At 38.2% G+C, this 144,179-nt stretch overlaps 1 protein-coding gene across 1 annotated transcript; it reads right to left on the minus strand.

Moving 5' to 3' along the window:
* Positions 1-2,700: 2,700 nt before the first annotated feature.
* On the minus strand, positions 2,701-83,552 carry LOC150090209 (histamine H1 receptor-like). The gene is made up of 2 exons (XM_090369020.1): positions 82,888-83,552; positions 2,701-4,382 (listed from the first exon to the last, which is right to left on the minus strand). Exons 1-2 carry the CDS (start codon positions 83,383-83,385, stop codon positions 2,853-2,855), a joined length of 2,028 nt encoding a protein of 675 aa, XP_090225146.1. The 5' UTR covers positions 83,386-83,552; the 3' UTR covers positions 2,701-2,852.
* Between the last annotated feature and the right edge of the window lie 60,627 nt (positions 83,553-144,179).

Genomic DNA, 144,179 nt, shown 5'->3' on the forward strand with positions numbered 1-144,179 from the left:
ATCATTGATAAATATACAAAACAACAGAGGACCCAACACCGAACCTGTGGGACTCCACTAATAACATTAGTCCACGAAGAGCAGCACCCATTGATTACCACCCTCTGTCTTCTCCCACTTAACCATCCTTTTATCCATTGTAGCAACTTACCCTTAATACCATTCTTCTCCAATTTGTATAATAGTCTTCCATGCGCAACAGTGTCAAAAGCTTTCCTGAAATCCAAATATATGATATCAAAATTATTATTTGCATCCAGTTCCTTTGTAACCACATCATAAAAAGAAAATGCGATTCAAGAAAATATTAACTGTAATTAAAAATAAAAAGTTTCATGTTTAGTAACTGTAATTACCACTTAAATAGTGTTTTAGTTTTTATCAAATATTACTTTTCTTTTCAAGAACTATATGAATCCAAAGTATGAATCACATATTAACCATTATTTGTTCCAAATCGGCTCATTATTTCAACATAAATTATAAACTTTTTTTCTTCTTTTATAGGATTTTTTCTGCCCCGTGACGGGTGCTGGTACTAAGTGAATGGGGTGGTTTGGTTGTGTCCAGTTGCTATTATTATTGTTATTATTACCGTTGGTCGAAGAATCTCTGACTATCCAACAGGTGTTCACGATTGCAACTCTCTGGAGTTCCATGTAAGGGTTCTCTGAGAGGCTGATTGCTGTTAGGTTCTTATGGAGTCTTTTTGGTACTATGTCTGTGGTTGACACGAGGAGAGAGATAGTCATTACTTGTTTCATACGCCACATATATCTTTGACTTCCTGTCTTAGGTTTGAGTACTTACTGATCTTTTCCTTGTAGGTTTTCTGGAGGTTGTTGCTGTGGGCACTGCTCTGTCGATCAGGAAGCCATTTCCTTCTTGTGGATAAGGGTTATGTCTGGTCTGTTGTGGATCTCTATCCGCACAGGTCTGTTGGAGACCTCTATCCGCACAGAGTGTGGATAGAGGTCTCTAAATTGGCCTCAGGTCTTACTTGTAATACGGTAAACTTTCTTTGATCACAGCTTATATTTTTGCTCTAGCTTCTGATGTATTATCCTGGCCACCTAATAGTGTCTGGAGTGTCCTCCCTCTTGGGGATCACACTGCATCCTGCGGTGATGTGCTGGATTGTTTCTGCAGCCAGGTGCAGAAACTATATCTTAGATTTCTTCCCACAGATATTCGATGGGGTTTGAATTAGGGGTGTTGGGAGTTAGTGGAGGAGGGTTGACTGATTACCCACCCGCACTTTAATTTCCTGGAAATAGAGTAACTTGTAGGTGGGTGGGCGTATTTCAATGCGTACAATGTATTTCAATATCATTGAATATTCTGTAAGTGGGCTAAGATTTTGGTGAGGTTTGTATGTAAATGTTTATGTACACTGGTAGAGAAAAGTTAAGGCATAAATGACAAATGATCGTTCATTTAATGGCGGGAGAAGGTATGTCCTCTCGGCACTGAGACTCAATTTTCCTGAAAAGTAGTTCATAATTCATATAAGGTTGTTGGGGAGGGACATTACCACTCGAAATTTGTCTTTCGTAGAGCGTACGTTCTAACTTAGGGTTCAAGGATTTCATCACTTCACATTTCCTCTCTCGAAGAGGTAGAACTCCGTGCATGCACGGTCAGACCGCTCTGTTTAAAACTACGTTTAATTTCGGAATGATGCTCATGTCATTTGCATCAATTACTTCATCTACGTGAACAATGGAAATTTGCTTTTCAAAGGTAAGCGCAAAAATCAAAGCCAACAGTATTTTATCTTTTGTCCACTGGCATATGTACATTGGGTTGCCAAAAAGTGTACAATTTCATGACAAGATGGACATCACGAAATAGACGGTGGACATACACTGCCCTACCATTAATATCGGGACACCTGCCTTTAGACAAAAAAGAGCTTTTATTGTGTGTCATTTAATATTTTGTGCTGAAACCTTTTGCTTTTATGACGGACCATCCATGGGGGAGTGTCCGGATATTAATGGTAGGGCAGTGTATATATACACACAGTCTGTGTTCTTTAACTAATGAGTGGCTTCAATACATCTGCTGAACACCAGATATTTTCTGGTGAACTTGAATAATGTACAGACAAACAAACAAGCGTTTTATAAATAGTGGAGTAGCTTTAATCTTCCATCACAAACGTGCTCAAATATCGATGTTCTCATAGCACGTCAATGGATGTTATATCTCAGGAGTGCTTCTAAAGCAGCTGTAGGTATTCATCCCTCTGTCATCTTCCTTGTTCCAAATTGCACAATTGATGACTTTGATGACTTGTTCTGTATCCCGGAGGTGGTAAGCAGAAATTCCCAAAAGAAACATGGTTTGATAAGTGCGGTTATTACGTGTGCGAATAGAAACGCTAGCACAGATTCGCGAACTCCAGCCATGCTGAAGATTATCTACTCGCAAAGCTGTGAGGGATTTGATCTGAATTCTTTATGACTACTTCCCGGAGCGAATAAACAAAGACGAACCTTTTGCCAGTCGAAAGCATCAAGGGGTATTCCGAAGGGATATCGAGAGAGAGAGAGAGAGAGTGGTGTTGAGGGCTGTGAATGAAAACACACAGAAACAATCTTCCAACGATTTTAATGATTAAGGCTTGATCTGGAACTTCGAATAAAGGAAGAAAACCAAAGCAGACCGATGGGGTGAATCTATCACAGTACAGTACCGACACCACCGTACAACAACTCCGCTTGCCGCTGGCCAAGCGAAGAATTTTCCCTGATTGAATACCGAAAGGGAAGAAGTAATACGGGCACACCGACCCGTGGAAGTAGAAGCACGGACGAGGAATGTCTTCAAGGCAGTGGGAGGGATTTTCAGGCGAACAGATGGTCGTTTTTCCCCGTCGTGGTGCTCGGACAGAACTTCTGCGACGATCCTCTCCGGAAGATCTTCTTGAAGGCCCTCTTGAAGTTGGCGTTGCAGAGGGCGTATAGGAAAGGATTCATCGTGGAGTTCAGGTACCCGAGCCAGATGGCGGCCGTGTGAATGTTGGGGTTGATGCAGTCCTCGCAGTACGCGGTCACGATAAACAGAATGATATACGGCAGCCAGCACAGCACGAAGGCCCCCATGATGACCCCCAGCTGTCTCGCCGCCTTCTTTTCCTGTCGCAGATTGTACGTCATTGATTTTCGAGTCACTTTCATCCTTAAGGCGGTCGTCAGGTTCGGCAGGATTCCCGCCTTCATGCTTGACCTTTCGTCGTGCGACCTGGTGGAATCCACTTTCTCAATGGGCACGCGCAGGTCCTTCTCCACATTCGTCTTCTTGCCCCTCTTCTTCCCGCTGTACACGTATTCCAATTCGATCTCCTCTCGCTGGTGCCGAGGTCGCTTGGAGTCCGCTTTGTGGTCACATTTGAACTTCGACCTCCTGTCGGAGGCAATTTTGTCCGCAGGGTCATCCCCTCCGAACCTTCGCCTCGCTCGGTGCCGCCTACTGTTCGAAGATTCCGCAGAGAGAGCGTTCACTGCCATCTCTGTATTGTTGGCATCCGCGACGTACTCGACATTCACCGACACCCCCTCGAAGTGCTGCTTGTAGCACGGGTTGTCCGTTTCCGCTTCCCTGTCGACCGCGTCCACACTGAGAACTGTGAGGTTTTGGAAGCGCCGATTGCACGCCGAAGTGCTGCGATACAGAGGGGTGTGGTTGTATTCGCTCGCATCGCTGTCTCGCACACCGTCGTACATGTGATGCATGGAACACCTGTCCACCGTCAAGTGATCGCCCAGTTCCTCTCTCTTTGGTTCCCTGAAGCTCCTGCCGCTGCCATTCCGAAAGAAATGATTCTCCGGCGACACGTCCAGGTTTGACCCCGTGTTACCTCCGACATTGCACTGACCGATCTCGAACTTGCTCCGTTTTTTGATTTCGTGGAAAATCTTCACGTAGAGGCAGATCATCAGGACCATCGGCACATAGAAATTGGCCGTTGAAGTGGTGAGCTTGAACAGTATGTTGTCGGCGAATTCCGTCTCACACACATTGGTCGGCTGTTTCCGAACGCCATCATTGTACCAGTAGTGCCATCCGATGATAGGGACAATCCACGACACAGACACCAACCATACCACGCCGATCATGATGAGCGCTCTCTTCTTGGTCCGTTTCCTCATGTACTTCAAAGGAGATCGGATCGACCAGTAGCGATCCAGACTCAGAATGAGCAGGTTGAGGATGGATGCCGTGCTGGCAGAGTAGTCGGCGGACAACCAAAATTGACAGACGACAATCCCAAACTTCCAGTCTCCGGTTATGGCGTACGCTGAGCTGATCGGCATTACAAACATCCCCACTGTTAGATCCGCTATGGCCAAGCTCATGATGAACATATTGCTGACCTGCCAGGAAAGAAATACCAAAAATTAGAAATTGATTCAAACCAACATCCACTGCAATCTCAATTGCACTGGATGCTGCAATTGCTATTGAGGTGATACTGCGCGCCGGACCTTGAAAATTATTTCTAAATCACTGCTAAGATTTGTACAATTTTTTTTTTTGGATTGGGAAAATAATCAATATTATCACTGGGATAATCAATGAAATTAATATATTAAAGCAATCGATATATTAATATAATAAATATTAAAAATAATTACTAATATTAATAATAAATAAATAAATATTATTAATAATAATAAGCGATGAGTGCATAAATTTTTTTTCTATTTCCCTTTGTTTTTCTTTAATTTCTTTTTCTATAATGTCCACTTATTTATGTAGAGTACTACATAAACAGGGCAATGTATGCAAACAATTCAAATGTGCAATATTTAATTCTGTCCCTCGTATTGGGCAATTCCAGTTGTCCATTAGCAAGAAATGGCATTGTGGCGACTAGAATTTGTATTTTATCAATCTGACAGAATTGTACCACAGCTACCTTGGATTTCTTAAGTGGCTCCTAGACCTGGTTCAGTTTTCTTAAGGTCTGTCCGAAGTAAAGTAATAATGAACAAAGATTTGTCACCAATTTATTATGATATTTTGGCTAATGTTTCGCGCAAACTTTATTCCAAGGCCTTGGTTAATAATAATCACTTGATGGGAAGATTTGCAATGGGACATCTTTGCCAAAACCAAATAGATGAGGCGCATATTTCTCGAATTAATGTAATTGATTCTGTTATTTGCAATTATAGACTTAATACCCCAAAATTTGGATAATTGTCAGTGGTTCTTATTGGTTATGTTTTGAGCATTGTTGAGAAAACTCTGAACTCATTGCACAACAATGGACCAGTTAGAAGAATAAACTTCAACTGTGTGTAATAACTTTGTGCCATTACGTGGCCTGCTCCAAATGGATCAGTCACAGAATACTTCGTTCACTTCAGATGAAGAACTTTGCTCAGCTGTTGATGAGCTGCTAAATTCTTCCAAACCGGCTGAGCAAAGCGTCCGAACCGTTGTCGATTTGTACAAAAGATGGAAATGTGAAACGCGGATAGAATTCGATGAATCCGGAGTTATAACGTTAATCTATTCCGCAGCTAAGGTTTGTTTCTGGAAGAATATCGAAGATGTGCAACTCGTTGGAGATGTTCTGATATGTTTATACCGCTCTGACCGTTTCCAGGGAATTGTGTACCAAGAGCTGATTTATCCCGATGATATCGACCAATTATGGGAATGGCAGGGAGAAGACGAACCCCACAATAGGGCAGTCCAGGAATCTCCAGTGTCCTATTTTCATCGTATTGCCAATGCAAACAGATTTCTGTTCACTTTCGGCGAGAGATTTATCGACGCCATCTACTATCGCATACCGTGTCCGTATTATTACAACATCTGGTGGTTGAAGCCAGGCTTTGTGCTACTTTTGTTGAGGTTTGGATGTCAATTAAATCAAAAGATATTCAGAGATGATCAACCAGATTCGTCGACTCGTTTTTGGGTAAATCTTTTCAAGTGCATTGAGATGTTCGTTCTTTGCGATGATGACGATCCCGAAGCAAGAAACGGGAAGTATTTTCAGGAGAAGGCCATATCTGCTCAATACCTTCTTCGGGTTTCTCCTCAGCTAACAATCGAAACTTTGCAATATGTGATCGATCACTTTTACATCGATTTTTGGCGAGTCACAAAACCCAACCGTGATTTCTCTGCGATGAACGTTCTTGAAAAGGCAGCTAGGTGGACGCCCTTGTTGAAACAGCGATGTGTCAGCCCATCCGAACTAACTCATCTGTGTCGGTGTGTCATCAGACGTGTCCTGTATGAAAGCTGGCGGCTTCCAGATGGTATTTATACACTTGACCTTCCTCAGACTCTCCGGAGGTATGTTGATCTTCTGGAGGACTGAATCCCGTTTCATTTTAAAATAATAGTCTTCAATTGGTCAGTCTTTGCAAGTTGAGTATCAAATCTCATTGCCAAGTTTAGCGTTACGTGGATATTTTCTTGTTATAAATTGTAATAAAGACTTGGTCAATAATATTTATAATATCTGCATTACTCCAGCATTCATAGATTAGTAAATTATTACCTATAACTAAGAAGGATCTTGGTTTGCGTGTATTGTTAAATCACTGAAGTTTCGTGGACCATAGTTAATACACAACTAATGCTTATTGCGTCGTATAAATTATCGTTATGATTCACGTCATACTGAAATTGAGTCTAATCTCTATGGATTCCCTCCGATGAAGATACCAGGACGCTAATTCTGTTCCGGGCATCCAATATGTATCACAACGATTTTGTGATTAGTTACCTTTCTGTAAAGGGCAGCGATAAATCGGAAAGAACCTTGGAGAAAGAGAAAAGGTAATGAGAGCATTCCAAAATCAGCTTAACTAGTTTCCCCTCTCAGGAGTGGAGAAAGGCAGAATTCGTCACAACGGATTTCGTATCGATCCACACCCACGTGCTGTAGTGGCGAGTCACGCTCTGTGTTCTACATCTGCTTAACACCATTCCAGGCGATGAAGCAACGTGGAAGACGAAGGGGTGGAAAGAAATCTTATGAGCTCCCTTAAATTGATTATAACTCCCTTATCTTGTCACACATCATCCGATGCGTGACTGTTCGAAGTCTCTCTTCTGAAAATTTTCCACGAACTCGCACATACACATGGGAGGGTACGAAGGGGTGGGAATCGTGTTTCTCTGGTTAGTTACATCGCACAAGCTGCTATTAAGCATTTAAGTAACGTTGTGGTATTACACCGATTAAATCGAGAACAACCATACATTAGATTTATGGTGTATGGTGTACAATTCTAGCTATAATTTTAGAAATATACTACACTGCCAAAAGTAACGGGCTTTCAAGTTTCAGAGTAATATTTGATAAGGTGTCAGCCCACCTTTTGTCTTAATCATACGCTGTATCTTAATTGATAGATTTCGAATTAATAGACTTCGTCTGCCTCTTACCAATTTTTGGTAATAGGAAGACGATGTTTTGGTCCATTCCTCCTTCAACACAACAGCCAGTTTAGTTACTGATTATGGACGTGTTGTCGATATCAGAAGCTAACGTTCGGTTAATCCTGAAGAGGTTCAAGGGGGGTTAAAGTTGGGCGCTCTGGACAGAAAAATCAAGGTTTTGCACACCCAGGTCTTCAGATCAAGACACTACAGGCTGCGCTATTTGGCATGATGTACTGTGATTCCGAAACACAAAAAACCCTCCATACACTGCTACCACATTGCAGAAAGAGCAAAATTATACTGAATGTTATTAATTGCCTAAGAATAAGGGCTCATGATCCAAGTTCAAAATACGAGAAACATCCTAAAGACGTTGACACAGATCCGGCATACTTCAGAACTTAACTGATAAATAACATTCTCTGGACAGTTTTTATCGTCTTAAGTTCCATAACACAGCGTTCCAGGGAACAATTACGATGAGTATTATTTGACCAAAGAGGGCAGAGATGCTTAAGAAATCCATGAAAGACTGACTGGAGTGGTTGGGGTAGTATCGTCCAGTTATGCCGCTATTACAATATGAGTGGCAGAGTTGAAATGAGAGCGGGAATCAGTGGAGAATGATCCAAAGTATGGTCGGCCATCTGAAGCAATTATCATCGTTGAAGAAAAATTCTAGAAGAAAGAAGAAGAATAATTAAAGGGTTTGAACTTGAAAACGTACTTAACATTTCCCATGGAAAGCATGGAAGCATTTTAACAACAATACACGAGCATTTGGGAATGTCCAAAATTTGTACAAGATGGACTTCCAGAAGCCATTCCATTCCAATCAGAGGGTGGAGTCGTCAAAGAGAATCGAAAATTAATTCTTGCTAATCCAGATATATTTTTATCTCGTTTGGTGACTAGTGATGAAATTAGAAAGCATGCAATGGAAACACAAGGGATCTTCAAACCTGTAAAAGTTTCGAACCCAACCATCAGTTGGCAAAGTACTGGCCTCAATTCTCTTGGACATAAAAGCGTTGATATTAATTGATTACTTTTCACCTAAAACCGTAATAATAGGGGAGCATTATGCCGCTCTTATAAATCACCCCTCGTACAGTTGAGATCTGGGCTCCAAGCAACTACACTGCTCGACAAAATTAACAGAACATGTAGAAAACGTGGTGTAACTCGTGCAGCTTGCGATGAAGAGTAACAAAATTTGATATGGTGGTGTCCATAGAATGATGAAATGAGGAGACAGCAAGAAACTTCGGATAGATATAAGGGACATTTATAGGGTTTTTTTAAGAATTACCAAAGAGGTCAGATTACAGGAGTCGATACAAGATGCTCGAAAATACGGTCACATGGCATCAGTACGGTGTATGATCCCCTCCAACGGCTTAACAGGCCTGACAGCTGTGAACCCTGCTCGATATAAGGGTGTCTGGAAGATTCTGTGGCAACAAATCCCATTCTTCCACCAGCGCAGATCTTAGCTTATAATGAGTTTGTTCGAACCCCGATCTGAAGACTTTTATGAAAGATTAAACTCTTTCATCTTAAATACAACAAGGGCATTGAAAAAAACATTGGATTTTGTACCTATGTTTTTACATTCTGTTTTTATGAACTTTTTGGAAGCTATGTCTACTCTTGTATCTTCCTGTACTAATATCAGTTACTGTGGCCCTTGTACTCCGGGTTGATTATATTCAATGCTGATTCTACCTCATTGAATTGTGAGAATCCACCTCTTTCTTCCAAGCAAGTTCGAACCCATGCCACAAATAATCAACGTCCATTCATAGTTGAAGTTTATCAAACTATATTTTCTCCTTTCACTTTTTTCTGGAGCTTGTGTTTGTTTTTTCTACCAACCTTCCTTCACAAACATTTACTGAAAATTGAAGTTTACAGAAATATTAAGTTTAACGTCTATTAGCATTTTATATTTCCTCAATCACCCACACATGCATTGTGCCAGAGTACTGTAGCTTCAATGTTTTGGTTTACTATAAAATGTGTTTACACATCTTGTTTTAAATATTGTTGGGAAATTAGAGACATGGTGTCACAGAGACACCATGTCTCTGAACTGGAATTTGGGGAGTACAATGTGTACAGAAAGGATTGAGAGGACAAGAAGGGAGGATGGGTTATGCTGCTAGTAAAGAAACACATAAAATCTAAGGAAGTGCATCCTAATGACTCTGATGAGTATAATGAACAACTTTACAGAGAAACAGAGTGGGCCAATAAATCAGAGAGTCTTATAATGGGGAATTTTAACTTTCCAGATATTCACTGGAACTTGTGGGTTGGTCATTCGCACACTAGTAAGACTTTTGCGGATTTATTGGATGATTGTTTTCTACAGCAACATGTTCGACTGGCAACCACAGGGAGGAATACTCTTGATCTAATTATGAGTAGTGATTCATCATGCATTAAGAATTTGCAGGTAAAGGAACCACTAGATGGCAGTGATCACAGTGTGCTGAAGTGGGATTTACTCAAAGAGGTAACTACCATTAGGGGTAAAGGGAAGGGTTTTTGCTTTCGTAAAGGTGACTACGATGGTCTGAGAGAGTATTTAAATTCTACACAGTGGGATCAACTGATGATCTTACCAATGTTGAATTATGAATGGGAAGCCTTCAGACATTTAATTTTTGAGGCTACTAGGTTTTACATACCAACTAAGAAATACTGTTCAAGATTTAGGCCAAAATGGATGTCAGATGAGCTAATGAGACACATGGCAGAGAAGAAAAATGTGTGGGACGCATATAAAGTATCAGATGATACAGAAGCCTATGGTAGGTATAAACTAGTCTGTAATCAAGCCACGAAGGAGGTTAGGCAAGTGGAGACTGATTACGAAAAATCTTTGGCAAAGGATGCTAAGAAAAAAAGCAAAGAGTTCTTTACTTATGTAAACTCTAGAAGGAAAGGGATGAATCAGATTGGACCACTTAACATAGATGGGTTGATTATTGATGATCATGCTCAGGTGACAGCATGGGTTTGTTAAAGGGAGGTCTTGTTTGACCAATTTTATAGGATACTATGATGTGTTCACAAAGGAACTGAATGTCAAAAATAATTTTGGTATCATATACTTGGATTTCAGAAAAGCTTTTGATACTGTTACACATGGAAGACTGCTGTACAAATTGGAGAGGTATGGCATTAAGGGTAAGTTGCTACAATGGATAAAGGAATGGTTGAGTGGGAGACGACACGATAGAGAGTGGTAATCAATAGTCACTGCTCTTCATGATTAAATGTTATTAGTGGAGTTCCCCAGGGTTTGATTCCATCGTTGTTTTGTGTATTCATCAATGATATTGATGAAGGTATATCAACTTTAATGTCCAAGTTTGCAGATGATGCAACGGTTGGCAGGGTTGTTAACCACAGTAAAGACAGTATGCTACTCCAACTGGATCTAGATAAGTTGGGAGAATGGGCTGAGAAGTGGCAACTGAAGTTTAACATTGACAAATGCAAAGTACTGCATATAGACAGCAATAACCCAAGAGAAACGTACCAACTATGTGGTACTACACTCAGGGAAGTGGAAAGTGAAAAAGATCTGGAGGTAATTGTACAGTAAAATATTTGCTGATCAGTGCAGACGGGCTGCCAGGGCAGGTTATGGAGTCTTGTCAATGATATATAGGAATTTTGCTAGCAGGGACAGGGTAGTGATTATCCCCTTATACAAGGCAATTGTCAGGCTACACTTAGGGTACTGTGTACAGGTTTGGAGGCCTCATTTTAGGAAGGATGTAGAGTTGCTAGAACGAGTACAGAGAAGGGCAACAAGATTGGTGAGGGGAACAAAGGGGTACTTTTACCAAGAAAGGCTTCAGTTCTGCAAATTGCAGCGCCTGGAGAATAGGCACCTGCGAGGTGATCTGATTGAGGTGTATAAAACCTTGAATGGTTTAAGCAGGATCAATGCTGATGGTATTCTTCCTCTTGCTCAGATTATGAACCTGAGGGGACATAGATTCAAATTGAAGAAAGACAATTGTAGAATAGTTGTGCGGAAATTTGCCTTTAGCCAGCGGGTAGTTGATTGGTGGAACAGACTTTCATCTTTTGTTGTGGAAGTTGATAGCCTAAATAAATTTAAGGCTGAGATGTACAGGCATTTGGAACGAATGGAGGGGTGAAATGGGAGGATTATTTATTTATTTTGGCTGATGCTGCATAAGCTTGCTTTCTTGCATCGTATGCCTCTACTAATGCTAATGCTAATGCAATCTTTTCACTATAAATTAGTGATGGAATCGATTTTAGCCATGGAAATCAGTTACGAACCTGACCACCATTTAGTGATACTATTGGAACTAGGCTATGCAATCAAGATGACGTTATACAGTATGTACAGACCTTTCTAGAACATTCCATTCAGTTTATGATGTCCTGTTAAAACATAAGCTACATAATTTCGATGTACAATAATCACTTGTGGACTAGTATAGTTATACATCCAAGCATTCTTTATCATTTTCACGGGACTTATCATCTCAAGAATTTAATCTGGTGTTCCTCGAGGATATTCATTAGGACCGTTAATGTTTTTGTACATTAATGATCTTTTATTCCTCGCCCATGAGGAGTAATGATGTGGCTAATGTGTTCTAAATAATCCACTACAAGTACTAAAAGATGTAACGTCTTGTTCATTAAAGATCGAAGGGTAAAAAACGCTTTGAACCCTATACTCAAGTCAATTCTTGACTTACATATTTCTTTTAATTGTAACCATTCTTTTTCTTTACTTGGGCACAAATAATCAAATAGATATTAAGAATCGCTTTTTGACTTTTTGACCAGAGTATCTGAATATCTTCATAAATATAAGCCGAGAGTTGTATAGATGGTTACATCTGACAACCAAATAAACAGGTGGATTCGAGTATTAAGTGATCGGATAGCTTGCTAATTGCAACATATCCAACTAGCAGAGAGGCTAACTGTCACGGAGCATGTTTGTTCAATGATGTGCTCTTGAATAATTAACTGAACATCGCCCCACACGAATGCGTGACTATCTCTACAATCATCTCTGCCGAATAGCAATAGGGAGCGTGCTCTGGTTTCACCGACTAACCAGATGTTGACGTGCATACCTCTGTGTGGCATGTCATAAGTACAGACGTGTGGGATTCCTGAGTGTGCCGTTAGCATTCTGTCGCTTCGGTAACGGGGAGAGAAACTCATGACGCGGCCATCACGAGGTGAGCGATGCCTGTTTTTCTCCATGTTGATGAAGGCAGGCTGGAGGGAAGGTGAGTGGCATAGCGAATTACTCGGGAAAAACTTTCAGGAAGTATGTAAGTGGATAACCTATTTAGAACAGCTACAGAACATTCAGAGTAGAGGAACTTTAATTATGACCGCCCTGTACATTTATTTTTCTAGTGAGTATACAAAAATATATTGTGTACATGCTAAAAGTTGAGTACTTTGAGGCCTAGGAAGGAGCCTTAGCATCCCATATGTAGGTGATCTTAATTTATATGAGGACAACGTGCTAAAATTGTTGTATTAGGATCATCGGCGACCATATTGCTTCGTATATACTGTCTATAAATTGCGTGTGTTCTGTTTGATGGACGAAAAGCCCGACTTTCCGGGAGAAAAAACCACGCTGCCTTCGCCTGAGACCGATTAACTTGGCCACGTTGTGAAAAAGGCCCATAAAAATTCCTCACGTCATCGACGGGACTCGAACTGAGGTCTTTTCCACCCGGTGTGGAGTGGACGGCGATCCTACCAACTGTGTTACCCACGAGGATGACAACATGCTAGCTCTGTTTCAGAAATACCTACACCGCTCCACTACAGATGTAATAAGGAAGGAGGTATGGCAGTTTGTCAACTACTCCTCAATCAAGTCTTCAAAACATGGTGCAAACTTTGGGACAGTGGTTCTTTGTGACAACTGTATGTTAGTTGTGGCAGTGTCCCTTCTCCAACCGATAATGCAATCGCAAAGTACGATCTGGACAGCAGTCACTGTTGGCCAGCCAACCAAAATGTCATCCTGCTCGAAGATTTCACTTTTGCAGAAACTTTGGGAGAAAAAGTCTCCACTGTTCACTGGTTGGCATTTATTTCACGAAGTCATGCAATGTTGAAAGGAAGCGTCATAAATCTGCATATCAAACAATGGTGGAATGCCAATTATAACTCAGCTCCTGCAGAATAAAACAGGCTGAGCATGTAAGGTTCAAAAGAGGACCAGCTGTTCTTTTTTGAACCTTGCATCTTATGTAGTCTCTTTGAATCAAAATCTTACTCAGAGTACGTACATGTAAAGGAAGATGGAGTTTCGAAAAATGCGAAACGCACAGCTGATCTCTAAATATTCGTTTAGGGAGTTGTCCAGAGTCCCAAGATTAAACAGGCGACATTGTCTGCATCATAATAGGCCGCCGTAGCCTAGTGGTCAGGCGCGCGGGTGCATAAGTACACGTCCCTTGAGTGACCGGGGTTCAAGCCCGTGACTGCTGAATACGGTGCTGTTTCTTGTATTCTGTCTATGTTGTTAACTCCTCTGACTGTTTGGTCGTCCCGGAGTATAAACTGAAAATTTATTTTATTTATTATCTCCAGTTCCGATAAACGATCATAAAAGATAAACACCATCGTTTTAAACAAACATTTAGATGAGTTCCTTAAATACGCTCAGATCTTTGGACTTGCTATCAACCCATTAAGCAGAAATCTTTTATTTTCAACGAAAATTCTTGGATCCACTTAACTGCATTCCCGTATCTCAGGACAACATACGATTCCACTTCACGTCCATGTTAGAAATCTTTACCGCGAAAGCTATTATTACGATCATCTGTTCTCAAACTCGTCATGTGAATAATTTGCACCACGCTCTACCTCTGAAGGATTTATAGCGTGAAGGAAGATGACATTGTCCAATAGCGCCCCTTTTATTCAAATATTAAGATTTACAAAATGCTCACGGTCAGCTTGTGGCCGATGGAAATGCCAACAGAGATATGACGCCAATAAATCATCTTTATGTCATCTCAGTGCACACGAATCCCCTTTCACGCAAACAGCAAAACTTCTTGAAATATGTCACCTTTTGTCAAAATGTCTTCCAAAGCCATCTCCACGATTGATTATATTTGAATCAGGTCGCGCGCAATGATTTCATTCTCTCTCTCTCTCTCTCTCTCTCTGTTCCTACCCCCACCCCTTTATACACTCCTTTCGAATTACATTGATAATCGTAGGATATTGTACTGCTGCCAACCGGAAAAAAAATTGGGCAACAGAAAAGATACCAAATAAAAAACGAAGCCTTGTGAATAGCAAGTTTTTAGATTTGACGTTTGAAATCTGTGATTGCCTCGAAGACTTTGAAGGTAGACGTGCGCGTGCGGTGGATGCCATACCGGTTTGTTTCCCATGTGAGCATGTATTGACTGGAAGATGGTAGCGAATTCGGAGTAACACAAAAGTTCCCTTTTAAGTGATTGGATTGACTTAAGGCAGCATCGTGAAATGCAGTTTATTGTGGGCTTTGTAGCTACCCCATCACGAGCTGAGTGTCAGGGACCCTTCCTGTCACGACAGCTCGATTCGGTGGCCTTGGGATTTACTGTATGCATCAGTAACAGGGCAAACGTGAACACGTTTTTGCTGGAGAAGCCTAAACGTAAAGAATTGCATCAATACAATAAATGTGTCTTTTGTGTCGAATGACAACTTCAAAGGAAAACGTTTAGCGGCTTTGTAGTCACCCTTGGGTGTTTATAGTAACTTATTTCACCAAAAGTAACTTGTCCCTCACCTGTCCACTGTGATCCGTTGCTGAAGTGAAAGAATAGGAACTCCATTGTTTAGTGTTATTGGTAAAACTGTACGGATTGCATTTAGATATTAATTTATATCTTGCAACTACCATAATAAACGTCAGCAAATAATCATACAAATTTTAAAATAATTCTTAACAACCCATTGACCAAATACAAGAATAACTCCTAAATCATACGAAGACAGATGAATACGTAGCGTTTTGATTCTCCAGAAAGTTTTTGCGTTACACAACTGGGTGGCACAATTGGTTAAGATTGACGTTTGGTAGATGTCTTTTCTAAGAGCAGAAAATGTCCAACATTCTGAAATTCATTGTAGCTACACAAATGAATCTTTTGTGCTGGGCTCCATGAATTCCGATGCAACCAACTCCATAAACATTGCGTTGAGACATATGGATGACAAGTGGATTAATGGTCTTTTTAGTATCTCTTGGAATTTTACCATTGTTTATGCCAAAATAAAAGGATAAATTGGCTCGCTTCCACCTTCCAGAATACACCGTATGTTTCCCGAAATACAAACTTATAGGAGCTGGTCAACATGAATTAAAAAGAGAAGAGGCTCCATTACGAAGAGGATTTCAACTCTTGGAGTAGTGAGGCAATATATTTGAGTTTCGTTTGAAGTGGATTCAGTGCATCAAACGCTTTAAGGAAATCCATAAAAATCACATCTACTGCCCTACCACAATCAGTTCACTCGTAACAGATTACATAGCACCATTGGGTCAGTTATAATAAGAATTAAAGATTTTTATACAATTTTATTGGCACAAAATACCGATAATACAAACATTGGTACGTCTGTGATTATTACCATTGTGGCTATGTCTTCTTTTAGAGCTGCAGAAGTAGAAAGACTACAAAGGAAGTGATAAATGATGTGCCATCTGGTTATGTCGGACACGTTGGAAGGGGAGGAATTACGCTGGTAATTAGAGGGATTAGTAGCGACTATGTTTAACGCTTGCAATTAAGAGGACCTGATCTCGAACCGCGCTGGACGATCACCCCTACTGAGATTACGTCTTTGTGGAAAGCTAGGACAATTCTTTTAAGGATTACAAAAACAGATAAGAGGTCTACAACCTTTCAGGGGTGCACAAAGGGCGAGTTGGGATTTCTATCCAACAGTGGGGTTGGAAGTTCACGGTTCGCTTTGACTGATAGATAGTACCTGGAACATAGGTTATGTTGATGTCCTAAAAAACAACGATTTAGTGGAATAGAAATTCCCCAAGATGGTGGATTGAAAGTGAACTCTGTGCGACCAAGTTTAGTGGGTGTATTAAGCTCGCTGCCTAAGTAGGGAAGATCTATTTAAAATTATTGACGTCACCAATTAGCATATGATCTCAGGAACAGAGTAGGACTGTTGATCATGTTGTGGTCACAATCTCGCGGGGGTAGTTGTGCAGCCGTATGCACAGATGTGGAATGCATGATGGGACAATAAATGTTTACTGAGATTTAAAAGTTAGAACTGAATGGATAAGATGAAACGATTATTAGAGGAATGTCAAAAATTTCATCAAATGCCAGGAGAAATCTGGAATAAAGTTGCTGCTGTACATTGTACAACTTTATCTACAACATGGAACATCCGGTAGCCCAGTGGCAAGGAATTTGGGTTCTAATGAACAGAACTATCACTGCCATGGTTCCAAAAGTGAGGTTACCACCTACACGGAAAGAACTGACAATGACATTCATAACATAATACTGGTCGCGTATGGTAGACTAAGGAAGTAAAGCTTTGAGAAGAAATAAGATTCTGTGGGAGCATTTCTTCAAGAGCGAAAAAATGTCGATCCCAAATTTCTGCAGGAAAAATTGCAGTGACCGTTTTCTTCGATCACGTCTTTTGCTTTTAAACCTTATCGAATTTGGTTCCAACATTATCTCTCAAGGGCACACTGAAACTTACTTTGAACCGCCTGCCCCTCGAAATCAAATGAAATGACCGTTTAGAAAAAGTGCAGTGTGGTTGGCAGTTCATGGTTCGCTTTGAGTAATTATGGTAAGCTTGAAATACTGCGACAACTGACAGACGGTATCATATTGCTTTATGATAACGTACCCTCAAACGTTTCCAACTCGATTCAGGCCTTACTCCAAAACTTATGATGGAAGGCAGTCAAAACACCTACGTGCAGTCCAACAGTCAGAAGAAAACTATGAAGGAACAGTTATTAGAAACTTTATTAGCCACACCTATCTAACAGCGAATAGATACTTTTTATCTTTCAGAAGAGCCTGGATTCGTCGTAGTATGGCCTTAACCGAAAGCGTGCCACAGGGACGCTGGTCCAAGTTCTCTCGACTGCTTCCCACAGCTGTTACAAAATCGATGGTTGTGGACACCTACTCCGAAGAGCTCATTTCACCTCATCCCATAAATGCTCAATTATATTGAGATCCGGTGTTGCAGACGTCACTGCAGTAAGTTGAATTCCTTATCATGTACCTGGAACCAGTTCTCTACAGTTTTGGCCTTGTGACACGGCGCATTATCCTGCTGGACGAACACATTCGCAGATGGATACACCACAGTCATGAAGAGTGCGCCTGATGGAAAACAATTTTAATATAATCTGTGGCAAGCAAACGTTGCTCCATTGGTAACAACGAGCCCAATGTGCAGCACGAAAGCATCCCACAAACCATACATTTCCACCAGCACCAACTTGCAAGATGGATCATGGACTTATGCTGATTTCACCATCCTGCGATCTGCCTATCGGCGTGCAACAGTAGGAACTGGGAATCATCAGACCAACCAACGGGGTTCCAGTCCTCCACTGACCAATGTTTTTCCTGAGCTCACTGACCCTTCTGGTATTTGCTCAAAAGAGTGGAACCAGTTTCGATCGTCGGCTATGATAACTCATCCGTGAGAAGGTACGACGAGTTGTTCATTCTGAAATGCTTCTTTGATCAACGCTGTTGGTCAAATTCTGTGGCTGGAAACAACTTATTGATTCTAGTGGCAAAGGGCGGCTAGTAAGACCTGTGAAGAGTAACAGAGAGACTACAGTCAGCGTCCGTAGTCTTTCTGTTACTCTTCACAGGTCTTACTAGCCGCCCTTTGTCACTAGAATCAATAAGTTGTTTCCAACCACAGAATTTCCTTTGACTGGATGTTATTTGGTTATTGGACCAATTTCGATGCATCAGAGACACAATTGTACATGAAAAGTCCAGCAGGGTTGCAATTTCTAAAATATTGATATTAGCGAGTCTGGCCCTAATACCATGCTATGTCCAAAGTAATTTAAGTTTTGTACCAGCTTAAGTGCTTGCCACCTTCTATATATCGCACAGTACTACACATGATCCTGTTACTAAAGGAGTGCTCCATTTCATGAAAAGAACAGGTGTACCTAATAAAGTGGCGACTCAGTTTAGATTAGAAAAGCATTGGGATGTACACTACCCTACCATTAATATCCGGACACTTGTCTTTAGACAAAAAAAGAGCTTTTATTGTGTCATTTAATATTTTGTGCTGAAATCTTTTGCTTTTATGACAGCCTTCAATCTTCACAGCGTACTCTCAACCAGCTTTTTATAAATGTCAGGTGATACGTTCCTCCACTCGGCCTTTAATGCAGCCACCAGTTCGGCCTTGTCCTTTGGACGATCTTGACGTGCATATACCAGACGATCCAATACATCCGAAAGATGCTCGATAGGGTTCAGATCAAACCTCTGGGCTGGCCAATCCAACTTTTCCACATCCATGTCCTCAAACCACTCTGTTACGACCCGAGCAGTATGGCTTGGCACGTTGTCTTGCTGATACAGTTATGGGCCTTCCCCGAAGTATTGGCAGTGCATAATTGTCCAGATTGCCCTGGTATTGCATGGCATTCATGGTTTTGTCGATAACGACTAATGGACCTAAGCTAAACCATGAAAGCAGCCCCATACCATGACACTGTCTCCACCAAACTTCATTGTTGAGAGGATACAATCAGTAAGGAACTGCTCCCCTGGCATTCGCCACACCCAGGAACGGCCATCAGACTGATAGTGTGAGAACCTCGGCTCGTCTATCCATAGGACTGTTTTCTGCTGCTCAATAGTCCAGGATTAGTGCTCCTTATTAATCGACGTCTAGCATTTGTTGAGGTGATCAATTCTGTTGAACTGTTGAGGTAATTCTGTTGAACGTGTCATCTTGCATGCCCACTTTTGCAATTGTCTGTTCGAAGCCCAGTGTGCATATTTATAGCAGGTTCTGTGACGTGTTGCGTGCATAGGACGTCTCCACATCCATAGAGGAGTATCCGGATATTAATGGTAGGGCAGTGGCATGTGCGTTAACTCAACAACCCTTTTATAGTGTGTTACAAACCAAAAAAATTCCGAACAACTTATTGGTTGCTATGGTTTCGATTAAAGAAAAAGCAGATAATTAAAACTGTTAATCTGGACAGTACTGGTTCACGTGTACGATTTTTAGTTCATCCTTTATATGTATACAGCGAAAATTAGATATTTTCAGACTGGTATATTTCGGTATATTTTATTTTGTAGCATACTGTACAATAAACTGAGCATCGTTTTAGCAAGGCAGTCACGTGTGCTCCAACAGCAGTCCTTTGAATAATTCAAAACCCCAAAGGCTGCTACGGGATAGGGAAATCTGACCAGCAATAAATCAAAGCGATACAGTCAAATGCCGAGGGATTTAAGGCCACGCGGCGTCAGCATATCGTGTTTCTACGGTTGGCCAGTTTTAGGGAACGTAAAAAGCCCGAGTTATCGTCGATAAATCGGTACACGTCCGCTGCGTTCCGATGACAACAAATGGTCCCGATCTTGAGACAGAATCGAATCCAGGTTGGAAATGGCTTTCCTTTTCAATATACGTCTACCATGCAGGGAAACTTACAGGGCCGGTTAATTGATCACGCGATCAAATGACGTACACACAGGTGGATGAGGTGGAGGTTCGTTCACGTGATGCACGATCGTGGAAGTCCGCGGAAATTCTAATTTCAAAACCCATCGTTCTTATTCAAGCGAGAAGGGCCGGTTTCAAAATTACTTCTGGCTTTAAATTACGCGTACGTGGCCGAAATACGATGTACGACGTAATGAGGAGAGTCGGAGGGAAAGGAGACGAAGTAATCGATTATTTCCACGAAGGGAAAGACAACGCAGAAGGATAGAGCGTAAAAATCCGGTTTTGCGCAGTTTAAAAGGACAAATCAAGAACCAAATGTTGGAGTAATCGGAAGTGAGTGGTGACACGAATTGATTTCGATCCACTTTAAGCCCAATTCGTATTGAAATTTATAGAGAAACATTTCGGTCTAAAAATCCAATTTGTGATCGACTAAGGTCCCTGGATATTCACACCAGAGCATCTGAGCAACCTTCGGAAGAAAAATAAAGATGTTTTTTTTTTTCGTGTAGAGGGCGCGCCTGTCTTTTTCTTTCTATTGAACGGCCAAGCAGGTGTTAGTAATTGGTACAACGGTCTTTAATGGGAGTCTGTTAACAGAAACGATCTTTGCCTTGGTTTAACGTTGTAACAAAGACTGGGAGTGATCGCGTGGAGGAGGCCGCAGGGTAAATGATCCAAAGGAGCACTCTAAACAAAAAAAGAAGTGACAGTAAAAAAAAAAAAAAAGGAAAAGTTGGTAACCTTCATACGATCATAATTTAACAATATGACACCAATTAAATGATATTAGTGTACTAGAAACCCGATAGATGGCTCCACCATCGCACAGTTTAATATGATTGATTGTTATTGAGTTGTAGCTGATATCAGTCATATAATCGACAATGGCCCCAGCTTCAGTATCTCCAACTACGTGGACTAAATGGTATCCTAGCAACGGAAGCATCTCTTACTTTTGCAGCTTCTTGGCGTGTTTAAGATTACCAAAGAAGATTTAGCATCATTCATCCTTGGCTATAGAAACGTAGGATGGCAAATATCTGGTCCAGATTAGCAGGAAGTTGTGTGGTACACTGGCTGTTTATTTTAACCGAAGTGATCATTTTCTACATCATTTTCTTTAGAGGCAGCTGGACCACAGCATCACCCAAATAAAGAGGAAAATTATTACTCCACGCGCTCTTAACGTTCAGTAGGTCAACAGCTTCTCGATTTCTCAATTGTCCAATTGGTACTCTTGACCAATTAGTGTCCATGTTTGACAGCTGTTCTCTCTCTCTCTCTCTCTCTCTTTAGATCTTTCATCCTGAGATGCGGATGATGAGATGTAAATTATTGTAATGAAATTAAAACCTTCTCACCATATGTGACGTTTCGTTCTAGTTCTCTGCAGTCTTCTTAATATTGATTAGATGAGTTAGTGGATCCTATAAAGACTGCTTGGCTCAGCATAGAGTCTATTTTTAGCTCTTTATCAACAGTTTCCTTTCAGGTAAGCTTCCTTCTTTTGAGATATTAATGTTCATCGCGGACAGCTGAAGACAGGAAGTAAATAAGATGTTTTTTTTATGACGTTAATGTTCCCTATATTGGTGCAAATGTTTACAATCTGCTCACGATATAGGCTTAAATCTTTTCCTTTTGCCCGTACAAGTTTAAAATAAAAGACAAATCATTTTCGCATTCTTTAAGATTTTATTTAATTGAAAAAAAACACAAAACAGTATAAATAAACGAACTCTATGCTCTTTTTACTGAAAATCTTTCATTGGTATTCTTATATTTATGAATTCCTTTAGTTTTATACGCAGGTTAACCATTTAATTCGCGAAATGGCAGGACCACCGTACATCAACACAAGTTTCTGCTACTTGCCATTAGATGGCAGGAGTTCACAGCCCCAGCAGCACGTGCTATTAGTGCTACTGGGAATGTGTAGAAGAAACGTCAGAGGTTTGAGGAAAGAAGTGCTTGAAGAAAACTGCACTTTTCAAGTGGCACAGGAACATTAAATAAAAATTCATCGAATCATTGACGGATTCGAACTCAAGTCTTTTAACACGGCCCCTTATTGGAACTTCAATTCGACATTGACGAAGAAAAGGAGATCGTAGCGTCGAAGGTTAAAGTTCAGGACGATGGTGAAATATGAACTGACACGCAGACGTGGGGGTTGGGTTTTCAAGGATCCAATAAAAATCCTTGAAATACAGTGTGTTAATAAAAATTGTTGAAATCTAGTGGGATTATCATATCAACTACCACAGCATGCAGCAAACAAAGTGGAGTACATTAATTTTGTTTTCCTGTTCCTAATTTAAGGGCAGGGCATGTTATGACACCATAATAACTACACAGTCACGATTGCCTTTCTCAGAGGTACACGCAAATAAGCAAAGAATTGAGAAATCAATAGGAAATTAGGGTTCGCGTGCCCAAGAAGAAAATGGAGAAAAAAATATCAGGATTTACAGCAGGAATACCTTCTTTTCTCTTGAACATCGATTAGAAATCAGTTTACAACGTTTACAAATCTAGTTCGTACTGGGATTGCTTTCACCCAAGTGAAAGTACAACGGGCGAGATTTCGTATGCCTTTCGAACCCCTGGGCCCTCCACTCCAGCGTAAAATGAATATTCTATTTTTACTCTAAGACCCTAATGCAGAACAAGAGATGCTTACAATTATAACGATTGAATTTTTAAACCTCACTACTCGCTGTTAACAATGAACCGCGTATTCTGAAAGCGGCGGGTAGGTTTCAACACTTGTTGTGCGGAACTATTCCTGCACATTGACTAATCACTGTTTCATCGTGGTTAATATTTTTTCGTTTGCTTATAATCACGGATTGTATCGAACAAAGCACGTACTTGAAGTTAACATTATTATATTTTATAGTCCATTAAAAACACCGTACCATCTTCTTTGCTATGGCAACGCATAATGAAGGCTCGCAATTCTCAATCCAACTTCCAGAGTCTTCAGAAGTGGGTGATGAATCTGGTGATCAGTATATTTGGGATAATTGGGATTACCCAATCTAGCGACCGGTCTGCGAACACCGTTTTAGAGCTGCACCCTCGAAATGTAAGGAAGATTGGATCGTACCATGATATCCATCATAACCTCAAAAGACATCAATCAAAATGCATGATGGAAGAGATGCGGATTGCTGGAACTTTGTTCACAATTGAGTGGTGGCGTACAGTATAATAGGTGCAGTGTTTCGGGACGTGCACATGCGGCTACACCGAATTAGTAACAGTCCCACCATCTTGAAAGTACAAGCGTAGGATTAGGTTGTCGATAATGGAACTGATATTCATCTGAATATCCTAGCACAGTTGGTAGAATTGTCTTCTTCCTTACATCGGGTGGAAAAGACCTGAGTTCGAATTCCACCGATGACAGAGTAATTTTTAATGGGTCTTTTTCATAATGACCCATAAAAAATTTCTCATTTCCTAATAAGAAAGAACTCGATGCCTTAGTGATAGACTTCCGTCCAATCAAATCCGATGTAGATCACCTGAGATCTCGTTTGAAAGAGTGAAATCTGCTGAAAGACTTCCATATACAGAAAAAGACATGAGTCTCATGTAGGTTTACACACTATTACAGAATCCATGAGCTGTTGCTTTGACTAGTCTTTATGAAGAAACTGAATTAGTCACAATCCAGAAGAGTGGAGCCTTCAAATGCGATTATACAACCACTGATTCCTGTTACACACCTTGTTCATATTAAAGAACACCAAGAAAATGGGAAGCATTTGTTAGAGAAGATCAAGTATAACAAGTATAAATAGGATGTCTGTGGGAACTGCAAGATGCTGGGATTCCTTCTGAGCTTGAAAGGTGGTCTCAAGAAGCATCCTACTTCAGTACTCATCTGGGACAGCAGATGAGTACTGAAGTAGGAGAGAATGGTTGCAGAACTGAGTTGTAGTCTGGCGCACACAATGTAGTAAACAATTCTTGGATTCCAAGAAACAAAATCGTGCTTCCACCGCTTAATATCAAGTTGGCATTGGTGGACAAAACAATTGGTTAAAATACTGAATCCTGAAGGTGACACCTTCAGGATTCAGTATCTTAACCAATTCACCTCCATCCCTTGCACTCTCACTTAGATTTTTCCAGACGAAATCTGAGCGATGTTAGCGAAGAGCGTAGGGATAGATTCCATCTGGACATGCAGTTCATGGAGAAGAGGTAAAAAAGAAATTTGGATGAAGTTATGTCCAGCGACTGCATTTGTGGTTCTTTGGATAGAATGATCACACTTGATCACAAAAAAAACAAAAATGTTCAAATGTAAATTTCCTTAAAAATTTACATGGCTAATATTTACTAGCTTAGTAATTTTTTACATGTTTACTGAGCTAGTAAACAGAATCATCAGACCCAACTTCATAAAGAAACAAAGAATCAAGAGGTAGACACTTTCTTAAGCTTCTTTAACCTCCCCACATTCCAGTAGAGCCGAGACGGCACTTAAACTGCGTTCTCTGATCGATTGTCCAAACACAGGTAATCGAACTTGGAGTCCAGTGTTCTCAAACACCGACGATGTTGTCCCGTATTTGTCTGACACCGATTTCTTTCTTCGATTATCAGCCTGTTGCCTTTTGTTCTTAAGTCTAGTGGATTTTCCCAGAAATTTTCGACCAGCAAAGAAAAGCTAATCTAACGAACTTATTCTTTCTGGTTCTTCGATCGAAATACTAGTCACGTACATTCGAAGATATACACAAGGCACCGTGTACAACGAGAACAAAAATCCTTCGGGTTATGAAAGAAATCGGATATTATCGTGCTCATTGATTATTGAACTGCTAGATCAAAATTTAATAGACAACAGAAAAATATTTCTTTAGAATCAAACATACAAAAGAAAAGATATATGACAAAACAAATTTCCTATTTTATGAATTAATTAAAATTTTGGAAGGATCTACAAGAAAGTGGATTTATATCAATAATCTCTTCTTGAAGACCTTCTCTGATGATTTCTCTAATCACTCTTAAATCATTTCCAGATTTTTTTCTCTGATGATTAGAAAAATCATCGGAGAAGGACCTGAAGAGGACCTTCTCCAAAATCATCACTCTTAAACGAATTCCAGATTTTTCTAAAAATTTAAATTTATTTTATGAACGAACCCATACAAAACAAATCCATTACTTCTCTCAGTAATAAATAACACATAAACTTTGTTCAGTTACGTGTAGTTCTCTGCTCCTCTATGGAACTTAGCCCTCGTGGGTTATCACACTTGGTAGGATCTCTGTCCTCTCCAGAGCGGGTGGAAAAGACCTGTGTTCGAGTAATGTCAATGATGAGAGGTATTTTAAAGGGTCTTTTCAGAAAATGTTTGAGTTATTGTTCTCAGGCGAGGGTAGCATGATATTTTCACCAAGAAATTCGGGTTTTTCATCCAGCAAACAGAAGTCTACCTCAGAACACAAGCAATTTACAGATAATATTCACGGAGCAGGATGGCCTTAGGCGCTGATACCCCTAAAACCCTACTACTACAATAACTTTGTAATTTAACTTGAATTGGGCCCCCTTTCTTCCAGTTACTTGGTGGTACTGGAGAAGGATAACCATCTCTTCTTTGTGCCCAATCGCATAATTATTTGGTGAATTCGCGCAGCCAGACAGGATTTCTGTACTAAAGACTGAATGAAAAGGTAATCGGTTATCAATAGCAATTACGAATATCCTAATATTTTAAGGGTTGAGGAGAATCAAAGGGTTTTCGCGTGCACTGCACTTATTAGCAATTATTCGTAATCAATAGCGAAAATATGAAAGAACGTATTTAAAAGACCCGAGAACAATAAATTTCTTATTTTCTAAAGAAGAAGAATCAGCAAGAAAGCTTACAATTAATCTAGAATGATAAAAGGGCGATGTCATTTACAATGAACAGAAGAAATGAAATCCCGATAAGTTGGCAACAAAAAAATACCGTGAGCTAGTGATAAGAAAATAAAACATCTTTTATTTTTTCTCCAATACAATAGTTCTTAGAAACTTGATGAATTTTCTTTCCTTTTCAAGGAAGACGTTATAAAAAACGTGTCATGACAGCTTTTACATAATACCAGATTAAAAAGTGTGCGGAGGTTAGTTATTTTAAATAAAAAGGACCGTCGTGTCAATGGACAATACACGTTGGTTGAAAAATAGTCGTGGTTTATCCTTAATAAATGATGAAGGAAGCAGCTAAATGTCAGGTCAAGAAATCCAGGCTAAAAATCCGATTAAAGAAACAAAACGGAATTTAAATTTAATTGGTCGTTAATTTGGGCGATATATACAAGATGAAACCATTTTTACAAAACGAAAATTGGTGTATATTGATGAAAGGACATTTGTAAATTAGAAAATTAAGAAAAGGAATGTTGTAGTAGGGTTTTAGGAGCATCAGCAACTAAGCCCATATTGCTCGGTGTGTACTATTTGTAAATTGCGTGGGTTCTGTGGTCGATTTTCTGTTTGCTGGAAGAAAAATCCGAGTTTCCGGGAGAAAAAACAATGCTACCCTCGCCTGAGACCGAATAACTGAGCCACTTTGTGAAAAAGGCCCATAAAAATTCCTCACGTCATCGACGGGACTCGAACTCAGGTCTTTTCAACCCGATGTGAGGAAGACGGGGATCCTACCAACTGTGTTACCCACAAGGACCTAGTTCTGCTCTCAAAAGAGAAGCTTCCGAGTGGAACAAGATGCACCCGCACACCAGACAATATTGCAGTTATCAGGACCTCGTTCATATGGAGTCAAAAGCGTTCTTATCTAATAGACCGACGAACATTGCACCAGGACTTAAATTTCCATCCTTGCGAGGTACAGGTACTGCAAGGATTAAAACCTCGCGATCTCCTTACCCGTAAACATTTTTGTCAAGAAATCTAATTAAAACGGGTCATGATGAAGACTTTTCACAATCTATGGATGTCTGATGAAGCTCAGGGCGTTAATGATCCATATCAACTCTGACGTCTGGCCGCTAGCTAACATCTCAACTTCGGTCATGTTGCACGATGAACTAGCTATTAGTTTTCCTCAAGTTAATGAGGCCAGTTGGTTTCAACAAGATGGTGACATTTTTTGGCCTCCAGTGTTCCCATATCTGTCACAATGTGACTTTTTTATAGGAGACTCTTAAAAAGCAAGGGGTATTCTCATCGCCCACACAATATTGAAGAGCTGAAAGAAATATTGGTGAAGAAATTGTGGAATTCTTTTGGAGTTGCTATGCTAATTCATGGTAAACATGCGTGGAAGATTAAAAGAATGTCTGCGCAGAGACGGAGGTCACTTTGAATCTTCAAAAAATAAACGATGGCATATTTGTAATTTGCAAATACAAACTCTTTGATGAATGATTGTGGTTTTAAAATTGTAAAAAGTGGCCTAATGCTCAAGAAAGGACAGTTAGATCATACTATTTCAAATTCCTCTCGAGAATTCTACAAAGAAAGGTTGGCCGTTCATGCAAAGACTTTTTTTTCAGGTCTAAACGGTTGAACCCAAACTACAAATCGAAGAATTTACTCCATTCAACATTAATAATTGAACAAAATGGCTTTTTAATGTTTTCAGCCATTAAGCTTTTTGAGAATATTATAGACAAGAAAAAGTACATGAATAGAAATACTTTTCTGGAACATTTATTACAGTTATCGACAAGGCGTGTTGTAACCACCTGCTCTCCACATTCAACGTCAGAATCAATGGGTGTTCGACTCGAATTACTTGTGAAATGACACAAAAACATTTGGTTGTGTCCAATGGTGTACGACTACTGTATTAATGAAGGTTACAAAACTGAAATCATTCCAAGTAGAAGGGAAAGATTACGTCTTTTTTCACTCCATCGGTTGTGCAATATTCAAATAACGTTTTGTTGGTCGATATCTGGCTTTATTCATTGCAGTTTTGCAAGAGGGCAAAAATAGTCCATTCAAAATAGTCTGTTCTCCCTTGGGGAGTGAATATTTATAGGAGTACATCGAGCAAGCATGCGTGATCTATCAAAAAGAGATTTGGAGTTAAGGACGATGTGGAATTGGTGGGAAAATGTGAAGGGGTTGCACAATACAAGAATTTGAAAGAAGTTCAGGATGAGCTTCATCAATTTAAGAAGTATCAATTGCACCAACTGGTAATTGCCAGCTAAAATGGCTTCCACATCCTTTTTTGTCAAAATATCAAACTTTTTGGTCACGTGCTATACCAATCAACCAAATTATATAGTACCAGATCAAAATTACCAACTAAAAATTCTTAAATCAAAACCTATCAAATGAAGGTTAAGTTAAATCAAAACTAAGACAAAGCTCATCAGATACGATGTAATGGGGAATAAAGGATTCATCATAAAAGGAATAAAAATAAAAAAATTGTCATATTAGGACCACTCAAGGACAGCTTTATCTGTGTGTTGTTTATATAAACCAGAGGAATTCTTGGTTCGGTTTTTCTGTTTCGTCAAAAGAAAATTTCAGGTTTGCTCGCACGTGTGAAAGTCCATAAAAATTCATCCCCTTTATGGATATTCGCACTTCAACACAGCGTAGAAGAACACCCATCATCAATGATGGTATCTGTCCCACTCTTAATGATATTGAGAGATAAGCGTTATACTGAATTCTTCAATCTATAGTAATTGTCCTGATCGCCAGTAGAAGTTGGGAGTGGAGATTTAACCTTGCCGATTGAGTGGGTAAGATGGCGGTATCCCCTTTGCAAACAGAAGTTATAATTTTCTAAAATATAAAAATTAGGTAGTGTACGAATTGCCTTTATTTGTTTTTATTTTTCAAATAAAGAAATAATCGGAAATATTCGTGAAAATAATAAATAAAAAATTTCTGGATTTCAGTTTGTTCAATTTTTTTGAAATTTATAAGACTCTAATCGCCTAAAATTTACAATCTCGTGATAATTTATACCCTAAAGATCCAATTTTAAAATTTCATGAAAAATCCGTTAAATAGAAATCGAATTGTTACATGTGGACGGATAGACGGATATGCTGAAACTAATAGTGTATTTGCCAAAGTGCTTAAAATGATCAATATCTTTCCCAAATGACTCCAACTTAACTTTCCAAATGAAACACGTATATCATAAATGCAGGTACTTAAAACGCAAACCAACTGTAATCTCCAAGTATTACTTGCGCGCGCGTAGAACTCTACATGGAGCCTGTAACCAAATGGAAATTCAAAGCACGTAATTCGGAATTCCCACTGATCGTCAAAGCTGAGTACGACGGCTTCGGAACTTGATGTACGACAAGACCTCTATCCCTATTGATAGCAGAATGACACGCTTTAATTAATTTTGAATAATTGTATTCTGGGTTTGGCTGGTGTTGCCCAATTGATTTTACATTTTATATTAGCAAAGGAAAGAAAAATCAGAAATGAAGAAGGAACAACAAGATCGGATATCACTGTAAACGGCGGAAGGTAGGAATATATCCCGAGACAGGAAGGAACCAACCGAATACAAAACTGAAAGCGGAAACAGACGGAAATTTTTCAAATATATTCAGAAGACCGAGGTTAACAGGGAAGACGTCTGGGATTGAGGAAGTGAAGAGAAGCGAAGAGCGATAACCAAAAATTTTCCGTCTGCAATTTTATTTCCGGACTAAATTTTAAATAAATTTTCAAGAAAGGGAAGACCATTCCATTTTTCCCTTTCTTTTTTCTCTACACTCTCCAACCGGTATTTTCCTGTTGTCCCGGATTGTTAATTAGGTAGACCAAACCGGATTCGAAGCGAAAAATCTACAAAAAGTAATTTAAAACTGCGAAAATGATTAATGAAGTAGCGAAACCCCCATAAAAAGAACCCCTTTCTCCTCTGCAGTGCATTATCTGGAATGCGATTAAACCACAGACAGTCTGTGGTCTGGCACTTTGATGGAACTTCAGAAGGCAGTTTCGCTGAGCTGGCACGAGCAAAAAAGACGGGTATTAACCACCTCCCTCTTTTCCTTTCTATTCGGAGCTAAACAACGAAATAAACTACGCAAGAAAATCAGATCTTCCGATTTCCCCTGAGTTCAGAGAGCAGCCGAAACAGTGCGGTTCTCTCCTCAGAGAGAAGACGCTAAATCCTCCTCCTTCGCTAATGGTCACAGAAGTCGAACTCACCGAAACAAATTATCAAAGTTTTCTTTTTGTGCGATGCCTCACCGGACGAGTGAATTCCAAATTAGATCGACGTTGTTACGGATTTTATTTAAATTTACGTAAAGCAGACGCGTGGGATGTTTTCGAGAAGAAAATAAAAATGTTTTGGATTGGCATATTCCCTCGGAATCTGTCTCTTCGTTAAATATGCTTTCTTCATCTTCAACTGTTTTAACCTCAACTAAGATGGGTATAGAATTTCCAATTGTACTCTTTCTTGATGCGGATTATCCTCCTTTTTTATTCTGTCCCGCATTGGAACGTGCATTTCTAATAACCGAAATCAACTTCTATGAAGTCACATGCGTCTTAACAAGTTGGACCAATCATCCAAATTCTAACAACAACGGTCCAAAGGAGCTGGTTAGTAGCACTATATGCAGCAGAGACATGGATTCTAACAGAGAGAGACAAAAAGAGACTTGAGGCCTTCGAGAAGTGGAGCTGGCGCGGGATGGAAAGAAGTGTGGAAATATTAAGACGTGTCCAAGAACAAAGGAAAATTCTAGGTAGAATACGATCAACTAGACTAAAATGGGTGGGCCATGTGGGCCAATGGAGGGAAAACGCCCTAGAGGTAGACCAAAAAATACCTTCATCGGGACGTTGCTGGATGAAGCAGAACTTCAACACTTTGAGGAACTAAAACAAACGGCACAGGAGGAACAAAGATGGCGACAGCTCATCAGAGGAACTGACCAGCCACAAGACTAAATTACTGATGATGATGAAATCTAATTTGTGTTTTTTGGTAATTAAAGTTGATAATTATTACCCTTCTTTTGGCTTTTGCGTTTTATCTTTTGGTAATAAAATTTGTCAAATATTACTTGTTTGTGCTTTATCTTTTGGTAGACAGATTGATTAATATCACTGTCTCTTTCGGTTACTGATTATTTATTATTTTAACTCGCGTTAGAGAAGTTCCTTCTTCTGAAAAATTCAATAGAAAAAGATATTCCAAGAACATATTAACGATTTTTAATTTTCGCTTCATTGCAACCATTTATAAATGAATTCCACGTGGAGTTTAGAATTTAAAACTTTTCTAATTTCGTCCCCAGGTAGAAACAGTTTCTGCTCTTGCCTGAGTGTTAATAACGTGTTCGAACATCGCTAGATCAAGAGTCATCTATTCAGTGCGAAACAGCCAGCTTCAGTGCAAATTCTCAGTAGAGCTTAGCCTTCAAATAGTGTATGTCATGTGGTATTACCTGTCGTCAAGTTGTTACGAGAAGGATTTGCCATGCTCTGTAGGTACACTGAGACTCCCTTAGTGCTTGATAAATGGCCTTTCACTGGTTCGGCTTGCATTACTAATAGCAGTTCTAGTCCCTTCCTGTGACGCTAAGCTCCCCTTTGCAACATTGTCAAAGATCGCTTAGTTTTGGGTGCTATTGGTCGCTATAGAATTGAACTCGCTCTTTGCAACGTGGCTTTACCAGACGTTGTTGGTATCAGAGGCAAAATATAAAAACACTAATCATGGGGAGTGCAATAAATATTTTCTGTTCGGCAGCTGCTGTTTGTGTTTTTGAACAAGACAAGGAGCGTTGAATTTTCCTCCTATTCTTAATATTGTCAATGTGGAGTTGGATATTTTGTGTATAAGTTTTATATATTGCATGGTCAGTTTTCTCGTTTCGCTGGATGAAAAATCCGATTTTTGCAGGTGGAAAAAACCATGCAGCGTTCTCCCGAGACGGAATAACTTGGCCTTCATATGAAAAAACTCATAAAAATTCCTCCAGTCTTGAGGAATTGAAACCTGGACCTTTACCACACCTCGTGAAAGGACAGCGATCTTAGAGTGCTACCAGCTAGAGTACCATAACCACTGGAATAAAGGTGGAAGTGTGATGATATGGGATTGCTTTTCACGGTATAGACATTGGATTCTTGATGCTTGAAGATGGTACAATGGATTAATTGTCCTATCATGATACTCCTGCTTTTATTGTCCATTGGATCTTACTCTGACTTTTACATTTCCGAATTTAGATGTTTTAAGCTTTATTTAAGGGTATTAACATCAATCGATCATACCGTTTGAAATTCTATTTTCTCGTCCCGATTTCAAGAAAGATTGTGCTTATCATTTCTTTTTTTATAAAACTCCCAAACACGAAAGTTATTAGTTATTAGCAATTAGTACCGTGCGTAGGTTGAAGGTTGAGAAGATGAAAGAAGATTCAGCATTTAATATGTGTAAATTAGATTATACACAGTAGGTGTGAGACTCGGATTTAATTCACAAATTTTGGAGTGGAAATTTGAAATTTCTTGGAATTATTCATGAAGTTCTCCATCAATATCTAATTGGCTTATTTTCCAGAGATATCTGTGAGGCATTTGCTAAAATGTACTCAGAAGACAACAGTAGAGCTACTGTCGAGGGTTAAGTAAAGGGACATTGCTGTAAAGGTGACTGCAATGGTTTAAGACGCATTTTAAATTCTTTTCAGTGGGTTCAATTGCTGTCTCTTACCAAATTCAAATTGGAAAGCATTCAAGGGATTAATTATAGAAGCTACTAGGTATTTTATACCAACTAAGAGATGTTGTTGGAGATTTATACCCAAGTGGTGTCAGATGAACTGATGAGACTATTGGTAGGGCAGAAATATGAATTGGATGATTATAAATTATCAGTGGACAACGCTTGCTCAATCAAGTCACTAGTGGGTTTAGGCAAGCTAAGGCAAAGATTACGAGAAGTCTTTGAATAAGAACGCAAAGAAAAGTAGCAGAGAATTCTGATGGACAAAAAAGTACCAATTTGGAGAAGGAAAAACGGTACAACCCTTGCTTGAAATTGACTAACTGAACCAGGTGTGAAAAAAGCCCATAAAAATCCCTCGCGTCATTGACAGCATTCGAACTCAGGTCTTTTCCACCAGATGTGGGAAGGAAGGTGATCATACCAATTGGGCTTTGGCACACACATTCACTCACGCTCCAGAGAAAATAATGGAGTCAGTGATTGAAGAAGCTTTGCAGAATCGTCTTGAGAGGAATGCAGTTATACTTCAGTCACGGCATGGATTTGTTAAGGGGTAATCTTGTCTGACCAAACTGATTGGATATTATGATGCAGTAACAAAGGAACTGGATGCAAAAAAATTTATATCATATACTTAGATTCCAGGAAAGCTTTTGATACTGTTACACATAACAGACAGCTGTACAAATTGGGGCAGTGTGGCATAAAGGGAAAGTCACTGCTATGGATAAAGGGGTGATCGAGTAGAGGAAGACAAAAGGTAGATAATTAGAAATAGGCACTGCTCTTCTTGGATATGGGTAGTATAGTTTTTTCTCCAGGAAACCCGGGTTTTTCATCCAGCAAACAGAAAATCGACCTCAGAACACACCCAATTTAAAGACAATATACACGGAGCAATGTGGCCTTTGTCGGTGATGCTCCTAAAAGCCTACTACAACAATCTTGGACGTGTGTTATTAGAAGAGTCCTACAAGGTTCAGCTGAGTCCCTTATTGTTTTCAATACGTATTTACGATATTGATGAAGTCATATCAAGTATAGTGTCTACGTGTGGCAGGGCGGTTAACGACAGGAATCAGGGTATGCTATGCTATGTTACTACAACAAGACAGAGAAATTATGCTGAAGAGTTGAGGCGCAGCAATTATGATTTAACATTTGATAAATGCAAGACACTTCATTTGGGTAGCAGTAATCCCACAATAAAACCAGTCTAGGGGTAATTGTACAGTCCGACGTGAAGTTCTCTGAGCAGTGCAGATTGGTTGCTAGTATAGCTCATGGAATTCTATTAATGATATTCAGGAATTTTGTCAGCAGGGACAAGGAGTTGGTTATCGCCCATTGTGTATGGTAATGGGAGATAGGTCACATCTTGAACACCGTATATACGTCTGGGATCTTCATTCCAGCAAGGATTTGGATCTATTGGAACTGATGTAAGGAAGAGCTACAAGATTAGTCAACGACACAAAGACGTACCCTTACCAAAAAGGACTAGTTCTGCAAATTGCAGCACGCACTTGGACACAAGGTTCCTGCAAGGAGACCTTATCGAAATGTATAAGGCTTTGAATGGATTGAGATATTCTTACTCTGATAGCATCCCTATTCTTTTTCGGACAACACACATACGGGGACGTAAGTTGAAAAAGGGTGGCTGTAGGATGGATGTGCCAAAATTTGCTTTCATCCAGAGAGTAAGTGATTGTTGGAAGAAAGTTTTATGTGGTGTTGTGAAAGTGAGTAATTTGAAGAAGTTTAAGGAATAATTAGACATATTATTTGAGGGGATGGATGGACAGGTGCCGTGGTGCCAGTGGGTACATTATTTGCCACCCCGGAACCCTCAATATATCAGGGTCCTGGTGTAACTGGCACCAACTGCATAAATAGCATGATACGTTACTGATATTAATGATGCTCTCCTGGGATTTATATTAATTTGTCCAATGCAATTAAACTGTTTACTCTTAAATTAACAATTTATTTGCTTATAAAAAGGAAATCCTAAATTCAGTGAGCGTCCATCCTTCAAAATTTCGAAGAAGAAGTCTTATAGATTCGTTTCAGAATTCCATTAAGAATACCCAACACGTTCTTTTCGAAAAATATTCCATTCATTCATTCCGTTCTTTCTTATATAACGCATATATCCACCACCAGGAATGCAAATATTCTTACAAAAGTAAATATACGTTTTCAACAGTTGAAGTCATCAACGTAACAGGCAGTTAATAGTTTGAAGCGACAAAGATGAATTCATAAAGTAATATGTCGAAGAAACTCGATAGAACACTAGCTGAGTTGAATTGTAAGGTAGGAAGAGCACTTGTACATGAACACCGGAGTATTGATCAGTTTATTGATTCTTCTCTAAGACTTTGCTTCTGGGACAGCTAAAAGAAACAGAGAGAGAGAGAGAGAGAGAGAGAGAGAGAGAGAGAGAGAGAGAGAGAGAGAGAGAGAGAGAGAGAGAGAGAACGATCGATACATCATTTGTAAATCGGATCCGAGCACTCTAGTATATTCACATAAGAAGTGTGCACTTCAAATTCCTCTGCCAAGAATCTTGATTGCTGTCTCTATAGTAACCCACTAAAATAGCTGTCTTCAACGAAACTTCATCTACGAAGTCGAGTGGAAAAAAGCCATTGCTGGAGTATTAGCATATTTACTCAAACCTCATCCATTACCATTTGTGTATTGTGTGTTTGGAAGAGACGTGCGAAATGTCCTCCTTCTCGCTTACAAAGGTGTTCTCGAAGTAAAATGTTCTCCTTCATCTGCAGCATTTGAGAGAGATTACTGTAGAAATCCATATGAAATATTATCCAATGGGTCTGAAATATAAATGTGTTTGTTAACATAACGCACAAATACGAGATCTTCAAAGCACGCTAATGGCCTCTTGAACAGCGCGTGGTCCATTCCACCCCATAATAACGGATTTTGATCTACGTTCATTGATTCTTTATTACCACTTCGCTTCCTAAGCAGATGAATGATATACCGACTGAAGCCTGCGAATATCAACAGGAATGCAATGAATTTTAACCATAAATGACTTACTATAAGATATTTTTATTTACCGTTCCAAGTTGCAATCTTTTTGGGACTCGAATTATTTTTATACTGAGATCGTCAAACTCTACCGATCTGCAATAACATTTTCAGTTATTGATTTCCAATTTAATGAGTAAATTCTTTAGAGGTGTTGATGGTTGGATAAGGAGTGTCAAGGAACTGAAGAAAGTTCTTTTAACGAAAGGGTAAAACTTTCTTTTTTAGGAGGTAGATCTACCTATTCTGAAGTTTCAGAATCCAAGAATTTTTGTTATTTAGAACTGCCAGAACTTTATATTCTATGATCGATTTATTTAACATCTTGTTCATGAGATGAAAACTCATGTTTCGAAAGAAAACTATAACATGGGACCGAAACCGACTAACTCGGCCACCTGACTGACAAAGAATCTTTTAACTGATAAAAGCTCCATAAAGGTCCTCGTGGGTAGCACGGTTGGTAGAATCGCCGTCCTCCCCCAGACACCGGATGTAAAAGACCTAAGTTTGAGTCCTGTCGATGACACGAAGAATTTTTATGAGACTTTTCACATCGTGTCTGAGTTAGTCGGTCTCAGGCGAGGAAAGCATGGTTTTTCGTTCAGCAAACGGAAATTCGACTTCAGAGCACACGAAATTTACAAACAATATACACGGATCGATATATAGTCTTAGTCATTGATGCTCTTAAAATCATTGATGATCCAAGAACTGTAATAATGAAAATAGTGACCGAAACGAATCCATGAATTAATTTGATTCATCAATGTATTTTAAATCGAACTACGAGTAACGCCAAAAAGAAAACAAAATTAAAAGGACCAAAACCTTTCATCGAATTGAAAATGAATTAGAAACATTTCAGCTACAGTGAAATTTCTTTTAAATACATTTCTAACTAATAAAAACGAATTACGCAAAGCAGATGTAAGAAAAGATAAAACTTAAAGATATTAAAAGATGTTTCTGTAGGTGGTGACCCATTTAGTTCTATTAATCATCGTTCGTGCCATTTACTTAATTACGCCATTCTGCACAGATTGTTTAACGAGTTTGGATTAAAAGCAAAAGGAAAAGTAAATGAAGATGAACTGTTACCATTCATTTCATGATATGAGTTTAGAAGTGGTTAATTTGGTTGAAGTACCTCTGCAGAGTTTCTAAGTAAGAGATATTATTCACAAACTGCGCCCTGCTGAAGACTGGAACCTCGAATGACCCTGACTGCTCTTTATCTGTTTTCCACCATGCAGTTCTCCCCTCTTTCCTTCTTCATCCAAGACTTTAGCATCTTGTGCATGATCTTTTGATAAGGGTTAGAGAAATTAATTAGGTCCTAAGAAAGTTTTCGAAGATAACGTTAGTGGGAAGCACGAGTCCAATAAAATCCTTTGATTATCGACTGCAGGGAAATCTATTCATTGAAAGAAATTAAGGGAAAAAGAATTTTTTTTAACTCTGGAGAGCTGTACAATAATTTGGTTGGAATCAAAATTTTACGCATAAACCTGATCTTAGTCTGGAATAATTTTTTATTTCCAAAAAAAAGTCGTTAATAATCAAAAATGTCTTTGGGTTTTCAAGAGTATCAAAGGTTGGTTAACAAATTGGCGTTAATGATGCTAAAGAATTCTTTTTTGATTTCTAATGGATCGCATGTCCCGAATTTGTATAGAGGGAAACAACGAAAGGAGAAAATGCTAATTATCAAGACAGGTCAAGTCAAATGCTAATTACAGAATATAATTAAATCCCCGCTACTTTAACAGCAACAAGAAACTGAAAATAGTTTATTGATTCCCTGAAAGGCATTTCATTGATTTGTCATCTAACCAGGAACTTGAATGTCATTAGTAATGCGACTGAATTTCTAACAGTCCTTCATCTCTCACACAAAGTATAGGGTCCGTCTACTACTCTTCTTTGTGAATAACACCGCAATTGAAATTTCAACGAAATTGCTCATTTCCGTAGCTCCCTATGGATGGGACTGATAATGCAATTATTTTAATTTATGTATACCTTGTTATTTCACAATTTAATATTCTGATTGTAAACTTCAGCCGATCCTGAATACACACCCAACGAAGAGACATCGAAGCCAGAGCTGTTTACTCAAGATGAGTTGAATGAGTTCATTAAAGATCCGTTCCTTGCAAAGATAAGGCCGAAATCGCCTGGAGACTGAAGCAGTAGCATTTGGTTAAGACGGACGTCAAAGTGTTTCGCAATCGAAAAAGAAACCAAGTTAATAGGAAACACTCCCTATAATATCAATGGATAATCATATCCATTGACATTATAGGGAATTCTCACAGGTGCACAATACATCTGATTGGTTCCTCTTCTTCGATTCTTTCACAGAGAAGTTTGAAAGCAGTTCCCGTGTCAAATTCCAAAGATCAGTGCCACGAAATGAAAGAAGGAATCTTTATGGGATTTCAAATAAGCGGAGAGAGTTTCTACAGGATGAAAGCTTTGAAAATGCCTCAATGTTTTAGAACTGAAAGCACGGCACGCTTTCAAATGCTTTGTGAAAACTTTTTGGGTAACTGCAGGTCTGCATACAAAGATGAAATTCAGAAAGTGCCCGATGCATATAAAAGAAGGGCTGTCGTATGCCGCTGAACCATCATTTTTTGCAAATTACATTTAGACTTCTTTCCTGAAAACCTTGGAGTACGGTGATTGATTAGAAGGGGCAACGATTCCATCAAGACATTAAATCAAAGAAGAATTCGCTACCATGCTTTGCAGGTCGACTGTGTCCAATCTAACGCACGGTGGTCTCATGCTCATTCTCGCCCATGGAGACTAACCACATTTGTCCAATTTAAAACCACAGAGTACAATTACAAAGTAAAATTTTTACTAAAGCTACATCATTTAGCTGCTTTCATGGGTGTCACCGCCAGTGGATAATCTGTACCATCTATATTTCCTTCCCGAAACAGATTTCTATTTAGCAGTAAATACATTTACTGCTGAATAGAAATTAATTTTATTCATGTAATTAATAACTAGCATTCCGAATCGTGCTTAGCTTAAAGGTCTTCTAAATAAGCTTCCATCTTCTGGTTTGCAGTCTGTGTTTTGTAATTGGGTACCAGTTTTCTCTCTGACCGCTCGCTGTGGATTATGGTAGATGGCTCTCTGTCTTCCAGCTTCTTCAGTTCTTTCTCCCACTCTTTTCTTCTTCTTGCATATTAATGACCTTCTTCCATTGACTAGAAATCCTATCCATAGTTTTGCTGATGATAGCATATTGCATTCCACCTTCCAGTTTGAGAAACCTTGCCCTGACAAACAGCTTCAACTCCTCTAATATCCACTACTAATTCCTTAAATGTTGATCCCCAGTGGGGCAAAGATAACTTTGTTGATTTCAATCCTTTTAAAACTCAGTCCTGTCTTATATTACGCAAAAAGGATTCTTCTGCTCCTATGCTTATCTTCAGTGACACTCTGATCTTCTAATCTGAAAAACTTGGTATTCTCTTTCGCTCTCGGTGTTACTCTTCTTCCAAATAGCTGTTCACTCTGTGTAAGTCGCAAATCAGCCCTGTCATGGAATATTGTTCCTACATTGGGGTCAGTGTCCCCATAACCTCTCTAAAGCTTCTGAATTCCATTCAAAAGAGGGCTGTTAGGTTAATTAATGACTCATCTCTAACAGAGTCTCTCCACTCTCTGTCCCTTAGACGTTCTAGTTCTGCTGCATGCCCTTTCCATAGATTCCTCCATCTGCAATTCCCTCACTCTCTTCCAAACCTCTCCGAAAACGTACCTCAACCAGTCAGCATCCATTCAATACCCAACTCGCGGAATCAACTTTTATTCTTCCTAATTTATCTATTCTGTTTTTTGGAACAGAATAATTTTAACAAAACATGTTTTGTTAAATACATTAGTTATATACATTATATTGCCAAAAATATCTTGGAAATTTTGGCAATATAATGTATATTGCCAAAAATATCTGGGTCACCAATGGGGTTTTGGAAAAATAAACCGTACTCGCCATTCGCGTATCAGGAAGAGGTATAAACGCAAAACGTTCATGCCGGTTAGGTAGGTCAGAATGCTGTTCCTATCTAAACATCCCTGTAGTTTTAATCATCGCTTCTAAGAATTTCCCTACCACTGAAGTCAAACTAACCGGTCAAGGCAATTATTACACACACATATCAAGGATTCTTGTTTATTGCTGCAACAGCCGATGTTAGCAAGATGTTCTGAGGGCCGCGACGTTTCAAATGAGTGGGAAAATAAAGCCAGGGAAACAAGTCTAAATAACTTCAAGGGGTATGTCAGGGTAGTAAACTATAGAACAATACTTAATCTTAACTGTGTCTACAGTAATGTCAGAAGTATTGTCAATAAAATTATCAGATAAACACAGGTCTATATTACCATTCTCTGCCCTAACTATCAGTTTTCTTGAACTCCTTAAGGTATCATCAACGATACTGGCAAAACCCTTGCAACATCTTTGTTCAATTGAATACTATCTCTACAAAACAGATTCCTTTTACCCACAAGTGTGGGCCATGTTGATAAAAACTTCGGCCTTGAAGAGTCCCTTAAGTCTTGAGTTAATCCACAAGGCTTCCAGCATGTAATCCCTCCTATCGTGTAATGGTAGTTCTACCCATTCTACGATAGGAGGGATTACATGCTGGAAGCTGAAGCCTTGCGGATTACCACAAGGCTTCCAGCTCCCCCCACCCTTTAACATCTGTTTTGGTAACATCATTGATTGTTGCTCCCGCCAAACACGCCTTGGTTCTGGTCCACCTATCTTTATTACAAAAAATGTCACCCGTTTCCCTGAAGTAGGATCTCCCAAAAAAACTAAATCTCCTTCAACCAGGGCAGTATGCCCTTGAGGATTCTGCTGTAGGACCCAAATCGAGGGGTTCATCACTTGACTTGGCAGGTCAAGAGATACTTGAGTCTCTGACGAGCTCCCAGGTCTAGTTTCTTCAGTGAAATTACATTATTCAGAAACAAATAAACCAAATGAGAAGAAAAGAAAAGATGTACTAATCTCATTAGTTTTAATCAAAGAAAGGACTAGTATCATAGTACGAATAGGACGAAAACTTAAAGTTCTTTTAACGAGTCCAGGTTTCAAAACAGCCAACGCAAATATCCATTGATAAAGATTGAAAGGAGAAAGTAATAAGGAGTAATTCTCTGTTCATAACCTACCTTAGAGTTTCCTAGATAGCCCTAGAGATCCTCAAAGCTTAAGACACCGACTTCATTATCACTGGGAAAATTGTCATCTCGCTGCGATTAACAGGGCTCATTAAGTGGAGCACGAAGACAATCCCCTCGTGTCCCATATGAGTCCCATTAGCTGCACGAGGTCTTTGGGAGTAAGTTATGACGGCGAACACCTTTTAATTGCCGCTCCATTGCAGACTATGGCATTAATGTCTTGTAGTTTTACTCCACTACACCTGTAGGTGCAGTAGCGCATTTTAGCGAGGTGAGGAAGATGAAAGATCTTTAACATAATTTCTTTCAGAATTTTCGAGACGTATAATTAAGGTACCCGTCGTCTGCAACTATAATTACTTCTAATATTAGTAGACATAACGTAGGTAACCATGCAAGAGATAATAAGATAGTCGCCAATATTAGCAGTCCAGGCGTAAATAACCTGTCGTGTTGCTATTGTTAATATAAGTCTTCACTGTTGCTAAGGCCTAATGTTCTTTTTGGTTTCTCCTTTAAATCCACATCAACTTGTTTACATGTTTCATTCGTAAAATTTGGGTTTTAATTTACGATTACTTAGTCAAGTATAACACGGAAAGATAACAGCCAGTTGAATGTATACCAGAGAGTGCTGCTTCTTCGAAGATCTGTGCTTCGTGGGAAGCACACGTGGTATAATTACCATCATCTGTCCCACCGGGTGGAAGAGGATCGGGTTCGAATTCCGTCAATGACTTGAGGAATTTTTATGGTCCTTTTTCATAATGTGGGTGACTCAGCAAGTTTCAGGCGAGGGTTGAACGGAAACCCAGTTTTTTTCACATCAGCAAACAGGCAAATCGACCACAGAACACATGCAATTTACGGACATAATATATACAGCTCAATATGGTCTTAGTCGCGGATGTACCTAAAAAAAACCCCTTCCCTCTCCTCCCGCAACATTTAAAGCATATTCAAAATGTAAAGTGCCTTGTAGCCGCGTCCATCTACTAGGGGCTTCAGTTCACAATGTCAGCTATTAATATCCAACGCAGAAGAGAACCAAGAGAAAATAGAGTTCTTAAAAAGAGGTTAGTAAAGCGAAAGATGGTTTGTTAATGTTGTTATTGGGTTTTAGGAGCATCAGCGACCAACACATTGTGTATGCTGTCTGTAAATTGCGTGTGTTCTGGTGTTGATTTTCCGTTTGGTGGACGAAAAACACGAGTTTCCGGGAGAAAACACCATGCTACCCTAGCCTGAGACCGACTAACTCAGCTACATTGTAAAAAACACCCATAAAATTCCTTACGTCATCGATGAGACCCGAACCCAGGTCTTTTCCACCCGGTGTGTGGAGGACGGCGATTCTACCAACCGGGTTACCCACGAGGACTCCATAGTTATAATGAGAGGATTCGTTCCCAATAACGTATAACTGGAGAAATCATACAAATTTTTTTTAATCACAAGCAAATCGCATTAAATATTTATAGAACTGGAGTCTCCCAGAAGTGGTCCAATAACCAGTTACTGCAGTGTTCTGCCATCAGGAAAAACCCATTTTACGCATCGCACTAATATTTCACTCCATATCTGGTATTGGGTTTGCTTGAATTCATACTTCTAAGTTATGTTTTGATTGTGAACCAGGTTTACAACAGTTTACAACAGTTAGTGTTGCAATTCTTGGGGTTTAAAATTGAGATAAAAGAATCTCTCTGATTCCGTCTGCAGTTGGCAGACTAGAATAATTCTATATATGTAAATAGCTAAGTTGCTAGCTCTGCAGCTAAAAACATTATAGTTTTAGTTTTAAGATTTTTAAGTGTTTAAGGTTGTGTTTAAATTGATCCGCTGCATGTTTCTTTACCTATAAACGTTTTCACACTTCTCTCTTCTTACTCGGGGGATGTCTTTTCTTTCTTACCCTTGCTTTCTGTCCGCATTCCTCCCCCTCCATATCCCATACTATTTCTTCTAAATTCCATTTCCTTTCCTTGAATACCTTGGGGGCTCCTAGGCTTGCTTCATAGCCACAGTAACAGTCTATTTTTTTGGGTGGTTGATCCTGGCAGCCTCCATGTAGCTTGCAATGGGAGTCAGGGGGCAAGAGACCAGGTGTCCTTTGCCCTCTGGCTGCGAATTGCCAGATGCCGGCACTGAACATTCAACAGGACCCACACATACACTATACATACATTTAGCATTATCATTATCATTAGTACAGGCATACGATCCAAGAAAGCAGCTCATGCAGCATCAGCAAAAAAAAAAAAAAAACACTCCCATTTCACCCCTCCGTTAGTTCGAAATACCTGTCCAGCTCAGCCTTAAATTTATTTAGGCTAACAACTTCCACAACAATGGATGGAAGTCTGTTCCACCAACCAACCACCCGCTGGCTAAAGGAAAACTTCCGCACATCTATCCTACATCTGTCTTTCCTCAATTTGAATTTATGCCCTCTCAGGTGATTGTTCTGAGCAAGAGGCATTGAGCATGCTCAAACCATTCAAGGCTTTATACACCTCTATCAGATCACCTCGCTGGTGCTTAGTCTGCAGACACTGTAATTTGCAAAACTTAAGCCTTTCTTCGTAAGAGCACCCCTTTGTTCCATTCACTAATCTTGTTGCCCTTCTCTGTACTCGTTCCAGCAGCTCTACATCCTTCTTGAAATGAGGCCTCCAGACCTGTATACAGCACTCAAGGTGTGGCCTGGCCATTGCCTTATACAAGGGAATAATCACCTCCTTATCCCTGCTAGAAAAATTCCTATATATCATTGACAAGACACCATGAGCTACTCTTGTAGACCGTCTGCACTGCTCAGAAAACTTCATATCTGCCTGCACAATTACCCCCCAGGTCCTTTTCATTCTCTACCACTGTCAGTGTAGTACCACAGAATTGATACGTTGTTCTGGGGTTACTGTTTTCCCTATGTAGTACTTTACATTTGTCAATGTTAAACTTCATTTGCCACCTCTCAGCCCATCTGCTCAACCTTTCCAGATCCTGTTGTAGCAGCAGCATAGCACCAGTAGTGTCCTTAACAACCCTGCCAACCTTTGTATCGTCAGCAAACTTGGACATTAAGCTTGATATACCATCATCAATATCATTTATAAATACAGAAAAGAATGGATCCAACACTGAACCCCGAGGGACTCCACTAATAACATTAGTCCACGACGAGCAGTGTCCATTGATTACCATTCTCTGTCTTCTGCCACTCAACCTTCCCTTTATCCATAGCAGCAATTTGCCTCTAATGACACACTGCTCAAATTTGTGCAGCAGTCTTCCATGTGCAACAGTATCAAAAGCCTTTCTAAGATCCAAGTATATAATATCAAAGTTATTCCCTGCATCCAGTTCTTTTGTGACTGCATCATAGTATCCAATCAAATTGGTCAGGCAAGACATTCTCTTAAGAAAAACCATGCTGTGTCCGAACTATAACTGAAGACTTGTCTAGATGATCATAAGGTGCTTCTTCAACCAGTGCCTCCATTAATTTTCCTGGTACAGATGTTAAACTCACAGGTCTACAATTACTTGTGTCAGCCTTTGATCCTCCTTTGTGAATTGGGGTCACATTTGCACATCTCCAGTCCATGGGTACCTCCCCTGAGTCCAAAGAAGCTCTCATAATTATGGCAAAGGGTTTGCTTACTTCCTTTGCTGCTTCGTTTAGTATAACTGGATACATCCCATCCACCCCGGGTGCCTTTTTTATGTTTATCCTCAACAATTTCTCCTCTACTTTCCTCTCAGTTATTAGAAAATCATTTAGCTCACTGCCAGAGTTTACTTCACCTCTGGCATTCCCCTAGCTGAATAACTCCTCATGTGTGAATGTAGATGCAAAATATTCGTTTAGTTTGTTATCCACCTGAGCAGGATCCTCAACTGTTGAACCATCAATATCCAGTGGACCAATCTGATTCATCCCTTTCCTTCTAGAGTTTACATAAGTAAAGAACTCTTTTCTGTTTTTATTTGCATCCTTTGCCAAGGATTTCTCATAATTTGCCTTTGCCTGCCTAATCTCCTTTGTGACTTGGTTACAGATCAGTTTAAATCTATCATAGGCTTCTGTGTCACCCGTTAATTTATATGTATCCCATGCATTTTTCTTCTCTGCCATATGCCTCATTAGTTCATTTGACATCCACTTAGGCCTAAACCTTGAACAATATTTCTTAGTTGGTATGTAAAGCCTAGTAGCTTCCAAGATAAGTTCTTTGAATGCTTCCCATTTTGAATTTGCTGTTGGTAACATCATCAGTTGAACCCACTGTATTGAATTTAAATACTGTCTCCGACCATCGTAGTCGCTTTTACGAAAGCAAAAACCCCAAAAAAATTCTACCCCTCGAACCTTGCACAATCTTTCCAGGGCCCAATTGATCGACAGGGCTCTCATCATATACTCCCTCCTATCGTGTCTTGGTAGAACTGCAGACACTTTCAAATTCAACCCTAATTCACGGCTTTTTTTCAACAGTGACCTGTACTTGTTAAGTAATTCCGCCGGTCTCCTACTCTTAATATCATTCGTGCCAACGTGTACAACTATATCACCTTTTGTGCCCTTAAAAGACGATATCCGCTCTACAACGTCATCAACCTTTGCCCCTGGCAGATATATCCTGGTCCTGTTCCACCTATCCTTTTTACAAAGCATGTTCCCCGTTTTCCTGACAATAGCGTCACCAACAACTAATAGTTCCTGTGGGTCCAGCGCTTTCTGCCTTAGGGGCTGCCGCTGTGTTGCGCGATGACCAAGTTCAAGCTCTGGCGTTGATGTGGGAAGTTGGGAGCTTGATGGGCCACTAAATTTAGTTCCTTTGAGGGCATCCACCCTGTCCTTCAAGCTCTCATATAGGCCCATAACAACGCTGAGTTGTCGCCTGATTTCCTTACACTCCTTACATCACGCGCACACACAAAGACATTTCCCATGGCAATATCATGTCTCGTATCCGATTGCTCCGCAAACATTATGCAAGCAGTGCATTTTAAAAGGCTGTGATTCAGAGGGAAACTTCCCCCCCTCAGTTCTCCTCTGAGCCACAGCACTTCCATTAACTTGAGCCTTTTGCTTTGCTGCTCTGGTCTGAGTCATGATTTCGATTTAATTTCAATAAAATTTCAATTTCAGTACAAAATTAAAACCCTAAACTTGTATCCCAACACAGTTATAACGCTATATATATTTTTTTCAGTATCTACGAGTTCCGTTAATATAACTTCCGTATCAAGTTATGTGTTAATTAATTATGTTACGGTTGTAAAATCTAAGTGGTGATATGTATTTAGTTAAAAAGTACAATTTAATTGACGATGAAGTTTAACAAGATTAATAGATTTTACTTATTAATTGACAATATTATATAATATACTAAGCTAACGCTATCTAGTTCGGAATATAACGTTGTGTCGCATAACAATGGCGGCAAGTTACGAACGGTAAATCAACGGACACTTAAGTATTGGCACACTTTAAATACTCCATATCTGATAACATCATTTGCTCTGCTGTCTTACTTCTATACACACTGCGGATCAATGAGTTTCGGGGCAATATACCCCTGTACAAGTCTCATCTATTGTTATTTGCAATAACGCCATGATCTCCTGAGAAGAAAAGATTGCTTTGTTTAAATTAGTTAATTTTTAACCATTCTTGAAATAATTATTGTGTCTGACAAAGATTGCTTTCGAAATTTCAGTTTACACTACTGTAACGCGCTCTATATTAGCATAATCGACATTTTTTGTCGATTATGTCTAGGTTTTGATACTAGAAACTACTAGGTTCATAGATATCATAGAAGTTACCAGAATGTCAGATCAACTAATGAGATTCGTGTCAGAGAAGAAAAATGCATGGGATGCATACAAATTATTAGGGGACACAGAAGCTAATGGTAGATATAAGCTGGTCTCTAATCAAGTCACAAACGAGGTTAGACAAGCGAAGGTAAATTACGAGACATCTTTGACAAAGGATGCAAAGAGAAACAGCAAACACTTCTTTACCTATATAAACTCTAGAAGGAAGGGGATGAATCAGGTTGGTCCACTTGATACCGATGGTTCGACTGTTGATGATCCTGCACAGGTAACTGACAACTGTATGAGTATTTGCCATCTACATTCGCACATGATTTATTTAGGGAGTGGAATGCCGGAAGTTTATCAAACTATAAAAGGGAACTAAAGGATTTTGTAATAACTGAGAGGAAGGTGGAAAAGAAATGGGGTGGATGGGATCTATCCAATTATATTAAGGGAGATAATGCTCTTATGAGAGCATTTTTGCATTCATGGGAGGTCCCCGCGGACTGAAGGTGTGTGAATGTATTCCCAATTCACAAAGGAGGATCAAAGGGTGACCCGAATAATTACAGACTTGTTAGTCTAACTTTTGTTCGAGGGAAAATAACGGAATCACTGATTAAAGAAGCAACGCAGGATCATATAAACAAGACTGCAGTTACAGTTTAAACATAGCATGGGTTTGTTAAGGGGAAATCTTGTCTGATCAATTTGATTGGATACTACGATGTGGTCATAAAGGAACTGGATGCAAAAAATAATTTTGATATACACTTGGATTTTAGAAAAGCTTTTGATACTGTGGCACATAAAAGACTATTGGAAAAATTGAGCAGTGTGGCTTCAACGGCAAGTTTCTGCTACGGATAAAGGAATGGTTAAGTGGGAAAAACAGAGAGAGGTAATCAATAGACCGCTCTTCGGGGACTAATATTATTAGTGGAGTTCCCCAGGGTTCGGTGTTGGGCCATTATTGTTTTCTATATTTATCAATCATATTGATGAAGGCATATCGGGCTTAATGTCCAAGACTGCAGAGGATACGAAGGTTTGCAGGGTGTTTAATGGCAGTAATGACGGTACGCTAATGTAACAGGAAAAGTTAAAGTTAGGCAGATGGGCTGAAAAATGGCAATTTAAGTTTAACGTTGACAAATGAAAAGTACTGCATATGGGTAGTAGTAACCCCAGAGTAACGTACCAGATGTGCAGTATTACACTCAGGTCAGTGGAAAATGAATATCAGGTGGTGGTAGTGTGCAATCAGATATGAAGTTCTCTGAGTAGTGCATACAGGCTTCCAAGACAACTGATGGGGCTTTGTCAATGATATACAGAAATTTTTCTAACAGAGATAACGAGGTGATTGTCCCAATGTATAAGGCAGTGGTCAGACTACATTTAGAGTATTGCATACAGGTCTGGGGCCCCCATTTTAGGAAGGATGTAGAGCTACTGAACGAGTACAGAGAAGGGCAACAAGATTGGTGAGGGGATCAAACGGGTCCTCTTTCCAAGAAAGGTTTAAATTGTGCAATTTGCAGCGTCTGGAGACTAGGCACCTGCGAGGTGATCTGATCCAGGTGTTTAAGGATTTGAATGGATTGGGCAAGCTCAATGCTGATGGCATTCTTATGGCTTTTGGATAACTTGAACACAGCGCAACGATCTGCAGACATTCCCCCGAAGAAATTAGATGATCACATTTATTTATAACATAAGTGGCCCCCCTCAATTCCACTGAGACGTCTTCCTCCTATCCAGCATATCCTCTTCTGTTAGCCACCAGCTCTACACGAGTCATGCTCATCATGTTTCCATAATGGATCCTTTGTATATCTCTTCAAACCTCTTTAAACGCAAGTTTCCAGGTCAGTCAATACTTATGTACAAAATGCCATTTGTAAAGAAACGTAATAAGAATGCTCTTTGTATTGACTATTGCCCTAAGCACTATTCTGAGAACGCAATAAAGACAAAATAAATATCCCTTGTTACTCAAATAGAAAGAAAATAAAACTTTGTTCGGATTTCCATTTCTTTTACGAACGTTTAATATATAATTAGTGGGACAGACAAGATTTTCAGCAATTCTATGAAACGGGCCATTTTGCCTGATACAAGAAAGAACTGTTTAAAAACAAGGATTATTTTTATGCATTTCTTAGCTTTAGAACACACAATAAACTATATTTTAAAAAGCTCTCTAAACTTTAAAAAAATTGTCTAAACTTTCCTTGCTATAACAAACAGAATAAACTACACGAATTCTCTCAGAGAATATCGATAGAAGAAACAGGTTTATTTAACACTCACTGAAAAGAATTTTAATGCAAATTCCAATGCATATCTGATGGTTGCTTGGTTACGTACATATCTTGACTCCCTCTAGTGGCAAGAAACTTTAACACGCAGAAATTCGCAATTAAAATAATAGCTAACACTATTTTAAGTAATCGTTTAGGAGTAGTACAATACCAGAGAAACTCGTGATAAAATGAGTTCTATTTGCTGTGAGCTAAAAGCAAGAGTGAAAATAAAACTGTTCCACTTTTCATTATTCTAATAACACGGAAAGTTCTATAAAATAAGAGGATTATGGGAATAATTTCACAATAATTTCACAAACGATCTTATAAATATTAAATAAATTATTATTTCATACAATGGACATTAACGAAGTACATGAATCGAATAGATTGGTGTAGAGAAGAGTACGGGTGAAGTGTTTCATGAGAATGGAATGTTAAATGGCGGAAAATAGGAGTCCTTGGAAGTTGCTGATGCAATTGCGTGATCACTAATTACAGTAAGCACGAAGGGAGTCACTTGTGGAAGTTATTTTCTGACTGTTCTGTTATAGGAGGAGTAAAACTGAGACACTTTATACGGAAAAACGTCACGATTGCCATTAAATATAGAGTTCTTGGTAATGAATGGAGAAAGAGATCAATGGAACCAAAAGAATGACGCCCAGCACTCGCAATAACAAACTAGATATCGATTATTACTAAGTATTCGTAAAGCCAAATGATTCAGGAAAGTAGCCTTTCTCTGCTTAGCCAAAAATTAAAATAAAATAAAACAGGATATTTATAATATTTTGTTTCGAATTTATTGCAGCTCCCTCTATATCATTAGCATAGTCTATATTTTACATATGGGATTATTTTACTGTGTCCCCTGTGCAGAAGTTCAATGTTTTTTCTTAAGTGCGGTCTCCACACCTGTTCTCCAAACACCTTACGTTCAGAAGAATTAAACTTTAGCTGCCATTTTTCAATTGATTCAAATCAGTTTGAAGAATCATCTCCTAGCTCGAACTGTTAACAACCCTTTCCATTTTCAGATGATCAGCAAACTTTGGCTGTTTTCCCTTGTCGAACAGACAGACGGAGGGATGGACATCGTGAAGACAATAGATGCTATATGCATATATGAAAATGCGCCTAAAGATGAGTGACATTAAATTAGTTTGAAAGTTTAAAAAATATTATGCAAATCACAACTAAACTAATTTCAGTGTTCACATGAGAATCATAAGACGCAAGATCATGTCTATAGGAGATACACTCAATCATGAGCCAAAACATTATGATCACCTACCTAATAGCGCGTTGGGCCGCCTTTCGTTGCAATAACCGCTTGCACCTGACCTGGCATCGACTCCATGAGACTACAGAAGATGTCCTGAGGTATTCTGGACCAGCTGAACAAAAGGACTTCCCGGAGTTCGGCAACGAAAGGAAGCACTGGCATGGACTGGCGGATGCTGAGTTGCAACACATCACGCAAATTTTCGATGGGATTGATGTCTGGCAGCCAGAGGAGCAAACGAAATGCTTAGACACGATTTCAAACCATTCCTATACAATGTGTGCCTTGTAACAGGGGATGTTGTCTTGATGAAAGAGTCCAGTGCTATCTAGATACATGGCCACCATGTTGGGTAAAACTTGGTCCGAAACAATGCCAAGGTAGGACTGGCGGTGAGGGTGGGGATGTGGGATCAATGGAGATGTGGGGACACAGTGATGTCCATAACAATCTCCCCCAAACAATGATATACATACCAGTTCATCGTCATGATGGAACTGGCACCTTGATTCAGCAGATCAGACAACTCTTTCCCAGTCGTCCAATATCCAGAATGGTGCTTCCATGCCCACTACAGGCTGGGATGCAGATGATAGTCAGTAAACATGGTCACATGAACAGGTCGCCTACTATGTAGGCCTATCTGCAAGAGCGTCCGCTAGATTGGATGCTCGGAAATGTTTCTCTGTGCGCCCTGGTTGTAGTCTGTTGTTCACTGAGGGATCGTGAGCGTTTTTGTCCCGGACAGCACGTGCCATCCGCCGTTCACCTGGACCATCGACCAGTGATAGTCTCCCCGTACCGGCACATTACTTTGTTGTCTATCTCTCTTCTGTCTATTCCTGTCACTACTTTACTACAGCAGACCACGAACAGCCGATAAGGTTTGCGGTTTCTGAGATGCTCGACCCTGCCTTCCTACTGCCGCAAATAATCTCTCGCTCAAACTCCTTCAAGTCCTTCGTTTTCCACATTGCAGGGGCTTGGCACTGACGAACTGACAGGCACTACCGAGTCGATACTATTTGTTGCGTCTGTTGGTGACATCTCTCCTAGGATGCGTCCACTCGCGGAGACTGGTGTGGTCAGACAGAGGTATATCTATCACAGTGCAAGAATTAGCAAAGCTTAAGGGGCCGATGAAGATGGAAGATGGATAACAAGACTGTCCTACTAATTCAAATGGGCATTATTAATAACATTTTTACGAGTAAGGCAACCAATGGCATTTCGTGTTGGTAAAAACAGTGGGAGGGGCTGTGTTTTTGCATAGAGACTCAAAAAATTCTAGCTGTGCCATACAGGGACCCATGGCTACATGTATTAACCCCAGGGGATCACATCTGGTGAGTATGGGCTTGGCTAACTCAGGGTCGTGAGCTGATATCATCATTCTTCTCTTTCTTGGTGACTCCTTTCTGCCTCTCTCTCAGGGTAACTCGGGGAATTTTTTTTTAGCTGGTGCAGCATAAGCCTCAGGCTTCCTTGCACCATATGGCTTATTATTAGTCTGTATATAATAATTCGACTCCCAGTGGAAGGATTTTCATGAAATTTCTATATTTGGGCATTTTCGAAAAATTTAGAAATAACTTTTTCATTCAAGTTTGATGCAATGTTGACCAAGCTTTTCTCTATTGAAAGCATTTCATGAGCATTTAGCCTTTCCTGATTCATAGTGCTCCTTAAGAATGTTTTTATTCTTTTTAATGTCAAATGGCAGTGTTCGGGCTCTGAAGTAGTCATCGGAATGGTCAAAAGAACTTTTATGAGTTTTGTTAGTTCACCAAGAACTTCAGCTAGATTATATTCTGAGATAAATTTCAGCAAGTCAGTTAATTTTCAATAACTGTGTAGATCATGCCTGTTATAGAAAACTTGTAATTGAGTAAGAATTTTTTCTCTTTCAATCATGGGATGTTCCTCAGTAGTCTCCGATATCTCTTCCATGGGCATTATCGTACGAAAAATAACAAAGTTCTCCTTGTTAAACAGTTTAGCAGCAATTAATTGCTTTGTAAAAGAATATCTCTCACCTATGTCAACACTTATATAGTCGCATACTTCCTTCGCTTCAATCATGAGTGTTTTTGAAGGACTTTCACAGTACATTGAATTCCTGATTTTTAGAATGGCATTCTTAAAGTTTCCTATATATTCATGTATTTTAACTGCCTCAATTTCTTGAGCTTTCATTTGATTATAAATAACTTCCACGTGAGGCATTATCTGATGGAAAAGGTCTAACCAGAACTCGAATTTTCATTACTCAAGATGCTCAAAATTCCAGTTGTTTCTGAAATCGTCTTATCTGCGTTTGCTGTAGCTTGTAGTTCATGCACTTTTTTAAGGATTTAAATTTTTCATAAACGCTGTTCACGGTGCGTATATTGAAGTTCCATCTTGTAGGGGAAGGTCGGGCAACATGGCTGTCCATATGCTTTCTGAGAACAGAGAGACGCTGTGGTGATCTCGAGAAAAAATGTTAGTATCGACAAGAGGTTCGAAAAGGATCTCGGGTACTACTTGCTGCGTCTCTCATCATCAGATTCAGTTGGTGTGCATAGCATTGAATAAAATGTGCATTTTTGTACACTTCTTTTATTTTAGCCTGAACTCCCCCTTTCTTGCGTTTCATCACACTTGCGCCATCAAATGTCTGAGCAGCCAGTTTTCGAGTACTGTATTTCCTTCGAGGATTATGTCTAACTGATCTAGACGTTCAAAAACGCTCAAAAATGTCTCCATTCAGTTTATGTCTCAGAACGATCACCATTTTTATATGTTCTGAAACATCTGTTGTGTCATCAGCCATGACAGCTACGAATGAAGTTTCTTTAATTTCTCTTTTAATTTCATCCCGGCATACTTGCAGAAAACAGTCAAGAATATCAATGTTAATATTTTCTGGAATGCCTTTAAATGCTGCGTTACTTTCTTTAATGGTTATTTAAATTGGAATCTAATGTACAGGCGAAATTTCACAAAATCGTGTGTCGTAGAAATAATGTTTTACTTACACATCACCTCATAATATAACTTCAACTTACCAAGTTCAAGCTCAATTCGCAATTAAGCTGTAATCACATAAATACACTGTTGAATGTTGAGTATTGACTGAACGCTGATATTATTTAGTTACTTAATGGGAATTCGGGCGAATAACAAAAAGACACCTACATTGTGGCTACACACCCATCATGGTCAACGATGAAATCTGCACTGTGCGCTTTACAGTGACTTTGATTCGTTTCACCCAGAAAAAAATGTATATTGGCAAGTTGCCAACTACCAGATATTCACTGGAATGCAAAACGATTTCGTGTTTTTATTCGTTTATTATTAAAATGATTACAGAAATAGAGGATGCACATACTATAAGCGGGTCCTGTTAATAAAAATATTCATTGCGTTGCATTGTTCTTCACAGAATTTCATATAACTCCATTCACTGTATATCAAGATTTAAATAGCTGGGGTTGCTGCAGTGCCTATGGACGAGCCGCCCCTGCTTATTATATTAATCAAGCAGAAACGTGAAATACCTATTATCTTTTGTTATTAAAGCGCAGGAGAAAATAAGTATTACAAAACATCGAATGAATATTACATTGTGAAAACAATTACTTCTTTCTATTATTAGTTAATTAATTAGTAATTAATATGTAACGAAATAATTAGCTGTTTACTTTTCGCTTCTGTTAATCACAGAAGCAGTTAATTTAAGAAACAAATCGATCGCGCTTGAAATCCAACGCATTTCATATTTTAAATAACTTGTTTATAATGTAATTAGCAGTTTTTTTTTTATTTAACTCTCTGTAGAAAAATTCCATTTAACCAAAGTGCGAAAGGATAGAGAAACCTTTTGTTTATACACTCCACTAATGATCACTACAGCTTTCACGCAATATGTTTTTCAGGCTGACCAAATAACAACCCACCTCGGCGTAGGAACCCATAGGGTAGAGAGAAGCTAAGCTACGTGAAGTGAGACCACCTGTGGTATATATTTCTTGCTGAAGTATCCCCTCTTTAGGTGGTCCGGATAGTAGTAATCAAAGCTGCCTTTTTTGTATCAAACCTATCGATCCTTTTCCTGCTCCTGAAGACAGTTTACTTTAGCCTTCTTAATGTCTTTCTCTTTGCAGGTCTTCTAGTAAACTGGTCGTTTTTAAATTAGCTCACGTATTGACTTTTATCAGTCATTTGAACAACCACATAAATTCTAAGTTCTTTTCTTTGGAATATCTTTATTAAAAATCAAGATGAAATAAACTTTGCTAGGCGAGTTAGCAGATATGTATAAGAGCCAATTGTCTTCACCATGTCCGTACGTCCGTCCTCATGTAACAACTCGACTTCCAGTGTATGGATTTTCATCGTACGTTTTATTTAGTTCATTTAGAAAATAATTTGTATTATTTTCTAAATAAAATAACAATACTTTTATTATTTAAAATTATATCAAAATACAAATTCTTTTAATAAAAATTATACGCTTTTTTTTAAAATAAAAATCATAATAGGAGTCGGTGTAATGTGCAACCAAGCAATTAAAATTAATCTCGTATTCTGGAAATGATGACAAATACCAGGAGACTCAGCAGCATTCTTCAAGTCCTTAGAAGTCTGCTTTCTGTAGCGATAACAAACAAAGGAGACAAAAGGAAGAAAGAAAAACATCTGGCATGCTATCCAGCTATAACCATAAGGAACAGTCTGATGCTCAATGACGTCCATTTTCTTTTATAACTGACTAGTCTGGCGTCAACGACTATTTGTCACTGTCTAATGTCACGCTTTCGTATGTGCTGGTGAGATACCAAAGAGTTATTATGGACATCTTTCCAACCAACATTAATAGTCACACTTAACTTGAAAATATAATTATTAATGGTTCGTAATATACGCATCGTGTTCAACACTTACATTAGAAGCTGACTTGAATAGGAGGCAACACATTTTTATCTTCAAATGTAGATGGTTTTTAAGAAAGAGAAGAATTACGTGTAGACTGCTTGAATCATTTTGTATTTACCATTTCTTTTTGTGTCTACACAAAATGGCAGTACATAAATATTTCTTTATTTATTCTAGTTAAATGTTATAATATATTATAATATGTAATTATTTATTTTGCTTTTAAGGTGAGCAATAACAATGGAGACCCAATTAATGTGTACAAAAAAGAAGAGCTGGGTTAGAAATTTCATGAATACTGGCCCAGTTCTTTTAAGAGGGGGGGGGGATTAGTTCCATAAAGGAGAAAAAGCTTTTTTCATAATAACTAGGGGCTCGCCCCCTGCTCGCCAACCCCCGCATATGCTTTTATACGTAAAATGTAGAGGTATGTCGGTGTAAGTGAAATCTTTTCTACGTAAAAGACATACCTTTCGAAACGCACTGATCGATATCTAATCAGGAAATGACCTTTGTAATTATTTTTAACCAGTGCATTTGTAGTGACACAATTTCCCCGCCCACATCTACCACGCATCTTTCTTCTTCCATTTGGCTACCCAACCACGTGACATTCTCAAGGACGAATAAATATCACTAGGTAATTATTTACTTGTGTTTACATAGGTCACTTAGGAAAAGTCCTTTTCCTTCGGGTTCCATAATGCACGAGGAATGTTGTTGCTTCCGAAAGTGCAGGACTAAAATATTTAAAAACTCTAGAAATATTTAAATTATTTACAAAATACTAAGCGATTTACAATTATACAAACTATATTGGGATTATGGATCCCTTCATCAGCTGACATTAACACACAAAACACGTTACAATGGAACATCAAATGATGCAGGGCATGGTCATGTATTAGACAGTGGAGCACGCATACCAAGTTGGTGAACCTAATGGAGACAATGCGAACCCAATGTGACGAATGTTGGCATTCATCCCACGTACGCGTTCTAAATTGTCAAAAGCATTTGTCCAGTAACCCATTTGCGTTCCTTCCATTTAATGTTCACCAATTTCGTGCACGTGCTTCACGGTCTAACGCCTGACCACTCCTGGCATCATTTGACGTTCCATTGTAAAGTTTTGTGTATATTAATGTCAACTGATGAAGGGACCCACCTTTCTGATATAGCAGAGGTATGACTGTAAATATCTTAGTATTTTGTAAATATTTATATACACTGGTGTTCAAATAAAGAGCATCACCCCTTAAAATTGTAATTGTCGTCCGAATAACGTAAGTATATGACAATATTTCTTACATATTGCATCAGATAAGGTTGACACGCGTAGGTGATGACGTAATATTGCATCAGCTGTTACTTTCAGCTATATAAGCACGCTCTGCAATAGTTGCAGTCATTCCTTGCTTGTGTCAGGATGGCGAGTGAAGTGCAGTTGACGCTTCATTTCTGCATTAGAGATTCGACAGTAATGTGTTTACATTTGTTACAGGTGAAAAAAATGGTTGGAAGAATGGTCCCATTACAACTGTTAGCTGGCCAGGACGGACCAGAATCCTATAGAGAACTGTTGGCATCGTGTGGAATCTGCAGTTGCCAGAAAGAAACCAAAGACCCTTCGTGGACTTTAGGAAGCCATAATTCGTTTGGAACCACGAACTGTCAGATCTTCAGAAATCGATCTTGTGTCAATGCCTTTAACTGCCTTTAAAAAAGACATGCTGTGTGTCCTTCAGAATGTCATATATATCTAAACGTACCTGGATTGCACTCTTAATCATTGCATCTAAGATTTTTCCTACCACTGAAGTCAGACTAACCGGTCTGTAGTTACCATCTTCACTCTTAGACACAATTTTATGTATTGGCGATACATTGGCACTTCTCCAATCCAAAGAATCTTCCCCTGAGTTGAAAGATGCCCCTATAATTTACCCCAATAGTTTAATACACTCCCTCGCGCTCTCCCTCAAAACTACAGGGCCATCAACTTCGGGAGCCTTACTTGCCTTTATGCTCAAAAGTTTTTCTAATAAACAATCATTTGTAATTATGACATCATTAATTTTATATGACTCAGCCTCACTTGCACAGTCTCTTCTCGGTACGAAGGGCCATTCGCCAATAAAAACCAATGCAAAGTACCTGTTCAATTCATCCGCAACATCAGCTCGGCTATTTAAGACTTTTCCAAACCCAGTGCACAAGGGTCCGATCTGATTTAGCTTTCTTCTTCACATACATGAAAAATTCCTTGTCGCCATTCTAATATCATTTTATTATACAGTTTTATAATAAACATTTTAATAATTTGAAATGTATATTTAAAAATATTGAAGCTCACTAAAACACCTTTTATCAGGAATGATTCACGATCATATATTAAAAACACTTCACAACAATCATTCTTTTTGGAAACAAAACCGGTATGATGATATGGGTTTACGTCATAATTTTTAAAGATTTTTACCACTGCAGATGCTTTTCTGCAGTGGTTCAAGGACCCATACCAGCAAATTTTAAGGGAAGTTAGATATGTGGTTAGTCTCACATCTTTATGAACTTCTGTCACTCGACTTTGAAATGTGTCTTTAATTTTCCCTTGTCCTTTCTAAACGGAGCAAAAATTAGTACAGTAAACAACATGATGGACTTGGTACCTCAATCAATTAATTGTGTTCGCCTGTTGAAGATCGCCAAGGACTTGATCAACCAAGAAGTACAAAAATCCTTACGATTTGCTGTAATGACGTCTTGTCTTGAGGAGATTTATAAATTCCTCCTTACGGAGGGCAATTTGTATTCAAAGCTGGTAAATGTGCCACCATCTATTGGGGAGGGTAAGCGAAAGAAGATTTTACCCATAAAAACTGATTACAGCAAACGGTGCTTCTGTTGTAAGAGTTATTGCCCTTCTTTTGGATCATCCTATGGTTGTTAGCGATTCCAAACACCAACGACAAGATTCAAGTACAAAGAAATATATTGTTACGCATTAGAACTTTAGATTTCCTGTAGTATTTTTGTTGTTCTCCAAATGAATCTTTCTTTCTTTCCACCGATTTCTAACCTTATTATGACCCGGTGTTTTGGAACCAGTTTAAGAACAAAGATGTCAGATCAACGTGGCACTTACAAAATAAACTGCGCACACAGAAAGAAAGCACTCCGGTGATCAATCAATCCTAGACGTCATACAAGCCAGGTGCATTCTTCACTTCGATGCTAAACTCGTCTAGCACTTCGATTTACCATTGAAGGAGAGAGAAATTTTTAGTTATTCTAGATGTCATCAGATCGCATGAAAGGAGATTGTGTTTTGGGGGCGTACGGTTTATAAATTAGCAGATCCATCTATCTTCCTTTTGTCTGTCATTCTCTTACTTGTCCTTTTCGATCTGTGCACTGAGCACTTTACCCTCTGGCTGAGAGAAAGAGAACTCATCCGGAAGTAGAATCTAGCAAAGTAATCGAACTTATTCGACTATATCAAAATTCTAAAAAAGAAATTGGGGAGAATAATAATAAAGCCTGTTTTGATCAAGCCATTTAAAATCAATAACTGGAAGTGTACAAGGCTATATACACTGCCTTACCATTAATATCCGGGCGCTTGCCTATCTACAGCTTCTAGTCTTCTTGTGAACTCTATCCACCACTTCTTTGTAAATGTCTTCTGTTATTTTTACCATTCGGACTTCAACAAACAACTGGTGGCGCGACTAGGTCAGCTTTGTTTTCTGGGTAGTCTTTCGATCCAAGCTTTCTCGTGTCCACCACTCAAGTGGCTGGAGGTAGCATCAAGGTGATTGTTCTGTTGGTACCAATTCGGTCTCTGCTAATGTCGTCAGAAGGTCAACTTCACTTGCAGTGATTCATTTTTACCCCGATTATGATGAATTCTTTGAAGACGACAACGCAACTATCCACTGCGCAAAAATTTTATCTGAATGGTCCGAGGAACATCCAAGTATTCCCAATTTCTACCCTGGCCGCCTAATTCTTCAGGTTCGAATCCAATTGAGAATGTCAAGAAAGGGCAGTTCTCTGTCGATCACAATGCAGCAGCTGAAAAATATCCTAATGGAAGAATGGTCAAATCTGGAGCGAGAACTCACTCCCTTCAGATACCTCGTGGAATCTATGCCACGACACCTATGAGCTGTAATTCTGGAATTTTGCGAGCAGGGATAAGGAGATGATTATCCAGTTGTATAAGGCAATAGTCACGCAGCATCTTGAGTATTGCATTCAGGTTTGGAAGCCTTATTTTAGGAAGAATATGAATCTGTTCGAACGAGCTCAGAAGAGAGCAATAAGATTAGTGAAGAGAGCAAAAGGGGCTCTTATCAGAAAAGACTTCAGTTCAACAAATTGTAGCTGGAAACTAGGCACCTGCCAGTGATCAACTGAAGTATTTAAGGCCTTGAATGGATTGAGTGAGCTCGATACTGATGGCATTCTTCCTCTTGCTCAGACTTCAGTTAAAATTTATGCCTACTCCTGTGTAGGAGGGGGAATAAATTCAAACAGAAGAAAGCTGGTTGCAGGACAGATGGTCCTCGTAGGTAGCACGTTGGTAGGATAGTCCTCTCCCACACACACACACACGGTGGAAAAGACCTGAGTTCGAGTCCCGTCGATGACGTCAGGGATTTTTATGGACATTTTGCACAACGTGGCCGAGTTAGTCGGTCTCCGGCAATGGTATCATGGTTTTTTATCCCGGGAACTCGAGTTTTTACAATATACAGAGAGCAATACGTTCTTAGTTGCTGATGCTCCTAAAATCCTACAACAACAACAATAGAATAGATTTGCACAAATTTGGCTTTCCATCATGCGGTGGTCGATTGTTGAAACAAACTCGAATCTGATGATAAGGGGGGTGGGTAATTTGAATAAATTCGAGGAAGAAGTAAACAAATTATTGGAGGTGATGAATGTAAGAAGTTTTGTTTGCTGATGCTGTATAAACTTGCATTCTTACGTCATTTGCCGCAATAAATACTAATGCTAATACTAAAAGGTGGTCTTCCTAGATATAAAGGTTCCTAAATTTTTGGCCAGTGAGTGTATAATTTGATATTTCTGGTAAATTTGGTTAGAAATAAATTCCCCTTAACACATAATTATATTAGAGCTGTAAAAGAAATAATCCCAGATATAATTTTCTTATTTTTTTTCAGGAGAAATTAATAAGAAAAATTATGAGACTCTTATTAACAGGAGAGACTGCTTCTACAGGGATGGGATACACTTAAATAGAAAGGGTGCAAGAATGTTTGCTGATGCTATCGAGGCAATGTTAGGTGGGTCGGAAAACTGCTAGATTGGGGGGATACAAGGACTAATAGATTAACAGTAGCCACTGGCAGAGGTGAAAGTGATTCTTGCACTGCTTCTATGGGAATGAGCAGAAGCCTGGAAAATAAGATGCAGGATATTTCAGAGACTGCTGGGAATCATTGGGGTACAAGTAAACACATGGGTTGTGTTAGGGTAGCTAAGAAAAAGAACAGGTGCATGTATACTTGTGTGTACACCATGCTAGGAGTTTAGTAAATAAATTTGATGAATTTGAGGTATTGCTCAAAACATCAAAGGCAGATATTGTGGGGATTTCAGAGACGTGGTGTCACACAGATATAAGAAATGCAGAACTGGAATTTGGGGAGTACAATGTCTACAGAAAGGATAGACAGGATAGGAAGGGAGGAGGGGTTATGCTATTAGTTAAGAAACACATAAAAACCAAGGAAGTGAAGCCAGTCGACATCGCTGGACAGGGCAGTGTCGAGTCAGTTTGGTGTGACATAAGCATTGGGAGATCAAAATTGAGCGTAGGAGTGTGCTATAGGCCTAATGACTCTGTATAATAAGTATAATAAGGAACTGTACAGGGAAATAGAGTGGGCCAGTAAATCAGAGAGTCTTATTATGGGGGATTTTAATTTCCCAGATATTGACTGGAATTTGGGGGCTGGTCACTCACACACTAGCAAGGCTTTTGTGGATTTATTGGATGATTGTTTTCTACATCAGCATGTTCGGGAGGCAACTAGAGGGAGTAATACTCTTGATTTGATTATCAGTAGTGATTCTTCATGCATTAAGAATCTGCAGATAAATGAACCACTTGGTGGCAGTGATCACAGGGTGCTGAAGTGGGAGTTACTCAAAGAGGTAACTACCATTAGGGGTAAAGGGAAGGGGTATTGCTTTCGTAAAGGCGACTACAATGGACTGAGACAGTATTTAAATTCTATACAGTGGGATCAACTGATGATATTGCCAACAGCAAATTCAAAATGGGAAGCATTCAAAGAACTTATCGTGGAAGCTACTAGGCTTTACATACCAACTAAGAAATATTGTTCAAGGTTTAGGCCTAAATGGTTGTCAGATGAACTAATGAGGCATATGGCAGAGAAGAAAAATGCATGGGATACATACAAATTAACACGTGACACGGACGCCTATGATAGATACAAGTTGATCTGTAACCAAGTTACAAAGGAGGTTAGGCAGGCGAAGGCAGATTACGAGAGATCCTTGGCAAGGGATGCGAAGAAAAACAGCAAAGAGTTCTTTACTTATGTAAACTCTAGAAGGAAGGGGATGAATCAGATTGGTCCACTTGAGATCGATGGGTCAACTGTTGATGACCCTGCTCGGGTAGCTAACAAACTAAATGAATATGTTGCATCGACATTCACACATGAGGAGTTATTCAGCGAGGGGAATGCCAGAGGTGTATTCAACTCTAGCAGTAAGCTAGAGAATCTTGTAATAACTGAGAATAAAGTGGAGGAGAAATTGTTGAAGATAAACACAAGAAAGGCACCTGGGGTGGATGAGATCTATCCAGTTATATTAAAGGAGGCAGCAAAGGAGGTAAGCAAACCCTTAGCCATAATTATGAGAGCTTCCTTGGACTCAGGGGAGGTACCCATTGACTGGAGATGTGCAAATGTGACCCCAATTCACAAAGGGGGATCAAAGGCTGACACAAGTAATTATAGACCTGTGAGTTTAACTTCTGTTCCCGGAAAATTAATGGAGGCACTGGTGAAAGAAGCACTGCAGGATCATCTAGACAAGACTTCAGTTATAGCTAGGACACAGCATGGTTTTGTTAAGGGGAAGTCTTGCCTGACCAATTTGATTGGATACTATGATGCAGTCACAAAAGAACTGGATGCAGGGAATAACTTTGATATTATATACTTGGATCTTAGAAAGGCTTTTGATACTGTTGCACATGGAAGACTGCTGCACAAATTGGAGCAGTGTGGCATTGGAGGCAAGTTGCTGCTATGGATAAAGGGGTGGTTGAGGGGGAGAAGACAGAGAGTGGTAATCAATGGACACTGCTCATCGTGGACTAATGTTATTAGTGGAGTCCCTCAGGGTTCAGTATTGGGGCCTTTATTGTTTTCTGTATTTATAAATGATATTGATGATGGTATATCAGGCTTAATGTCCAAGTTTGCAGACGATACGAAGGTTGGCAGGGTTGTCAAGGACACTACTGACACTATGCTGCTGCAACAGGATTTGGAAAGGTTGAGCAGATGGGCTTCGAGGTGGCAAATGAAGTTTAACATTGACAAATGTAAAGTACTACATATGGGAAACAGCAACCCCAGAGCAACGTATCAACTCTGTGGTACTACACTGACAGTGATAGAGAATGAAAGGGACCTGGGGGTGGTGGTGCAGGCAGATATGAAGTTCTCTGAGCAGTGCAGACGAGCTGCAAGAGTAGCTCATGGTGTATTGTCAATGATATATAGGAATTTTTCTAGCAGGGATAAGGAGGTGATTATTCCCTTGTATAAGGCAATGGTCAGGCCACACCTAGAGTACTGTATACAGGCCTGGAGGCCTCATTTCAGGAAGGATGTAGAGCTGCTGGAACGAGTACAGAGAAGGGCAACTAGATTGGTGAATGGGACAAAGGGGTTCTCTTACGAAGAAAGGCTTAAGTTTTGCAAATTACAGTGTCTGGAAACTAGGCACCAGCGGGGTGATCTGATAGAGGTGTACAAAGCCTTGAATGGTTTGAGCATGCTCAATGCTGATGGGATTCTTCCTCTAGCTCAGAAAAATCACCTGAGAGGGCATAAATTCAAATTGAGGAAAGACAGATGTAGGATAGATGTGCGGAAATTTGCCTTTAGCCAGCGGGTGGTTGGTGGGTGGAACAGACTTCCATCCCTTGTCGTGGAAGTTGATATCCTAAATAAGTTTAAGGCTCAGCTGGACAGGTATTTCGAACGAACAGAGGGGTGAAGTGGAAGTGGTTATTTTTATTTATTTATGTTACTTTTTTTTTTTTTTTTTTTTTTTTTTTGGCTGATGCTGCATAAGCTTGCTTTCTTGCATCAAATGCCTCTACTAATGCTAATGCTAATGCTAATGCTTATTTAAGAAATTTTTATCATTAAAAAAAATTGTAAGAAAAATTTCTTGTAACTGAGTAAGTTCATAATCTGGAATAAAAAAAATCAGAAGTGCACAAGTGTTCCAATCCAATACGCAAAGCACATTTACCACGAAATCTCATGTGAAAAACTAGAAAAATGAAGATTCTTCTTCTCTTCGTTCACGTATATTTTTGTATCCATCTTAATATCTACTCTCTCATTCGTTTTCTTAATGCTGCTACCGTCAGTTGATGTTCAAGAAAACACGCAAGTAAGGAAACTCGGAGAAATTTTGTAAGCGCCTACAAAAACCAATAAGTGCTAAAACATGTCGAGGTAGAATTCAACCAAGATGAAAGTCTCTCTTCTTGGGGAGGAGGACAGAGTGGGGGCTGAAGAACTGAATTATGCAGCAACTCGCCAACTCACTTAAAACGCAATCAGATTTCGTTCTTTCTGCTTCCAAATACGTAACATCTCGTGCTAAATATATTCATTAATTAATCGTAATTAATTATAGACGCTATTTTCGTCCATCAGTCTATCTTTTTGTCTGAATCCCCTAACATCGGTTGAAATTAGTTAGAAGTAATAAAGGGACTAACTGATGGATGTTCCAACTGTCTACGAGATCATCTATGACGTCATCAAGTCCACAGACACGGGGGTTTCATTTATTCTCGTTATCCATCCTCGCTTCTATTTTTATAACGAGTCCGTTCGACGACAGTGGTCTGCGTGAATGCTCATCTGCAAAAGGTGGTTGAAATAATTATTTCTTCCTGCTCTTTTGCGTGGATTAATTAGAATGCTAAGGGCGTGGTTTGGACGAAAACAGGCAGTGTCGCTGTTAAACGTCAGTTACTATCGTTCGATGATGACAGGAGCGTTTGTTGGGGAAACAGTAGAGGAAAGGGTAAATCATTGAAAATAATAAACAGTTCTCTACAACGTTTTAATGTTTTCCCCAGTACAGTTGGATGTCGATTATTCGAACTAGTCACGCGCATTGGGTGAAACTATCTGAAGCTCCATCGCTGATAACTAACTGCCCAAATCAATCAAGAAGGCAATCATTGGTATAATCGATTATCTGAAAGTCAATCATCCGAAAGCCAATAATCCGTTTCGTGGATTATCTGAACAAATCAAATACAGTGCAACACCGATTATTTTAATGTCTGACAATCGAAATTTCGATTATCCAAACATTAGTAATCAGAATCGTCGATTATCCGAACATCAGTAATTGGAATCGTCGATTGTCCGAAGTAATCAAGTACATTGGAACTCCAATTATCCAAATGAACATAATCATCGAAAACGTCCATTTATCTGGGGACTTCGATTATTCTAACGGCATCATTGTATAAAGGTCGAGTATCTCAAACAGTCAAGTACACTGTATAAACTAATTATTCGAAATTATTCATCATCCAGAAGTCGACAATCCGAACTATTGTAGTACACTGGAATGGCGATTATCCGAAGTAATGAAATACAATAGTGCATCGATTATCCGAAGTAATAGTATTCGCCATATAGTGCAAGGAAGCCACAGGCTTTTGCTGCACTGGCAAAAAAAAAAAACAAGTAAATAAGAAAACACAAATTATATGCTTCCATCCTCATACAGTTAACTATCCAGTTGAACTTTCAATTTATTCAAACTGTCTGCCTCAACTATCTGCGAGGGTAACTTATTCCAGTTATCAACGACTCGCTGACTAAAAGAAAACTTCCTACAATCTAATCTAAACCTCAACTCCTGTAATTTGAATTTATGATCCCTAGTGATGGAATTCTCTATAATAGTGAGAATTTCACCTTCATTCTTTTTTCAGATGAGGTCTCCATACTTGAACACATTATTACAAATATTTTCGTGCAATTGTCGTATACAGTGCGATTATGACTTCCCTATCTCTACAGGATCGCGTTCGATAAATTATCGAAAAGACACCATGGGCTTTGCTGGCTGCTCGTTTACACTGTTCAGAAAACTTTATATCTGTCCGTATTGTAACTCCCAGATCCCTTTCCTTCTCCACTGTTTTTAATTCAACTCCACCGTGCATAACTGATTTGTGAATTACTATTTCCCAACTGTAAGACCCTGCATTAAAACATAGCTGCTACTTCTCTGACCATCTCTGAAGTCTGTTCAAGTCATCCTGAAGGAACGCTTCTTGGCACTGATCATTAACGACTCTGCCAATCTTCAGGTCTTCTGCCAATTTTGACATCACGCCTTCTATCGTGTCGTCGATGTCATTTATGAAAATGAGAAACTGTGGTCTAAAAACCGATCCTTGAGGAACCCCACTCCTCACGTTACACCAATCTGAAGAATATTCATTATCTCAACCATCTGTCTTCTGCCCTGCAGCCACCCAGTAGTCCATCTTACAATCTTACCAGTAATCCCAACCTGTTCAAGCTTATACAGTAACCTCTCATGAGGGACGAGTCAAATGCTTTGCTAAAATGCGAATAAACTATATCAAAATCGTTTCCTAAATGCAGTTCATAAGTAACTATTTAAAAATAGCCTACTAAGTTAGTTTAGCATGATTTATCCTGAACAAATCCATGTTGCATGTCATTCAGAATGGCATATCTATCTAAATATCGCTGTATTTGCTTCTTAATAGCACTCTCAATCATTGCCTTTATGATTTTTTTCTACCACTGACGTTAGATCGGTTAGTTTGACTATCCCTGTTTACCAACTTCACTCTTCGAACGAATTTTAAATATTGGTGATACATTGGCACTTCTCCAATCCAAAAGAATCTCTCCCTGAGTTCAAAGATGCCCTCATAATTAACCTCAATGGTTCAATACATTCCCTTGCGCTCTTACTCAAAACTACCCTGCCTGTAGTTTTGAGGGAGAAGTAGTACAGCAGTGCGTCGATTAAATGCATTAATCAAATACAACCTGCCGGCGATTATCCGAATGTCAATCATCTATATCGTGGAATGGGTGCGCGCGGTAGTAGAGTGGTAATAATCACCATACTCTTTACACCGGGTGGAAAAGACCCAGTTTCGAATCCCGTAAATGAGATAAGGAACTTTGATGGACTTCCCACCCCGCCTCTGTGGTTGAGTTGGTCGGTCTCTGGCGTGGATAGCAGGTTCCTCACCTCCCCATGAAACTCTGGTATTTTGTCCAGAAAAACAGGCATGGGTTCGGGAGACCTTTGAACAGTGCAGCCTTCCACCAAATGAACCTGATCTTCCGAACGTGGGTAAGTCGGAAATTCCCTTTTTACAAACCAAACGGATTATTCGTGACGCCCTGAAGAAAACTATCAATACCTTACCAAAGAAGGCCACAGTGGGAGCTAGTGGGTGTAAGGGAACCCCAGTCTAATGACACAGTACATCAAAAGATGCCGCTTTCCAATCCCTCTCTATGGTTTCTTTTATTTGGTCCCCGGCTTGAGGAGCCGGGGACCAAATAAAAGAATGAGCGGCAGAATCTGCTGATTCTGCAGGTCAGCCTCTGGGTTTGAATATTGGATCCTGAGGTGGATCAACTAGCTAGCTGAACGGCCGTTCACGATCTTAAGATCGGTCCTCTGTACCAACCTCAACCTAACCCCATGGAAAATACAGGGCGCAACCGCAAATATCAGCTGCTGGAGAAACTTATCGCAGGAAACATAAACGCCCCATCGATTTTAAATATCATCAGCTACCAAAACTTGGAGGGACGGGCACGCAGTCGCGTGGGATCTTCACTGTGGTCTTCCGTCAACAATTTAGTGTTTGAAGAACATGTTCCCATCTAACACAATAGGTTTCTATAATGCTCTCCACATAAATCTCTTCAAATTTTGGGATGACAACAGCTACAGGAATCACGCACTCAGGAACAGCTACCAGTTCATTGATATATAAGTGGGTGGGGTTCCACTTAAATGTGAGGGCCAGCTTTTCGTAGAAACTTGAACACTCCTGACAGACTACCAGCGTTAACTGCATGATGAGGCTACCATTGCGCTTTCAAAAGTGTTAGTGAAAATGCAATATAAACATTCTGTAAAACTAAAGATTATTGATTATCCGAACCAATCAAGGTATTGTGGAATATCGAAAATAAGCACCTCTTTTGTTGCATGGTAATTTTTATTAAAAAATATTAACACTGTTTAAAAATGATACAATCTACAATGATAATCTATCATGAAGTTTATTTTCATCGAGTTTTTTTCGAAAAGGTTTCTTGCACAATTTGAAAATATTTCTTAAGGATTGTTTGCATTTTTTTGTAAGGCAAGATCATTATTTTCTAACGACCAAATGCGTTCATCATCATCCAGCTGCTATATTCATACCACTTAAGAGTAAATGAGACGATACAGTATTAAAATAGAAAGAAACTATTAGCATCAAGTCCTCTCTGCTCGAATAAAAAAATCTTTTCAAATTTACATTCAAGTCATTTAAAAAAATATATCATATGCCACATTTACCACATATTAATGTGTAGCAAATAATGCGGTTTTATGCAACTACGTTAATACAGTACTCGACTCAGAGAGAAAACTTCAAAATAATAATAATAAACATCAGAGAAAAGTCCTTCGGCCATCTTTTGCAAAAAAAAACGAGCCACTATTTTCAAACGTTATCACCAACAGAAACCAGAGCAGGTAGAAGAAGGAGGTAATGGACCATTTTATTACAGGAAATGGGTAGAGATGACTTCTAGCGGTTCATTTTTGTAGGTAATTACCTGATCCACGAAACAGTTTCTCTCTTTTCAAAACTGAGACCATATGCGATTCTGCGGTCCCTTGCATTTCGCTAGCTAAATGCAGATTTTCATGCATAAATATCGTGAAAGGCCCTTAAAAAAATCTTTCATAAATATATAATAAACCAAAAGAAATTCTCATCATGGATTTTGGTTCTTGGTGTATAAAACTGTTACAAAACCAAACTTTTTCTAGTAATGCAGTTTAGAAGAAAAAGAAACCCCCCTTTACAAAATATAATGCAGCTGCATAATATGGTAATCGAAAGAAACAATCCAATAAGTTTGTATGTGTACAAAGGAGACTCCAATTTACAGAACACAAAATATATAAAAAAAAAAAAACAGTGAAGTCTAACGTGCTTTTATTTATGAATTAACGTATTGTGGTTTTCTGCCTTCGTTCTTTTCTTAATAAGTAAAAATGAAAAAAAAAACCTGCTTAATTTTGCCCACATCTTAGGTAGAATTTCATTTGTAAATGCAATTTTTAAGTAATAAAAAAAATAAAAATAAAAAGTCCTGCGATTTTACAGCCATATTAAACAACAAAGTAACTTAAAGAACTGGAAACAACAAATTTCACGTCCTGAAAATGACGTAATTATGGAAAACGAATGCAGCGCCACCAATTTATATTCTGGCAGTTTGAAATTCAAATATTTATTTAAGGTTTTACGTTGATGTTAATCACTTACCCAAAAAATCATTCTTGTTCCATAGCAGTAATTATTAAATATATTTAAAATTAACAAAGTTAATATATTCCGCGTTAATATAATCCATTTTAATTAATTTGTTTATTTTATTTATTCTTTTAGGAAAATAGCACTAGATGGCGCTCCAATTTCTTCATGTACAATACGTATCATTATTAAGTTCCAATTGATTACAACAACACGATTTCTCCAATTCAAATGAAATATTTTCTAAAAATGCATCATAAAAGCAGAAAATTATCACCGCAGCTTGATTAAAGTCGAAGATTTCGATTAAAATTTAATAAATTAAAATATTTCATAAAATCTAAATAATAAATGAATAAAAAATTTAATAATTTATCTAATAAAAATGTAATAAAAATAATATCTAATAAATTATCATCACAAAGCTGCCCATAAAATTTATAATGGCCATAGAATGTAAATGTATGCAAATATTTGGATTTTTAACTTTTAGCGCTATTCACATGTTAATAATTATGACTGGAAATAACAAATTTCACGTTCAGTACTTGAAAAATTGATTTAATTGAAAACGAATGCAGTGCCACCAGCGTATTTTCTGGCTATTTGAAATTAAAAACAATCGCAATATAATAATATTAAAAGATTTATTTCATTTTCACGTTAAAATGTTTTCTGAATCTTCTTACAAGTTCACAAATTCTCTTTTAATGTGCCCTATTACTTAAACAAAACCTCCAAGCCTTGAAGAGCCAACCACTATAAGCTGCATTTGTTCAGAGGTACAGATAAGCTACTTAGAGGAGAAATCTGAAGGCTTTCCTTGGAATACAAAAGAGATTGATCAACGCTGAGATGAATAAGTAACAATAGCCGGGTGAGTTAATCTCTTCTTGTTCAAACAAGTCACTCTTTCTACAAAGAGAACTTTTTTCAAAAATTCTGTTGAATGAAGAAGAATGGATGCAAACTATTTTTTCGTAGGATCTTAAAGGTCTCTCCAGTCAATTAGTGAACACACTCCACAAAACTCAGATCTACGGACAGTGATTAGAACCCAGCAAACTACAGACCACTTTAATATGACATCCGGGCACCTAATGGTTTAATTGCTTTGACATTTGTAGGAACAATATTTTTTTTAAAAATAATTATGGCCTCAAGGCTGCTTTGGGTAAACTAACGTTGCGGATAATTATTCCTTAAGTTTTACACCTCACTGGAATTGCTGTAAGGAGAGAACTTTGCTCCTCATTATAATGAACTTTTTTTCCATGCATATGCATGAATCATTGCAGCATATTAATATCTATAAGCAGTTTACGCACTTTCCGCGCATAATTTATTTACCTTCATGTGAATCTAAAGTAAATCTAATCTATCCTTCTGGAAAGCAACACCCGCCTTCATTGAGGAGTGATGAAGCAACACTCCTTCACTCCTGAAAAGGTAATACTTCTTTGGGAGTTAAGTTATTTTCATTTATCTAAGTCAAAGTGAAAGAAGGCGTAAAACGGTGGTCAGAAAGTTCTTAGAAAGGAGTATAAAAGACATGGGTACAATTTTTTACCCATGTCTTTTATACTAAAATTTTTGTTCTTTTACTATTCAATGTATTGATCCCCAAGTTCAGTACGCTTATTGTATTTAATCTGCACAGAGTTTAATCATTAAAAACAAAAAAGAAAACCGGGTTGATCATCAAACCATGCTTCCACAGCTGGTTTTAGCTCTTCATAATATTTAAAATGAGTTCCATGAAGATGAGACTTCTGATTTATGAACAAATAATAATCACTTGGGGTCAGATCATAACTCCACATTCATAAATTTTATGAATTGCCAGTGCATTGATTGTTATAAAGAAGCAAAACCAGATGACCTAAATTTCCTCGACTTTTTTTTCCGAATTACAGCTTTTATGTTATTGTGGTTTTAGGTGCAACTTAATCCATCAAGAACAATCCTTTTTGTTCCAAAAACCTGAGGTCAACACTTTTAGTTGATGGTTGAGTTAGAAACTTTTCGGAGTTGAAGATCCCTTGTGATTCCGCAGCATGTTTTCTAATTTGGATTCTGGATCATAAACACATAGTCAAGATTCATGACCAGTCACCAGCTTGAACAAAAATCTATCTGGATTAGAAAGAATTAATTTTGAATTCTCTTTTCACAACTCCACCCTCTGATATTTGCCATGAATGGAAAGGTTTCTGAGAACTCATCTTGCACAAACTTTGGACATTTCCAAATGCTCATGTATTAGTGTTAAAATGCTTCCATAGAAAACTTTAAGTACTTTTTTAAGTTCAAACACGTAATTCTCCTGCTTTCTAAATTTTTTTCTTCAGTGATTTCAATTGTTTCAGATTGATTGCTTCAAATGGTCGACCAGACTTGAATCAACCACAACTGACTCCCATCCTCTTTTGAACTCTACTGGCTACCTTTCAACGTTGCTTCTTTTTAATAATAATTCGTTAAGAAATATCATACAATGTAATTCTCATCATGCCTTCATCTTCATCTTCATCATGCCTCATTCTTATCATTAATATAATTAATAATGTTAATAGTTTCTAAATCAATATTTCTTCAGGCACTTCTTTAAGTATAAAAAAACATGCAAAAGAAGTGTGACGTCGGCAACAGCCAAATAAATTCTCGTATAACGGAATCTGTGTGCCTCAGAAATTCATGATATGCATTGGATTATCTATTACTCAAAACGCAATCTTTCATGAGATTGCGCAATTAACAAAGCCGTATTAAAACGATGTATTGAAATTAATTAATATAATTTTAGAACATTTCCAACTCTCCTCTGAATCCAGTGACTAATGTTTTTAAAATAATTAACTATTCAATTGTCCACAATATATGGATTAAATCATTTTTAGGCGCATTAGCATATGGATAATGCGCCTGTTGTCTTCAACACGTCTGCCAATCCATCCGCATGTAACAACTCGACTCCCTGGATGGATTTTCATGAAATTTTATATTTGGTCCTATTAAAAATTATTATTTCATCGTCCGTCCGTCCGTCCGCATGTAATAACCCAACTTCCAACGAATGGATTTTGATGAAATTAGAAGTCGTTATTTTTTGCCGTTTTTTTATAAATCATAAATTATTACTATTCACTAACGCGGCTGGAATTTAACGCGTTTTGTACATTAGCTAACTTGTTAAAAATTGTCTTCATGGTTATTTATAGCACGTTTATAACTGGCAGTTTTCTCGATCATGACTAGATCGAGTAACACCCAGTAGTAACTGGCGACTGTTAATTAATAAAACTCATTAAGATACCGAATTAATTAAAAGTGAATAACACTAATTTAACCACGTGACTTGTTCCAGTGACGTTTATTATTCAAAAAACGTATTGCACAAGAGAAGACTACACCGTCATCCAATAAGAGCACTTAGCAATGTTTCTGGATTCCATATTGAAGCCTGTCATTAGGCCTATTAACAAAATTTGGCAGATGTTCCCAACTTTACAGAGTCTCTTATCCTGTAAAATTTGAGGATGTATTTGGTGGCATAGTTCCATTGACAGAATTCAACATGGAATCGTCCTCCATGACGGTATAGTGGTCTGGGTTCGAATCCTCGACGACTGGAAGAATTTCTAAAGTCCTCTTCAATCGACGCTGTAGTTAGCCCATCTCAGGCGCATTGAGTAGAGGTTTTCCTGGTGAACAAATCCGGGTTTTTCATTACGCACCACGTGCCAGTCGGCTCGTGAACGCACACACACATACACACACACACACTTCTACAGACACAGTACACACCTAAGACATGGGTTACGCTTAAGGGCCATTGAAATAATAAATAAATAACATTCGATATGGAATCCAGAAACGGCACCAATATTAAGTAGTTCTGTTATATGGGAGTGTAACACTTTTGTACAATAAATTTTTCGCTTAATCAAGTCACGTGGCTAAAAATCAGTGTTATTAACATTTAATTAATTCATTTAATTCAGTTATAATTAATATTAAAAAGCAATCAGTCTCTAAATGAGACAGAATCTCTGATTCTATACAGAAATTTTCAGCTAATAATGGAACTACAACGGATGATCAAAAAGAACAAACCCATTCTCTGATTCTCTAGCTGCCAAAGAGAATATCAAAAAACTAGAATTTATTGAATATTTTAAAAAATATATAACTTATTTACTACTAGTATAAAACATAAATTCTTTATTTAGAGATTGTCATTGGGTTCTACTTCTTTCTGTATAATTAGTGAATCTAAAAGTGTCCCTATAATTACAGACTCAACACATTGGACTGAGGGGGACTTTAATTTGCCCATTCAATCCAAATTATCCAAATTGCACTCACAACAATAAAACCAAGTTATGGTTTATTTGAAAGTATCTCACCATCAGGGGCGGATCCAGCCGTACCTGGATCCGCCCCTGATGGTGAGGTATTTTTTGTGTTAGGGCGTTATTATTAACTTGTAAAATTTTATTTATTTATTTATTATTTATAGTACATATAGACACTCTCGACATTCGAATTTTTAAATGATTAACGGTATTAGGACCTTGAAGAATGTAGTGGTAGAATGCTATTATTATTGGGGACCATTTAAGAACACCAATCCTTGGCTCCCATGAACTCAAAGATCCGCCCCTGCTCACCATCTACCTGTACGATTATGATTAGCGACATGAATCTTCCACATATATTTCTACCATTAGCTCTACAGAATTGGACGTAATTTTTCAAATATAATCTCCAAATACAACCTAACATATTGCAAAATAAATCCATGTTGGAAAAATATCCTTAATGTTGTCTTCTGAAACGGGTTCCCCTGAAATAGTTAATAATTTACTTCCTTGCGATCATAAAACTATTACTCTTTATCTCAATTACTTGGTATCTTTCAATATCAATACATTGATAGATGCCTTCTTTAACGATTTAATGATAATAATAAACGCTTCAGACTACCTCTTTTAACCGAACATCATATTTCATACTTCCCTTGCAAAGAAACGTTTCCAAATGCAGTGATCTACGAAACGGATAAAAAGGCTGTAATCGAACAACAAGAGAAATTATTCTAAAGGTCCAGATCAAATTCGACATGTATTTGGGGGAAAAAAATTAAATATAAAGTTTTACAGATTGGTGGATACAACAGTTCACGCACAGAACTCCAGAAGGCACTGAATAATTATCAAATATGGGCAAGAAATAATAGTTTTCATATAAACGTAACAAAATTACACTTAATGACTGTTTTAAAACCTCATATTTCTAGTTCACATTTTGTTAATCAGGAAACTCTAAGTAGAGTAACTTCTTACTAAGATCTACCACACACTTTAATGGTGCTATTTGAGTCGGCTACCAATTAACAGAATTATTTAAACTCTTTCTCTTTACCTTCGGTTCAACCTTGCAGAATAATTTCCTTTATACAACCCTAGTGCTTCCTAGACTGGAATTCTTTGCTCTTATTTAGTCACCGCATTCTAGAACATTGATCTTGGAACTCGAAAAATATTTATTCATTTATGCATGGTTTCACTTTCGTTTTACAGAAACCAACAAGAGTCATCTATCATGGCTGGGAGACTATTGTTGGTGTTTACAAAGGGAACGTGAAACCACCTCTCTTGGTGGCATTGTTCAAGTATGCTTATATCCCGGTGGAATCTTTGCAGATGATGTCATTCTCTTTGCCAATGATCCGGAAGAATTGCAGCAAAACATTGAAGAGCTGCAGCATGAAAGCAAGAGTTCGGTTTGAAGATGAATATCAAGACAACACAGGTTGTTCAACAAATTTATCAGACCAAAGAAAATCATAGCCGATGAACTAAAAGTGGAAAAACGAAAAGTTTTTAATCAATGTATCCTTCCTGTACTAGCGTATGGGTGTGAAACATGAACATTAAATTCCAAAGTTTTACAAAGACAGGATCACATAGAGAAGTATGGAGAGCCAAATTTTGAACATAACCAAAAGAGACCAAAAAATATGTGCGTGGATTAGCCAACAAACCAAGGTCTGTGACATTATTAAAAGAACGAAGAGCTTAAAATGGAAATGGGAGGTCACGTATCAAGAAGAAATGACGATGGATGGACCAAAATAATTTTGGAATGGATGCCGTTCGACTTTAAACGCAAGAAAAAGACCAAAATGAAGTGGATCGATGAAACTACGAAATTCGCTGGAATGGCAACAGACCGCTGTTGCTGGAAACGTGTTCAGGAGGCCTTCATCCTGCAGTGGATCGAAAATAGTTGAAAATGATGATGCTTTTATTTTATTATTTAATATTTATTTATTATTTTATTTTAATTTTTTTGTCAAAGCTGACGTGCCCTCAGATTTTATGTATCAGGATTCTGTTTGTTTTTATCATAACAGAATTAATACAAAAAATTTGTTTACTATTACGTTACTAAAACCTTGTTGATCGGTTCTATTTATGCATAAAAAGTATATAAATAATACATTATCTTATTCATGCACGATATATGAAAATAGATTACCTCAGAAAGTTTTTAAGTATCCTTCTTTGCTAGACGAAGCATGGAACATTGTTTAGAACTTTAAGCTGAAAGAACGCATAAAATCTAAGAGCCCAGTAGAGCACCAGTACATGAATAATAAAAGTCCATTTACTTTCCTAAGTTTACTAACCAAAGTTTGTAAACTTACTAAAAGTAACTGCTTTTTATTTATTTTTTTATATCAAAATGTTACCTGAACATGAAGGTTTTAAAGTTACTCTTCTTTACTGCCCTTATAAAATATTCAGTTCTTCAGAAAAGCCTAGCTAGTATGTAAGTTCGTTTTTAATAAGGAATGCTAACTATATTTTAGTGACATAATGATTTTTATATATAAAAAATCTGTGCATTTCAAGTGTATATTCAGTTATGAAAATAGTTTTATTAATTCTCTAATGTAATAGTTAAAAAAACAAAGATTTACTTATACACCTTTTTTAATATAAAGTTAAATACAAATCTATGATGTGTTTATATGTTATGTTTGTTTGTTTGTTTATTGCTCGCGTTTAAATGTGATATTTGTTTATTGCGCGTGTTTACATGTGATGCTTGTTTATTGTTTGTTTATTTATTGTGTGTGACGACGTGTTTTTACATATCTATTATATGTAATTCATGTTTTCTAGAAAATAAACAGTGATAACACAGCAAATTAACGACTTTTATGCGCAAACTAAGAACATTTCGTTTCTGCGCATCTTCCATTTTCTCCATTCATTCAGTTCTTCATCTACCATATGGTTTATGGATAAAATTTCAGGAAAATCCATTCACTGAGAGTCGAATTATTACATGCGGACGGACGGAAAAAGAAATAACATTTTCCAACTACCAGATTTCTATTGGTTTAATTTTAATGAAATTAGACAAATAGCAGGCATATTGGTGTTTACGAGAGAAATTCAGTACCAGACTAATAAAAATTCTTTGCTTAAGTTGATCACCCACCAACGCGTTAGAGATATTTTTGCTCTGGGCAAAATTATCGCTTCAAGAAGGCTGACGAAACAGTAATTTTCGATCCGTTTTTACGATTTATTATTTTTTTTATTTAAGTGAATAATTTCTTATTAATACGCGAACAACAATATATATATATATATAATATGTTGACAGAAAGTAGAGTTAAGCAGTCTTGGAAAATAATTTGCATTATATCTTTTCGTACTGACAAAAAAAATCAGACTTAATGAGTATTGCTCTCTCCCTCCCCCGCACAGATTGGGCTGAAAACAAATGTAAAATTTGCGAAAGTTTTGAATTAATGAAAAGGGAGAGCTAGTTTGATAATTATATACATCTTTTACCACTCTTCTATTAATATGCAAATTTCCACCAATCAGAAAAGGCTTCGATTATGACGTTGACAAGCACTCTGCTTCAGGGTCCAGTGAATTGAAAATGGAAGAAATAGAAGTGAGATAAACTAATTTCATCTATCATTTACGTGGCATGTTTACTAGAAAAATTTTGATGGCTTTTTAAAATATATGTTCGCGAAACAGAAACGTAAAGTATTATTTTAAATGAGAAGAAATAGTGTTAACTACGCCACTTAAATATTCACGAGATCTGATTTTTTATTTAGAAATGCTACACGATTTGTTTATTTTATTAACTTATTTTTATGATTAGTAAACAGTTATGTTCTACCAATAACTCGTGAACAGTCAGATTTCGATATGAATGAAGTAACCACACTTCCAGCTTTTCGACTTCCGGAAGTGGGTGATATTGAGCTGCACAGGAAGTCTACGTTTTTCACCACTTGTCTAGCACGTGCACACCACGGTCTGCTCACATCAGGTGATATGTTTATTAAATCAGCTTTTCTGTATTTATTAAAAATTTATAAAAGTTTATTGTAACTTTAATATTACTTTTAAATATTTAAGAATATTTAAGATTATTTATTAAAATGCTAAAAAATTTAGATATTTTAATACACTTCTTACTATTATTAATGAAATTAATATAATTTTTCCTGATGAAGCTCGCGCTAACGTTATGAAATAGCAAGGACTGATTTAAGGTCCAGTCGTGAAAGAGGAGCAGGTATTTTGGATATTATTACGTGAGGGTTGCACCAAAAGCCTTTACATACATGGGTGGTAGAGGCTGACAGTTTGGGGAAATTCAAAGGTCATCTGGATAGTACCTTCGGGTGAGAGAAACGCATAGGATGATAGATTTAATTTTCTTTTATTAATTATTTAATTTTTTTATCATTGTTTTATTCGTTTTTTTTTTTTTTTTTGGCTGGTGCAGCATAAGCCATAGGCTTTCTTGCACCATGCGGCCATTACTAATACTAAAACGAAATTTCTTTGCATGAAGCTACCCATCATATACCCCGGCCAACTCTCAAAATTCTGCCCTATCGATCTCTGTAAACTAGTACTCCAGCGCTAACTTTATTTTATTTATTTTCTTTGCTCTGTTGTTTTTCTTGCTTATGGATTGTTTCTGTTTATATGGTCTACACAAAACAGTCGAGTTTCTGGCAGTTGGGCGGAACAGAGAGAAGAGCGCTCTCCCTTTTTGTAGATACACTCTTTTTGTAGACCGTCCTGTTTTTGTAATACATTCTCTTTTTTTGTAGGTACACTCTCTTATTTTTGTAGATACACTCTTTTTGTAGACCGTCCTGTTTTTGTAATACATTCTCTTTTTTTGTAGGTACACTCTCTTATTTTTGTAGATACACTCTTTTTGTAGACCGTCCTGTTTTTGTAATACATTCTCTAATACAAAAAAGTAGATACACTCTCTTTTTGCAGACCGTCTTTTTCTGTAAATACACTCTCTTTTTGCAGACCATCCTTTTTTGTAGATACTCGCTTTTTGTAGACCCTCGTTTTTGTAGATACACTCTCTTTTTGCAGATCGTCCTGATTTGTGGATACATTCTCTTTTTGAAAACCGTCCTTTTTAGTAGATACACTCTTTTTTAGACTCCTTTTTTGTATATACACTCCTTTTTTGTAGATATACTCTTTTTTGTATATACACTCCTTTTTTGTAGATATACTCTTTTTTTGTAGATCCTCTTTTGTAGATACTCTCTTTTTGTAGAACCTCCATTTTGTAGATACTCTCTTTTTGTAGAACCTCCATTTTGTAAATACTCTCTTTTTGTAGAACCTCCATTTTGTATATCCTCTATTTTGTAGATACACTGTCTTCTTTTGTAGAATCACTCTCTTTTTGCAGACCGTCCTGATTTGTAGATAGTCTCTTTTTGTAGACCGTCCTTTTTAGTAGATACACTCTTTTTTAGACTGTCCTTTTTGTAGATACACTTATTTTGTAGACAGTCCTTTTTTGTAGACCCTCCTCTTTGTAGATACTCTCTTTTTGTAGAACCTCCATTTTGTAGATCTCTATTTTGTAGATACACTCTCTTCTTTTGTAGAATCACTCTCTTTTTGCAGACCGTCCTGATTTGTAGATACACTCTCTTTTTGTAGACCGTCCTTTTTAGTAGTAGATACACTCTTTTTTAGACTGTCCTTTTTGTAGATACACTTCTTTTGTAGACAGTCCTTTTTTGTAGACCCTCCTCTTTGTAGATACTCTTTTTTTGCAGACCGTCCTGATTTGTAGATACATTCTATTTTAGTAGATAATCTTTAATTAGACGTTACATAAAATGTTCAAATTCTACAAAGGCGAGGAATACATAATATGTTTAATGATTAATTATTATTATTCAAAGAAAATATAATAGTTAAAAATAAGTATTTAAAAGCTATCTGGGATGATTTAAATAAAAATATTTAACGTTAGGGTCCTAATAAGATCTAATGCCCGCTGAAAAATTTCCAGCTCATCTCTATTCTCTTTTTTTTTTCCCTGGAGAGTTTAATGTAGGCAATAGCAGAACAACTCTAGTTCTAGGAGACTTCAGTTTTATGCTACCTCTCCTTTATAGAGAATAGCAACTTGTAATCGTATTATTTGGTCTGTGGAAAGGCGCATGCGTAGTAGCTCGATGCAGTCGCGATGCTATTTTTACTTTTAAATATGTTTGCCATCCTCTGGTCGCTTCGAGGTCACATTTGGACATTTGCACGTGTGAAACGCATGCAAGCTTTTGTGGCTTCGACAATGATATTTTGTGTACTGCGTGCATATAAATTAAGCTCATATTATAAACCAGCAGAACACAGCATATGCCATGCATCAGACCATAAAACTTGCGTCATATTGGCCAACCTCTGGAAATATAGGGAATATGACGCTATTTGCAGTTTTCTGTAAACTTTATTTTAACTTTTAAGATTTATTTTTAAAAAAATCTCAAACTTTAATATCCAGTTTTGATTTTAGAAATATTTTACATTAAAAAAAATATTCTTAAAAAATGTTGAGCTCGTGTCAGCTGTGAAACTTCCTAATACTTTGTACACGTAATGTATATGTTAACTTGGCGTTTATCGCTTCAGGTAGCTGTCTCTATTAACGCAATACTCTTGTCAGTTAAATTAGTTTATGCAAATATTCTAATGAACGGACAGAAAGTCACAGTAAGGTAGGTTTTAGTGTAATAAGTTTATCGATTTTCTTCATCATGAACTTTCACTTTGGCATGTAACAGGAACTCATCAAATCTCACTATTATAGTGTGGGAGTTGTTAATTAATCAACTTACTTAGTTTAAAAGTTATTCAAACAGCAGTTCCAACGAAAAAATTCATCAGCTTGTGTAATGACCCATGGGACTGGTTGTTATGTGGCCTACCTAGCGTAGATGAATCCAACAAGAGTTTGTCTGCCCCGATCGTGAAAAGGTCTTGAAAGTGCATGTCGTGGGATGTCGAGAGAGTAGATGGAGTACATTTTGTCTAAATTGGTGTTAGTTGCCGATCAAGAATTGATGGTAAGAAAAAAGTAAACTGCAGCCATTATCAATCCACTGCAGGATGGAAGCTTCCTCAATGATTTAAGATGAGGGTGAAAAGACCATAACTGCCACGCTGGTTCAGTGAAGGTTGGCAGATTGACCGTATTTAGCAATCGGGGGCTTGAACCCCCGGTCTACTCAAACAGCATGTGCTATAACGCTCTCACTCCTGACCACTCGGCATTTACATCTAATTAAACTATTTGCATTTAATCAAAACTTCTGTCAGAGAATCATTACTCCAACAAAACCCAAAGCAATTTTCAAAAGATAAATAGCCCCGAAGGGAGGAGTTATATTTCGTATTACGCCATTAAACTATACAGAGCCCAGATATCAATTGTATCTACATCAATAAGAAAGTTTATGAGGTGAGAGCAAAATAAGCCATACCCAAATCATGGAAAGATCAAGTTAAGTTCACCCAATAATTTTGCTTCAAATGTCTAAGAAATTAATTCAAATGGAATTTAAAATCCCTAAATCAGTGTCAAAATTCTATAGACACTTAAAAGTAACCATTCTGTGCAAACCCGGTGAGTATAATTAGCATTTTAACCATTTTACCTTTTGTGGCCGACATAACAGAGTTGGGACTATACGGAACACAATTTTAAAAAGTCATAAAATTGCAATTTCTGTATTTATTAATGTGCCCACCAGAGGCACCCTAAGGCGTTCAAAAATAGGTAATTTTTTCTAGTTACCACAGTAACAACAACAACAAAAAAACACTTTTAACATATTTAACTACAATGTTTAAAGACCTTCTAGTTAAATGACTTTTCGAGTGGTATCCAGTTTCACTTATTGACCATCTTTTTCCAAAGTTTGGCCAAATTAGGATTTTGATGAGAATCCCTTCTCAAGGTTATACATCTTTTTATATGCTATATACAGATCCAAAGGAATTAACGGTAGATGGACTGTCAAAAATATATAATAAAATTATATTTAACTTAAGGGATTAGTATTCCTAAAATGCCCTCGTGGGTAGCACAGTTGATAGGATGACCGTCCTCCCGGGTGGAAAAGACCAGTTTGAGTCCCTTCGATAGTAGGAGGAATTTTTATGGGCCTTTTTCACAACATAGCTGAGTTAGTTGATCTCAAGAGAGGGTAGCATGAATTTTTCTCCTGTAACCTTGGGGTTTTCATTCAGCAAACAGAAAATCTACCTCAGAACACATGCAATTTCCAGACAGCAAACACTGAGCAATATGGCCTTAGTCATTGATGCTGTTAAAATCATACAACAACAGTATTCCTAAGGGTTATATAAACGAAGATAAGCTCGAAGATTTGCTGAACGGTGGCTGATCTTCGATGGAAAGAGGTGACTTTAAGCAAAGACCAATAATGTCTTGTGGCATACTACCAGTACACAGTAATATCATACATTTCGTATTAATATTCAGTTATATTAATTACTGCAGAATGAACTGCAAAGTTTTCTCTAAAATACACCGCCGTTTCGATGCTTGTTTCCTTCTCATCGGTGAGCAGAAATTTACATTGAATTTTTTTCGCGTTTTAGAATCTTTCATATTAGGAGTTCAGTTGTAGCTGATTGAGCATACCTGTCAGCAGATGAGAGGGAAATAACCATCGAAACGGCACAAAGGGGTTGTGTAGGATTAGATTCTCGATTCCATCACAAAAAATATAGAGGAAAGATATTAAGAAGCAAAACGTTGGATTTCTTTCTGTAAGGATAAAGGAATTACTGATTAGTAATCTTTATTACGTTGTATGTAATTGAAACTAGCCGAAGTTAAATTTAATGATGAAGGAAAGAATAATAGAGAGAGAGAGAGAGAGAGAGAGAGAGAGAGAGAGAGAGAGAGAGAGAAATGGAAGTCCATGATGAAAGCTTAGCAGCGAGTGAGAAGAAGTAAAGAAAAGAAATGTGACGTTACCGTTTGAAGCCTTCTTTCGGTACGGATGGCGTGCAGGACCATGGCGTTCCCAACGAAGGTCAAAAGGCTCAAAGCGTACAGACTTAACCCCATCGGTATAGCGACGGCCAAGTTGTTCAGATATCCGGAGCTGTTGCTGCGAGCGGACGGAGGAAGTAAAGCCCCCCCGGCAGCTCTGGCAACATCTTGTCCGAGGTCGACCGACGCTAGTGTCGATAACACGGGGGTTATTAAAGTTAAAGAATTGTTGGCGCTCACTTCCCACGCAAGGCTGGTCTCGAAGAGGGTGGACTCGGTTTCGATCTCTGCGAAGGCGGAGCTGTTCACCCACTGGAAAGACCCGTTGACGATTTCTACGGGGTCTGTCCCGTCCGTGAATGCCCCTTGCTGGTGATATCTCTTCGGATCGTCCACCCAGTACACCTGCAGGTACGGCACCGCCGGTGACACGTTGCTCTCGTTTGAACGGACGCTGTAAACTTCGCCGTTCTCTTCCATTGACACAGTGACGTCAACCGAAAGCTAAGCCATCAATTTGCCCGACCCTCATGGCAGCCACGACGCAAGTGGGGAGCGAATCTTCGCATCCTCGGAGAATAGCCGATTGGAGGTCAGGGGCAGGGGCCGCTCTGCGAGACAACGAAGCTTTACAGGGGTGCTGCCGTATCCTGAGCGACCACTCCGTAATCCCTGGCATCTCGCCTTCCCCACCTTCGCACAAATGTTACCAGCTGCGAGCGAAAAACAAAAGGACAGCGATCACACTGACGGACGCCGAGCGAGCATTTTCCGGAAGTTTCGGACGAGCACATCCAACGGCACAATCCGCGTTATTTTGAACTTCGTGACCCTTCGGGAGCGATCCCGAGCTCTGCGTCCTCGTAGTTTCGGACTTTATTCGAACTCCCAAACAACGGCAACTTCCTATACTCCACGCGCCGGTTATCGACTAACTGATTGCTCGCGTGTCCGTGCGCGTTCGTCGCCGTCTCAGCAGACAGCCCGGAGGGTGCTGCCGGGACAACCGCAGCACCACAGCGCGGGTAACTCCAGAATCTGCGTGCTCCGTCTGTCCGCACTTTCTAGGTCCAGCCGCGACCGTTTCCGATCTGGCGAAATACTTTGTTTGGACACGTGCGTTTAGGCAGTTCACTTTCCGTCTTGCGAGGTCGAGGGGGCAGAAAAAGTGCGGATACGAGTGTGCGGCTTTCTCTCTCTCCACACTTCTCTTCGGCGGGGGTCGTGGCAGTGGTCAGTTGGATCTTCCACCGAGGCTACGAGGGGCCCCGCTGGTAAACGTAGGATGCCCACCCATCTCTAATTGCTCGTCTTTGTTTTTAATGAGATCCCTCCCTCCCTCTCCCCCCTTCGTTCATCCTCCCTTCTTAAACGTCTTTCTTTCTACTTATTTTTTTTCTTAAGTTATTCACTGATCCCTCTCATATCTGCGTCTACTTCCTCTCTCTCTCTCTCTCTTTCATCCCTTTTCTGCCCTTCTATCGTTCTCCCTTTTTCTCTTTCTTTATTTCTCCTTTCGCTTTCTCCTGGTCTTACCGCCTTGCTTTCTTGTCTCTCCCCTTCACTCCATTTCATTTTCATTTATTACCCGTCCCCTCTTTCTCTCTCATCCCGTTTTTCCATTTCTCTCTCTCTCTCTCTCTCTCTCTCTCTCCCTATCTTCTAATCTCGCTTTTCTATCTTTCTTTATTTCTTTCCCTTCCTCTCTTTCACACTCTCTCTATTACTATTTTCATTTCTCTCTCTCTCTCTCTCTCTCTCTCTCTCTCGATTTTATTCTCACCTTTTCCTACTACCTTACTTTCACACCTCCCCTCCCTTTTTCTTTTATACTTTCTCTTGTTCTTTCTCTCTTTCCTTCTCTCTTCTCTCTATTTCTCCGTCTTTTCTCTCTCTCTCTCTCGATTTCATTCTACTATCTTGCTTTCTCTCTCTTTCCCTCCCATTTTATTTTCTTCTACCTCTTATTCTCTCGTTTGGTTTCACTCCCCATTTCTCCTTTTTTCGTACTATTTCTCTGTCTCTTCGGTTTTTCTTTCTCTTTTTCATGCTGTCTCTTTCTAACGCTCTTACTCTCTATCTTCTGTTCTCGCTTCTCTCTCCCTCTCCTTCTCTCTCTCTCCCTTTTGTTCTCGTTTTTCTAACTTGTTTTATCTCCCTCTATTTCAATCTCTCTCTCTTTTTTTTTACTATCTTGCTTTCTCTCTTCTCCTCTCCATTTTTCATTACTTCTATCTCTTATCCTATTGTTTCTTTTCTCTCTTTCATTCTCCATTTCTCGCACTATCTTACACTCCCTCTCTCTTTCTCCCTGTCTTTTTTTTCTTCTTTTTCTTCTTCTTCTTCCGTCTCTCTTTTTTCTTTCTTTCTTTCTCTCCCTCTCTCTCTCTCTCTCTCTCTCTCTGAACCACTCCCACACACATTTCTCTATTCCAAATCTTCACCATCTGTGACTATTTGTTTCTATTCATTTTATAAATTCATTAAAAATTGCCTTTAAAATACTTTTAGCTTCCATTACGTTGATGACTATAGTGAAAAATCTCTCTATCTCTCTATCTTAATTCTAATTATCCTACATCCTATTTACTATGCAAGTTTATAGCAATCATTACACAGCAACAGCAGCAGCATCAGATAGGGGTAAAATTAAATAATATGGCAGTAAAAAACCCTTATTTTCAATCTAGCTACTCGCTTTAATAATCATATGTAATTAAAAACGCATATATTTACATATGAAAGCGCAGCAACGAACTTGACTTCTTATTAATTGCAATAACAAAAAAAAAAAAAAAAAAGAAAGTTCTGCGTGGATAAATCTGGCAACTTCTTTCTAACTTTTTCAGATGACATTGCGACACGCTCTTTCACTGATGGCATCGTAAATCAACTCAACTTAATTTAATACATGCAAAAATTCACCCTGGTAGAAAGTCAAAGACAGGGCTCGCTAATTTTGACAAATGGCCATTAAAGTTCATCACGTAAACAGTTCAGCATAATGAGCTAAAGATGGATTAATATATCGGATGTCAAGTTGGAAGAATTTCTCCAGGAGTTTTCGAATCCATATAGAAAATTGATAAAACCCTTCCTTTGAATGGTTGGTTGGTTGTAGTTGGGTTTTAGGAGCATCGGCAACTAAGGCCGCGTTGCTACATGGCCTTAGTTGCCGATAAATGTATATTGTCTGTAAATTGCGTGTGTTCTGTGGTCGATTTTCTGTTTGCTGGATGAAAACCGCGGGTTTTTGGGAGAAAAAACCATTCCACCCTCGCCTGAGACCAGCTAACTTGGCCACCTTGTGAAAAAGATCCATAAAAATTCCTCCCGTTATCGACGAGATTCGAACTCAGGTCTTTTCCACCCATTCTTTTGAATGCAATGATGAACACGAGTATTTGGAAGTCTTTTGTTAAACAGTAAAATGATTAGCAAGGTTCACAATCATTTTCTGGTCGTGCTCCTTACCAGGGCCACAAATTCTGATATAAAATCTCTACAATCATTCTTCCTTTATCTCTTTTTCTTAAAATAGATCTCGTTCATTTCATTTTCTTTAATATCATCTTCTATCCTTTCACTGATCTTTAATATCTTCTTCTGTGCTTCTAACCATCGACCAATACGCAATTAAAGTTTATTAAAAATCAAAACGGATCCCAAAGACTTAAACGTTTAAAGCTTAAATACCTGTCTGTAACCATTAACCTGTCAACCACGACAGTACTAAACTTGGGATTATGAATCATCAAGATACAGATCGATGATTGATCACTAACTATAAATGCACCAATCTTCGATGTAAAGTTATTTGTAGTATCCAAGGAGAACCTCAAAATTAAATGAAAGCATCCAAACATACCTCCCAATGAAAAATCTGCTGGCATTCTGCGATGATGCATCGGATTTAAGATTTGTTTCTTTTTTGCCCCGGGTTTATCTATAGAATGTGGATGGATAATGGTGGAATTGTTTTTTGTTTTCTTTTTCCCTATAAAGGGGGTTCATCGAGGCAGGAAATTGAGCGATGCAAACAAAAAAAACTGCTTTATGCTTTTTTCATAGGAAATCCGTGCGGCCATGCAAACAACACAATTATCAGACATCGCCTGACTGCATCAAAAAGAAAATTCTGAGGCATGAAATCGATCCTGGCCATGGAGCATTAAGAAAACGAAAGAAATTTTTAATTGGAAAGTACCTGTTAATAATCAATCGCGTCCATCAACGGAATGATGTTGATTATCTCCTTCTTGGACGTTGATCATACTTTCGCTTAAGAATTTTTTTTCACCCAGGAAAAATCTCTTCCAACTTTTTTTCCTCTTAATGAAATCCTTGGAAATGCAATCGATATAAAGTCACTTGAGATCTTTTGTTACCCTTTGCATCAAGAGGAATTGTTTTCAGTTTTTGCAACTTATTGTTTTATCTTGGAAACTAACTTAAGCTTGCAAGTGGAAGGAACACTTCATGCTGCGATACAGAGTGGACACTAATTTTGATTGATATTGGACATCGGTGGACTGGGCATTCCTTCCGATTTCATGCTGATATCGGAAGGAATGCCCTGTAATGTTTTATTGACAGTTTATAGCCGGACAGTAAGACTGTTTCTTTGTCAACTCAAGTGAAATTTTGAGATGGAGTAAAGTGCTTTAATATCAGGTCAAAATGGAAAACAGTTGTGAAGGGCAAGATCAAGGTTATCAGTGGATGTTGCTATTTGCCTTTCAGGAGTATGTACGTATTGGAAACTTTTGTGTGTCATCTGTTTCCAACTAATTGTAGACAGTTTATAATGGACGGTAGCATGAAAATAAGTTTGAAAATCAGAGGAGAAGATTTGTCTCTTAAGACAATAAAGATATCTTATAAACTCCAGATTGGAATAATGGTTGGAGTATTGTCTCCAACATTGAAATATTGCCTTAAATAAAAAAAATATATATTTATTATGCAGCTTCCTCAGGTTATACGAAACCCCGATAATGCTTTATGAAAAACAAATTTTAACTAATGGGATTTAATGAAGAAATATTCAACTTCTTCAAATTCTTATTAGTAGTGACGCAGGAAAGCAAGTTCATAAAGCATCAGAAAAAGAACTTCCCACATCACCTTATTTATCCAAACTGTCCAATTCTACAACAACAGATGGACGTTTGTTCCAACAATCAACCACCCTCTGGCTGAAGGCAAACTTCCCACATCTGTCCTGCCACCATTCTCCCTCATGTGTATAGTCTAAACAAGAGGAAGGATGTCATCAACAATGAGCTTGCTCAATCCATTCAAAGCCTTAAACACCTCAATCAGATCACCTCGCAAACATCTAGTCTCCAGATGCTGCAATTTGCAGAACCGGAGCCTGTCTTGGTTAGAATCTGTTTCAGCAGCCCTACATCCAGGCCACCAGACTTCTATGTAGTACTCAAGATGCGGCCTGACCAAACTTTATACACCAGGACAGTTACTTCTTTATAACTGCATCTCTCAAAGAACTGGAAAAAATTTATAGTTTAATACTTTGATTAGGCTTGAAACGCTCAAGCACTCGAATATATCTTATACTGCTCTCAAGCCTTTGAAGATTGTTTTGCCTTGCTCTTGGTGTTACCTAAGCTTGGCATCCCTGTTATAAAATATTCAAATTTTTAAAGGTACTCCACTTTATCATAATTAGTGATTTATTAATTTCATCCAGCAATGAACATGGTTTCAACAAGAAATGGCAAGTACAGCCTGACTCAGGTTTGCGTGAGTCATAAGAAAATTGCCACTGGTGATTCATCAGTGACGTCATTACTGCAGATAAACAGGCCGGGAATGCGAATAATATTCATGGTAAACATGTTTAACTGAAAGCGCATTGAAATTTTTTTCGACGAATCTTGAGTACCTAATTTAGAAAAGAACTTGAGCATTTCGAATTACGTTTTAAAAGATCAAAAGCTCCAAAATGAATGTAAATGAGTTTTCTCCCCTAATTTGCGTGAGGAGAAAATTATGGAAGAAATCTCGTGTTCCTCTTGGAATGGAAATACTTAAGTGCAATAAAATCTTCACGCAGCCACTGCTGAAAGTAGAGAATTTGAATCTCATACGCATTAACTTCCTTCAGCTGTTTCCAGGTATTTAGTGAAAGAAATGACGCAGAAAATATATGCTAAATTTAAGTATAGTAGTGCTTAGTGTTAGTTTTCGCCCCATTGGAAAAACGTTCTGCATTGAATGTAATATTAGTATTAGTAAATGATGCAAGGAAGAAATCACGTGACTGCTGTTGACATAGCAACTAAAACAGCCGGTTAAAATCAGACCGGAAGGAACCCGATTAGCACATTGATTTGTGTTACAAATGCAGCTTTTTGGAATTGTAATATTTTCGTGGGATAGCTATGGTTCCCAGAAAACGTATGCGTGTTAACCGCTACTTATAATGGGGGTTCGAACCAGGTGCTGCCCACGAAAATTGCCCAACCCGAACAGCTCGAAGTGATAAAATTACTACAACTTTAGCTACAATTAGACTGTATCTTCTTGAAGTCTTTCTTAATATTTCAAGGACCGGAGTCAGTTCTCACATTTCAACCGTTATGTTGTCCTCCGTTACACTACAGTGGTTTTGCCCCTTGTCACTCGTTCGGAGTGGTCCGGATTTGATCCCCGTCTATAAGTGGAGGGATTTATCAACTCTTCTTAGGAGCTATTAACATAACACCAAAATAAAAACCTTTTGTTATTAGTATTATTATTTTCGTCAGGTGACGTTTTTAAAATAAACCGAGGACGGAGACAAACTTTCCCATAGAGAAGAAACAATTTATTAAGAAAAATTTCAAACGGTAATACTTATTTTAATTTTTAACGCTGATGGAACTGATATTCAGGTGTCACTTGAGTCAAGTGGACTGAATTTGGGAGATGTCCGGTCGGTCTGCAACAACTAAATCTTCTACTTCCACCTTCATGAGAGTGGGATTGTATTTCAGGACAAGTCCTGAAATACAATCTCTCATAAACCGTTGCAACACCACCATTTTGGTTATTGCAGTCTTGAAGTGGTGGAATCCATGTTTAGTCTTCAGAGAAAAGCTCCGACCACCTCTCTCTATTTCTTCCACCATGCACTATGATTGCTCTCTTTTAGGTTATGATGGACATCCTGGAGAGATCCAATCTTCCTTACATTTCGAAGGTACAGCTTTAAAATGGTGTTCGCAGGTCGGCTGCTAGATAGTCCACTGGACCGAACCAATTGGTAACTAGGAGGCTTCCGGATTAACCATTGTATAATCTTGCTACCTCTACTCTGTCAGATAGTGACTGGAGGGAGTCCGAGTACTGTGTGTATGCGGGGGGGGCATTGTCGAGGCCACGTTATGTGAAGGAGCTGGGTATATTCTTGCCACGAGTACGCCATATCCAAAAATTTCATTACTTCATATAACATGTTCTCGTCATCTTTTCTTAATTCTGAATGCACCATGAATTGTCAATCTAATAGAACAAACTTATCTGGGAAATGATCTAAACCTCCCAACCACTTCCTCGTTCATTTCACAAATCTACGTGGTCTCAGTTCCAATCTGAATGCTGTCCATTTCCACTTACACTCTGCCAAGCCCCACTTATTTTTTCTAACAGGATCCAAATTATCAGTAGATTCAACTACTGCTCATCTAAGTTTCCCAAATTCCAGATTACTAAGTTGACTTAATAATCTGGAATTTCCTCTTTTTTATCTTCTCTGGCTTAAAATATATCTACCACATTTTGTCAAATTCATCTGTTGTCTCTACCATTCTCCCAACTCCACTAATCAGTTGTAACTCTTTGACTTCTTCTCTTTGAAGTTCGACTTTCTCCGGTCCAACTTTCCTAATAGTGAGGTAATTTTCCTTGGGAATTTTAATGTTCACAACTCCAGCTGGCCTCAGTTTTCTAGTCACACGCATTCAGCTGGTCGAGATGCTGAAGCTTTTGCAATTACCTACGTAATTGTCTTTGGTAATTGCAAATTCTGGTGTTTACCTACCAGAATACCAGAGGGAAGAAGATTAAGTTGTTATGGGGATTTTAATGAGCAATTTGGCATAGACAGAAGAGGATATGAAAAGTTTTTAAGCAAGTTTGGAAAAGGAGGAAGAAATGAAGAGGGCGAAAGCATGCTGGACCAATGCGTGAGGAATGGACTAGGAATTGCGAACGGGTGGTTCCTGGAAGCAGGATAGTCACAGTTATACGAGCTATAGCTGGGAAGGGAAACAGGAGTCAATAATTGACTATATATTGATTAGTAGCGACCTATGACCCAGAGTGGATGATATTGAGGTACTACAAAGGTTACTGATGGACAGTGATCATCGATAAAAGAAGACAAGTGAGGAGGATTAAGATATGGAGACTGAAAAACGAGGATATAGGAAAAATATATAAAGAAAAGATAGAGAAACTGAGGCCTGAGTGAAATAGAAGTAGAGGAGGAATGGGTGGTTTTAAAAGGCTTTGGTTGCGATTGCTGATAAAGTATGTGGGAGGACAAGCGGTGTCAATAGATGGAAAGAGACACGGTGGTGGAACTAGAGAGCGAAAGAAGCTACTCTAAGGAAGAACAGGATCTTTAGAAGAGATGTAAACATCCAACAAACGAATCTGAGAGAGAGAATATAAAGAAGAATAAAGGAATGCAAGGAGAATAGTTAAAGAAGAAATGGTTGAAGAGTTGGTGGCAAGATCTGTGTGATGTTAATAATGGGAAAATGATGTTATAAGGATTAGTGAAAATAGGAGGATGGATAGAAAGGAACAATATTACCTATATAATGAGATGGGAAGAAATAATTACGATTGAAGAGACTATTTAAGGAAGCTAGATGATACGATGAAAGAAGAGGTAGGGGAAAGAAAGGGATATCAGGAACTTCAAGAGGAATATCAAGAGAGTAGCATAGGGAATATAATCAGCAGCCTCCACACACCGGATTAAGATATGGAGACTGAAAAACGAGGATAGGATGAAAAAACTCGAACGGGATGGAAACGACTTGAGTTCGAATCCGGTCAATGACGCGAGGAATTTTTAGGGGTCTTTTTCAAAACCTGGCTGTGTTAATCGGTCTCAGGCGAGGGGGGGCATGGTTTTTTGTCCCGAAAACTCGGGTTTTTCTTCCAGCAAAACAGAAAATCTACTACAGACCACATGCCATTTACAGAGAGTATAACATGAAGCAATATGGCCTTAGTCGCTAATGCTTCTAAAACACTAGAACAACCGAGCATGTTTTGCTACTTAGCCATCGATCTCATATTATGGAGGCACTTCACCACGAGTTGTTTGGTATTGTACTACTCTTTTGCCCTGAACTTAATTATATAATTCTTAATAAATCATACAGAATTAAAAACCCCTCAGTTAATTATTTATAAATTAATTATTCATTTATAAAGGGAAAAGTGCCTATAATTTGGGTGGCCGCCATATTGTTTTAAAATGGCGATTAACTTAAACAAAATGTGCAAAAGAAATGAGATACAGAGGTCAGTCTGTTGGACCGGCCTCTGCGTATTTAAAGTGCCACATTTTTTATGTTAGTAGAAGAAATGACACACACAGACATACAAATATAGGGAAACACCATAGATGACGTATTAATTATTCGAGTGCACAGAAATAAAATTTTTACTCTCTGTTCTGCAGACAAATATCTTCATTCTCACTGATTTGTTTCGCTTTACTGAAACTGTTGACGTGGAACGAAGTAGCTGCGAGTGGCAGGAGAAATTATTCCGGTATTGCAGAACGGTAATTTTCATTAGCATGCCATCTACAGAAATGCATTAGAGAGAGAGAGAGAGAGAGTGAGAGAGAGAGAGAGAGAGAGAGAGAGAGAGAGAGAGAGAGAGAGAGAGAGAGAGAATGTACCCAAGCAAATAATTGGATTTCAAACCACGTGTTTCATAGGAATGGACATGACGCAACTATTGCACTGTTTGTTGGCCAAGCACAGCGATGTGTAAGTCCCCGAATAGACGCAGTTCACATCTACATGATTTCCATTAATGGTTCCATAATTGGACAATAGTGAGCAAAGAGGCAACACAATTTGCCATTTCGAGGAACTTCAAAAATAAAAATTATTGACAGCTGCCTTTTAGGCAAAAATACGTCATTTAATGTCGCCTTCAAATCTGACATTGTACGCGCGACATCTAGCGTTATTTTTATTTTTCAGTATTGTTGATACTGAAAAAAACTTAAGGTAGATCCTAAATTGTTGTAATAGGGTTTTAGGAGCATCAGCGACTAAGGCCAGATTCTGTAAACTGCGTGTGTTCTGTGATCGATTTTCCGTTTGCTGGATGAAAATCCCAAGTTTCCGGGAAGAAAACCATGCTACCCTCTCATGAGACCGACTAACTCAGCTACTTTGCGAAAAAGGCCCATAAAAATTCCTCACGTCATCCTCACGGGACTCGAACTCAAGTCTTTTCAAGTGTTTAGTACCCAAATGGGTCACCTTACAGTTTATGGCACCTTTAAAACTGATAGTTGATTAGTCACATCATGTTTTCGCCATGAAAGACATACTCTGGTTCTCTTCCGTCTACATTTATTAGACTAGTCATCTATTTGGAATCAGAGTTTCATGCACTGAAAGATTCAGCCCTGGGTCGATTCGTATAGAAACAGACACTTAGGTCTCTACTGAGCAGCTAAGCTCAATTTTTCTTTATGGCATCAACTCGTGTTCTCAGAGACTCAATCTCGCCCAAGAGTACACCGGTATCTAACATTATGATAATTTCCCTTTCACTCAGGACATCCTGTGACACGTTCTGCATATCTTTTCCAGTGAAAACTATAATTATGTAAAAATTTGAATAAAAATGCCAAATTAAGCACTGGTGAATTACCATCAAAATCCCCACTCCCCCTTAAAAATTATGAGAAATAACTAAAATTATTTCGCAGTTTTTAATTTTATATTGAACAAAACAATTTCTCTCGCCAGTTTCTGAACACTGGCAATCTTTAGAAAATATTCAATCGTTTAGATTTGCTGACTTCAACAATTTCTTGTTGTTAAATGAGCTCTTGCCAATCCCCACTCAGCCGTATAAAACAAACTCATTAAACGCAGTAGCAGCTTTCTGATTTATCGGCAACATCCCTTTCCGTTTAGTGTATATCGTCTCTGCCCTGTTTCTGAGGGGTTTATTAATGCAGTAAATTAGGAAGTACTTCGTTTGATAATTGTAGATCTTGATTAACTTGAGTATAAATTATGTTAATTAATATATAGCGTTCTTTTAATATGAGGACATTATTCTTTTCAAATAATACTCCACAGTAATGAATAAGATTAATAGAGCAAATATTTCAAAGCTTATTACACCAACCAGTTGATTAGACGCTAGTAAACCGACACATGACTCCAAAAAGCAGCTATATTTGAACCGTTATGGTGGTATTATCCTTAAAATTTCTGGTAGCTGCATTTTTGGACTCATGAGTCCAAAAACGCAGCTACCAGAAATTATTCACGCATAAAGGAAGTTGTTGTTGTTGTTGTAGGGTTTAGGGGCATCACGCTAAGGCCATATTTCCCCTTACATGATAGGTCTATGAGTTTTGAGTGTTCTGTGGTAGATTTTCAGTTTGCTGGATGAAAAACCAAAGTTTCCGGGAGAAAAACCACAATCGACTATCTCTACCATGTGATAAAAAAAGGCCAATAAAAATTCCACACGCCATGGATGGGACTCGAACTCAAGTCTTTTCCACTCGATGTGGGAGGACAGCCATTTCAGCTGCTGGGATACCCAAGAGGGCCATAAAGGAATTAGACTGTCCTCCAATATGTAGTGTAACAAGTGACTCATGAGAAGTGATGGTTAATTCCAGATAACACGACAGCTGGATTACAGTAGACGTAGAATTTAAAAGACATGCGCACTCACTATACGCAGTCACAATATACTGATACCTCATTGCTTGCCCTCGTGGTAACACATTTGGTAGAATCGTTGTCCTCCCAACACCGGGTGAAAAAGATCTGAGTTCGGGTCCCGTCGGTGAGGTGAGGTGAGGGATTTTTATGGTTTTTTTTCACAAAGTGGCTTAGTTAGTCAGTCTCAGGGGTGGGTGGTATGGTTTTTCCTCCCGGAAACTCGAGTTTTTCATCCAGCAAACAGAAAATCGACCAGAGAACACACGCAATTTACAGACAATATACACGGAGCAATATAGCCTTAGCTGCTGATGCTTCTGAAACCACTTCTACAACAACAACAGCCGCATTGCGTTAATTTCTTTGGAGATTAACTAAGTACTGGGTTTGATAATCTTACACAATATGAATTCAGAACAAAAAATTTAATATTCATCTTTAGCACGATGGAACATGACCTTAGTTTTAAACAGAAATGGGTCTTTTTCCTCATGTGAGTAGTGACTCAAGTTTAAGAGATTTATTATTCATAATTCTTTTGCAGAACAATGTGGTAAACAGCGTCGCTTGGCTAAGAGGATTATTATCATTTATTTCAGATGCAGACTTTATTTATTAGAAGAATCTCCAGAGAAGGTTTAATACTGGGACTCTTGCATAAATCTTTCTATTGAAAAAGAATTCTTTCTCAACCGTTTGGCAATAATATCTGTTTTGTAAGGAAAGGAATCAAAAGGTTTATGGTTAGGCGGTTAACTTAGGAAGCAACTCAATAGGCGTGGGAAGGTCTATTCTTTAGATATTTTTTATGTAAATTTTTGTTATATCTATTTATAGAGCCACTTTATGCAATGTCCAGTAAGAATCTGTGTGGAAAATAAGACTTATGGGAGTAAGCTCTCGATTCCAGCCCAGATAGTTTAATAAACATGAGATCTAAATTAACAAAGTCGCTTAATCTGCAAACAATTAATACCAGATGAGTTTCGTTTAAAGCTTTAAGGGATAATTTTTATATTGAGATTAAAGAAGAGTTCCGGTTCATCAAGATGTTTCTTGTAGAGTTTTAGACGCATTAGCGACTTAAACCTCATTGCGTGTGTTCTGCGGTCGATTTGTTTTATGGGCGAAAAACTCAAGTTTTTGGGAGAAAATCCATGCTTCCTCCTCTGATACCGACTAACTCAGCCATGTTGCGTAAAAATCCCACTAAAATTCCTTACGTCATCAACGGGATTCGAACTCAGTTCTTCTCCTTCGGGTATAGGGGACGCTGGTTATACCAACTGTAATGTTTAGAATCCATCCCTAGAGTACAGTCCACATATTATGAAACACTTTCTGTTTCATTTGTACCATCTATTTTCTTTCAGGAAAGAAGAAAGAGTATTTTTTTTTCCTTCAGAGATACTGTTCTTTCTTTTATGAGCCACCTGAGAAAATTATAAGATTTTTTGATATATGAAAATAAAATGATGCCATCCTATCACCTGGATGCCTAAGATCGATGATGAAACCGTTTTTGCCATTTACCAAAAGGCGTATTTTGTTGACATATAATGCCAACAATCACACCTTTTGCATGTTTTACTGTATTTATGGTGTGGTAAAGTTGATGTTCGGAATTCTGTTTGCAGCACACCCAAAGGACCGAAACTTTTGCTTCTTTGGGAATTTGGTTTATGGTAAAGAAGTATTCGAGGAGCGAATGTGAATCCCCTCATTGCTGTCAGTTGCGTAGGAAACACTTGACAACTGCATCGAAACTAAGGAGGGGGGTAAGGGAAGAGAGAGAGAGAGAGAGAGAGAGAGAAAGAGAGAGAAACGAAGAGAGCGAACGATACAGGGAAAGAAACAAAACACAGGAAAAGAGAGTGAGACAGAAAGAAAGAGGGAGCGAGAGAGGGAGAGAGAGAGAAAGAAAAGAGAGGGAGAGAGAGAGAAAGAAAAGAGAGAAGAGAAAATGACATAGAGGGAGAAAGAAAGAACGAAAAGGTAGAAAAGAAGGAAGAATGGAAGAATGAAAAGAAGGAAGAATGGAAGAATGAAAAGAAGAAAAATGAAATTCGGGAATGATTTCTCACTTTCTTCTTTTTCATTTTTATTAAAATGAGATTAAATAAAAAAATGGCAAGAGATAAAGAAAGAAAAACAGCAAAAGAGAAAGACAAAGGAAGAGAGTAAACGAGAGAGAGAAGGAAAGAAAGAAAAGATAGAGAAAATAAAGAAAAGTGAGAGAGAAAAGAAAGGAGCGAGAGATAGAAAAGACGGAGAGAGGGAAAGAAAACGGAAGAGAGAATAATATAGAGCAAGAAAGAAAAGACGAGAGAGAGACAGAAAAAAAAGAAAGAAGAGGGAGAGAGAAAAGGAAGAAAAAAGAGGGAGACAGAAATAAAAGAGAGAAAGAATGAAAGAAAAAAGAAGAGAGAACGAAAAGACAGAGAAAGAAAGATTGAAAGAAAAACTAAATGTGAAATTAAAAGGAAGAGAAAGAAAAAGGGAGAGTGAACGAGAGAGAGAGAGAGAGAGAGCATTAGCATTAGCATTAGCATTAGTAGAGGCATTTGATGCAAGAAAGCAAGCTTATGCAGCATCAGCCAAAAAAAAAAAAAAAAAAAACCACCTCCACTTCACCCCTCTGTTCGTTCAAAATACCTGTCCAGCTGAGCCTTAAACTTATTTAGGCTATCAACTTCCACGACAAGGGATGGAAGTCTGTTCCACCCACCAACCACCCGCTGGCTAAAGGCAAATTTCCGCACATCTATCCTACATCTGTCTTTCCTCAATTTGAATTTATGCCCTCTCAGGTGATTTTTCTGAGCTAGAGGAAGAATCCCATCAGCATTGAGCATGCTCAAACCATTCAAGGCTTTGTACACCTCTATCAGATCACCCCGCTGGTGCCTAGTTTCCAGACACTGTAATTTGCAAAACTTAAGCCTTTCTTCGTAAAAGCACCCCTTTGTCCCATTCACCAATCTAGTTGCCCTTCTCTGTACTCGTTTCAGCAGCTCTACATCCTTCCTGAAATGAGGCCTCCAGGCCTGTATACAGTACTCTAGGTGTGGCCTGACCATTGCCTTATACAAGGGAATATTCACCTCCTTATCCCTGCTAGAAAAATTCCTATATATCATTGACAATACACCATGAGCTACTCTTGCAGCTCGTCTGCACTGCTCAGAGAACTTCATATCTGCCTGCACCACCACCCCCAGGTCCCTTTCATTCTCTACCACTGTCAGTGTAGTACCACAGAGTTGATACGCTGCTCTGGGGTTGCTGTTTCCCATATGTAGTACTTTACATTTGTCAATGTTAAACTTCATTTGCCACCTCGAAGCCCATCTGCTCAACCTTTCCAAATCCTGTTGCAGCAGCATAGTGTCAGTAGTGTCCTTGACAACCCTGCCAACCTTCGTATCGTCTGCAAACTTGGACATTAAGCCTGATATACCATCATCAATATCATTTATAAATACAGAAAACAATAAAGGCCCCAATACTGAACCCTGAGGGACTCCACTAATAACATTAGTTCACGATGAGCAGTGTCCATTGATTACCACTCTCTGTCTTCTCCCCCTCAACCACCCCTTTATCTATAGCAGCAACTTGCCTCCAATGCCACACTGCTCCAATTTGTGCAGCAGTCTTCCATGTGCAACAGTATCAAAAGCCTTTCTAAGATCCAAGTATATAATATCAAAGTTATTCCCTGCATCCAGTTCTTTTGTGACTGCATCATAGTATCCAATCAAATTGGTCAGGCAAGACTTCCCCTTAACAAAACCATGCTGTGTCCTAGCTATAACTGAAGTCTTGTCTAGATGATCCTGCAGTGCTTCTTTCACCAGTGCCTCCATTAATTTTCCGGGAACAGAAGTTAAACTCACAGGTCTATAATTACTTGTGTCAGCCTTTGATCCCCCTTTGTGAATTGGGGTCACATTTGCACATCTCCAGTCAATGGGTACCTCCCCTGAGTCCAAGGAAGCTCTCATAATTATGGCTAAGGGTTTGCTTACCTCCTTTGCTGCCTCCTTTAATATAACTGGATAGATCCCATCCACCCCGGGTGCCTTTCTTGTGTTTATCTTCAACAATTTCTCCTCCACTTTGCTCTCAGTTATTACAAGATTCTCTAGCTTACTGCTAGAATTGAATACACCTCTGGCATTCCCCTCGCTGAATACCTCCTCATGTGTGAATGTCGATGCAAAATATTCATTTAGTTTGTTAGCTACCCGAGCAGGGTCATCAACAGTTGACCCATCGATCTCAAGTGGACCAATCTGATTCATCCCCTTCCTTCTAGAGTTTACATAAGTAAAGAACTCTTTGCTGTTTTTCTTCGCATCCCTTGCCAAGGATCTCTCGTAATCTGCCTTCGCCTGCCTAACCTCCTTTGTAACTTGGTTGCATATCAACTGGTATCTATCATAGGCGTCCGTGTCACGTGTTAATTTGTATGTATCCCATGCATTTTTCTTCTCTGCCATATGTCTCATTAGTTCATCTGACATCCATTTAGGCCTAAACCTTGAACAATATTTCTTAGTTGGTATGTAAAGCCTAGTAGCTTCCACGATAAGTTCTTTGAATGCTTCCCATTTTGAATTTGCTGTTGGTAACATCATCAGTTGGTCCCACTGTATAGAATTTAAATACTGTCTCAGTCCATCGTAGTCGCCTTTACGGAAGCAATAACCCTTCCCTTTACCCCTAATGGTAGTTACCTCTTTGAGTAAATCCCACTTCAGCACACTGTGATCACTGCCACCCAGTGGTTCATTTATCTGCAGATTCTTAATGCATGAAGAATCATTGCTGATAATCAAATCAAGAGTATTACTCCCTCTAGTTGCCTCTAGTTGCCTGAGAGAGGGGGAGAGAGAAGGAGACAAAGAAATGATACAGAAAATAAAGCCAAGAGAGAGAGAGAGAGAGAGAGAAAGAGAGAAGAAAAGATGGAGAGAAGGAAAGAAAAAGGAAGAGAGAGAGAGAGAGAGAGAGAGAAAAGAGAAAAAGAAAGAAACAGAGAGAGAGAGAAAGAAAATGGACAAAGAGAGAGAGAGAGAGAGAGAAAATAAAGAAAAGAGGGAGAGAGAGAGAGAGAGAGAGAGAGATAGAGAAAGAAAGACAGAGCAGGAGAGAGAGAAACAAAGAAAAAGGAAGAATGGACGATACAGAAGGATAAAGAAAGAAGGAAAGAAAAAAGAAGAGAGAGATGAACTGCGAAGAATTATGAGCGATACCTACGGAAAGGAAGAGCGTGCATTTGAGAAATGTGTTGGCGTCTTCATGAACCAACGAACACAAACTCATTTTCTTAAATGTTTCCTTCTTAACTTTTAATGCGCGCTTCGGTGCATCCGAACAAGGTGTCGTTACCCGCTGCCTTCGGTCCGAAACGTTTTCGCAGTTTTTGCCGCGTGCACCAAATAAAATAAATGCCGCCTTCGTTCTCCGCGAAAAACAAACGAACTCTTAAGAAAACGGGCGAAACATAAAAGTGTCCGGCGTTTGCTAAATATTAAGGGCGCGCTCATTTATCAGCGTCCGACTCTTCATCGCTAAAAACGGCCTTCTAAAGCGACCGCTAATTATTGCCTAATTACGCGCATGCTCCGTCTCTGAAAGACGAACAAAAGTATTTTTAAAAACGAGAATAACGCGGATTAGTTAAGCGTTCATCCCAAAAAAGCGGGCGGAATTCCTTAGCGAACACAAGCTCGGATACGTGGGTCGCATACCTCACGAAATATTTACGGAAACCCACTCCGAATGCCGTATTAACGAAACCCGTGTGTTGTCGCAGTTAAAGAAAAACGAAACTGCGATTACGGAATTTCTTGTTCCGTAATGCCTCGATCACCCGAGCCGCCGATGTTATCCGTAAATGACCTTCGTTTTCCGTAATTCTATCAGAATTTAGCCGAATCTGTTTCTCCAAATATTCTCGATCCACTCGCTTCTTTTGCCATTACGGACGTCGGTGATCAATTACCATCTGTGCTTTGTGATCTTCGTCTTCTTTTATTTCTTCCTTTCTTTTCTCGCAGCTGCCATAACTGCCGGACATCATTTTTATTTAAGACAAAAGAAAACAGAAACTGCAAATTCCATAGAAAAACGGTGTTTCAGCTGGATACGATTCTTACACCACTCGCGCCACCTACAAGGAAGCTATTAAATCAAATTTATTATTGCGTTTTTTAAATAAACATATGCCTATGGATCACAATCGGTAGTATTCAATCTAGACTCGTGCAGTCAGAATGACTAGATATTTCTATTATAATGATTACTAGGGGCTTCGCCAACCTCTGCGCACGCTTTTCTACGAAAATGTAGAGGTATGACGGAGTAAGTCAAATATTTTCTACATAAAAAACACACCTGTTGAAACGCGCTGATCGATATCTAATCAGGAAATGGCCTATGTAATTATTTACCTGCGCATTTGTGGTGGCGTAAGTTCCCCGTACACTTGCACCACGTGACCCGCATCTCTCTCTTATCCCATTGGCTACCCCATCCTCCACTACGCAGCATTCCGAAGGTCGAATATATATTACTATGTAATTATTTACCTGCGTTTACATAGGTCGCTTAGGAAAAGGCGTTTTGCTTCCGGTTCCATAATGCGTGAGGAATATTGTTGCATCCAAAAGAGCAGGACTAAAATATTTAACTAAAATATTTGCAAACTATACAAATATTTAAAATATTTACAAAATACTAAACTATTTACGAATATACAAACTATATCGGGACAATGAGTCCCTTCAATCAGCCGACATTAATATACAAAAAAGTTACAATGGAACATCAAATGATGCAAAGTGTGGTCACGTATTAGACAGTGAAGCACGTGCACGAGGTTGTTGAACATTATGGAGGCAGTCATCTTGCAATGCGCAGAACGTTAGCATGCATCCCACGTACGTGCCTATATTGTAAACAGTAAGTGTCTGATTCTGCCCATTAACCCATTTGTGTTCCTTCCATTTAACGTTTTTGTTTAGACATACCTCTAGACATACACCAGGACCCATCGTCCTAATGATATGTCTAGAGGTATGATTGTAAATAGTTTAGTGTTTTATAAATATTAGTATAGTTTTGTTATTATTTGTATAATAATAACATTATACTAAAATAATGCACGAGTCGAAATCTAATCAGGAAATTACCTGTGTAATCATTTACCTGTGCACTTGAAGTGACGCGTTGCCCATCCCTGTTCTCCCATTGGCTCGAATAAGTGACGTATTGTCCACCCTCTTCTCCCATTGGCTCGAATAAATATAACTAGGAGAAAAACTTTTTTAATGTATAGAGATAAGTCATTCTGTCAAATTTCATAGAAAAACAGCGCTGTATTTCAGCTGGATACGATTTTTACATCACTAGTGCCATCTACAATGAAGCTATTAACTTAAATTAATTATTAAATTAAATTAATAGTAATTTTATTTTTAAAAATAAGCAATGAATCCCAATTGACAGCTGGATGCGATGCTTACACCACTAGCGCCACCTGAAAGGAAGCTATTAACTTAAATTAATTATTAAATTAAATTAATAGTATGTTTCTTTTCAAAAATAAGCATGCGTCTCTTTGAATCACGATTGACAGCTGGATACGATGCTTACACCAATAGCGCCACCTGCAATGAAGCTATTAAGTGAAAATTAATATTATGTTTTTTAAATAAACATACGTCTTTGAATCAGAATGGATCGTACTCAATCTAAAATGATCTCATTCACTCAGAATAACGTAATATTTCTGTTTTAATGATTATAACTCGTTCTGTCTGGTAAATAAAATTGCAGTGTTCTTGAAGTAGGGATCAGCATTATTATTTATGCGTGATATCATTCCCCTTTCGCTATTTATGGGTTCTTACTAGTGAGGTTTTAGACTTTCTTGTCAATATTTCTTATCTGCTTCGACCATTATAGATAATTTAGGTAATTTATCGAAATGTTCGCTCAGAACTGATTCTCTCAGTCGTCTTTTCTTCATATAAACACTTTCACAGATTTCATTGCTTATTTTAAAAAAAACTAAACATTTTTCTTACTCATTCACTGCGCTGTTCTAACACGCTGTCAAAGATTCATCTTCTGAGAAAGAATTTCTGTCTCACTATATCATCCTAAATCTACCCATTAATTGTTTTTTATTACTTATCTTTCTCCCGATTTTATTTTGCGGATATGCCACCAGCTCGTAGAGGATAATAATGAAAAACATTAGACACGATCTTAAGATCTTTCGCTTGTTTATAGCGCTCATAAATATATAAACGGTACTGTAAAAGAATCCAAGAAAGGTAGTCTTTCTTTCAGAAGTATCTGGCCACTAACAACATTGAATAAACGAGTTTTTATTGAATAAATTGATGGAGTGTAAGCTCATGTTTGGCTTGAATCACAGCATTAATCTTTCGTGTAAGACTTTGACTAGATCATTAAAACACCCATCTCGAATTTTGAGTTATTTTTTCTTACAGTTGACATCGCAATAGTCGAAGGAGGTTGTACTGGTCTTTGCCTGATCCGGCGTTTCAACTCAGCCGATTAAGATCATGATTTAGAAGTTAAGTGGCACACCCCTGTCCAAAATATCATTATAAGATTTGGATTCTTTTCCATTTGATATTTGGATTTCTGTCTGAATCACAAGAAGTAGACTCACACCTTGATGCTTCCTCCTCTACATGTCATTATTGAGACGATGCACTGTCATGTAGCGTTGTTCTTCTGAAGTATGTAGTGTTGACAAATCTGAAGTAGTTCTTAGGGATAGAATATTAAATATTAAGATGGCTGAATGGAGTAGACGGAAATCATTTCACATCTTCAAGGCTGTCTTATTCTCACTTTTAGAAACAACCCTATGAAAAATAATTGTTATGACCCAGAACCTTAAAAAGCCTTTGTATTTCTACTATACATTACCTCACACTTTTCAGTATCTCGGATAAATATAATAAAAAATAAAGGTGCAAAAGCACTTTACCAGAAGTAAAACATATTTACAGCGAGCTTTCGTGATATAAAAAATGTTCCGTTAATGTTGTTTTTAACATTTGAAATGGATTGCGTGCTTCGCGTTGAACTTCGGTAGATAAAAGCAGAAAATCACATAAAATGTAAAATCTGTCGAGGTTACTCTAGTAGAAGAGAAAACTTCTACAAATTAAACATCTCCCATTTCCAGAAATATTCGCAGTTAGCAAGAACGTAGCATCTAATTTCATCGTAATTCACGCAAAGAACGTGGCACAGAGAAGATAATTAAAGTCAAACCCGTACGCTAAACTAGAAACAGAGACCCACCATTAACATCAACAGTTGTTAAACGAATGTTGTAACAGCAGTTCGCTTAAGAGTACCGTTTCAGGAAGGCGATGCAGATTCGCTCATTTGATGTTGACAGGAAGGGACTAATCAACAAGCAGGAAGGGGTTAATCAAGAAGGTTCCAAATAATGATGAGCTGAGTCAACACACAAACTCGTTTCCTCCTCTACCATCTACTAACTTTCTCTATTTATGAGAAAATAAGCAGCAGCTACGTTGAACTTAAATAAGCTCTCCATCTCACAACAGCCGAGATGCAAACCCTATTATTTGTTGTTAGGGCCTGCAGCGTATTGTAAATGTGAGTTAGAAATGTCTAGACGTTGTATTAAACATTGATCTTCGACCATACGGGTGGTTAGGCTGACTCAAAGGATGCGACATAACGTAATACCTGTATAGTATTATTTGAATATCATTTATCCGCGCTGTTTAATCCAATGTGCCCAACGTTCTGTTAGATGCAAATGAGTTTACTGCCTGGAGACTTTGTATGAATCGGCCTAACAGATCAGAAACAAGGCTTCGAAATTATAGGTAGCGCCTACCTGTAAGGGAAAGGGTAATGCGCGCTTTCTTTTATAAATTATAGGTCTCGGTGAGATACATCCGATTACGCACGTGGCTGAGTTTTAGGATAATTAATTCTGCGTTAAATTCTACTTTAGTGTATTGGACAAGGTTGCTTTCTCTTTGTATCTTCAGATAATGGGAACGATTGCTTGGGTCATGCGGAGAAAGAGAGTTTCAGGGGACTAATTGGCGTGGGTGAGCTTTTTATATGCATCGCAGCAACAACATCTTCCATGGTAATTTTTCACCATTGAAGGTGTAAAATTACTAAACGTGTAACCAACTATGAAAGTGCATGTTTCCATCAGACATCAGAAATTAAAATTTCACTTTTAAAAGAAAGCGAATTAAAGACTGAAAGGTAAAATTTATACTTTAATGAATAATTGTACACTCACTGGAAAAAAATATTTAGAAACCTTTGCAATTTGTCGTCAACAGACAATTAAACTTACAGTGTGCGAATGAAGCTGTTATTTGATATTATCACAAGTCCTTTGGTGTCACATAAATACTGTACGCTTTCATGAGGCTTCTTATTCGATCCGGTCTGGTGAAGACTGGTAATCTTTCCACGAGTATAAGGCGAAAGGAGAATGCAGCTATAAAAGAAATAAATGCGACAGAAAGTGGATACTCCAAGAACGAGATTGCAGAAATTTAAAGCGAATTGTGCTTCAGAACAGCAGGTACAATGTGCAGCAAATGACTGAGAAATTCTATTTAAATAAATCTTTATTTGTCCTACCATATTAAATAAAGTGTTACCTTGGTGAGCGATAAATTCCCTTCACGGCAGTAAATACCAGGGGATCAAAGGGGAGTGGGTTCTTCTTTAGACAAAGAAGAACCCATTTCCAACCAAGCTATGCGGTGGGAGTTGAAGAATCTGGGATCTGGAATTGTTGTGCGTATATGAAAGCCATTTGCTTCTGTAAAAATTCGAAAGATCCGAATGGAGTGGCTAGAGGAGTAGCATGGTATAGAATACGTCTTGTTGGTATGTACTGGGTCCGTTCATACCGTTAGAAAGTGTTTTTACTTCCAATGAATATCTTTCTATCTTACCTCACCCTGCAATGCTTCAATTTTACCATAATAGCGATGGATTGTTTCAAGACTACAAAGCAACTATCCACCGTGTAGAAATTATATCTGAGTGTTTCGCGGAACATTCCCAAGATTCGCAACATTTATCCTGGCCGCCGGATTCTCCAGATCTGAATCCAATTGAGAATGTCTGGAATATGCTGAAAAGGGCAGTTCAGCTTCACAGTTCTCTAGCGACCACAATATAGCAGTTCACAATATCCTGAAGGAAGACTGGTCAAATCTGGAGCTGGCCTCCATCAGACACCTGGTGGAATTCATGGAATAAGATGTATGCGCTGTAATTCTGATAAAAAGTTAGCTCTACTAGATATTGAATAAAGGCTTCTAAGAAATTTATAGAAACATGGAGGAAATACTGAATATAGTTAAAGGAAGAAAAAACTAAAAATAATGGGAGAATGAAATGCGATGGTAGTAGAGGGTAAGAATGGAAAAACTGTGGGGCAATATACACCATATTGCCCCACAGTTTTTGGTAGATGGAATCAAAGCGAAAGATTGGTGGAGTTTTGTGAATGATATGTACTGGTCATTGTTAATACAATATTCAAAGATCATAAAAGAAGATGTATTTGGTAGATGCCTTGGGACATAGGAAATCAGTAAACCGACTATATTCTAGTAAAACAGATTTAAATATAATTTAAAAATACAATGAGCAAGATGGAAGCTAGGAATATTGAAGGATCCAATAGAAAAATTGAATCATGCCCAAGTAACTGATGAGAGGATGAAAGATATCGGAAACATTGATACAAAAGTCAGATGGACTCAAACAGGGAATGTAAATGTAGAAGAGGCAAAGAAAAGTTTAGGAACAAATAACATCCATAATTTGTTATCGAGAAAACCTTGGATAACAAAGTTCCATGGACCTGACAGAATAAATAAGAAAATACAATAATGCAACAGATGAAAACTATAGAGAAATGAATAGAAAGGACAGAAGCTAAAATGTAAAGGAAGAATGGTTGGAAATTGTCAGTGAAGAAACAGATGAAAAACTGGATCAGAAAAATCATGATCCAGCTTGTACACTTATAAATAAAAATACAATAAGAAGTAAAAGAAGGTAACATGGAAGACCTTGATAATGCGCGTAAATGGTAAGAATATCTTCAAGGATTATATGAGAGACAGCAACCGAAGAGAGTTTCCAGAACTAGAGTAGACAATTGAAAGGATCGCTTAGGGGTGAGCAGAATTTGACAATTTACACTCGATAATTTTGACACTTCAAACGAACTGAAGAATGATAACATACCAGACTGAGCAATATTCCTCGCTCCTTAAAAACTTGGTGAAGTAGCCAAATTACACATATTTAACGTACCAAATAATATTTATGAATTTGACTTGGAGAAGAACTTAATAATTCCAATCAAAATCCCAAAAGTGACAAAACAGATAAATGTAAAGATAATGATTATTGTTGTTGTTATTCTAATAGGGTTTTAGGAGCATCGATAATATATGAAGACGCTGGAAGGAAGAAGAAATGAATGCAGAATTTAATCAGACCACTCTCTGGATTGGTGTAAAAGAAGGATTTTTTTTCTTCTGTTATTCGTAATTACTAATTAGCCGGGAAATTTTTAATATTGTTTTAAAAAGTGGTAAAATGATTATTTCATATTTTTAAAATATGGGTATTTTTTGCGGCTGAAATGCGAACAGTTTATGTATATATGAAGTATTCTAATAAAAGATGGAAAACAAGATATGATTTAAAGTATGAAAATAGAAGCAATTAAAGATCAGGTATTAAGATGAACTGTCAGTTAAAGCTGCATTATTATTAAAAATATTTAGAGTGATGCAAAAAGAACTTCTCAACTTGGCCACTTAAAACCGATTATCCATTTATGTAATTAAAAGAATAAGTTATTTAATATCATAAACTCCACTCCTCATCAAGACATTTAGAACGATATATACACTTATTGCCAGAAGGATTCGAAGTATTATGTTTATTCTTATTCTGTGTATACATTTAGGATGCTCAAAGTTACGCTTCTGACTCTTTTCGGTGCTTTGATGAAATACCCAACTACACCTACGTACGGTCTTAATGCGTGTCAGTAACCCACTCCTCAAACCCCCAAAGCGCACTTAGATCGCGTCACTTGATTAATGTCGTCGAGAGCAGGGCTTGTTGCCTTTGAGGCCCTGTTAATACGCCTACACTGTCTTGGTTCGCAATGAAATGCATTCAGGAATTAATATTGCAAGCTAATAGATGACGTCCACACAATTGTAATGACGTGGAATATGTTGCTGGCTGTTTGCGATTATGTGTCGAAAACGAACAGTTCAATACCCAATTTATCTATATAATAATTTGTTTAAGTCCATCTGTCTCGAATGCTCTTTGAACTTGAATAACTCCAAGACTAAACAAGCTTTTGACTTGTTTCCGTTTCCAATAAGTTTTATTTAGCAGCAAAATTGAGAAGAAAAAAATGTAGGGGAATACAGAGTGTACGGAAGAGGAGGGTGAAAGTAAAAGCGAGTGGATGTAAATAAAGGTTTCCCCATTGGTTAACAGTGGAGCATTTGTTCCATCGGGCAAAAGGAAAGGGGGGGGGGGGAAAGACAAACAGCAATCTTGTGCTCGCCTAAGGCGTAATGGTAGTTGAAAACACCGTATTCCCACTCTGTTCGGAAAAAGGGTTAGCATATCCTGTCCAGAGGTTGGATTGGGCCATTATTATCCTATCCAGCAGGAGTAGGATTAGCGTATCCTATCCTGGGAAACCTAGGGTTAGCAGGTCTTACAACCAAGAAATCATACCTAACCATAAAGTTGAGTTAGCATCAGCACGATCCATAAGCAGGGTTGGTGATGTCAATTTCAGGAGTGAGTCAGATCCATGGGCAGTTAGTCCATGTCAGTTGGGTCTAGTGCAATCCAAGAGTGGTGTCAGTCCAGTAGGTTGAGATCCCAGTAGTAATGTTGCCAGTACGTATGCACCAAGAGCAAGTTGCAGGTAGGAATTGTATCTTTTTTAGGCGTCAGTACTATTTCCATTTGGTGAGTGCGTGATCAAGGTTCTCCTAGAGAAAAGGTCTAGGGCGAAGCGTGAGTAAGCTTTGTAGGTTATTGATAAAACAGTGTTCCGTCCGGGTGGGATATTCTGGATTGTGGTGCCACAAAGATCCTCATAACTGGGGTAGTCATAAACTATGCGATTCCAATCTTCTGGTTGCCCGCAATGGTAATGAGGGCCCATAGATGCCAGCTCATAATTGATCGAGCCAGGTCCTATGATGACATAAGTAGTTTGGTGTCCAAGAGAAAACCAGACTTGGCTTTTCGGGAAGACTTGGTTTATATTAGGTATAAAGGTTTTGGTGATAAGACCTTTGGATGAATCCGATCACCTGTTTCGCCTTTGTTCAAGAAATGTTGCCAACTGTTTTTTCTCTTCTTTGATGTCATTAGCTAGATCTATGGTGAAGCCTAGGCAGGAGGCAAGAAGGCCTTTAGCTAGACAATAATGAAGTCAGCGGCAAGAGACCTCCAGGTCCAAGGAAAGGACTCTCGTAAGTACCTGGAGGGCCGGGGTAGTCACAGTACAGCAGGCACATGTAAAAGCTAACAGGATTCATCTTTGTATGACGTCTAACTTTATCTGATTCTCATCCTTTAAACAAATGTGAATTAACCTTTTGTTGAGACCTTCGGCTTGAAAGTAATGCAATACCATATTTTATCATATTATGTCCATAAACAGCATGGGATCTCTGGTCGGTTTACCAGTAAAACAGGCAAACCAACCAGAGGGAAAAAAAGCCCATAAAAACAACTATAACTACATAACCATTCAAAATCGGACCCGTGTTTTCTTCCTATTTCGAACTGAAACGTCCCATTTTTTTTCTAATGAGGGACTAGACCAAAGAACAAAGGGAGCATATGAACTTGAAAACAAATTCGTAGTGAATTTGGTAATGTACTTGACGTCTTAAAAAAAAATCTGTTTATTTAATCTGTTTGTTTACAGCGGTTTAAACGTGGGCTTTAAACGTGGGCTCCAACAGTGTGGACACTGTTGGAGCCCATGTTTAATTTTTGCTTTGTTATAAGGTAAAATAATCTCCTTATCTCCATAAAAAAGGGAGTGATTTATGTAAACAACCGAAGATTTTGAGAAAGGATAAGAAATTTCTCTTCATCTGATTTTAATGAACTTTGAGAGAACCGAACAAATCTTTCTAAAAGATGAAAATTTGCACCCTGAGATCGAGTTGTTTTAAAATACACCATTCTCTAGACATCTGGGTTCTCCTTCTGCTGCTTATTTTAACCACGGTAAGTTAAATTGACATATGTAAATCGTTTGTAAAAATATAGTAAAAGAAAAAGAAATCTCTTTAATTTATCTTCAAGTAATACGAGTAAACTCGATTTATATTTTATGTACAACACAATCACATGTCTTAATTAATGACTTCAAGGAGAATTTTTCAGTCCTTTATTAGAAAAAGAGGTTTCTCGCTTTCTAAAGAAAACCGAAATCCCACTGTAAAGCTAAATAAAGGCTCCTGGTATCAAGATATTGGAGTTTCATTTAAATCTGGCTACTTTTTTAGCAATAAGAGATAAAAAAACAATTTTTACCCTCACTGGAAGTTCTTTAAAAACCTTCGATGATTCATATCCTTAAAGCAACGACAAGGGAGCTTCCCCTGGGTTAGGAATAAGATCATTCGAATTATACACCTTTGCGACAGATCGTTGGCATCTAAGAGAATTTGGTAAAAGTTCATCGGAGGATGTAGTCATTAAAGATTTAACTCAATCAAATACATTTATTGTCTTTGTTGCTAAATGATGTAATTTTATTCCGATGGGTTTTTTTTTTTTGGAATATTTTTCTCCCGAGATTATGTCTAATTATAGGTTTAAGTAGTCCTTTTTTCCATTAACGGAATTGGAAATTTATGAGTATCTCCTTACTCTTGAATGATGCACGTCTTAAATATCAAAAAAGGAAAACTGGAAGGAGCTGGTTGATTACTTAATTAATTAATGAGATTGCGATTTTTTAGAAATCACGTAAACAGAAACCCACAAATGTGAGGAATCCAAAAGGAGAAAAACAGGTAGCAAGTCTTTCGAATCAAGATAGAGAAAGTTGAGATGTTTCTTTTGTTTTGTTCGAGTCATTAGGTAAATCAATTTACATTAAAAACCTTCAAGTAGTGTCCTTCATGCCTTATGACTGCTTCCCAACTTTCGGGTAATTTTTAATTGCCATTTATTTTGTCTGTTGATGTCAAGCTGTCTGATGGATTGGGTCACGGATGCATTCAACACTTCTAAAGACAGAAATCTTTGTCCACGCAACGGTTTCTTGAGCTTGAGGAATAGATTGCGATCGCAAAGTACTCATATCAGGACTATAAGGAGGTGAGGCAGTGCTTCCCTCTTGTAATTGCAGAAAATAAGTTGTACTGACTGTGATATGAAGCCTTGTGTTGCCATGGAGTTGTAACCACCAACTTCCCAACTCTGGCTGTTTGTGACGAATTTTCGGGAGTAATTTCTGAGAAAGAAATATTGCATAGTCCTTCTCCAATTGCTGATCTTTCAAGAGGCACGTAATCATCGGCTGGAGACGACTATGCAATTTGGTGAAGAGATAATTTCAGTGTTCCAGATTCGTTGGCTATTTCATCGCAGGCCATATGTCTATCTTCCTCTAAAATGATGGCAATATTGAATATCGATACGTTGTCCGCAAATATTCTTGGTCTACCCCTTCGATTTACATTTCTGCATGAAACGTTGCGTATAACTCAATTCTCTGAGATTCTAATAAAGTCTCCAGGCAGTGTACAGTCATACATCGAATTCATGACGAGCTAGTTATAATAGTTAATAAAATCTGCAAACAGCAAAATAGCACGGAGAAAATAAAGTGACTTGAAAATCCTTGTAGGGTATCTTAGATTTTTAAAACCACCACTTAAAAGTCCTTCTACAACTATATTAAATCATTGTACGCATCTGCAGTCTCTGAAAATAAAATGCCAACTCTTCCCTCCAAAGAGAAAACCGAGAAACATCTCAACTTTGAAGAATAATTCTACTTTTACAGAAATCCCACTATCTTCTCCACATTGACAATTTATTTCGATACTATCGCATCCCCGAAAGAGTTTAATAATCCCAGTTCCATACAAACATAGTTACACACGAAATAACAATTCTAACGCTTCATCTATCACTTGGAAGAAAGTTATAAACGAAAAGTAGAATTACCTCAGCTGGGAGGAGGAAGTCCTGCTTGTGTAGATGGGGGAGAATTCCTTGAAATTTAATGTGATCGATACAATATGTATTTTGCATCTGTCACTGGAGTTATCCAATGGCGTTTCTACTGCGATGTCCAAGTTTGTAGTAAGTTTATGGCTGACGCGATTTAATTAAATTTTCCTTTGCGACAGCAAAGGAATAAATAATATTTGTAATGTAAAGGAAAAGCGCTACTTGATTTTCATGAGATATTTGTCATTTTATGTAAACAGCTTGAGATCTGCAAGTGTCATTCAGAATATAAACGTGTTTATTGGCTATGCATTGAGATGGAGCACGCGAATCCGTGTTTTTCTATATTGGAACGGAAGCTTTTAACAAAATTACAATGGGCATAACTGGAAGAAGCCTTCCTCCATATTTAATAAAACATAATGCAATTTTTTTCTTCCTTTTTAGACGAATGCACAGTTACCAGGACTATTTGAAAGTATGGTAACAGTTGTTGTCTGGGAATTTCCTGAACTTTACGAAAGCGTATACAATTGCAGGCACGACACAATGGACTTAACTTCATTACCATTAATATGGACATCTCTTGGATTATAGTTGGTCGGGTCCTACTCAAGAAGCACGTGTCAGACAAAACTTAAATATGATCGTAGCCTTTCTAGAAGACACGAATCGTGAGTTAAATTCATGTAAAGAACCTTGGGGTTAAACTGGATAGTCGGATGCATGTGAGGAGAGACTTCCCTTTGAAGACCAAATGGCGGATAATATTGAAGAATATTTGAGAATATTCCAGGAAGGTGTAGAAAATTCCTGAATCTGGTGAAACGCTGAAGATGAATCTAGAATATTCTACAAAAAGGAGAGTATTGTTTCAATATTATAGAAGCCTGTTGATAATTCTAGGGTGTTTTTCAATAATATAAATCTAAGAGTAAGAGTTCTCACCTTTAAAATTGGATATCAGTCATTCAGAAAGGGTGTATGGTGACAAACGTGGCAGGAAACTGAGTGTTGAAAAAAGAAGTACTATTATAACTAAGTCTATGTATAAATAAACTTAGTCCGTGAGAATTTTTGGAAAAAAACTAGGAAACTAGGTGTTTCATTTAAAGCAGTGCAACCTAGCATTCAACGATTCAAGGAGAATGGCAATTTAAAGGACAGACCACGATTAGGACGACCGCACATTAAAATGGAACCGCAGTGTATGAGTATAAAACCGATTTCTAAATGCAATCGAAGACTTACTACACCCGAAATCCCAGCTGAGTTCAAACGTAACAGAGAAACTCCCATGTCTACATCTACTGTAAAACTTCGTCTTAAACAAGCTTCATGGCTGTATAGCGGTTCGAAAACCCTTATGAAAACCGGAAAATATAGAAATGATTGGCTTGGGCTAAGCGCCCTAAACATTGAACAATCGAAAAAACGTACTGTGGACTGATGAATTCAAATTTGAAATTTTTGGATCCAAGTGTAGAGTTTATGTGGAACGATCAACTTAAAAAAAATGGTGCCACCTTGTTCAATGCCTACAGGTAAGCACTGTGGTGGTTCCATCATGATCTGGGGTTGCTTCTGTTTTTCTGGAGTAAGTGACATCGTCAGAATTGAAGGAATTTTAAGAAAAGAAGACTATAAAAACATTCTTGAACGTAATGCAGTATCCTCTGGACTTCGATTTTGTGAAAGGAATTTTATATTACAACAAGACAATAACCCACAGCACAGCTCTAACCTGTGCAGTGACTGTAGCCACCTCAATCGCCTGACTTAAACCCAACAGAGCTTTTATGGCTTCATTTAGACCGTGAAATCTGCCCATCTTCACGAAATTTATGGGAAACCTTGCAGATCTCTTGGAATAATGTTAGTCAAGACACTATTATAAAATTAATCACCAGAATGCCAGGTCTGCGTAAGGCAGTGTTAAAATTTCGGGAGGATATTTTGATGAAAAATCAGTATAGTTGTTAATATTAATCATTTTAATATTTTTTGTTGTAAATTTTTCAATGCTTAACAAAAAATCTTAAAATACTTTGTAGAATATTGTTTTTTTTTATATTAAACCATTCATTGTCATAACTAATTTCAAAAAATTATCGAAAATTGTAAAAGAATGGCAATAATTTGCCTAGTAACCTAACCTCCATATTGGCTTATTCCGCACGACTTTCTGATTTTATTTTTGCGAGATATAAGACAGTTGGAGTGAAATTTGCCAAATTATTTTTTCCCCACTAGAGAATTAAATGGAGATCAACATTTAAGGAATTGGTAGATATTCAAGAAGTGGAAGCTGTTTGTGCTGGGCAAGGTTTTCAAACTGGTAGGTGGAACGCGATGTGCTATCTTCAGTAAAATTATGGATTGGACTTCCAGTCAGTGGAAGAAGGTCATTAATGTAGAAAAGGGAAGGATGGGAGAAAGTACTGAACCTTGGGGAACATCAGCATTAGTTGAGGAATTAAAAGACAGAGAGAGACACAACTATTATCATCCGCAGCAACTGGTCGAGAACAAACCAGCTACCCAGCTGCAAAAGGCAAGTCATTAGACGGAACCTTATTGAGACTAAGATGTTTATGCCAAACAACTTTTTCCTTGAATACGGCAAGGGAAACTGCTTTAGTTTCAACAAAATTTTTTAATCAAATTTGTCCAAAGATTTTCTCCAATTACTTGCAGCATTTAGCCCAGTTATTGGGCAACAGTGTATTGCCCGTTATCTACATGTATGCGTTAATCTGTCAGATGGGAAACTCTTTGGTATATTAGGTGTATACATTTACTTTGCAATAAACAATATTTATTTATTTATGCTACAATATGTACGTACTACCACTACATTTTTTAGCCTTTACTATGAATGGTATGTCCATAACTACAGGGCGGGGCGTGTCTGTCCAGTGGGCCGGTACCATCTACACTATATAAATTAATAAATGCACCAATAACCAGAATTGATCCAGCCAACGGATGGATGTAATTTGGTGTGAGTATCCCCAGGAGACTGACTAGGTTTGTGTAAGGTAACAAAAAGGCTAAAGTCAGTCGAATGAGACCCAGTACAACAGTGGTAACCAAAGAGGCCTTTCAGAAAGCACAACTTGTCGTGCCTTTCACGGATTAGGTATCGCAATCGGCGACCAAACTGGGTTTGCTGCTTTCAGCAAAAAATTAAGACATTATGGTTTCAATAAGCTCACGATCACTAACACTGAACAGTTAAGGATTGAAAAACGTTTTCAAGTCTGACTTATGATGGATCCTCCTGTCACAGGCTGATGAGAGGACCAATGTATGGAGCTAGTTGGTTGGATGGTTGTTGTTGTAGGGTTTAGACTCATCAGCAACTTTGGCCATATTATGCTGTATTAATATGTCTGTAAATTGCGTGTGCTCTGTGGTCGAGTTTCTGTTTGCTGAACGAAAACCCCGAGTTTCTGGGAGATAAAACCATGCCCCCTCGCCTGAGACCGACTAACTCAGACACTTTGTGAAAAAGGCCACAAAAAATTCCTCGCGTCATTGATCGGATTCGAACTCAGGTTTTTTCACTCTGTGTGGGGAGGACAACGATTCTACCAACTGTGCTAGCACAAAAATAAAATATAATGGCCAAACGTGCTTAGAACTCTAGTTTCAAACCAGAAACCCTACCAGTAGCCAACGGCGCGTGCGAGGATCATCGCGGACATTTGCTCTCATTTAGAAATCTTATCACCTCGTCGCCTCGCAGCCGTAAAACTTTCGAAACTTAACACGATTGGAAATCGATAGCCACAAAAGTGATTGTAGTAGCCAAAGGGGAGCTCGAGATATTTCTCCCCGTTATAGGCCTAGCACTTGTCTGGTTCTCTGATGGTTAAGAAATGTAAACTGACCTCGATTTATATCTCATTTCAGATAAACTCTCTATCTCTATTAGACAGTCCGCGATCGAGGTATAAGGTACTCGCCTCGAAAGACCAACTGACCTCAGAACACACAGTTCACACATATGATACGGTGATGCTTCATATTCTCAGTTCTCTTGATAGCAACCCAACGCTTTTTTTACTTGCAGTCCTGAAATAATTTCAAGTTCCTCTTTCTTGAAATAAGAGGAACTTTCTGTGTTAAACCATGAAGTAAAAGACTAATTACCACGGGGGCTACCCAAATGTTTTGTTGAAGACTACGAAATTGTCATAAATACTACATGTTCAAGGATTAAACCGGAAGCAGTTATAAAGCGATTGCACTGCACCCTGTTGAAGTATTAGCGAAGTCAATGAGTGAGCGTATTGAAGCTTCGATGGAAGCTCCAATACTCCACCAACCATGGACCAGCGAAGATTATCCAAATTCTTTTTCAGTGTTTAGGCTGAAAATTGGTGGCACAAAAACGAAGGTGATTGAATTAAAAACCTCAGCCCTACGGGAATTCTACATAATGCATTCGGCATGGTGCAGATGTATTAAAATTTGGATGCAGGCTTTTAATGACATTTGGGAATATGTAGATATCAATTATCAAAAGTTATTGTCCTAAACTAAAATTTATCTCTGGTTTCCGCTCTCTCTCTCTCTATCTTCTGTATCCCAAAACAAAATTGATTAATTGGCAAAATGAAATAACTCTCTATTAGAAACTGTGAACTTTCTAAAATCTACGCTTACGTCCTTGAAAATCTCGAAGAAAAAGAATTTGTTCCATTTTAAAAAGACTTGTATTATATCTGGAGACAACACGTACAATAAGAGATTGTTTAGATAGTCCCTAGTCCTTGTGGATAGCAAGGAAGAGTGGTGTGCATTTATTGGCTGAGAGAAGGCAGAATACGAGATTTAGGTTAGTAAATACGTAAGCACAAAATCTTGGGAATAACAGATTTTTTTTGGTAGATTGCGCATGTTTTTGGAGCACACTAGATGATAAAGGTTATGGACTGGAATTGTGTCCAGAACCCAATCAAAGATAAAGCTGGAATTCCTTGCCCCACAAGGAGAACTAGTGGTGGTAATGTCTTAAGAAACACCTGTTCAGAGTTTGGGTTAGTCGATACGTGGAGGATGTTTAATCCCTCAGTCGTGGACTTCAGCGGGGCCAGATGTGTAGGTCTGTTTCGAGGGGCAGATGGGTACACAGATCGACAGGATATACGTGTCCTATGAATTTAAAATACAAACGGTACATCACGTTATTTGAACCATATACAGGTCTGTCATGGGGCCATAAGGCTGAACTTGGAGCCATTTGAATACATTGAACAGGACAGGGAGGCTGAAGATTCGACTTAAATCTGACGTAGGCATTATGGCTAAATAATGCAAGGAAACGTGCTTTTTTGTGAATATGGCAAAAAATAACAACAAAATTCTATCTTTCATATCTTTCCGTCGCCAAAAAGCGAACCTACCGATTTTCGCTTTGGACTTTACAAAACTATCAACACGCTGCTCGAAAGTAAAGTTCATCAGATCCAGCATTACTCCTCAAAATATTGTATTTGTACCCCACCAGTTCTTCTCTCTTCTGAGAGTGAAAATATACCTTCCTCGTTCATTTCACTGATTCCTCTCAGGGTCTTATACCCCTCTATCGAGATCACATCAATTCGTTGTACGGGTTTCATTCATTAGGAAATACACACGGAGTGGAGGAGAAGGCTTGTTTCAGAGACCAAAGGCAGAGATCATTAATGGCTGTCAGCTTGGTAATGTGCATCTTCTGACGTTCAGTTCGCAACCCGAGCTATGGTTTTATTGAAAGGAGTTACCGTAGTAGTAGGCTAGTACCGTAGATTGATTAAGAGTAGATGGATAAGCTGCCCTGGAGATTATATAGGCTTCGGAATTGGAATCCGAGTCCCCTGCATGGAAAAGCGCTCTGGTCCAGTGAGGCATTTTCAACAGGGCAAGTGGCGGTTCTCGATGCTCCTGACTAAGGGATGGTACACCAACGAAGTCATGATGAAATAGGCACCTACTCACTTTCCAATCCGCCTATGAGGAGGATCGGCGTGAATCCTTGCATATAAAATAAGTGAATAAAAATAGAATGTATTTTTTAAGTCTATCAGAGGCCCTAGGAGTTTATATATTCTAAAATCAAACAGCTGTTCAGGCGCAGTCTCGGATTTTCAAATGTATGGTGGATTCACCAATTGAGATGACGCTATACAATTTAAAAAGACATCAGAAACTTAGGTAGAATTGCTTAAGACTATTTGTCTCTAAGGCTGAACGTTAGCTGAAGACTTAGAGTCCAGAATTCGAGTTCGAGCTATGCAATAAATTAATATAAAATGTATTTTTCTTTTCATTTACCTGACCCTCAGTACTTTGACTTTATCCAGCGTTTCCGCCTTCGATGTCCTTATTAACCTCAAGTAACTGTTAAACTTAGTTATAAAAAAGTATTTGGCGTGTTTTTTGTGCCTTTCTAAAAAAAATTCTACTCTCCAACAAGTATGAAAGGCGTCACCACATAAGAAAAGCTTTAAGAAGATGATTTAAAAGGCTAGTAATACCCTAGAGAGACAGAAAGAGAGCATTAACTTTTAAGAGGATGTACTTCTATAAGAAAACAAAAAAAAAAGACTGGCAGTTTCTTTAGTATTTCCTATCTGCTGTACAAAGGAAACGTTTTTCGCCTCACTTGACACGTAAATCCACACTACAGCTGCTTGGTGAACCCCATGAGTCTTTAAAGAGAAATATTTGACAACCCATAAAACACTCTGTTAAAAAAGATCGTTTAGATGAACTGCAGTTTAACAAAAGAAAAAAAAACCTAGAAAGGAATCATCCACGAATTCAGAAAAGAAAAAAAAAACAGGGTCAAATCAATCTTTATTATTCAGACTTTATTATTAACGTTTTCGCAAAAAAAAAGCAGAGATATTTTAGTTTCTTCTCTACATTTATTTCCCTTCGGTCAGGAAAATTAAAGCACGATTTTGAATTTGAGATCTAGTCTTGAAAAAATTCTCCTAGTTGAAGGAACAAAAACAGATTTGCAACGATTTAATCTACATAGGTAGTCGAATGACAGAGTTCAACTCCTTGAGGCAAGCTCCATTTTATTCTCTTGAGAAATTACATCCAAAGTTTGCTGCAGAAACGACTGTATGAGACTTTGACTCCAAGAAAATACACTCCATGCGTGCACAGAAAGCGGCGCTGCCCTTCTAAAGAAAGGCAAATGTCCACCCACCCGGTAAAATGAATAACATAACTTATCCAACTTTTAAAAAAAATCCCCAACGTTTCTAATAAATTGTCCACTCGTGTACATAACTGATTAAAACGCCGAGTTAGATTCATTTTACAGTAGGCCGCTCTAATTTGCCATTTTATTAAGGAAATGGAAGTTCTGTTTGGTAACTAAACAGATCAATGACCCTTGTCGCGTTCCGACACAAAATGGTCCACTGTGATGGGACAGCGATAAACGAGCGTCGTTATAAAGCGGACCTGCCGACTCACTCGTATAATTTACACTGGCCACATTCCTAATTGTTCTGACATCCGCGCTTTTCTCTTTCGGTCAACGAGCATCCTCCCAGAGAACGCTGATTCCTGCGTGACAAATAGATACAACTAGCCAAAGTTAAAACGCCTTTCAGATCGTTAATTTGGCTGCCATCGTGAGAACTACGCCCAGAAGTCGCCGTGAAGAATAAAATACTCAGTGACGTCACCGCTTACTGTGGTGATGACGTTTATGTGTCCAATTCTCAATGGATATGGAGATACAACTGCTTGAAACTGGTGCGCACGGCTCCCAACCTGAGGAACTTCCACTTCTATTGGAGGATGTTCCCTTGGCTACCCTTAGTATGTATTTTTAGCATGATGGAGTTCCAATCGAACTTTCCCTGAACGATGGATCGGCCGCGGTGGTCCCGGCCACCAAGGTCTCCAGACTTCACTCCATTAGATTTTTGTTTGGAGGGCGATGGATGAAAAGCGCAGTATACAAAGAAAAGGTGAATACAAGAGACGAATTGCTCTCTAGCATTTTGGATACTGCTGCCCTCATAAAGGAACTCCAAGATGATCTCAGAAGAACAACACGTCATATTACCACAGGAGTTGCAATGTGAATTGAGGTTGGCGATGGGATTTTCTAACATTTATTGTAAACTGTAAAATATTTGTCTGTAAAAGGCTAAATTAACAGAATAAGAGAGTATTAAGCTAGAGAGATAGCCTTCAGGCCAATAAGGAAGAAAAGATTTTAGAATATGCGTATTCAGTATAAAAGTATACCCAGTGAGCCATGAGGCCAAAAGACTTAGATAGCCTGAGCTGGTTTAATTTGTTATACCTTATAAATAAACAAATAATTAATAATAAAATAAAATGATGATGGTGAGGCAAATTATTGATGTTAGGATACATTTAATGGTACGATTACCAGATTATTTATCGGCATTGGAGTTAAAAGCTTCTATTATGTTCACCATATAGATTATTAAGGGATGTATGTCAATGATAATTTATGTAAATTAATAAGTATACTTATTTTGGGTGTGTATTCATTTGTATTATCTAATAATTACTCCCACAGTATTTAATGTTCTTTATGTATCAAACAGATAATAATGTAATCGTATATAAAATTTACTTTCTTGTTCTCACTCGACATTTAAATCTACAAGGGGTGTTCAATAAATTATCTACCTAAGGTACTTTCCATAGTTATATTTCAATGATTCATGATTTATTATGTTCCTATATACCTCAACTTGAATCATCATTTTGATCCCACTGTGTTTTTAGATTGCGCTGCTTGACACCTGTATCAAATTATGGATTTGCTGAAATTGAAGCATCGTTCAGTCTTCAAGTTTCTCGCCAAAGAAGGAAATGGGCCAAAGCCCATTCATGAAAGGATGATGGCTGTGGTGCAAATTCAGAGTACCAAGTGATATTCTGGTCAAAACAATTCAAGTGGAGTAGAGAGTCCATCGAAGATGATCCAGTCCAGGAAGGCCTGTAACAGCTACCGCTCCAGAAATGTGCCAAGCTGTGGAAACCCTTGTGCTGAATGACAAACGTTTAAAGGTGTCTCAAATTCATAGGGAATACGACACCTGAGGGAACAGTTATAAACATCCTCCATGAAAATTTGGCGATGACTAAGGTCTGTGCAAGATGGCTTCCCCAGATTTCTGACCCCTGCGCAGAAGCAATTCAGAGTACGGTGATGTGAGGAGAATTTAGAGCTTTATGGAAGGGATCCTGAAGCTTTCATCCCCAGAATTGTTACGGGTGATGAAACATGGGTTCATCACTGGGATCCTGACACCAAGCAAGAATCAATGCAATGGAAACATATGGGTTCTCCCCTCCCCCACTCAAAAAATTTCGGACATAATCTTCAGCTGGCAAATTAGGGCATGGCCACCATTTTTGGGATGCTGAGGGAATTTTGTACGTTCGCTACTTGGTACACAAGCAGACAGTTACTGAAGAGCCACATGCATCCCTCCTGTACAACCTAAGAGATTTTATAAAAGAAAAACGTGGTGGAAAACTTTGCAGAGGTGTGCTGATTCTAACATGCTGTTGCTGCTGCTTTGAGAGACTGACTACAGAACTTACCCATCTACCTTACAGTTCAGATCTGGACCCCCAGTGACTTTATCCTATTTCGACACCTCAAGAAAAACATGCGTGGATGTAGATTTTCTGACGATAATCAATTAAAGCGCTGTTTCTGCTTGCTTCGATGGACAGGACAAAGAATTTTATTTGTCCGGTATTTCCTCATTGCCAACAAAATGGAACGAGTGTAATGAAGTTCAGGGGAGTTATATTGAAAAATAAAACAGATTTTTGCCTCTATCTAAATTCCTTCATAGGTTGGTAGACAATTTATTGAACACCCATCGTACATAAATATTTTCTTTTCCAAGAGTGTCTATAACATATTTTTTATGTTTTAAACTCTGAACTAAACTTCGATCATCCAAACTATTATAAGATACCAAAAAATCATTTTTCTAACGCAGCCTTCAGAACATTTGAAAATGCAATTACCAAACTTCAAGATATGACGGTTAACCTTTTTTTATTGCTCAATACATTTCTCAAAAACATTTATTTTATACCGTTACCAAAAAGAAACATAAAATAAAGCTTCATCATACTCTTCGAAAATCATATACTTATCTCAAACCACGTCCTAATTCTCAAAGGAATAATAGCCTTAAAAAGAAATCTTCGTAAACCGAATATCAAACAAATACACTGTGATTCATGGCAAAGTCCATTGCGCCTTTCAGTTAATGAGTTTCTCAACTTTCGTATTGCCGAAACGCACTATATGTTGCATTTTAATATCACTTCCTTCTTGCAGATCACCAAGAGAGCCGTTCTAAGAGAAAAGAAAAATTTTAATATCACGAACAATAAATACGCTCCTTGATTACTTTTGAACCTCTCTCATGGCTGAAAGCATCGCAGAATAAGTTCCATAGTTTCAGTATGATAGTGTTTATGCCCCTGGCAACAGGAGTAAACAAATAGCTAACTAGTAACGAATTGGTAAAAAACAATCCCTTGGAGAAGTATAAAACATATAAGAATACCGATGATAAATTAGTAAAATTTTAAAATTACTAAAATAACAGACCAATATATACACACCAAAATATGTACTAGATGTTTATATTATAATAAAATTGAGTTAGTTAAACGTTCGAATGTCATGTTGAGTTCGAGTGTGTGAAGATTAACTGTATCCGTGGTAACGTGATTATTGGAAGAGTGAGTTTGAGGGATGTGCAAACCACAAATGTAGTTAGCTGACGTGATTCAGGATAGTAATGCACTAATTAGACAATGTGACTACACGTGTGTATTCATTGTTAATGAGTAGGTGAGGTCTTATTAAGAACATGAGGTATCCCGGAAGTATTGATCCCACTCCATCCCATGATAACGAGCAGCTGTTTTCTCAATTATCACCTCTTCCGTGTTCCCATGGGTATATCGCACACTGGTGGTCGTCATACACCAGGTGATGATATAGAACGCAAATGTTTCTCTTAAAATTCTCTTGCGAGTGCTTCAGTCCTGGTTGTGTTAGAAATGGTGTCGTTCAATTATTTCTAATTGTATATTTGCAATGGTTGGACGATAACTGGACTGGCTGTAATTTTTTTTTTTTGTAAAATTATCGTAACAAGAAAAAGTTGCACAAAATGATTCACCTTATGGATTGTTGTTTTTCCACTGGTGTTTTTTTTCTGGTGTAGTCTACATTTATTGTCTTGTTTTTCTTTTTCTTTGGCAGAATTCCAGTTTGGGGAGAAAGTAGCCGTTCTAATTTAATTAAAAATGACCTACTTGTCATTATAATCGTTAGTTTACTTTCTAAAAAGAAAATAAGTGGCTGGAGTTACTTTAAATTGTTCGTTTTATAAGATGCTTTAGTAAATTTCATTATTCAGCAGAGTAACTATCGAGTTCGAAGTTCCACTTAACCCAATATTGTCCCGGAGTCCATGGCATTATAAAAATAAATCTTCATTGATTTAATTTGTTTTATTTCGCAATTTCATAAGCTTTATTTATAGGAAGTTATATTATGTCGATCGCAGTCGATATAAAACAAATATATAAATTCTTTTGTAGTGATTCTTCGTGACAAAAATATCATAATAATAAAATAAAATAATTTTATTTTATTTTAATTTTATGAATTCTTATTAAGGGTTCATAAAATTAAAACTTAGAAAATAACACTCTCGTTCTTCTATCTTTCTAATCTGCTACTTTACACTTGATTTTGAAAAATTCAAGTGGATTGCAGTAACATGGCCACAAGCGATTGGTTCCTTAACTTCAATCGTCACAAGTTGTAATGCACCATCCCAATACAGTGTAAGACATGCACTGTTAAAAAAAATAGAAACCTTTATTCAATACCTAGTAGGAATACTCTTTATCCAATTGTAGCCCGTAGACTTCGTGGCATAGATTCCACTAGGTGTCTAACTTCACATTTGACCATTCATCCATCAGGATATTTGTCAGCTGCTCTATTGTGGTCGGTAGAAAACTGCAAAGCCAAATTGCCCTTTCCAGACACTCCCAAATGGATTCAAATCTGGACAATTAGGCCGCCAGGATAGATGTTGCGAATCATGGGGATGTTCCTCGGATCACTCAGATAGAATTTTTGCTCGGTTGATAGTTACTTTGTAGTCTTGAAGCATTGCAAAATGAAGCATTGCAAGTTGGAGGTAATACGACCTTCTAACGGTATGAACGGACCCAGGCCATGCCAACAGAACACATCCCATACCATGATACCACTTACAGCCAGCGTCTTGAGTGATGGATCCATGTCTTTATGAAGTTCACGCCACATTCTCAACCTACTATTGGTGAAAAAAGTGCAAATCGAGACTCGTCAAGTTACATGATCTTTATCTAGTATTCCACAGCCCGGTCTTTGCGTTGGCTGCACCATTCCAGTGGAATATTTCCAGTTTTAACAGAGAGAAGTGGCTTTTGTATAGGCACACAACTACCAAATCCCAGATTCTTCAACTTCCCAGGCATTGTCGGTCAAATCAGTCTTTCTTTGCCTAAATACAATTTTTCAGTAATTTGCTGCACCCTGGACCTTCTATTCTGATGCACAATTTGTCTTAAATTCCTTTGGTCTTGTTCTTGGAGTACCGACCTTTCTTTTCTTAAATTGTAGCTCCTGTTAAACGTGCTCCAACAAGAATAACAGTACCTTTCTGAAAATCGAAAAGATCACCTGACTTCCCCATGACTGGATCTACAAAGAAACCCCAGCAAAGCGTGCAGTATTTATCTTGTACTTAAGAACTTGTGATCATTCCATTCCATAACTTAAATTTGCATACCGTACGTTTAATCATGTGTTGAACCCAATTGCAAAAGTTTCTAAATTTTTGTTCAATGGGTGTATATTCGGAACTTGATGGTAAATGACAAAGTCTTGTTCCTATTATTGTTTAATGTGCACTTATGTTTTCTGGTAAATATTCTCAGTGTCTTCCAGACACAGAAAAGCTTACAACACAGTTTAAAGTCAACATGACTAGCCAGACAGGAAATCTGATGGAATTTTATTTTTCTGAAAGTATATTAGAGTGAAGTAGAAGGAATTGATAGCAATAGAATTGGAGAGATGGTGTAGGTTTCATAAAAAGTCAAACAAAATACCTTTATAACATCCACCTTTTTCATTACGTGTATAAGTTTCTATTCCAGTTGCTGCATTCCATGCTGGACAACTATAAAGACACAAAAAGAACGCCGAACAGTCCCCTTAATCTCTGGAGAATGGGAAACAATAACTACCAGATCATTTCCGTGGTAGAACTCGCTCTATGTGTATCACTGCGGCAAAACTTACCAGTTCTGAACCAACAAGGCAGAAGATGGTACAAAAGATGTTTATCTTCGATGCGAAAATAATGAAAACTCTCCGACCCAAGACGAGAAATGATAGAAGAAAAAATATCCTTATCTTCAGAAGATTTAGGCTCGTTTATAAGTAGGACAAAGATCCAATACGAGTTCTTAGTTGTCAGCGGGTCTTTTCCATCGTTATATTTATAAAATATTTTCAATGTCCTGGAATGTTTGTGCCACCAGTTTTTTCCTCTTCAAACGGGGAAATTGTTTAATATCCAACCACGTGTGTATCTCTGAAAGCTGTATGGTTTTAAAATATCTTTGAAAAGGGTCCTTGAAAGCTTCAGTAAAGTAAGATTTAACTTTTATTGGTTGTTAGGACTAAATATGACTGCAATTTAGAACCTTGTTAAGAACCTTTAAAAAATAATATTTGAACTTGCCAATCACATTGTACAACACTGATTTTCTTCCATTTGTAGAGCTCAGTGATTTTAGTGCATTTTTATGTCTTGAAGGATGATGTCTTTCGTCGATCTGTAAATTAGAAAACTTTTTAAAGGAAAGAAAGAAAAGATAAAAGAAATACAGTCACGTTTCACTAAACTGTGTTTATGGGCTTCGATTTATTCTCCATTAGGAAGAATTAAAATCTTTCTTTCAGTATATTTTCTTTATTTTTACAATCCAAATGTGAATCTAGATTTTGATTTAAAAGCCTTTAATCTAAAAGATCTTTAGCCGAAAAAGAAACTCTTGTTGCTATGTTTAACTACCACATTCTGTTCTTCTTCTTTCTTCAGCACTTCATGTAGATTAGCAACTTTAGAAGAGAATTATCTCCTTTTTTTTGAGTTATAGTCCCTCTGGAATTAAAGTTTCTGCTACGTGACTGTGGAGTGTTGTTTTTAAGTATTTCAAACTCACCATTCGTTACTTAAAAATAATAAATGCAAGGTGGCAGTCCTTCAGGGACTTTAGTTTGTTTTAAAATTAAAAATTTATTAATCCAGCGATAACTGAACTTTGATTGCCTACAGTAGAACGTACACTGTTCTACCAAAAGTCGTGGGTCACCCCTCTGATGGCAGGAAACTGTGACTACAAAATATGGTATATTTTGGCCTGTAATGGTAATCATCGTGGTGTTCTTTCCCAGAAATTCTGGTTTTACGTCCAGAAGACAGACCGCAGAATACACACGTTGTAATAGTATGGTTTTAGGAGCATCAGCTACTAAGGCCATATTGCTCCATGTATATTGTCTGTAAATTGTGTGTGTTCTGAGGTCGATTTTCTATTTGCTGGATGAAAAACCTGAGTTTCCGGGAGGAGAACCATGCTACCTTCGCCTAACACCGACTAACTCAGCCATCTTGTAAAAAAGGCCCATAAAAATTCCTCTAGTCATCGACAGGTCTTTCCCACTCTGTATGGGGAGGATGGCGATCCAACCAACTGTGCTACTCATGAGGACCAAAGGATACACGCAGTTACAGGCAATATACTGATGTCTTATTGATTAATTAATTGTCTTGGAACTTGGAATCAGGTTACAGTCAACGGTGTCTAGAGCCAACGCAAACCCGGAGAGAACAATTTTGATAGGACCCACAGCAAGCTGACTGTCCCATTTACCCATTCCGCATATTTATGGAACATGAAAATTAGCTCATGCGTGTATTCAGAGGCCATTTGCCTTTATTAAGGTGGTATTTATAAGAAAAATTCGAAGACTTTGACGGTATGAGAAAAAATTCTTTTTTGATGAGTAATATTTAAAGTCCACCAGATGGCTTTCGGTTCTCCACCAATGCTTGCGTCATTGAATTGGATCTTTTCTATTGTCCGGCTCCATGAAAGAGTTCAGTGATATTTGAAAGTGGTGGTGAAGGATGCCCGTTTCTCTTTGCTGGTGTCTGGGGCTCATCTTGTCTTGTCACAAATGGAATCTAAACTTATTAGATAATTTCTTAAGTTGGGAAAATTTAAGTTGAGAAAGTACTTTCCAACTATCTTCATTAAGTTGTCGTCCAAGATGAGGTGTTCGCGTCACCCAACGTGCATTTATTCAAGTCAGACTTTTCATTACTTTCTCCATTCTATAACGATTCATTTAACTGCTACACACCTCATTGCGCCCTAATCGAAAATGGCAGGCAAGAAATCACTGAGACATGATGAAGTGGCCGTTGTTCGCGAACCACTTAATGGGTTAACCCGCTGAATAACACGTAAGGGACAGCTAAGGACGTTCACTCGTCACCATGGTGATGGAAATTTAAAACTATTTGTGCAAATTACGAAAAAAGAAAGAAAGAAGTTTAACTCTTTAGAATGCAGGCCCATTAAAGCTGGATAATTAATAACTGTCTTTAGGGATTTGGTGTTGACGTAGCTGTAAAATTATTTGTTTCAAGTGACCGTTGCTTATGTAAACAGAAAGCTCTCCATCTGTTATAGTCATTGCGAATTTGTAATTTGCCTTTAATTCGTATTTCTTCTGATCTTATGAATAGAAGATAGAAGGAGAAAAACCGGGAGAAAAACCATGTTAACCTTGCCTGAGACTGGCTAACTCAGCGATGTGGTGAAAAATACCCATAAAAATTCCTTCCGTTGTTGACAGGATTCGAACTCAGGTCTTTCCACCCGGTGTTGGGGGAGGAGGGTGACTATACCAACAGCGCTGGCTATGTGCAAAGGGAAATGTTTGTGTAGGGGATTCTACACAAACATTAGAGGATTCCGTTTGTATTGTTATGTTAAAAGTGTTGTTTCGGCCACCTTGCTACAAGGATACAACGGTCAAAGCTGCTTCTTAGTTCCCATTCCAGCCATGAGGAGAAGGGCCACTATTTCTCTTACTGTCTTATTTGAAGACAGGAATTGTACCTATTGAAGGCAATGCAAAAACTACGCTCTAGGAGGATAACATAGTTTGTAGAATCGCTGTCCTCCCCACACTGGGTGGAAAGACCTGAGTTAGAATCTCTTCAATGACGCAAGGAACCTTTATCTTTTCCACAACTTGGCTGAGTTATTTGGTATCGAACGAGAGTAGTATGCTTTTTTATGCGCAGAAAGAAACTTGAGTGTTTCGTCCAGCAAACACAGGCAAATCGACCAACAAAACGCACACAATTTGTGGACATATTATATAAGGCGCAATATGGTGTAAACGTCAACAACAACATGCAAACCTACGGATGTCAGCACCAGTGGAGCCCAACTAACGGTGCCACAAAAAAGGAGGAAAAGAAGTAGGACACAGTAAAGAATACAAAAGAAGAAAATCCTCTGGTAAATCGTGAAGAAAATCCTCAGTCAGATAATCCAATCAAGTTGTCCAAAATCATAATCGCATCAAGGATATAAGAAAAGTTCGACGCTCAGTCAAACGTTCAACAAGAATCCAAACCACAAGTTTAGAATAGTCTTCTTTTATTTATTACATCTATGGATATGATAAATAAAAGAAGATAAATAAAAGGTTTTATTAATCTTGAGTCAGGCGATTCTTATTCATAAGCACACAATAATTAGAAGATGGTAATTTTAAAGGTTGGTAAATAAGTATCTACAGTAAAATGTGCCTTCCTATTAGTCTGTAGTGTCTGCACGTGTAGCACAGGGATATCGTCACCGTCCTCCCCACACCGGGTGGAAAAGGCCCGGGTTCGAATCCTGTCGATGACGCGAGGAACTTTAATGGACTTTTTTCACTGCGTGGACGAATTGGTCTCAGACCTAAATAGCAAGATTTTTTCACCAAGACCTTGGGATTTTTCATCCAGCAAAACAGGAAAATCGACTAGAGAACACATGCGATTTACAGACACAAATACGGGTTTTGAATACTTCTTATTCCGTTTCCGGAATAAGAAGTATTCAATGAAATTGCATAGTCGTTTTATTTTGAAAGGTCTGGAAGGAGATTTTGATACACACAAAGAAAGATTCAAGTTCTGGAGCAAAAGTGTTAAGCTAGATTCAAGTGTGGTTCTTAAGTCAACGTATATAGGACATTCATGGCGTATATGTGCCCAGTTTTTATCTATCCCACTTGAACATAAGTGAGAATCGACAATGCTGAGTTGATATCGTTTAGAATTTAGGGAACCATGTCCTATTAATAAACAGGAGGAATAAATATTGGGAGTAATCATTTCTTAATATCCTTTTTCGTGGCAAAGTTGAAGTCCAGAAAAAAGCCTTGTGACGATTGTTGTATTTGTAGTAACGAATTTTTTAATGCTGTATGTCTGCCTCAGCATCTGTTGTTATCCTTAGGATTTCAGAAGAAATTCGGTGTTTATTTCTTCTATAGCATAATCTATTATACATAAAATCAAAATACGGACAATACTCTCATCTTCCAAAATATTGTTGACTTGTGTCCTATAGGACTGAGCGTTGTCGTTCATCATCTCGAACTCTTCGCCTACAGTACCATCGTAGAAAGGACCTCATCTCTATAACTGCATACAGCCAGGGTCCCGTACCTGTACCTGGAATCATCTGTGAAGAGCACAAGATTCCATTTCTAATTAGTTCAACTACAATGTTCGAATGCACGTATTCTGTAACTCTACGATGTCGGATATTAAATGGAACACACACCATAGGGATTCTCGCATAAAGTCCATATCTATGCAGACGATTTTGGATGGTTTGGTTTGACACCAGTGTCCCTGTCGCTGGTACAAAGTGTCCAAATAACCGACTATCGTTCAAGCGTCGACAACAGGCAAGCAAGTAGGGAAAGAAAGAGATCGTGCCTTGGCGTTGTTGATAGTCTACAACCTGGACGTGTGCGAACTATGATCTTGCGTTTCTTGGAACGGATTCCGCAATTTGCTGATGACAGTTTGTGACACACCAAATTCTACCACAGTCTGTCATTATGACTGTTTCACCTTCAGTTCCCGATGACTTTCTAAGTGGTAGACTTGGGAAAATTCGTCCGAGATGACATTTTCAGGTGCTTCACTACGATAATCGGCAGGTGGATCTTTTGCAGTTTGGGTCACGAGTGGGTTGCGTCTTCGATGTGCTCAAGTACTTAAGACAGAGAACATGAAAATTCGTTCCTGAATTTGCATGTTTTCGGTTTGTATTTGTTGGAGAACTTAGTAATTTGTAACTGTATGTGAACATGTTCTCTCATTAGAGTTACAATAGCTATTCGATCAATTGTTCGATAATGATCCCCTACTTGTTTTGACCAAACTTAGCAAAGTCGCCGCTACTTTTTCCACATGCCTTGTTACTGTTATAATAGTTGTAATTAAACATTTCTGGATTTATAATTTTATTTGAATTTATCATTAATTTGATGGACACACCTCTCAAAATGATATTCATCTTATATAAACACAGCAATAACAAATTTGAATTCAGAAAAAGAGAAACTTTTAATCTGCTCTCGCTCTGAAGTCTCTCAGTAATATTTGCAAAGGACTCAGCGAAGAAATACTTGAACTTTGAGTTCCCTTTACAAACCGACCGCGTCTTGAGAAAGTTGTGGATAAAACACACACACACACACACACACAGACGCGCACACGAAGTACATTGGATAACGACATCACTTGGAAGTGGGTCTATTTTCGGATCGTTAGTATGGTCTGTGGACTCGGTTTTATTGGCAATGACACTTCTCATAAATGTGAATTATATGGTGCGCAGCCTACTCGCCCCCAGGTGCAACAAAAAGTTGTTTTGGCTTTAGCCTGACTTCTCGAATAACTTTCTAGTTTAAACTGTACCTGAAAAGTGATAACAGAAACCCGATAAGACAGCAATATTCTCGCGACTACTTCCAGTTCGGGCGGTCAACAGTAAATATTTATGGTGTGGAAGATTGCTGTAATTAACCTGCACACGCTTTGAGTTTCTTTACTGAGATTTAGCACGATCTGATGAGTTTAAACCGCTCAGAATTTCCTTTGCAGATAGTACAGATTTCTTTCTATGACCTTTATGCTTAAGAATTTTTTGGAGAAGAAATTTCTCGCGGATTAATTCAGCTGAGCTTTTTTCATTATAGTAGTTGAGCATAATCAAAACTCGCTCTGGTAAGGTGGGAGAAATTGTACTCCTAAAACTAAAGTATACTTGAGTGGGGATCGGGTGTATGTATTCGACGATCTTAGATATAGGAGTTAAGGTTTTTGTTTCTTTACCCACCCGACAGATCAACCAGCCTTAGAACCCATCAGCTGGTACCTAATCATAGTACCTAATCGAAAACAATCTCAGCTCCCATGCATGTTGTTCAAAATTTAAAAAAAATAGTCCGATGGAGCCAAATCCGATGAGTAGAGCGGATGCTGTAATAGATGTAACCCACAGTCACGCAGCGTTGCCTTAGTCACGAACTCTCTGTGCACTGGTGCATTGTCTTAATGTATGATGACTCGTTTGGCCAATTTCCCTCGCCTCTTGAGCTTCAATTCCTTGTGAAAATGTCTCAGAAGGTTAGAAAAATACTTGGCATTGATAGTGGAAATTCTTTCCAGGAAATCAACTAGGATCACTCCTTCTGCACCCAGAAGATGGATACCATGATTTTTCCAGCCGTCTTCTGCACGCAAAACGCTTTAGGAGGGGAAGAAGAGGGACGCTTCCAGTGTTTCGGGGTCGAATGGTACACCCATGACAACAGCTCACTGTTTCCCACTTCTGATCTGTATTCAATGCTTTAAGGACCCACCTCGAAGAAACTTCTTCATTCCTAAAACATTTACCACAATATCGTGAGCTCGCTCATGGAGATGTTGAATGTTGTCTCAATGTGCTTCAATGTTATTCGGTGGTCTTGGATGATCAGGTCATGAATGGCATCCATATTTGCAGGTGCGATACGGTGAGGCCTCCCACTGCGGGTGCATCCTCAACAGTCTCTGGTCCACTCTTAAATACTACAGTCCAGTTTTGACCGTGGCCTATGAAGTAGAAGATTCCCTGATGTTTCCTGCATGTCTTCGTGAATTTCTTCCGTCGATATGTCCTTTAAATGAAGGTACTCAATGACTGCAGGGTGTTTGATTCTCTCAACAGTCGTCATCTTCATTCAACTTCCACACTTCAACCCCCCTCTGTGAAGGAGAAGAATATAGTTACAAACCTGAAGAGTCACAGAATACATTGGTAACACTGTTTTATATTGGGCTGAAAATTATATGAGTATATTCCTTAAAATAAAAATATTATTTTAACGAAAATGTTTGCCAGACTAAATACAGAATAGAGGTGGATTAAATTTAAGAGTAGCTATTAAATCCAACATTAAAGTTATTAACACCTACAACTCCTGTTCCTACAACTTTGAAGGAATTTCTCTTCTGATCCAAGTTAAAGATTCACTACTTCAAATATTTATATTCCGCCTGGACCTACTGATGATATTATTAACGAAGTAATAACCTGGATCATCACTGTTCATAAGTCTCAATCTAACATAATTATAATGGGCGACTTTAATCTCCCCCTGCCCAAATATAATTTACAAATGAAGTTGTTGTCCGACTCCTTATTAGTTCTAGGAGCTAAAAATATCAACGTCCCTGCTGCAAGAGGTAATCAAGCGTTTCATCTAGTTTACTCTAATCTTCAACTTCAAGAAAAACGTAGCAGCAACATTACATTTAGATCTGACCACAAAAGTATAGAACTGCAAGCAGCAATTTGCTGTGGGAATCGCCCCTTTCTAGAAATCACTAAAAGAATATCATCAATTAAATTCCTTCAGAAAGAAAAGTTTTTGCAGCTCTTAAAATACTATCCATGGGATTCTCTTAAAAATATACCTATTCAGGATGCCACGTTTCTACTAATAAAATGGTTAAATCAATTAAAAATAGAGTCGGCATCCAAACTTGTAAGACTTTCTTCTCAATCCAAACCGTGGTTCAAATCCCATCTAAAACCATACTTTAAAAGGAAACAAAAGTGCCACAGGCAGTGGAAGAAGTACGGCACTTCATCAACATACATAAAGTATAAAAAGAGCAGAGAATTGTTTCAGATCAAAAAAATTCAGGCGTACAAAAATTATTTAACGTTCAGGCTCAAGCATAATAAAAGAGCACTTTCTTCAAAAAACAAGAGCTACTTCTCAGCATGACCAGACTTTGGAATGGATAAAATTCAATATGGAAACATGCAATTTTGACATCTGCAATGAAGATATGCAAAACAGATTTAAAGGATTCAATTCTTATAAACACGCAAATAGCGTTCAACATGAAATGCTTCCTAATCAAGCTCTGCTAATCAACCAACTTGTAAACAAGAAAACAGTTCAGAAAATTATTAACCAATTACGAATTGATAGTAGTGAAGGCCCTGACGGCATCCCTAGTTTTACTATTAAAATGTCCAGTGCATTCATCATTGATTCTTTAGTTCATGTTATTTTCAGTTGCATCTCCCAGCCATTCCTTCCAGGACTATGGAAGACTTTTAGAATTACCCTGATTCCCAAACAGGCTAGTAGTAGTAACCACATAAGCTATCGTCCAATTGCTGTATCGTCAATAATCGCTAAAATTATTGATAAGATTATGCTGCCATATCTTCGGGATGCGATCTTTGCTAATGCACCCGACAACATGCATTTTGGTCCTACAGGGCGCTCTACAACAACAAGCCTAGCTGACACCATTGTGCGCATCCAAACTGCGTTTCAGAATAAAGCACAATGCGATGTCTTTTACTTAGACATCAAAGGTGCTTTCGAAAACATTGATTACAAGAAAACCATTTAAATACTGAAAAATCATTTCCTCATTGACACAATGGTTATATCCTATCTACAGTACAGCCTAAATCATAGAAATCTCATCTTCCCCACTAATAGCGATAATATTCTCGTCACAACCACAACAGGCATTCCTCAAGGAGGTGTTCTCTCCAGTACTATATTTTCAGCATCTCTTCAACCACTTCTACAAGAAAATAAATCCAAATCTACTGGCTTATGCCGATGTTAAAGTTGTTTATTATTTCCAAATCCTGTGATGACATTTCCAAGGTTAGCCATGATAGGAATTTACAGATGTGGGGAATCATCAAGTATCTGAAGAATCTCAATCTGACTGTAAATATGAACAAATCTGCTCAAATAACTTATTCCTTACAGAAACAACCTAACCACATAGAAATAAAAATTGCAGATGTCCCAATCCCAAATGTTTATGCTCACAAAGACCTAGGAGTTGTTTTTGACAAAAATCTTTCATTTAATTCTCACTATGTATATGTTGCTAAAAAATTCAAAAATCAAAATGGCTGATCAAGCAAGAAACAGCGGCGATTCAAGATAGAAAAACAGTCATAAACCATGTTCAGAGATGCATTTTTCCCATTCTCTCTTATGCCTCCGAAATCTGGTCTGGCGCTCCTCAAGTAACCGTCAAGGAATTCCTTGTCCTAGTGTATTGGGTTCTTAGATGGCTGAACAATAAACTTCGTTTTCCCCGTACAATATCCAGGCAACAGCTTTATAAAAACTTAAAAACAAAGCCTCTGCTACAGATGATCAACGAGTCTGGAGTCATGCGTCTTGCAAAGTTAATTACTTCTGCAACCAATTCACCAAACCTAGCCAACATAATAGCTCCCACCAACAGAGAAAACTCAAGAAACCAACAACAATTCGAATCCAAAGTCTCCAGACTAAAACAAATGGACAGGATGTTCCCCAATGCATCCCTTCACCTCATAAATTATCACAACATTGATTGTAAGAGGTTGCTCAACTCTGAAGCCTACAGGAGTCTCATTTCCAAACAAATTATGAGAAATACAAACAGCTGCCTGCCTGGAACCCGCTAACTGCATCCGAGAGCCAAATGTGATGTTCCGCAATTTATATTTTTGATCATTATAATTCATATTCGTTGTTAATGTATATATAGAATTTTTTTATATATATATATTTGTCTCCTTTGTACTGAATTTATGTCCCTAGCCTAGTGCTGTGGATGGGCTTGCTGTAGTTGCAATAAATGAATATTTATTTATTTATTTATTAAATTAACCCAGTAGCGTTATTTTGGGTTAATATTTCAGTTATATTACAAACTGAACAAACTTCAAGTCTTTTTGCTTGAGATGGAACTAATATAAGACGTAGACCAACAAATAATGTACTCGAGTAAAATATTTTGACCCTAGTTCTTGATCGAATCCCTACCATATCCTCATATCCAAGCCAATTAACGTTTAGCAGCGATCTTGGAGAGCTGCCAAGAATGTCACACACCAAAGTAATCAAAGACAATAGCATTGGAGACAGCAGTAAGAAATAGAATTAGGTTGACTGAGAAAGGAAAGAAAAAGAAGGAAAAAATTCAAGTGTCACATTGGACAAATTATTGGCTTTCAGGAAACGATGAATTTCTTTAATATGTTGGAGATTGAAAGTGACCGTAAAGGTTTCGACATGATGAAATAAAGAACTTCTTCAAAACTGCGTTTTAAATCCTCTGTCTCTCTCTCTCTCTCTATTCAGTCTAAAAAATCGGCAAATAACAATTACAATATTTAAATATCAAAGCATGTTTGTAAGTTGAATATTTTATTATTCCATCTGCGTACGTTCTCCACTTTATTTCTGGCACAGATTTAGCCTTTTTATTGTCATACAAAAAGAAGAATTCGGCTAATTTACATATGAATGTTTCTCTATTACTCATTCTCTCTCTAAAAGTGACTTTCACTCAAAAGCTAATTTCATAAAACACTTTAAAGCATTCATTATCTAAATTGCGTATTACAGCGCCACCAACGGAAGTTTTCGGTAATTACTTCTTTATTCTCAATCTACTTAATTTTTGTTTTCTGCGCCTTAAAATATCGGTGTCTATAAATAAATACACGCGGAAAATAAATTACGTGCAGAACATTTTGAAATAATTGTATCTACTCGTTAATTGACAGAAAAATAAAGAATAATATTAGCATAATAACGGGAAGTTGGATAAGACAAAAATACATCGTTTGACATGAAATGCATGTTCAGTCTGCTTCCCCACCGATAATTATTCGTTTAACGAGAAACGGATAAAAGGAAAATATCGTTTAACAGGAAAATTATTTTCAGTTACGTGAGTAAAATGCAAATAAAAATATCCTCAGATATCATGAAATATATAACGCGATAAATAATTATAAGAATTCGGAAGATATTAATCGTAACAACGTTATAATGATTCTGTTCTTACGTTGCCATGACTACTGTAACTTTCCAAGTGCAGCATTTTCCAAGGGATGAACGAATAAGTATTAGACAAAAAGCGATAATTATCGAACTAATCGAGAAAGGATTTTTAAAAAAAATGGATAAAATCAAAGACAATACTTTTCGATGTCCCATGTCCTCAAACCACTGAATGGATACCTCCAGGAAGAAGGAGAAGAGGAAGACCTAGGAGGACCCGGATGGATGGAGCACGTGAGTGCATGACAGCCCGAGGTTTAATTGACCAAGACACCTTCATTACAGCACTACCAACTTCTGAAATTGGTGTTGATCAACAAAATATGTTTTTTAACATTATACTAGTTTTTATTTGTATTTTTTAAAATTTATATTGTTTCGTTCATGTGATGGAATTTACTTCCCAGTAAGTTATGTTAATTTTATTGACATATTTGATTGATTAAAAATGTTGTCCATATAAGGTGGGCGCCTTCTATGAGTCAAACTTTCTATAAACTCGTGTATTGTCAAACTATAGAATAGATGACAAATTGATGGTTCTAATTGATAGATAGGATAGTTCATTTTTTGTTACCCGTTTTTTGTTATTTAGTTTACTAAATATAAAAATCATGAATTATTATTACTAAATCATCACTATTGATCATAGTTACGTTTCTGTAATGGTCCTGAAGATTCCTATTTAGAGTTTACTTTTTAGATGAATGGTTCCTAATGGTTCCTGTAATCCCCCCAGCGAATTGTAATGTCCTACTCAATAATATTTCTTAAATTTTTGTTTCTTTAATTTTAATATTGGCCTAATCATCAGTGATCACTATGAAGATAAGATGAACTAATAATTATGATACTAAAGACCAGTAACTGGTTACTGACGCTGCTCTATCAGAATTTTATTTTATAAAAAGAAATAAGCTATGTGATATATAAAAAAAAAGAAATAATAATTACTGGATTTCTACTTGCATGATTTTATTGAAGTGTGGGGATGCTTGGCAAATCTTGCTAAGAGAACCAAATATAAATTTAAATAAAATCGATCCAGTAGGAGTGCAGTTATTACATGCGGACGGACTGACTGATGGACGACATGTTGAAGACAATGAGCGCTTTACGCATATATGTTAGCATCTGCCATCTACTAGGTGGTAGATGACTCTCATCAACCGGTGAAATACCACCACTTTGCTTATTGGAGGCGTGAAGTGGTGGAACCCATGTTTAGTCTCTAGAGCTAAGTTCCGGCCAACCCTTCCCTCTCTCTTCCATCATGCAGTATGATTGATGACTTTTGAGGTTACGATGAACGTCGTGGCGAAATCCAATATTCCTTACATTTCGAGGGTACAGCTCTAAAACGGTGTTCGCAGGCCGGCCGCTAGTTAGTACACCGAACCGGACCTGTTGGTAACTCTCTAGGAGGCTTCCGGATCAGCTAGTGTATAATCTTACTACCTCTACTCTACCAGATAGTGACTGGAGGGTGTCCGAGTAGTGTGTATGCGGGGAGCATTGGGGAGGAGTGATCTTACCACATGTACGCCATATCCAAAAATTTCATTACTTCATACAGCATGTCCCACCCACTTTTTCTTACTATTGAACACACCATGAATTGTCAAACTTATAGAACAAGCTTATCAGCGAAAAGATCTAAACCTCCCAAGCACTTCCTAATTCATTTCACAAATATACGTGGTCTCAATTCTAATCTCAACGATGTCCATTTCCACTTGCAGTCTGCCAAACCCCATGTACTTTTTCTGACAGAATCTCAGTTATCAGTTGATTCAACTACTGCTCATCTCACTTGTCCAAATTATTCGCTGTATGATTCCTTTCGCCTCAAAGGTGGTACTTGTGCATATGTCCGATATTCCCTGTCAGAGACTTGGTAATTTGGAATCTCCTCTTTTCGATCTTCTCTGGCTTAAAATCTCTCCACCTCATTGAGTCAAATTCATCGGTTGTCTCTACCGTTCTACCAACTCCACTAATCACTTGGAGCTCTTTGACTTCCTCTCTTTGCAACTTGACTTTCTCCAGTCCAACATTCCTAACAGTGAGGTAATTTTCCTTGGTGATTTTAATGTTCACAACTCCAGCTGGCTTCCGTTTTCAAGTCACACCGACGCAGCGGGTCGAGATGCAGAGGCTTCTGCAATTACTAATGACCTTGCACAGATTGTTCGTTTACTTACAAGAATACCGGAGAATCCTAACCATGCAGCCAACATGCTTGATCTTCCTAAGTACACGGTCGAACTGAGAGGTCCTTTAGGTCCTGAGATCACAATTTGGTGATTGTCTCTTCTCCAATGGAGCCTTTATCACATGACTATTCCCAACCTCGAATTGTTTGGCATTACAAAAATGAAAAATGGGGTGACCTTCGAGACTTCTTTTCTTCTTTTCCTTGGTCAGATTACTATTTCAAAACTTCTGATGTCAACGTTTTCTCAGATCGTGTCAGTGAAATTATTCTTGCAGGAGTCTGCGCGGGTAGCACAGTGGTATCGTCACCGTCCTCCCCACACCGGGTGGAAAAGGCCTGGGTTCGAATCCCGTCGATGACGCGAGGAACTTTAAGGGGCTTTTTTTCACTACGTGGCTCAGTTAGTTGGTCTTAGGCGTAGATAGAAAGGTTTTTCTCCCCAATAACTGGGGTTTTTTCGTCCAGCAAAACAGGCAAATCAACCATAGAACATACGCAATTTACAGACACAAATACGGATTAATGTATTTAATTACGGGCAACCCTAAAATAATAATTTTTTATTCTTGCAGGAATGGAATCCTTTATTCCACACTCCACTCTAAAATCTCGACCTTTATCTAAACCTTGGTTTTCCAATAAATGTGCTAAGGCTGTTCAAGGGAAGAATGTTGCATATCGTAATTGGCTTGTTGCTAATTCTTCAGTTTCATTTTCTGCCTACACCAAAGCCGGCAACAATTGTAAAGCAGTTATTAATCAGTCCAAACTAGAGTTTGAACAGGCTAAGAGTAGAAAACTTGCTTCTTTCCCTAATGGTAGCCGAGCATTCTGGTCTCTTGCCAAAGCTATTGGCCGCAGCTTTTGCCCATCTCTGCTCCCACCTCTGTCCAAACCAGATGGTTCTGTTGTCACTTCAGCCAAGGATAAAGCTGACCTGCTAGCATCCCATTATTCTTCCAGCTCATGTATTAATGATCTTGGTAAAACACCTCCCACCATTCCTAACACGCTCCATTCAATGCCTCCTGTGGTCTTCCGTCAAAAGGATGTCAGAAGGATTTTGACGAATCTTGATGCTAAGAAAGCTCCAGGTCCCGATGGTATTTCTCCACTTGTTCTCAAAACCTGTGCTCCTGAACTTACTCCTATTCTTTGCCACCTTTTTACTTTCTTATTCCAAAGGTGTTTTTCCTTCTGCTTGGAAATTTGCTCATATCCAGCCAGTTCCTAAAAAGGGTGACAAATCCCTCCCATCCAATTATCGTCCCATTGCAATTACTTCTACTCTTTCTAAAGCAATGGAGAAATCAATTAACCGCCAGCTCTTAAACTACCTAGAAAACTTCCGTCTGATCAATGATGGCCAGTATGGATTCCGTCAGTGTCGATCCACTGGTGATATTCTGGCTTATGTTACCCATTTATGGACTAATTCAATGGAAAGGTTCGGTGAAACACAAGTAGTTGCTCTTGATATCTCAAAGGCTTTCGATCGTGTTTGGCATAAAGGTCTTCTAAACAAGCTTCCATCTTATGGTTTGCCAACTGTTTTTTGTAATTGGTTATCCAGTTTTCTCTCTGATCGCTCACTGAGGGTGATGGTAGATGGCTCTCTGTCTTCTAACTTCTCCACTAATGACGGTGTCCCCCAAGGTTCAGTTCTTTCCCCCACTCTTTTCCTCTTGTATATCAATGACCTTCTTCCATTGACTGGAAATCCTATCCATAGTTTTACCGATGATAGCACATTGCATTCCACTTTCCATTTTGAGAAACCTTGTCCTACTTAATCAGCTTCAACTTGTCGAAAATCTGCTACCAATTCCTTAAATACCGATCTTCAGGTAATTCTCCAGTGGGGCAAAGACAACTTAGTTGATTTCAACCCTTCTAAAACTCAGTCTTGTCTTATATATCGCAAAAAGGATTCTTCTGCTCCTATGCTTATCTTTAGTGCTCCGATTTCTAGGCAAAATGATATATGTCTTTTGGGGATTACCCTGACTTCTAATCTCTCTTGGCACAAGCACATTACAAATATTGCTTCTTTTTTGCATCTAAAAAACTTGGATTTCTCTTTCGCTCTCGGCGTTACTTTTCTTCCAAACAGCTGCTCACTCTGTATAAATCGCAAATCCGCCCTGCCATGGAATATTGTTCCCACATCTGGGGTGGTGCCCCCAAAACCTCTCTCAGGCTTCTAGATTCCATTCAGAAGAGGGCAGTTAGGTTAATTAATGATTCATCTCTAACAGAGTCTCTCCACTCACTGTCTCATAGACGTACTATTTCTGGTGCATGCCTCTTTTACAGATACTTCCATGGGCACTGTTCTTCTGAATTGGCTTCTATAATTTCCGCTCTCTCTTTCAAAACAGTCCGAACACGTGCCGCCACCAGCCAACATCCATTTACTGTCCAACTTCAAACCCACAGAACCAGCTTTTCATCTTCCTCATTTATTCATTCAACTGCCGTTTTCTGGAACAGCCTTCCTTCATATGTGTTTCCTGAAAATTACAGTCTACAGAACTTCGAGTCTAATGTCAACAAATATCTTCTTTCGTCTTCTCAACCACCAACCCAAGCATGGTACTAAGTACTATAGGTTCTAATACCTCTCGTGTTTGGGGTTTTCATAAAAAAAAAAAAAAAAACGCTTGAAAAGTCATCAGTTTATTTGTGCAAGGTGTTAGAAATGTTGACATGCGCTGATTGCATAATTGATTCCTGTTTATATTAATCACAACAGAAACGTAATTTCATTTAGAAATATCTATTTTCTAAATGAAAGTGGATTGCCAGTGAAAATCCAGCATTTCCGGTGTTCGGCTACTGTTCAGGGGACGGTATATTTGAACAGCCATACTCATATTGAGGAAATGTTAAACCCGTAACGAGAAAGAGGAAAGTAATATGGTTTTATTTCTTTCTACGATCCCCAGTTACCAGTTCAACCAAGCATTGCTAGAGACAGTAAAAACGTGAATGTAAAAACTATTATTGCTCCTGCTGTCTCTTCCAAACTGATAGTTCTGCACGTAGTCTCAGATTCTTTGTCACTCTCTGAACTCTGATATAAAAGATGCTTTTTGATGCTGACTCAGCCATAAAGAAAGATTGTTATAGAGAAGACCCTCGTGCTCCTACTTTCTAGGCATCTTGAAGCTGATAGCATTCAAGAAACCAGTGTTGCAATAATCAGGCCTTAAAATACTATATACTTACTACACATAACCTTTAACTTTTAACATAATTAAATTTTATTATTTAAAAAGCGTATTTAAGCTTTTTCAGAGTCTGCCTTAGCATGTTTATGTCACCGAGTAACTTGATTTTAAAGGATTATCTAGGGATGTAAAACCACTGGTAGCCCTGGTGGGTTGCTAGTGATAGGATCGCCATCCTCCCCACAGGTGGAAAAGACCTAGTTCGAATCTCTTATATGACGCGAGGGATTTTTATGAACCTTTTTCACAACGTGGATGAGTTAGTCGGTTTCAGGCAAGGGTTTTTTCTCCCGGAAACTCGGGTTTTTCGTCCAGCAAACAGAAAATCGACCACAGAACAGACAGTATACAAGGAACAATATGGCCATAGTCGCTGATGATCCTAAAACCCTACTACAACAACACAATCACTGGTCCGTGACAGTATCTTACATTTAAATATGATACTATGAATTAAACACCGTGAAATTATTCCATTGCAGAGATCATCGCTGTAGCACTGAGAAAAGTATTCCATCTTGTTTTTTTACTATATAAACCATCTCAAGAACTTCTTTGAACTGATTCTGTTTGATTAATGTTAAAGTTTTGATAAAAGACCAAATTGTCGAAGCATATTCAAGGACCGGCATCCAGCAAGACTAATGACGTACATAACTAGTTTAAAAATATATCATCCGTGAAGTTCGTAGAAAACCTTTTCACCAGATCCAACATTTTAACTGCTTTTCTGGTAAGGGCACTGATGTATACATGGAAGTTTCAATTTGATGAAAAATTAACTCCAAAGTCTTTTATCATGTAACGAAGAGGTCTCATTTATTTTCTAATCAAAAGCGGCTGTATTTCTTCTTGAAATTTAAATAAGTTCTTCAGTTATGCAAAGTTAAGTAGCAATTTGTTTTTCGTATAATTTTGATCTTGTAAAAGATACTCCAGTAATACATCATTGATTTTTCTTAGGACTTGTTTGGGCTTTAATTTCTGTTGCTCCATATCGCTGTGCATTGATCAAGATAAATATGTTTTGTTATACACATATAATCCCCTTTCTCAGCCCAATTTTCTAAACTCTCATTTATAGTTTGCGTTAGCATGTCAGTAACTTGAATATAGACTAATTTATACTTGTCTTAGTGTTCAGAGTCTCCTGAAAATTTGGCGAGTTGATCTTAGGGGGAGTGTTACAGTAGTTTCACTATTTAGGGAGTATCCAGGTTCAAATTCTATCAGTGATTAGACTTTTCTTACACAGGCTCTTCTTTTGCGCCTATAGATAAGCGAGCTTGGCGTAGGATTTTCTTCAGTGAGGTATAACTGGTTTTTCATCCCTCAAAAAACATAGGACCCTAAATGATATATCGACTATACTAGAAATACGATTTCGTGGTGTTGCGTGTGGATATATAGTCTACTAATCCCCTGGATAAGATTAATTATCAGAACGCACTGTTATTATTGAGTAAAAAAGTTACCTGATGTTCTCGTGAGGAATATCCCTGTATTCTTGCGCAAACTGTTCCTTTTAAAGCTGCATGGTTTGGACTGGTTAGGGTCTGTCACTAAGTTTCTGCTAAGAAGATAAATTAGAAGACCTAGAAGGCCAAAGAAGCATATCGATATTGGAAAACATGGAATACACATCTGTTCTTGTCATTGCTTCTCCAAAAAGAATCTTGGTTCATCATTGAAGATAATCTGTCGCTATCCTTCGTTTTAAGGTGGGATAAAGGTTGTTTGACTGAAATAATCTAAAGGCGGAAGGAAAATTGGATCGGAAGTGTGTTGTGTGGTGTGGGAAAAGTTGAAGATTAAGGAAAACTATGAGTGATGGATTAAGAAGGGATGGTGGATATGAAGAGTAGAGTTGAGGA

The sequence above is a fragment of the Mastigoproctus giganteus genome, chromosome 2, assembly GCF_048544385.1.
Source record: "Mastigoproctus giganteus isolate SK-2022 chromosome 2, ASM4854438v1, whole genome shotgun sequence".
Lineage (NCBI taxonomy): Eukaryota > Metazoa > Arthropoda > Arachnida > Uropygi > Thelyphonidae > Mastigoproctus > Mastigoproctus giganteus.

Bases quoted from the DNA above. Each gene is read 5' to 3' on its own strand.
- LOC150090209 (XM_090369020.1), bottom strand. From the start codon at position 83,385: ATGGAAGAGAACGGCGAAGTTTACAGCGTCCGTTCAAACGAGAGCAAC. The intron at 4,383-82,887 runs GTAACGTCACAT...CTTTCCTGGCAG, and splicing joins CCGAAAGAAGGCTTCAAACG to GTCAGCAATATGTTCATCAT.